This window comes from Sorex fumeus, unplaced genomic scaffold, assembly GCF_029834395.1.
Source record: "Sorex fumeus unplaced genomic scaffold, SorFum_2.1 ptg000128l, whole genome shotgun sequence".
NCBI lineage: Eukaryota > Metazoa > Chordata > Mammalia > Eulipotyphla > Soricidae > Sorex > Sorex fumeus.
The window spans coordinates 26226255-26370433 of NW_026606185.1; the positions used below are offsets into that span (position 1 = coordinate 26226255).

The window sequence follows — 144179 nt, forward strand, 5'->3', positions numbered from 1 at the left end:
TAATATTTAGGAATTTTTCATCTGTTATTGACTGCTAAGTCCACTATGGTTAGGAAATACCTTGCTTGACTTGCTTTATGGTCAAGTATATTCTAACTTGATAGAAGTTCCAAGTATATATTAGAGCAGTATTTTTCAACCTATGCCCCCTGTGGACCCCAGGATATTCCAAAGATGCTACAGGTAAAAATTACAAATTACAAAATTACAAAAATTATGTAATTTTTACCTGTGGGGTGAGGGGCCAGAGGTTACTATATGAAACTAGGGAGCAGAACAGAGGTAACACAGGAAAGAAATACAGTCAGAAGGGGATCATGGTCAAAAAGGTTGAGAAACATTAGTTTAATGGAATATGAACAAAAAATAAACATATATTTCATTTACTTGTTGTTAAAGTTAAAGGCCCTCCCGTTGATCGTCGATTTGCTTGAGCGGGCCCAGTAACGTCTCCATTGGAGACTTTGTTGTTACTGTGTCTGGCATATCCAATACTCTCGGTAGCTTGCCGGGCTCTCCGAGAGGGGCGGAGGAATCGAACTCGGGTCGGCCATGCTGGCCGCTTGTAAGGCGAACGCCCTACCAGCTGTGCTATCGCTCCAGCCCATTTACTTGTTGATTTATTATTTTTTCCATTAACTTACCATTTGTTTACAGTACTATGCAAGTTCAAGGGGTAAGATCACAACTCGCTATATGCGTGGTTGTCAGTCCCAACACCAAAAAGACCTCTGTTCATTCTTCCATCCCCCTTCCCTATGGTAATCACCATAGATTTCACTGAGTCTAGGAGTTAATTTTACTGTTTTTTGTCAGTTCATTTGTTTTAGCAATTTGCATTCCACATGAGTGAAGCCATTCAGTAGTTATCTTTTGTATCTTACTTAGCAAAATCACTCCAAGTTCCATTCAGCTTTCCCCAAAAGACACAATTTCAGATTTTTTTTTAATGTTATAAGATATTCCACTGAAATATATACCACAACTTCTCTACCAAGTTAACTTTCAATGGTCATTTGGTTTGAGCCCAGGTCATGGCTATTATGAATATACTATTATAAAAAAAAAAGTGATACAATTATATTTTTTTAATCACAATTTTCGAGCCCAGCAAGCTACCGAGAGTATCTCGCCTGCACGGCAGAGCCTGGCAAGCTGCCCGTGACGTATTCGATATGCCAGACACAGTAACAACAAAGTCTCTAATGGAGACATTACTGGGCCCGCTCGAGCAAATCGATGATCAACAGGAGGGCCTTTACCTTTTGGGGGCTGGAGCGGTAGCACAGCAGTAGGGCGTTTGCCTTGCATGCAGCCAACATGGCCGACCCGAGTTCGATTCCTCCGCCCCTCTCGGAGAGCCCAGCCCGAGAGTATCTCGCCCTCACGGCAGAGCCTGGCAAGCTCCCCGTGTTGTATTCGATATGCCAAACACAGTAACAACAAAAGCCTCCAATGGAGACGTTACTGGGCCTGCTCGAGCAAATCAATGATCAACGGGAGGGCCTTTACTTTAATCACAATTTTCATACCCTCAAAACAAGTGCATCACACATCCAAAAGCACAAGAACAACCAGCGCTGGTGTGGATGTGGGGAGAAAGGAACTTGCATTCATTGTTGATGGGAATGTTGACTGACTGGTCCAGCCTTTTTGAAAAACATTCCTCAAAAAACAAGAAATTGAGTGTTGCTGAGTATTGAGTATTGCTGAGTTCCCACTTGACCTAGCAATACCACTTCTGAGAATATACCCTAGAGGCCCAAAAACACACAAAAGAAAAATCATCTGCTATTACTATTACTTTCATCCACATTTCATAAATTTAAAAAATAAACAGGATGTTTGATTCAAGTGATAAAGTGAGTGTGAAACAGAACTGTGATGGAAACCAAGTTTTTTTATCCTAAAACCCACTGTTTATAACCAATTATAAAATCTTATTAATATCCATCAGTTACTCCAGAGCAGGGATCAGCAAACTGTGATGCACTGGGCAAATCAGTTGTCCAAGTTTTACTAGAACACAGCTTCACTCATTCATTGACCATTGTTTCTTTATATCTGCTGTTGTGACTCAATGGTAGAAATAAAGAGTTGAAATAGGCACAAATATGATCCTATTGTCAACTTTGGAGCACAAAGCCTAACAATTTAGTTTCTGATGATTTCTGGGGAGGAAGGGAAACCTCACAGACCCTTCCTCCAGAAGAACAACTTTTACCAAGTTTTGAAGCCATGGTGCCCTCAGGTGCTTAAAACTTTTATTACAATATTAAATCAAAGGCATTCCTTATATTGTCCTCTACACAATCTTTCCTATAACAATCTTAGATCTGGCTGAAAAAGGAAATTCTCTAAAAAAAAAATGAAATCTCCTTTGTGAAGTAGAACCATATTCAAATCATACTTGCTTTCTTTGTGTTCTTACCTCAATTACAGTAATTATAGTACTTAGACCAGTTTGATTCATATAATATTACTGGTGTGATTCCTCTAGGATCTAGCAAGTTTTGACACTGAGTAGAAATTTCCTTAATAAGCTTTCTTTTTGTTAAGGGTGGGGACAAAAGATATGTGGTTGGGACCACACCTGGTAGTTCTTGGGGTATTGCTTGCTCTGCTCAGGGAACCAGGCTGTGTCAGGGATTTATGCTTTTATAAAATACATTTTAAGTGTCAGACTATATTTTTATTTTATTTTATTTTTGGTTTTCTGGTTATACTCGGCTGTCCTCAGGGCTTGTTCCTGTCTCTGCTCAGAGATTACTCCTGGCAGTGCTGGGAGACTAGATGCAGTACCAAGAATCAAACTGAGGTCAGTCAGCTGTGTGCAAGGTAAGTGCTTTCCACCCTGTACCATCTTTCAAGCCCAGTGTCAATATTATAAACACTAACAATATAAAAATGAATATAACAAGTTTTGATTAACATTTTTTATTTAATTAGGTCCAGAAATAGAAAGGAAGTAAGAATTCTGGGCCTAGGGTCCTTATAACAACTCTACCAGAACTTCTGTAAGTGTTTAAGTCAATATTACAGAGTTATTAAATTAGAATTTCAGCAATCTGTAGATTACACTTAAGATTGTACTTAAGCAAGAAAGCTTCAGAATTACTGCACTAGTAGATAAGAAAGACAGCTTCTAAATATACAAGAATTATAAAACAGTGACAAAATTCAGATGATTTCCCTAATACAAACCAATTTCTGTCAAAATGTAATTTTTTTCTCACTTCTTTCAAAATATTAAGCACCAGATATGCTTAACTGGGAATTTTGACAATTGTTTATTTTTCTATTAAATTTGTCTTTCTCACCATTTTAACTTTGTACTTGACATAGCTGGAGGCACATAGTCAATATCAATAATCAAAAACCGATGTTCAATTGTTGAATGTCCAAAGTATAACCCCCCCAACTTAGTCTAGTATATAGAAATAGAGTTTTCAATTTTAGACTAAAATGGAGTGAGGATTATTTGTGAACAAGGAAGATATCAAGCAAATGTTTGGTCAACCTATACTTGTTTTTCCTCCCTCTAAACTTGCTTCCTTTAGCTCTCAGGGCTACTATTCTTCAGGGCGAAGGTCCACTCCCTCCTCAAAGTTAAGCCACCAAGCAAAACCAAGTGAACTCCTGGGAGAGGTCAGGAATTATGCATTCTTCCTCACTGCAGATAATCTCTTCCCAGGGGCTTTACTGCAGATAGCCCTGGAGTAGACTTTAAAAAAGGATTAGCTACCTCTGAAGATGTGATACTCCACTATCTACCAAGAGAACTTTATAACAATAGACTCTTGCTAGGTCTGACACAGAGCTTTACCTCTCCTACTAGAACTCTGAATTATTTTGCTGGAGGCTACGACATTCTGAGCAGTTTGTTGGGAGTTGACAGGAGGTGGGGATAACTTACCCAGTACAAGCTTAGCAGAGCTGAGCCGCTGTAGCTTGTTGGGCCAGCCTTTGATGCAGACTGGTTGGACAGGTTCTGGATCCACAGAAGAACCTGTTTGACTGGTCTGTTATGCCAACATATTCTGGTTTGATTCCATGTTCCACAGACGGTAGAAACCTGCCCAGCCAGTTAAATGAACGGCATATTAGGTTATCCATTGCACACTGTATATAGCTTAGATGCAGCAGAACTCTTCCACATAGCAGTAGTGTGTAGCAAACTCTAGCATGGGCCAGAGAGCTGATTTCCACTGATTTACAGTTTTAGTTAGTTCATAGCTTCAGGGAAAGTCAGCCGTGAAACACATTCTGCCTTTTGGTCAAGAGCAGAGGTTTTCTAAATAAATTGAAGGGTAAGTTAATATATTTCTAATATTTCTTCATTTTCTGTGCATTTTGAGAGGATTTAATTTAAAAATTATGTTGAAGAAGATGCTAACTTTTAGCCTTATAATACCTGCCTTACACATTTTCAACAGGCCTGACTAGATGTATTATTTGTAACAACTGCTTATCATGTTCATTGATTTCTTTAGAAAAAGAAAAACATAATTTTTGTTATACTTTTTTATACTTTATGCTGGTTATAATCATTTAAAAAGTTAGGAATTGAATAATTTTGTCAAATTTATTTCACCTATTAATGATTCATCATAAGCCATCTGCTTCTTTGAAATATACTATTATGCTTTACAGGTTGTTGCTAGGCAGTAACAATTTTATATGTAAATATAATTGTGGGTGAAATAATAATTTCCTTTTTAAAACTAAAGTAAAGTGTTGGTCTGCTTGTTGATCCTAAATTCATTAGAAGAACAATTCATAGCAAGAATTGGGAGTGCAGAAAAACAAAGATTGTGGAATCTGGTAACTGATTAACTTTTGGAGCTCAAAAGCACTTGCTGAGCTGAATAGAAAGGAATGAAGACAGGTTTTGTCATGCCTATTAGGTCTGAAAAACTTTTCAAGTTAAAGAATATTTGGATCTACTTTCATTTATATAAAAATGATTACTTTTACCTCTCTTTTTCATTGATCCAATTTATTTCAGTAGTGCCATTGAAAATAAAAGGTTCCAAACTTTTAGGTTTATATTTCATATGCAACTACCCTTATTTATATTAGATTGGCACATATGTCCTCCTCTCCTGGGCATTCAATTTAATATAATCGCTGATATAACTAGTATATCTGGGAATTAAAATAACTTTTTACATATATGTATAGTGAACATTTTCCTGTCAAGAGCTATGTGTAGGCGCTGTCTCACTGTGACTGCACTGCACTGTGTAAGACTGACTCACCGTTTTATCATCTTGGGGAGCACTCACCATCATAATGCTCAAGCTCAAAGGCTCTGTATGAGTGTCTTTAGGATATTAATTTTTAAACTATCTTAATTAGGAATAAATGTTCAGATGAGAGTTTATTTTTAGCAGCGATGTTTGGGATGGTTTTTAGTTCCACTCTAAGCACCACTCACTCCCAAACCAGAATTTAAAACTGGAATAAAACTTCTAAGAATTCAGCTAAACTTCAGAATTCCTATGTGATCCTTTTGCAAAAGGAATGTGCTGTTTCAGCAAACTACAATCACTTTTATCCAGTAATTGAATTGTGACTATTTTGGGAAAATGAAAATTTTTAGTTGATTTAGTTTTTCTCTTTTCAATTAGATTTTTGGCAAGTTACATATGTATCAATAATATTTTCAGTGTTTCTGATGTGTAGTATTAAAAAATTTTAAGGCATACTGTGCTTAAAATATAAGTTTACTATTTAAATATAACCTTAAGCCAGGATTCTAACTTATTAAACAATTTCTAAGTTTACAGTTGTTAGGAAAGCTATTTAGGAAATTGATCTATGGTTTATATAACATCTACAGGTAAATTTTCAAGTCTAACTTTAGTTTTTTTAAAATTTATCTATCTATATCTATACTGTTAGGATCAAACCCATGGCCTCAAGCATGAAAGGCAGATGCTATATCACAGAGTCATATCTACAGCCTTTAGCTCTTTGAAGGGGGAATCAGAAACTGTTATGAGTTTGTTTCAAATATAAAAAAACTAAGTATGACACATTTCCATTGATTCCTTAAAACTTTCATATGTTTTTAAAATTGGATATATGAATCTATCAATCAAACTAAGACAAACTAGAGGAGAGAGAATGTGTGTGTAAAAGAGAAATTGTGTGTGCATGTGTGTGTGTGTGTGTGTGTGTGTGTGTGTGTATGTACTATGTATTCTCTTTAGCCCAGGTCAAAAAGTGTTCTAATCACTTAAAACATCTTTTTATTATTTAAGTCTACTTGAGGATGAATTCCTTTGTTTTCATTCCTAGTTGCAGTTTTCATTCAATGACGGTTTTTGTCAACTATGCTAGAGTTTTTAATAACTGTAACCTCTTTCCATTCTGAATATTTTTATGTGTTTCCTACCGATAGCACAAGAGCCACATTACTGGCCTGCCAGAAGTTTTCTTAAAGTATATTAAATCCTATTAAATCCTATCCCTCATTGTTTAGTTGAATGAAAAGGCCAAAAATTACTATACTATAAATTAAGTGTAGAGCTGGATTTACACATTCCATTTCCTGAACACCAGCCCAGACTAACAGTTTTCCATTTTTTCACAATAGTACATTCTGGGTAGTTCACACTGTCACACTGTCCTCCTGTTGTTCATCAATTTGCTCGAGTGGGCCCAGTAACATCTCCATTTTGAGACTTGTTGTTACTGTGTTTGGCATCTTGAATATGTCATGGGTAGCTTGCCAGGCTTTGCCATGTGGGCGAGATACTCTCGGTAGCTTGCCAGGCTCTCCGAGAGGGGCAGAGGAATTGAACCCAGCTTGGCTGGGCTGGCTGCGCACAAGGCAAACGCCCTAACGCTGTGCTATCGCTCCAGTCCCTGGGTAGTTCATGACACATCTAATCTGTGTTCTAAATGATCCATATCACTATATTACTGTCATCCTGTTGTTTGTAGATTTCCTCGAGCGGGCACCAGTAACGTTTGTATTTGTCCCAGCCCTGAGATTTTAGCAGCCTCTCCTTACTCATCTTTCCCAACGATTGGAGGCTCTTTCAGGCTCAGGGGAATGAGACCTGTTCTAGTTACTGGTTTTGGCATATCGAATATGCCTCAGGGAGCTTGCCAGGCTCTGCCGTGTAGGCGGGAGACTCTCGGTAGCTTGCTGGGCTCTCCAAGAGGCATATTGTATGTATATTTCTCTCTATGATTTGTTGCCTACTGTCTGAACTCCATCAAACATGGTGTGGTAATTATGGAAAATGGGTAGGAAGTGTCTTATGAAGTCCAGAAAGCGGCCTGGAGTATAGCAGTGGTTGGCTAGTGGAGGTCGGCTGACAGGGCTGGGTACCTTGGGGCGGGGTGGAGGGGGGCTGTTGCCCACCCCCTCTGGGGCACCTCGAGTGAAAACAGCCTGGTGCGAAGTCCTAAAGGACCCGTTTAAAAAAAAAATATATATATATATATATATAATTTTAAGTTTATGCTTATGTTAATGAATAGTCACTAAACTAAGAGATTGTTTTTATTTTATTCTTTTACTTTAGGGATAGGGTACGTGGGCCCTCCCAGTATTGCTCAAGGATCATTTCTGGCTCTCTTCTTGGAGGTACTGTTAGCAATGCTTGGAAACCATATGGTACTAAGGATTGAACCCGTGCCTCCTACATGCAAAGCCCATGCTCAGCCCAGTGAGCTATCTTTAGTCCCATATTTTTATCGATGTAGTTATTGTCCTCAAATGTTTTAGGCAGAAAGTCTGAATTTAGGAGGCTGCCATTAGTAATGGAGGTCACTAACAATCTCTTCAAACTCTAACCTCTTGTTTGTTTTGGGGTCACACGTGGCTTAGCTCAGGGCTTACTCCTGGTTTTGTGCTCAGGGTTCACTCCTGATGGTGTCCGTGGGACCATTAGTGGTGCTGGGGAATCAAACCCAGGTTAGTCATGTACCATCTGTTCTACCTCTCCAGGCTTAGACCTTAATTTTGTATTATCATCATGAAATTTTGTATCAAACTGGTGGGACTCTCATATTCCTTTATATTTTCCCAGATTACTTTTGGATCTCATTATTATTTTTCTGACTTACTATTGTTTTGAATTGTCTCAACTGTATTTTCTTCCATATTTATATATGTAATTTTGTACTGTTTCAGCAACTCTCAGATTGATTATCATTATTTAATTCTCATTTAGAAGTTGCCTAAATGAGAGGCATATTTCTTCTCATTTCGAAGAGTAAAATCAGTTATTCTAAATTTTGGTTCAAAATGACAAGAAATTTTTCATAATGTTATGAAGACCAGAATTTAGGGTTCAAAACCCATCTGGGAAGTGATAAAATCTGTTATTTAAGGAGTGAGCTTTGAACACAGTGTTCAAAACATGAGCGATAGCACAGCGGGTAGGGTGTCTGCCTTGCACGCAGCCAACATAGCTGACCCGAGTTCGATTCCTCCACCCCTCTCGGAGAGCCCGTCAAGCTACCGAGAGTATTTGATATGCCAGACACAGTAACAACAAAGTCTCCAATGGAGACGTTACTGGGCCTGCTCGAGCAAATCGATGATCAACGGGAGGGCCTTTTAAACTTAAAATGTTTTAAGGAAATGGTAGCACAGAAACCTTAAAGCTCAGATGTTTCAATTATGATTCCTGGTCTTAAATGTTAATTCTCCTAACACAGAGAAAGTCTTTTTCACAGGCAAAAATCTTTCTTGAGAGATACTTCTCAATTTGGAAAGCTTAGTTTAGTCCACAGGGACTTTGGAAAATAATGGCTTCTATTTGTTTCTTATCTTTATAATTAAGAAAAATGGAAGTATATTTTAAAAAGCTTGTGGAATTGTAATCCAAATTGAGATGAATTTGAATACAACCTATTATAAACTATTTTACTCTTGGGAATCAAAAGATTGAACACAAAAGAGTTCTCTTTTCTATATGTAAGTTAAGGGAACTTGACATTCTCAAGCAGACAGAAGGATTAAATGAGATATTTGTAAAAGATCTGCACAGGAACATAGAGAAAGAAAAGGAGTTTAAGCACTTGCCTTGCATGCAGCGAACCCTGTTTCTAACCCTCACCACAATTTCCCCCTTTACACACACACAAAATCTAGCACATAGAATATGTTCCTAGAACATAGTAGGTGCTCAGCAAAGATTAATATCCTTCCCATCCTTTAAATTAAATACATTTCAATGAATAGCTTGAGTAAGAGAAAATAAAGTTTAACAACTTAGAATATGTACTTTTTTTTTTTGATACAAAACTTCCCTCAGCTTTAGGGTTGGAGAGATAGAATTTGCATTGCATATGACCATCCTGATTCTTTCCCCAGTACCACATATGGTCCACTGAACACCATTAGAGGTCACTTCTGAGCACAGAACCAGGAATAGGCACTGAAAACTGCTGAGTGTGATGCCAACCTCCATCCTCCACCCCATTTAAATCAGCCTTGGAACACATTAAGATGTTGAACGTTGAAAATATTTTGGCCTTGTTACATTAAAAAAAAAATTAAACCCATTGGATTCTACTTTAATTGAATTCAATTAAAAATTACTTTTAAAAAACCTGTTTAAATATATTTTGAGAGCACTATGCTACATCTGTACCAATAGAAAGAACTGTAACATAATTTAAAAATATATAACTTTCTTGTCCCTAGTATGTGAGTTTTTCAAGATATTTACTACCTGTTTACAACCGTTATCTCACATAGCATCAGATTAATTGGCCAAAGAGTTCTGTAATGCACCACCTGCTACAAAAAATTGAATTACTCCTTTGCAGTAATGCTAGAATATGGCTTTTGTTTTATTCCAGAAAGATTCTCTTCCTGGGGCTATAGAGATAGTACTACAGTTAAGGTTCTTACCTTGCATGTAGCTGGCCCTGGTGCTACAGATGGTCCTGAGAGCCCTGCTAGGTCTGGCTGACTCTCCTCCCCAAAGATTCCCTTCTGAATTAAATTTATTTTAAGTGCTATGGAAGTAGTTCATTAGATTGTTCCTCAGAGCACCAAGCCAGGAACAATTCCTAAACACCACTGAGAATGACCTGAAAACTTATAAAAATACAATTTTTCTCTTGAACTCATATTTTGTACTGCAGGTTATTGAACCCAGAATCTTATACTTGCAAGGCAAGTGTTCTACTACTAAGTTAGATTCCCAGCCTTGTGCATTTTATTAATAGTACATAATGATGGGAAGAGTGAATTCAAAATGTATTGGGTATAAGTAGTAAACTGTCTACAATTTAATATTTTCAAAAATTAAATTCACCACATATTAATCAATTGAAGATATCCCAATGAACAAAGTTCACACATGAACTATTTATAAAATGTATGTTACTCTTCAGAATAGATTGTAGAGCAGTGTAGCAAAATATTTTAAGTGTTTGTCTAACTGAAGCTGGATAATGACACAACTGTTAGTATATAAAGAGCAGGGATAATAGGTTAGGATTTGATCAAACAGGTTTTATTCCAGAAAGATTCTGTAATAAAACTCTGTACTCTGTACTACCAACAGGTTAATTTATAAAACAAACTGATCTTGGGGATAAAGTGACAGTAGAGCAGCTAGAACACTTGCCTTGCATGCAGCCAACACAGGTTCAATCCCTGGCATTTCATATAGTTCCCAGAGACCCACCAGAAGTAATTCCTGAGCATAGAACCTGAAGTAATCCCTAAGCATGCAGATGTGAGCCCCCCAAAATAAATAAATAAATATATAAATTGACTGGTCTTATTGAGTTCAATTAACATTAATTTTATATCACGATCACAATCATCCTGTTGTTCGTCGATTGACTCGAGCAGGCACCAGTAACGTCTCCTTCGCCCTAGCCCTGAGATTTTATTTTATTTGCTTTTGGGGTCACACCCAGCGATGCACAGGGGTTACTCCTGGCTCTGTACTCAGGAGTTACTCCTGGCGGTGCTCAGGGGACCATATGGGATGCTGGGAATCGAACCCGGGTCTGCCGCGTGCAAGGCAAACGCCCTACCCGCTGTGCTATCTCTCCAGCCCAGCCCTGAGATTTTAAAACGTGTCATATTCAAGGTTCTTTCAGGGTTAGGAGAATGAGGCCCATCATTGTTGCTGGTATTTGGCATATTGGGTACACCCCGGGGAGTTTGCCAGGCTCTGCTGTGTGGGCAGGTTACATTCAGTAGCCTGCCAGGTTGTCCAAAGTAAGAATGAGATAAGATGTTGTGCAGCCGACATCTTTAATTTTATATTAAGCTCTACAAATAAATTCTGTGCAGATGCTGCATTTGAATATAAATTGATTTTAAAAATCATTTTTAAATTAATAAAAAGAAAAAATCACCGATGATTTTTTCTTTAAATTGAAAGTCTTCTAGTAAATGATAAACCTAGAAATGCAACTCCACTTGTTTCATTAATGTAACCTACTAATCATATGTTCTTATTAAAACTACTTTATTAGATACACAAGGCAATTTAACCTTAGGTGATCAGTTATTAAATTAGTAATTAATTTTTACTTTTTAACATATATTTACAGTGGAAATTGTCATAAACATTTGGTAGGAGATCAATAATAGAGTGAGAGCACAGGAATAAAGGTACTTGCCTTGCATGCAGATAACCCCACTTCAATCCCCAGAACTATATATGGTTCTCGGAGCACTGATAGGAGTGACCCTTGAGAACAAGGTCAGTAGTACTAAGCATGACAGGGTGTGACTCTGCCCCTTACCAAAAGGCAAGAAGGAATGTAAATTTAAATGTTGTTTGAGTTTTTTTTTAACTCACTTGGCAGTGCTCAAGGGTCACTCTTAGTGCAGTGTTCAGTGAACCAGGCCAGGCCAGGGATCAAACCCAAGGCTCCTGTGTACAAAATATATATTCAGCCCATTGAGCAATCTCTCTAGCCTCTTAAACCCTTACAATATGTTTTAAATGTTTCCATATAAAATAGTTGGACGATTCAGAACTAGGAACCAAACTTCATATAAATCAGAGATTAACTGGTAAATGAAATGTTATAGCTCAACACAGTAAGCAATTACAGCTTTAAAAGAATAATAAAAAATGATTATCTTAGAAGTTTTGTATGACTAAGTGAAAATATAACTTGAACAGCAAATTTTTACTTCCCAAATTTTACTTCCCAAATTCTACAGTAAATCTAATCCACTTTGTCTATCTTTCTACAATGTCCTAGATTAGTAGTGAAAACCCCATCCTTGCAATATTTTTAGTATTTTATTCACAACTGGCCATGCTCAGGGCTTACCCCAGGCTCTGTGCTCAGGGATCACTCTTGAAATGGCTCTGGGGACAATATGTGGTGTCAAGGATCAAACAGATGTTGGCTGCATGCAAGGCAGGCACCTTATACCCTACACTATCTCTCTGGTCCCCACAAAACATTTTAAATCTAAATAATTTCTTAACAAATCCTGAAATGTTAAAACATTAAAATTTATAAACTTCATGTGACTGCAGAAGCAAAATTTTTTAATATGAAATTTTGAATATGAATATTAGAGAATTCAGTGAGGAGGTCTCTATAGGATATTTAGATTTAATACATAAAGATCTAAATTTGGAGAGCAAGGATCCCCTAGCTGAAAGTTTATGATATATAGATTAAGACTGTATGATCACTCACTTTTTGGAAAATATTAATTTTATAATCATATTATGATAAAAAAGTACTGAGTGGTAAATATATGACATTTTTTTGCACTGTTGCACTGTCCTCCCATTGTTCATAGATTTGCTCAAGCGGGCACCAGTAACATCTCCATTGTGAGACTTCTTGTTGCTGTGTTTGGCATATTGAATACGCCACGGGTAGTGTGCCAGGCTTTGCTGTGTGGATGGGATACTCTCGGTAGCTTGCCAGGCTTTCCAAGAGGGGCGGAGGAATCGAACCTGGGTCAGCTGCATGCAAGGCAAACGCCCTACTGCTGTGCTATCGCGCCAGCCTGACATTTTATTAGCTATTAAATTTTGCTCTTGTCACTTTTCTAGCAGTTATCTGACAAAATGTAAGACAAATATAAATGTTGCCCAGGAACATCAGACATTTCTTAAACTATAACATAGGACTAAACTCTGAAATCTGGCTACAGGCCAGGAATCTGTTCACTGGGCCTGGAACCTAGCTACCCTGGAACCTGACTGATTACAAGCCATTCAGCAAGAAAAGCTGTTCAGACTACAGGCACAGGCATCACAATGCCAGAATGTGCCCAATTTTCCTTCTTAAAACATTTTTATTTACTTGAGATGAACATAATGCTCTTCTAGTTTCATTAGTTAAGTTTTAAGGGTTTTTTCTTTCTTTTTTTTTTTTTGGGGGGGGGGAACCACACCTGGTGGTGCTCAGGAACTATTACTTGCTCTATGCTTAGAGGTTGCTTCCCTTAGTGCTTGAGGGACCATGTGGTAGGTAGAATCAAACTGATTCCACAGCATGCAAGGCAAACTCCATAACCCTTGTCTAACTCTCTGGCCCCAGTCAAAGTAAATGAAGCACATCTAACTTAAATTCTCAGAAATTCCTTGATATTGTCGCAAACCCACATACTACTGGTAAACTAATATCAAATAAAATTTCTGTGACATGAAATAAAAGTTATTTTTAAATATGACTTTCCAGTCTAAAATTTGTTAGATCAATTTTCTTAAAGTGCCATGATGCTAATTCAATCCTGTGGAGCCAATTGGCTTTAATTAATTTCATGGTCACAAATTACACCCCATAGTATTTCCACTGAAATACTGCAACAGTGTTTCTCAAAGTGCAGTCCATCTAATGCACCTGAAGGATGCTACTTAAAAATGCAGATTTGTGGCCAGGCGTGTAGTTTAGCGGTAAAGCACTTGTCTATCATGTGTGAGGCCTTGGATTCATGGCCTAACACCACAAAACAGATAACTAACGCCCTCAAGACTAGAAACAAAACTCATCAGAAAGATACAGATTTGGACCAGAGAAAGGGGTATTGAACAACCAGTTCTGACTTCTGTAATCGAGGGCTGTCACAAAGTTTACTTGTCTCACTGCTCCATTTCCAAGGCTTCAGAGAAGCCCCCAGTGCTGGGAGTCAGGTTGGGGGCTGTCAGATTTCACTTACATCAATCTGGTTGCCACTGCAACAGCTGAGCAAGCAGGACCCAAAAGGTGTTCAGGTACATCACCATTAAAGGACAAACTATGAACAAATTGCTTTTCTCTAGTTCATGAATGCATTTTAAAGTAATATGCTACAACTAAAATGGACTTCTGAAAAAATGAGATGCTTCAAATTTCAAATGGAAAGTGGGGTACTTAGTCTATTTTTGTCTGACTTATTTGATCCATTCCCACAAAACCTGAGATGCACTGAAACTTGATCTTCTGTGAGAAAGGCATTTTCTAATAAACTACATTTCATTTCCTGAATTTGGTTGCCAAATGTTAAAGGTCAAAACAGCAGGAAATGAGCAATTAATAAGTGCTCTATAAGCATTTTTATATCCAACATTAATTCAAAGTCTTTATTGTTTAAGTTTATATTGGTAAAATTATAGTAAATACAAATTGGCTCCACTGGACCCTCAAGTAACACTTTCTATTATAGTGGAACATGGAATTTTGAATAGTACAAGTTTGTCTTGGACTGTGTCCAAGAGGGTCTGCTTACAAGAACTAATTCATTATAACCTATAACATGATCCTGGAACATGGCTCTAAAGATGTTGGATAAAAATCTCTCTAAAATAAATTAAAAACAGAAAAGTGAACACTTGACTACGTGTGTAATTAAATAAATGTCATCTTTGTTTACTTAACAATAGAAACTTGATTTTTTTTTAATTTGGAAGAGATAACTGAATAAAAAGAAACCTGATTAAAAGTGCATCTTCTGATTTAACGTAATTATCTTTAAAAAAAAAAAAAGAAAACCTGACTCGTAAAAGGTGCTTTAAGGGCCAGAGAGATAGTACAAAGGTTAAGGTATTTGTTTGCCTTGCATGCAGATAGCCAGACTTCAAACCCCAACACCATGTATGGTCCCTTGAACTCAGCCAGTAGTGACCCCATGAGCAAAGAGTCAGCATTAATCCCTGAGAACCTCAAAGTGTGGCCCAAACCCTAAGCTCCCAAAATAGAAGGTCCTAAAACTAATTAATGAATATTAAGAATGAAATAGGAAAGACACAGCATTGCAAATATGAAAAAGTGGTACTATGCACTGCTGAACAAAAGTCCCTCCGATATTAATATTACTTTCAAAAGAAAGACTCAAATATCCTCAGATCTTTTCAGATATCAGTTCAGATCACACTTAATACTTAGATTCTCTCTATGGCTTGAACCTGAGTTGTCCCGCAAATCGTAGTTAAATAAATCATGGTGGCAGAGTGCTTGTGGGGAGTGGGGGAACAGAGTTGAGTCACATTTGATTGTGCTCATTCAGGGCTTACTCTTGACTCTGCCCACAGGTCACTCCTGGAGGTGTTCCGGGGACCATGTGGTTGTTGGGGATTGTGCAAGGCAATCATCCTACTATCTCTACAGCCCAAATTTGTATTTGTTTTTATTTGTTTTTCAAAGCTTTCTTAAACTTAAATCACCTGTTATGAAAAGCAAGAGATCATTTTCCTGTTTCAAAAGCAAGTATTTTCCTACTGTCATTTATTTTCTTTATTTTGGGAGGTCCATACCCATCAGTACTCAGGAATCACCCCCAAATGCACTGGGGATAGAATTAGGGCCACCTCTCTGCAGAGCAAGGGCTCAGCCTGTTGAGCTCTCTCTCTTGAGCCCTAAAAAGTGAATAATTATACAGAGCCTATTTTTCTAAGGCACAGTTGAATAGGGAAAAATTGGGCCAGAAAGATAGTTCAAAGGGATAAATGAACACTTTGCATGAGAAAAGCACTGGGTCCCAAGCTCCACACAGCATCTCCCCTGAGCAATACCATGAGATTCCCCCAGGCACAGTGTCAGAAGTAGCCCCTGTGTAATCGTCACGTGTGATCCTCTAAATCATACAAAATACTCAAAATAGGGGAAAATTAAAAAGCAAAAAATTACTTAGTGTTTGAAGATAAATTTGTAATTTATGAGGTAAGAGCACATGAAAGATAGCTTTTTGACAGTAGTGAATAAAATTCTTCAATTCAAAGGTGTAAAAAATTTTAAGATGTGAATAATTTTCAATAGACAAAGAAATGAATATTAAACATCTTTGTTCTTATGAAACTGTCAAGGAATGTTTTAATTAATAATAGACTCTAAGTGCCAGTGACTTCCTCTAATTAACCCTTCATAACATTTTACATTTATATTACTGCAAATACTGTTCCCAGAGCCAGAGAGCTAGGACATGGGATATGCAGACAGCCAAGATTCAGTCCTGACACTGCATATGGTAAACCAAGCACTGCCAGGAGTGATCCTGAGCACAGAGCCAGGAGTCAACTCTGGGTGGTGTTGCCCCCAAACATACATACATATATATGTATACACATATACATATGTGTATACATATATATAAAAGAATCTATGGGAATATATATATAAGAAGCTATGAGAAATATATATATCTGCTATTAGCTTCTATTATTATACCATTATACATATGCATACAGGACAATGAGATAAAGAACCATATATAGCAGATTAAAAAGGTAGATTAATTTTTCAAGATTTCCAAAATAAAATCCACTTTTCTACTTTAAATAGTCTTGATGACCACCCAGATTGTCATAACTGCAGCAGTTAAGCTCTGGAGTTCCTATAAATGCCAGTGTTAGAGACAAGTCTATGGGCTAATTAAAGGTAAAGGCCCTCCCGTTGATCGTCGATTTGCTCGAGCGGGCCCAGTAACGTCTCCATTGGAGACTTTGTTGTTACTGTGTCTGGCATATCCAATACTCTCGGTAGCTTGCCGGGCTCTCCGAGAGGGGCGGAGGAATCGAACTTGGGTCGGCCATGTTGGCCACTTGTAAGGCGAACGCCCTACCCGCTGTGCTTAATAAAATTCCTGGGCTTCATAAACCTGCATGCATGGGTATGCAACATGGTCCAATTTGCCACTGTATTATAAATAGAAGACCTGGAAAAAATCTTCATTGATGATAAATCACTTTGCAATAATAGATCATTAACATTCTTCATCAGTCTACCATCCTTTGATGGTAAACTTAAGAAACTGGGCAAGTATAATACATTGCACAGTACACACAATGCTGTGCATTGTTTGGGATTCATTTTTTATGAAGTGTAAAAATAGGTTTTAAATTGGGCATATTATATAACTAGTAAAACTGCACTCATTGAAATGAAAGAAAGTAGCTAAGTATGATATTTAAAAACAAAAAACCTACTTTAGTAATTTATAAAGAAAAATGAAAAGGTGATATTCTAACTTAGCCATAGGAGAAATAAAAATAAAGCTTTATTATCTAAGGAAGATAAGTTAGTTATAATAGATGAGGCCAATTTCTCAATTAAAAAAATACATAATCTTCCATGTCCATTATAAGTTTAATGATTACCTATGATTGTCAAAATAAAAATCTGTTAACTAACACCCTCCATGAATGTTAAATATAGTAATACAATTCTAAAACAGTTCAACCAAACTGGAATCTTGGCACCATCAACTCAAATAATAAACATTTGGCACTTGAGGCAAGATCACTAATTGACATATATATTTCTACCCCCAAACAACACTTAGTAATTACTGTCAACAACTTTTTAAAAAATAAATCAAGGGCTCATTTGACATAAATGTTGACAGTTAAAATTATTTTCTTTTGTCTTTTTCTTCCTCTTATCTCTCTTTTTTCCTGCTCTTAAAATAATTCTGACCGCTTCACCTCAGTTTATTAGTATTTTATGTTTATATTAGAAGTGCTGGATCATATTTATACGATTATGTAAATAATCATAATGGGTTTAATCACTTACTTTTAAATGTTTTTCCTGGGCCGACACACACAGGCATTCCATGCAAATAGTGTGAGGAGTTGGATAGAGATGGGAAAGCCAACATGAATAGCAGAACTAGCCTTAAGCTTGGAATCAGGTAGCCAAGTCTTGGTTCCAGCCCCATTCTTGTTCTTCAAATACACATATTCTCATGTGTTTATTCAAGATTCATTTATTCATGTTTTTATGTGCTAGGCCTGTGCTGGTCTATGCAGGATCCACTAGCTTCATGTACCTGACCTACAACTAATCTGAACTGCGATACACTGAAAAGGTAAAATAAATAGGATTTTGAAAATAGTACAGAGGAAAAAGAAATTTAAGGATAACTTTTATATTGCATGTTAAAATATCTTAGGCTAAATAAGTTAATTTCACTTTTTAAAATATTTCTAAAAAAAACATTTTTTAAAAATTAAAGGGTGAGAATGGAAAGGAAACACTAATTCAAAGCAAGAGAATGCAGAAGTCCAGGAAGATTAACCGGGTTAAAAAGCAAAGGAAATTAGAGTTTAAGGAAGGCCATTTAAAGAATTAACTGTTACCCTATGTGACATTGAAACCATGCACTTTTAATCATATCATTTTAATCTGTTGTATGATTTTCCCTTAGCTAGAATAAGCAGATTTCAGAATCAATAATTTAAAAGTGGCTTGAGTTAGAGTAAAGCTGAGTTTCAAAATTCTATGAGAATTCTAGTATTTTTACTATTATTACAGAATTTTCATTTTATAAGAAACATAAACAATATGAATTTATCATTTTAAGCATTTCACCAGTTTTTAAATCAAGCATCCTGTCCAGGAACCTCCCTCCAGTTGATTATAGGTATACTAGGATCCTAAAATCCCAGCCCTCAAAGAGGCAGGACAAGACCTGAGGTAGCTGGAGTCTCAAATTCCACTGCTTCTTCAGATGGAAGTGCCACCTTTTTCTTATCATATTATGAGACTACAAGTATTGGTTTTCTAAGCGTGACTAATTAAAAAAGTTTATGAAGTATTGTCCTAAGGCATAACATAGGAGAGACCAATTCATGAATTCAAAGAATGAGTTTTTTCATAAATCTTTGGGTCACAAAGGCAATATACATTTATTGTAAAAAATTAAGGAATACAAAAGGGAAAGTATCTAATTCTGCTCTCCAAACCTAACCACAATTTAATAATTTGTAATTCCTTTTGCATTGTCAGCTTTATTTTTTAAGAAATTACAGGCATTATAGTATAGAGAAGTGGTCTCAAAACGTGCACAATTTAAGGCCAAGTAGAGGATATTATGTTTCTACTTGTTCATCCTTAAAACTATTTTAAAGTAATTGCAATCATAATCTATTAGCTAGAGGTAGTAATAGGATTGAACACATAATCTCTACCTGAACATTGTACTAGGCAGTTTACATACATATTACTCCATCCATTCCTCACAGCATTGTGAGGTCAGTTATTATCATAACCGTTTTATAGGTAGGAAAAAGGAGGTTTAAGAAACCAGTCCAAAATTACTCAGCAAGGATAAGAGTAGTACTCAAACTCAGGACAGCTCGTTTCAGAGCATGTTACTTGTTAAGATTTATAGCATTACATGTTACTTGTTAAGATTTACTTGTTAAGGTATTTACAGCAATACCTATATTTATGGTCAACTTTTTTTTTTTTTGCTTTGCTTGGTTTGGTTTGACTTTCTTTGGCACACCCAGCAATGCTCAGGGGTTACTCCTAGCTCTCTGGCAGTGCTTGGCGACTGTACATGGTGCCAGGGCTGAAACCTGGGTCAGCTGTGTTCAAGATAAGTGCCTTACCCACTGTTCTATCTCTATGGCCGATCAACTATTTTTTCTGAACAACAGTGAAGACTAAGGTTTAGGAGAATTGTTGGCTGTATGGGTATGAAAAGTGTGCTAGCACTATGTCAGACTAGGTATAGGCCAGGTCAGACAATGGTACTTTGGAACATGTTGGTACAGATGAAAAGAAAGGGGTAAATTTGGGAAATATTTGTGAAATAAGGCTGACATCTTGAGACACAGGTGGCTGAATCTGGGGTTTAGAAGGAAGGGATGGAGCTTTATTCCTTAGATTCTGGCTTCCATGAATTGAAGTCCAGCTGCTGGCAGAGACCTAAGAAAGTAGGTATTTATTCTGTTGATAGCTTCTCTTTGGCCATAAAGTACACTGTTCTTTAAATGTACTGTTCAATGTCAAGCTGATTAAGGATCTTCCGATTTTAACAAAACCCTCCTTTTGCATTGTATACATTTATATAAGTAATTAATGCCTCTCATGTTGCATCTAACATAGCACAAGTTTCACTTATGTTCTCTAAAAGTGATAAGAATGCCATCTATTTTTTATTTTATTGAATCACTGAGATACAGTTACAAGCTCTCAGGTTCGAGTTAGTTACAATCACGTAATGATCACATATGATAGTGCACATCCCGCACTATCCCCAGTATATCCCCCTTGCCCACCCTCCCACTGCCTCCATGGCAGACAATAAAGAATGCAATCTTATGGAACATACTGTTCTGTTGAATAAAAAAAGAAGCAAACTAAGATACCCGTCCCTTAAGTCAGAGATGTTGGAGCTTAAGAGATAGTACCACGTGAGTAGGGCGTTTGCCCTGTATGCAGCAACCCAGGTTCAATTTGTGGAATCCCATTCGGCCTCCAGAACCAAGCAGGAGTGATTCCTGTGTGCAGGGTCAGGAGTAACCCAGGAGCACTGCCAGGTGTGCACCCACCCCCCAAAATAAAGACAGGGATGAGTGGAAAAAATACTTTTTTTTTTTTTTTTTGCTTTTTGGATCACACCCAGCAATGCACAGGGGTTACTCCTGGCTCTGAGCTCAGGAATCACCCCTGGCCGTGCTCAGGGGACCATATGGGATGCTGGGAATTGAACCCGGGTTGGCCGCATTCAAGGCAAACGCCCTACCCGCCCTACCCGCTGTGCTATTGCTCCAGCCCCTGGAAAATATACTTTTTAAGTCACCTTCGTGGGATTGGAAAATACGAAATGATTTAGAAGTCTATCTTTTTACCTTTTTGGTTTGGGGGCCACATCTGACTATGCTCAGAGCTTATTCCTGGCTCAGCGCTGGCAAGGCGGGGAGACCCTATGGAGTGCCAGTGTTCAGGGTCTGTCGCGTACAAAGCCAGCGCCTTGCCCAATGTGCCATCTTTCTGCCCCCCTGGAAGGTTTTTTAGATTGATTCTAAATTCTATGCATATCGGGCATGTTCTAAAGGCTTATTAATGCTTTTAGAAATCAGGATTTAAAAGAATACCATCAGGGTTTTAGTATTATAAGCACCCTCGGTAAGCTGATTCAAATAATAAGCACTGTAGCACTTGTCCTCCCGTTGTTCATCGATTTGCTCCAGCGGGCACCAATAACATCTCACAACAAATTGTGAGACTTGTTACTGTTTTTGGCATATCAAATGCGCCACGGGGAGCTTGCCAGGCTCTGCCGTGAGGGCGGGACATTCTCGGTAGCTTGCCGGGCTCTCCGAGAGGGGCGGAGGAATCGAACCCGGGTGGGCCGTGTTGGCCGCGTGCAATGCAAACGCCCTACCCGCTGTGCTATCGCCCCACCGGGTAATAATAATAAAATGCTCACAAATACTTCCGATTCCATTTCAGATGGACCCGAAATTTCCCATTTAAACCTCCGCAAAAACACCCCTGGCTTGGCGGCCCTAGCCGGACCGCTCCCCCGTCCGGGAAGGTCCCTCACGGGGCCGGAGCGAGCAGCGACAGGGCAGCGGCTCAAGTCAGCCGAGATGTCCACTCCCCATCCGTCCACTCCCCTAACCCCCCTCCCCGCCCCGCGGTGCAGCCACGCCCCCCTGCCGGCCCTGAAACGCGCCTAAATCAGTCCGACTCCGGGAAGACGGCCCCGACGACACCTCCTCTCCTTCCGGCGCCTGAGGAAGGGGCCAGCGCCGCCGAGCTCCCGCGTGACGTCGCGCGGCCGCGGGCGGGGCGGGTGCGGCCGGCCGCCGCGGGGGCCCGTCCCCGCCCTGGGAGCGCGCGGGCTGCCCCGAGGGGGCGGTTCCCGCGAGCCGGCGCTCTAGGAAACGGTGAGTCGGGGGCGCCCGGCGGCTGGCCACCGCCTCAGCGCTGGGTCCTAGCGGCCACTTCCGGCCCGGCGCGGCGGACGGTTGGAAGGCGCCCGGCGTCGGGCTCTTTGAGAAGCGCCGCCTGTGCCTCGGGGCTGTTGCCCGCTGACAGCCCGGAAGTGGAGCGGGCGCTCGCGAGCGCGCGGCCCGAGGCTGACCGGGCCTCCCGCGCGCTCCCTCCTCGCCCTCCCCCGCCCCCCCAATCCAGCCCGTCGCGCGCATGCGCCCACGCCGCTTCGGCGCCGGTCCGCGTTTCCCGCGCAGTCGTGCTGAGGACTTTGGCCAGTCGGGGTGCGGCAGCGGCGCGCCGGGCTAGAGGCTTGTGGTGCAGCGGCATGAGCTAGGGGCCCGGGCCCCTGCGTGGGATGCTAGAAAGCCCCCTCAGCCGAGTCTCTAGTCACCCCCCCCCAACCCCCGAGCGACTCCAGGCGCGGTTTCTCGCCGTGTGTGTGTGTTTGTGTATATGTGTGTGTGTATGTGTGGAGAAGACGTGCATTTAAGCAGTGAGGAAACATTCTGGGTAGCTCCGAGGCGGTTTTCCCTGCGCGGGAGACTTAAAAATGTGTTAGTCCAGACCCTTTTGAGCCCAGACAGCGATCGGAGGCGGCGAGTCACGCGTTTCAGAGAAACCTCCGACGCGTCGGCGAGCGCCGAGTAACGGTCCAAGGTCAGAGAGAGATGCTGGCGCCGGAGGTTGGGAGGGGGGGCGGGCTGCAGGGTTTCCGGGGCCGGGGGCGCCAGGTTCGGCCGGTGTCCGGGGAGTCTCGACTCCTGTGAGTCCGCACCTTCATCCTCTCTCTAGCCCTTGATTCAAACTCGAGATGTAGATTTCTTGAAAGGTGCATCATTGGTTTTAAACTTAACAGGGAATTTTGTGTTTAGTAAACGGTTGTGGGATTTTGTTGTTTTGTGTTTGGGGACACACCCGGCAGTGCTCACGGCTGTCTAAAGGGATCGGACACCCCCACCGACCCCCCCCACCCCCACCCCCACCGAGGTAGGGTCCCTCCACCCTTCTCTGCCCAGATCATAGTCTAGTGGCTGTATCCCGGGATGCTTTTCCTAGAGGGAGGGGCATAGGGTGGGGTGAGTGTCTAATCCCATGCACGGTTTAACTTTAGTAAAAATATTTGGGCGGAGGGGAGGGTGGTGAATTATTTTGTTGCTCCCTGGCATCACACAATTTAGGCTCCATCTCTGATATGACTGTGTCCCAGCTGTGTGACCTTCTCAAGTGTGTCAAGTTCACTATAGAGTGCTGAAGATAAACTCAAATAGTGAATATAAGACAACGCAAATGTCTGATGTATAGTTGACAGACAAGGATGGCTCTTATCGACAGTTTTATTGGCCATTGATTCATAGGGTTCAAAAACAGACTACATGCCTCATTGGAAATAAAGCTATACTAGTGCAATACCCTCAATCCCAGTTTTTAAAAAAATGCATCATCAATTCACACCCAGTTTTGTTTAGGGCTAACTCCAGGCTTTACAACCCAGGGATCACTTCCAGGGATCACTTCTGGAGGAACTAAATGTGGTGCCAGGAATCAAACCCGGTTGGCTGCATGCAAGGCCAGTGCCCTACCTACTGTATCTATTGCTGAGTCCCGTTAACTGGAATAGTTTAAGGGAATTTCAGAGATGTTACAAGAAGCTACTAAGGGAATTTCAGAGATGTTACAAGAAGCTACTATATACTCACTGTTGCAATTTCACTCTCTTTAAGATATGTTACATTACATTCACCACCAAAATACTAGGTCCTCTCCACCATACTCCTTTGGACCTTCTCACACCTCAATGCCCAGTTCTTCTCACCCCTCTCTAAACCTTAGTTCTGCTGAGTACAAGATTTTGTTTTTTCTTGCCTTCCATCTTGTTGCTGCTTCATATCCCACAGTGAGATCATCTAGTATTTTTTATTTCTCCTTTTGACTTACTTTCCTTAATTGACCTTAATTTTCATCTCATAGGAAAGTAGTATTTTCTTGCATATATACCACATCTACATCCACTCAGCTATCTTTGGATCCTGAGTTGTTTCCATATAATGACTATTGTAAATAGCACAGCAGAGAGCATAGATGCTCTTCAAATTAATGTTTTAATGCTCTTCCCATGTTAAGTACCAAAGAGTTTAATGTGTGTTAGTCCTATATTTAATATTTTTAGAAACTTTCATACTGTTTTCTACAGATGCTCGACTAAGTTGCTTTTCACTTACAGTGTATGAATGCCCCTTTTTTTCTCCATAATTCATTCCCAGCTCCATTTGCTGTTTCTGACCATTTTTTGATGTAAGGTGTGTGTGTGTGTGTGTGTGTGTGTGTGTGTGTGTGTGTGTGTGTGCGCGCGCGCGCGCACTCGCACGCGCACATGCGGGCCTGTGTGTCACCGCACATGTGAGGGAGCAATGGGGCCAAGTGTTGCGCCACATCATGGTGATGTTTAGTGCTTACTCCTGGCTCTCTGCTCAGGGTCAGTCCTAGCAGTAGTGAGGGGACTATATGCAGTGCCAGTGATCTAACCCAAGTTTGCTGCTTGCAAGAAAGCACCTTACCTGCTGTTCAGCCTGATAATAGGCCATTCTAGTGGAGATAGGTGAAAACTTGTTGTTGATTTGCATTTTCCTGATAGTAAGAGATAATGGTCATTTTTTTTAATGTGCTTTTTAGCCATCTTTATGTCTTTGGGAAGATGCTGATCCAGTTCTTCCTGTGTTTTGATGGGGTTGTTTATTTGTTAAGTTTTAATAGAAGTCTAATGAAAGTAATTTTATTAGTTACTGATTGTAGCCGAAGAAGGAAAACTTATACTGGTAGGGCTTAAAGTCATCCTAAATTCATATTACATAAATATAAATGCAAAACTTATTTTTATTTTGCACTCTGTCATTTCAGGTATTTCAACTGTTCAGAGACAACTTCATATATATAATGTACCCAGAAATGACCAGAAAACATTAGGGAAAGAAAGTGGAATATATTAAGCAAGATGAACTTTTCAGGAAGCAGTTGTGGAAGCCCTCCTTCTGCAGCTGTATCTAATGACTTTAGGGAACTGTGGACAAAATTAAAGGAGTACCATGATAAAGAAGTACAAGGTAAAATGTTACTCAAAAACTTACATAAATGATATTTTAATACTAAGATGTTAATATATTACTTTGTATGACAGTAATAACTCACTTTGTATGACAGCAAATCTCATTTTTTAAGAAATGTTTGCTATTGTAGTTTTATCTGATTTATTTTTATGATTAAGTGTTCTTTTGCTGAAGACAGCGGGATGTGGTACTTGTGCAATTTGTGTTGATATGTATGGTGTGTTGGGAAGAGCCAAGAAATTGTTGGCTGAAGACCTGAATTTGAATTCTGATTTAATGGACCTATATGTTCTGTGATTTCAGCTAAGTTATATAGGCTCTAAACTAAAATTTCATACTTTATATTATTCACAGGATTATTTATAAAAGTTAAAAAATGACTCAACTCATTCTGCCAGTGTTAGCATGCCTCAGATTCCTTATAAAGCATTTGAAAGGATACCTGGCAGATAATAATACCAGCATTAGCTGTTCTGTCTTTGTAAAGCAGCAGTTATATATATTTATCAGTGTCATAAGGACTAATGGAGATAAGTGAAGCTATGTGAGACCTTAATATCAAATCAGGCTCTCACAGGTGACCTTAGTTGATGCTAGTGGAGAGTTAGAATTGCTGAGCCAAAACCTATCAAAATTTCAGAATATCATGATATATGATAAAATAGTATTTTAGACTAGTGTTTATAAAAATAGATAACAAAACAGGTATATAAACATCCATACTACACAAATCCTAGTTCATAAATAATGACTGAAATTAAAGTTGATTTTTTTGTTTTTATTTTTGAGCCACACCCAGCTGTGCTCAGGGCTTGCTTTTGGCTTTGTGCTCAGGGATCATTCCTGGTGGGGTCAGGATGACTATGGTGTGCTGGGGATTAAATCCTAGGTTGGCCACATGTAAGCCAAATATCCTACCTCCTGTACTATTGCTTTGGCCCTGTATCATTATCTTTTTAACTTTTATCTTCATGTCATAGTATTGTTTCATATATATAAATCTTACTTTTTTCTTAATTATATATCTATGCATTTTACTTTTGCTGCTGTTTGTTACATTTTAAAAATACCACTAATATTATTTTATACTTCCAGTGTTACTACACCATGTCCATCACCAGAATGCCAGGATCCCTCCATCATTATCTCAAGGTCCTCCTTCCAACCCCTGCTTTAGCTTCCTCAGATGACAGATCTCTTGGCCACAGTGCAGCGTTTGTTTCCATTAGGCATTGTCTTAATCAAATGAGACAAACGTATTTGTTTTTTTCTTTCTGACCCACTTTGCTTAGCACCCTTCACTTTCATCCAAGTTGCAACAAAATTTAAAATTTTTGCTTTTTCTTTGGCTGGCATGATAGTACAGTGGGAAGTGAAAAGTTATCCCTCTGTCCCATACATTCAGTAGGTAACTTCTTTTTTACCTTTTCTGTGTTTGCTCTGTTTATTCCTGTGTTCTTTTCTAAATTTAAGATTTTGTGTTTTGGAGGGTATTATTCATTAGCTATTATCAATACACAACCAGTCTTATATTTCACATATTCATCTATCCTTTCACTTGGCCTTTTAGTTACCTCTGACATGTGATGTCATTTTTTATACCTCAGGTATTTTTTTTTTCCAGTATTCCTTTTAGCAAGAAATGCCTTTATCACACTAACACAGCGTATTCTTTAATAGCATTTAATAATACCTTCCCAGAAACTGGAAGAAACCTGAATGCCCAAGAACAGATGACTGGTTAAAGAAACTTTGGTACATCTACACAATGGAGTACTATGTAGCTGTTAGAAAAGATGAAGTCATGAAATTTACATACAAGTGGTACAATATGGAAAGTATCATGCTAAGCGAAATGAGTCAGAAAGAGAGGGATAGACATAGAAAGATTGCATTCATCTGGGGGATATAAAGTAACAAAGTATGAGATTAATACCCAAGAATAGCTGAGATCAGCACCAGGAGGATCACTCCATAACTTAGAGGCCAGCCGGGTATCCTAGAGGAAAGGGCAGTTCAGATAGAGAAGGGAGCACCAAATAAAGGATGTTTGGAGGATCCTCCCAGGAGGGGAGATGCATGTCGAAAGTAGACTATGGACTGAACATGTTTGCCACTCAATGCCTCTTTTGCAGACCACAACACCCAAAAGGAGAGAGAGAACACAGGGGATTGCCCTGCCACAGAGACAGGGGGGATGGGGGGATGAGGGTGGGAGGGATATTATCCATGGTGGTGGAAAATGGGCACTGGTGGAGGGATGGGTATCTGATCATTGTATAATTGAAACCAAAGCACAAAAAATTGTAAATCTAAAAAAAAAAATAAAATACCTTCTAGGTGTTAACGTTCAAATCTCCCCAATTATCTAAGACATCTTTTTATAATTGATTCGTTCAAAAACACATCTCCACATCACATTTGATAGCAGGCTTATTAATAGCTTTCAGAATAGTTTTAATTAGTATTTCTCTTATTGAAGGGAATAAACCTTTGCTTATGTTGAAGGGTGAGTTATATTTCTTTTGTCAATTGTTTACTGATTTTTGAATGGATCTTTCTCTTTTTAATTTCTAGGAGTCACTTGGAATTAAAATAGTAGCTGAAGGGCTGGAGCAATAGTACAGTGGATAGGGCGTTTGCCTTGCATGCGGCCAACCCGGGTTTGATTGCCAGCATTCCATATGGTTCCCTGAGCACCACCAGGAGTAATTCCTGAGTGCAAAGCCAGGAATAACCCCTGTGCGTCACCGGGTGTGACCCAAAAAAGCAAAAAACAAAACAACAACAAAAAAGTAGTTGAGCTGAAATATTTTTGAAATTAGAAATTCAGGTCCAGAGAGTTAGCTCAATAGGTCAAGCATATATTTTGCAAGCAGGAAGCCCACCTTTTTGACCCTTAGTACTATATCATACCCGAGCACTGCTTCAAGCAACCCCTGAGCATCAGCAGTGAAACCTCCCCCCAAAACCAAAGGATTTAGGAACTCAGTTTTGCTATTCTGATTTTGTTTTGGTTGGGGGAAGGGTGGCTTATATTTTCTGTGAGTATTTGGGCTGCATCTGGAAGTATTCAGGTTCTTCTCCCAACTTGATATCCAGGGGTCAACCCTAGTAATGTTCAGGGAACTATACCATGCTTGGGATCAAACTTGTGACCCCTGCATTGCAAATCTCGTACCCTAACCTGTTGAGCTTGCTCTCTGACCCTGTTTTAATTTTAAAGTAAGCAGTGATTATGGTTAATGTCTGGGACAGCTATGAGTATTTCATATTAATGTTCATATGAAACAGTACTGTTTTCCATCAGAGTGTTTAGTATAAATGATTGAGGAAGGATTTTGAGTTTTAGTGTTGACTTACCGTACTAGGAAGCATAGTAGTTGGCTAAGGATTCCATTTTTATGGTGGACAAGTCACTGTCACTGTCACCCTGTTGTTCATCGATTTGCTCAAGCAGGCCCAGTAACGTCTCCATCATGAGACTTGTTGTTACTGTCTTTGGCGTATTGAATACGTCACAGGTAGCTTGCCAGGCTTTGCCGTGCGGGCGAGATACTCTCGGTAGCTTGCTGGGCCCTCTAAGAGGAGCGGAGGAATCAAACCCAGCTCAGCTGGGCCGGCTGCACACAAGGTAAATGCCCTACCACTGTGCTATTGCTTCAGCCCACTATTTATCAGATTATAGAATGTAAAGTTCAAATAACACAGAGTAGATAATTCTTGGAAATTCTGTACTCCTGGGACTAAAGTGATAATACAGCACTACCCAAGTTTGGTCCCTGACATCCCATATGGTCCCCAGAGCCCCCCGGGAGTGATTCCTTAGTGTAGAGCCAGTAATAATCCCTGAGCACTGCTGGGTGTAGCCCCAAAAATTAATTGGTTAGAAAAAAAAAATTCCTGTATTCCTCATGACTGTGCTTAACATTCTCCCAAGCGAGTTCGTCTAAAAAGCTTTAAGAGAGTGTATATCAATTGTAACGAAGTATACAGTTATATCATTGTTGGTTATATAGTTAATAAACATGTGCTTTTTGAGTTGTAAGTCACTGTCACTGACCTCCCATTGTTCATCGATTTGCTCGAGCGGGCCCAGTAACGTCTCCATCGTGACACTTGTTACTGTGTTTGGCATATTGAATACGTCACGGGTAGCTTGCGAGGCTTTGCCGTGCAGGCGAGATACTCTCAGTAGCTTGCCAGGCTCTCTGAGACGGGCAGAGGAATCAAACCTGGGTCGGCCAGGTCGGCCGTGTACAAGGCAAACGCCCTACCCTCTGTGATATCGCTCCAACCCTTGAATAGTAGGTACTGGAAATATATTGAAACTGATGATAGAAGATGATCTCTGGTACATTATAATATATTGATCACAAACTGCTTTTTCTAATTTTTACATCAATGGTTTTTAAGATATCTAATGGCTAGATACTTTTTTTTAAAATTTTATTTAGATTTTGTGCCACACCTAGTGTTTCTCAGGACTTATTCTTGGCTCTGCACTCAAGGATCACTCCTGGTGGGATTCTGGGGACCATCTGGGGTGCTGGGAATTGAACCTGGATTGTGGGCACCCTAACCCTCTGTACCATCTTTCCATACCTCCTCCCTTTCTTTGGGGAGGGGGGAGCAGGCACACCTAATGCTCAGGGCTTACTCCTCCTGGCTTTGCACTCCTGGCAAGGTCAGGGGCTCATATGTAGTGTCAAGGATCATACCTCAGTTAGCCATGTGCAAGGCAAATGCTCTACCTGCTGTACTATCTTTCTGGCCCCTGCCCACCCCTTTAAAAAAATTATAATACTTTTTTAAAAAATTAGTATGTTATTATAAAACATTTTGGTCGATACTAAGCAAGCATTTTTGAGTATTGTCAATATGTTCCATGTAGCTTTATATGAAATTAGATCCTCTGACTGTGTGATAACATCAAAGACGTGCCTGAAAGGTACTTAACCCCTTTTTAAGATGGGGAATCCTCTTGGGGAAACCAGTATAAGAGAATATTTGAAAGACATCAAACATGGACTTGTCTGGACTTTGCAGGTTTTCAAGTACATATTGGAATCAAACTTGACTCATCAGTTAATTAAAAAAAAGTTATGAGTGGTAGTACTTGAGATATGTAATTGTGCATAGGTATCTACGACAGGCGTGTAGCCATGGGATATTTGACGATATGTACATATGCTATTCTCTTTTTTTTTATTTGACCAAAACATGATAAAATGATAGCAAAAGCATGCCATGTAAAACATAGTAATTACATTGTTCACAGGAATATGATAAACTATATGCATTTCTTTTAAAGCTTGGAAAGAATAAACCAAGTCTCATTTTTGTTGAGCAGAAATATGCAAACTGGCCCATTTTTATTGAAAATTTTTGGATATGTTTGTTACTGAGGTATTTCCCCACCCTACCTCCCTCCCCAATTATTGCCATAGTGGCCTAAGGGCCACTTCTAAAGGTACTCAGCTAGTTGATCTGACATTTAATTCAAGAGTGCTGGGGGTTCTGGAGGCCATTTGGTACCAGGATTGGTACCAGACCAGACATGTACGCCAGCCTTTTGAACTATCTTCCCCTATGCTGTGATTTGGGCTGTGGGGGGCCACACTTGCTAGTGCCCAGAAACTGCTCCTGGCTCTGCTTCAAAAGTGGTTCCTGGCAGTTCTCAGGGGCCCATGCATTGCTGGATATTGAACCCACGTCTCCTTCATGCAAAGCATGTGCTCAGCCCATTGAACTCTCCCTGGCCTGTGGCCAACCTGAGTTTTCGTATATCTTATCTACTGGTTAATTGTACCCTTTCATAACTACATTTTGTGTATTGTTTTCTTTTGTGACAGATTAATAGTATTAGGGTTAAACACAAATTATTACTGATCATATTTTATCTGTGCTTTTAATTGAGAGTTAACAAATTATGATAGAATTTTATAGACATTTCATAAGTCTTTAAATTTCAAAAATAATAGTATGGCTATAATTTTTTTGTCTTTTAAGATCGCTTTCATTATTATCATTAAAAGCATAGATAATCTAATAGAATTTAGAATATTTTCAGAATGCTGTCACTTTAATATCTCTTATCTGTGCCAGGTTCTGCCATTAACGTCTCTTAGAATAATACTTTCTGTTTGGTAAATATGGCAGTCAGTTTCATGAAAATATGGGCAGCCTTTTTAGACAATTGGAACTCCTTTGAAGCAGTGGCAAAGTATGAAGTCTCTAATATGTGGCAAAGTATGAAGTCTCTAATATGATAGGATACTTATTGATTACTAATTGATTTAGTTTTATATTGGCTCATTTTCTTTTTATTTTTCTGTTTTTGTTTTGTTTTTGTTTTGGAGCCACCTAGCAGGCTCAGGATTTGCTCCTGGCTCTGTACTGAGGATTCACTCCTGGTTGACGCAGGGGACCATATCATGTGTCGAGGATCAAACCTGGCACAGCTGCATGCAAAGCAAGTACCCTGCCTGTCTCTCTAGCACCTCATTTTTTTCTAATTTAAATTTTATATGTTCATTTAATGCTGATTTTAAGGTCACACCCAAAAGTATTCAGCGCTTTCACCTGGTACTGCTTAGGAGAACATTTATGGTACTGGGGATTGAGCCAGGTCCAGCTGTGTGCAAGGCAAAGGACTTAATTCCTGTACTATCTTACTGTAAGCACCCTGTCAAAAATTCCAAAATGCGGATCAGGGTTGGGTTGATAGCTCAAAGGACTGAGCTTGTACTTTGCTTATGGGAAGTCCATGTTTGGTCACTGGCACCACATGTGACCAAAGAGTCACCAGAAGTAACCCTTCAAGCACGGAGCAGCAAGTCACTCCTGAGCACTATCAGATTTGTCCTAAACAAAACAAAATAAAAAAATTCCAGAAGGATATTATAAATGTTAAGTTTACATTAATTTATACTGAAGGAGAATTGCATGTAATTTTTAATCCATCTATATGCCACTAATTATTAAAATTATAGTCAATCACATCTATCATCTTTCCATTTACATTAAAATCTGTAAAGTCAGTAAAATCCACAAAAATTAATTTCCAAGTTTTCAGAAAATAAATCTTAAGAACAGACTAAGCATACCTTAAGTATGGTTGAGAATCATAAAAATAATAGTTTTCGCTTGGAATTAATTTTGTAGGCAATTACAGAAATAGTAATTTTTGCATAAGTTAAATAACGAGCTCTGTCTGTGAAGCCACTGTTTGTCAAGAAAGTTATTACTACACTTACAATTTGTAACTTAAAACCGTAATTTAAAGTAACAATACATATGTATTGTTCTAGATAACTGAGCACTGTAGCACTGTCCCCCCGTTGTTCATTGTTCATCGATTTGCTTTAGTGGCCCAGTAACGTCTCCATCATGAGACTTGTTGTTACTGTGTTTGACATATCGAATACGTCACAGGTAGCTTGCCAGATAACCAAAATAAGTGAAAAATCAACTGATTTTTATTTATTAAAAAAAAATGAAATTTTGCCTGTATCTGAATAAAATTTTTTCCCATATGTTATAACTACGTATATAGTTCCTTGCTTGTTTTGTTTATTCCAGATTTAGTATATGAATTGGTGGAGGTTTAGTTGTTATATAGTGCTTAGGTTTTTTGGGTGCTCTTTCTTCAGTAGTTGTCTCAGGTTGCCAGTGTTACAATCTCAAATACTTTGTTGAACAGGCTACCTGTTCATACAGGAGCTGCATTGTTGTATAGCCTCATTCCTTCCTATGGGTGTGGAGCAGGATTAAAGCACACTTTATAGGGGTTCTAATTGTAGATGCCTAATTGACTTGATGAATAGTAAATGCTAAAATTTAAACACACACACACATATACACATAAACCTGTTTCAGGGCTGATCTGCATGACAGAACAAATGCCTCACAGGTGTTGAATGCTTGCAAGATAAAAGACTAGTCTTTCCATATTTCCCAAGAATTTTCTTTTGAAGTTTATATGGATTTTCTATCTCATTGTTTCTTTTCTTAAAGTGGTTCATGACAAGAATCCATTTTATCTTTGGCTGCACTTTTCATTTCTAAGGGTAGCTAGAAGTTTTCGAAGTTCACCAGAGGTAAAAACCAGAAAAATCTGTCAACAAGTACATTTTCATGCACTTTGGAAAGGGAAGAAGTAAAATACTTCTGAATCTGGTTGGGTCATAAGTTCTTTATTTAAAAATGATTAGATACTTTGTTCTTTCAGATTTTCATGAGTTTGCCATCATTATCTAAAAAAGAAAAAGAATCTTCTTAGCTAGAGATATGAGTAGTAGAAAATCATAATAGTTTGTACTCTTAATAGCAAAAATATTTCCCTTTCACTATTTTTTAATTTAGCCATTTTGTAAATCTTACGGTGAATTTTTTTTGCTTATTTTTGGCTTATTATAGATTCACAAATAGTTGTAAGAAACAATATAAGGAGAATTGATATGATACACCTTTTACTTAAAGTAGCATCTTGTATAACTGTAGTATAATATTACAACCATGAAATTGGGATTAATACAGTCTGCCAGACTTGTTCAGAGACCACCAATTTTACCTGCATGTACAAGTGTAGCATGCACTAATGTGTGTATTTAGTTCTGTACAGTTAAATCATATGTATAAATTTACCAGTGAGCCCTAATGCCATCATTTAAGTCCCCAGCCACCTTTCTCCCACCCCAGTTTTCTCCAGCCTCTGGCCACCCTTACTCTGTGTGCTCTCTCATTTATCATTTCAAGAATGCTATGGATGTGGAATTGGCTAGGATTATATATAAATAGCCATTGAGATAGAGTATTTTTTCCCGCTTCTTCCCCAAGCCCAGTTTTATTGCGATTTTCCTTGCTGATGATGACAAGGGACCATACACACTTGGGTGTGAGACCCACATAATTGGTTGTGGTACTTAGCAAGTGTCGCGTCACACATCTGGTTATGGTGCTCACACTTTCAGCTCACTCTGGATGAAGGAAGGGAGAAGTCTTGCTTCATTTACTAAACTCAGCACATGTGGATCATATGGCAGAAATACCAAGAATCAAGCAATTTATCCTTGCGTGTAAAGTAGGTGATTTTTGCCACTGAGTGGGTCAGCTTTGTGTTTTCATTTAGCATAGTTCCTTGTGATCTAACCCAGTTGTTGAATATATCATAATTTCTTTCTTTTGTTTTTGTATTTTGGGAACTATTCCTGTCTTTGCTCAGGGCTTATTTCTGGCTCTGTGCTCAGGGATCACTCCTGGCTCTGTGCTCAGATTATTCCTGGCAGTAATCTGGAGTCTATATGTGGTACTGGGTATAGAACCAGTCTGCTGTGTGTATGGCAAGAGCCTTAATCTTTGTATTTTCTCTCCAGTTCTGTCTTCTGTCATGGTCAATTTCTTAATATTGCAGAGCAGTACTTATAGTATAAAGATGCAACCTAAATTGTTTTTCAAATTTTATTACTTTATTTGACAGTTCCATTAGTTGAAGGATATTTGAGTTGTTTCTAGTATTTGACTATTATCAATAAAGATCTGTGAGCCACCCAAAAGGAGAGAGAGAACAAAAGGGAATGCCCTGCCACAGAGGCAGGTTGGGATGGGGAGGATGGGGGGTGGGAGGGATACTGGGATACTGGAGAATGGGCACTGGTGGAGGGATGGGTAATCGATCATTGTATAACTGAAACCAAAAATTTGTAAATCTACAACTGTGCCTCATGGTTTGTGTCATTTTATTCAAATTTTAGGCTACAGAAATGAGTATAAAAATGAGTATAAAAGTATATCAATTCCCTGTGAAATTTGAAATATAGGGCAAAAACAATTGTGTAGGACATTGAGTTTTTTCATGATGTCTAGATTACGTGGCATCAAATTATTACCTCCAGGAACAAGAAATGACTTCCCATCATTAACATGTGACTTGTAACCTCATTCCTCCAAAGGCAGCAGTATGATAGAGGGAATAAGTAAGGAGTTGTATAGATTTGTTTTCAAAGTCCTTGTCTAAATTGTTTGGATTATTACCTCTTATTAAACAGATGATGAAAAATCCTGTTCTTAAAAATGGCAACTTTAGGGGTTGGAGAGATAGCACAGCAGGTAGGGCGTTTGCCTTGCACGCAGCCGACCCAGGTTCGATTCCCATCATCCCATATGGTCCCCTGAGCACCGCCAGGAGTAACGCCTGAGTGCAGAGCCAGGTGTAACCCCTGTGCATCACCAGATGTAACCCAAAAAGCCAAAAAAATAAAAAAGGGCAACTTTATTAAAGTTGTATTACATATTTCATGAGGACCTTTTTGGAGTATGTAATCCATTAGATGAACTACCATTCATTCATTCATCCTGTTATTCGTCGATTGCCTCGAGCAGGCCCCAGTAACGTCTCTTTCATTCTAGCCCTGAGATTATATTCAAGGCTCTTTAGGAGAATGAGACCCATCAATGTTACTGGTATTTGGCATATTTGGTACGCCACGGGGAGTTTGCCAGACTCTGCCCTGTGGGCAGGCTACATTCGATAGCCTGCAAGTGTGTCCAAAGTAGGAATGAGATAATAATATGTCATAAAAAGATCTCCTGATAAGATGTCGCGCGGCTGCAAATGCAGCCGCGCAGTTCCGGAAGCTGGATTTTATAGTCTCTGAGTCTTGGCCGTTGATGGGATTACACGGCGCCAGGGGGCCAGGTGGTGGGTGTGACCCCCGCCTACTGGAATTTGGAGGATCTGGATGGAGGATGCTCGACTCCAATCCGAGTAGGCTTGGAGATCTCGGCCCCAGAACCCGCGTGGCTTTGTCCCTCTGCCAGTACCTTCATGTGTGCGGAGAGTGGTCTCAGCATGGTGGTGGCTGGTCCTGGAGGTCTTCGGCTGCCAGAGCCCTGGTCGGGGCGGGGAGGAAAGCTCAACCCGCTCCCCTCCAAGGGACCCCGGCGAGGAACAGCCAGGCGCAGGGGCAGGAGACTGCACTGGTCTCGTCCGGGAGCTGGATTTTATAGTCTCTGAGTCTTGGCCGTTGATGGGATTACACGGCGCCAGGGGGCCAAGTGGTGGGTGTGACCCCCGCCTACTGGAATTTGGAGGATCTGGGTGGAGGATGCTTGACTCCAATCTGAGTAGGCTTGGAGATCTTGGCCCCGGAACCCGCGTGCAGTCTCCTGCCCCTGCGCCTGGCTGTTCCTCGCCGGGGTCCCTTGGAGGGGAGCGGGTTGAGCTTTCCTCCCCGCCCCGACCAGGGCTCCGGCAGCCGAAGACCTCCAGGACCAGCCACCACCATGCTGAGACCACTCTCCGCACACATGAAGGCACTGGCAGAGGGACCAAGCCACGCGGGTTCCGGGGCCGAGATGAACTACCAAAGACAAATAATAAATCTTTAATATTTTTTCAAAAATCGGTCAACTAATAGCTGTTTTAGGGGGACAACTTTGCCCCCAAATAAATGACTGCATCATTCAACCCTCATATTGAACCACCAGCCCAGTTGGCTGAGAATGGCCAGCAGTGTCCAGGGGGGCTCCTGAGCATTGCTTAGGAGACCACTCCCTTTTGTTCCACAAAAAGTAAGTGAGGAGTAAAGCCAGGGGTGTAGTTAGGTGGTAGAGTATTTGCCTTGCAGGTATGAAACTCTGGGTTTAATACATAGTACCTAAAAAAAAAAATAATAATAATAAGTAAATATCCATACGTGGGATCGTTGTAAAATAATAACAAACTGATAATCACATTGCCAAAAATTGCATAGAGGAGTAGTAAACAAATTTGGTGTTCCTAAATAGCTTAATTTTTTAATATTTGATGATTTCAATAGCCATGCATCGATTGGTTACATCGTATTTTAGTTGAATTTTGCCCATTTTAAGCATTTTGCATATGCGTAAATCATTTACTATTCTCCACATGATTTTTTTTATTTTTTGGTTTTTGGGTCATAGTAGTACTAAAGGGCTTTACTCTTGGCTCTGTGCTCAGGAATCACTCCTGGCAGAGTTAGAGAGCACCAGTTGGGTGCTATAGATCAGAACAGAATCAGCTGCATGCAAGGCAAGTGCTTTACTAGCTGTACCATTTCCTCAACTCTTTTCACATGATTTTTTAAAAAATTACTTTGATTTTGGGATCATATTCAATATATCAGGACCTTCTCCTACTTCTGTGCTTGGGAGTCACTCCCACTGGTGCTCACGGGACCTCAGGACACCATGAGGTGACAGGGATGAAACCTGGGTCTTCACCACATAAACCCTGTACTCTTGGAGCAATCTTTTGTGTTGGGCCCCTATTGGCATGAATTTTTTTTTATAGCTCATTATTTTCTTAGGTTAGAATCTGACAAATGAGATATTAATGAAAAAGAATCTTATTACATATTAGGAAATTACTTTTCCAAGGAGTCGTACCAAATCAGTTTCTCCAGCAAAGTATGGGAACAGTTCTACCCTTATCACCATTCGACATTATAGTTTTGCTAACTAGGCTTCTTGTTCTTGTTGTTGTTGTTTATTAACCATAGCCAAAGATACTCCCTGCTTGGTGCTTGGGACTCACTCCTGGCAGGGCTTATAGAACCAGGCAGTGCTGGAGACCAAACCTGGGTCTCCTGAATACAAAGCATTTGCTCCAACCTGTTGAGCTTTCTTTTCTGCCTACCAATTAATTTTTTACTTAAATAGATATTTTGTTGCTAGTAATGTTGGATGTTTATTTAATAATTGTTTCCTTTTTTGTTAATTATTGTTTCTGAAAATTAGAACGTTAACTTTATTTTGTTCTTACCCTTTGCAGTTACAAAGCCCAGCAGCCCTCTTTGTTCATAGTAACTACCCTAACATAGATGGATACCTTTTCTTGTTTTGCATCAGACCAAATTAAAATTATATATAGCATATCATGGAATTAAAACACTGGTATCCTTTGTTAAATACTTTAATGTAAGCACTTTTGCTTCTAGTCCAGGACTTCCTGCCACAATCTATTTTAATCCCAGAAGACTTGAGCCTACTTAAGCATTATTGCTATTAGTAAATACATAGTCTATGTTAGAACATAGACCTTCATTTATAGTGAACTTTTAATTATATGCTTGCTTCTGCCATTAGAAAGGAAGTAACTCACTTTAGGTGGAGCAAATTTCATTCTTTTTGGCTGTCATGTAATAGACTAAAAGCAGTAATATTGCAGATAGACTTTCGTGACCTCAGGGTACAGGTAAGTAAATACACTGTCTTTAAACTAATGGGACCTGACTCATTTTTCAGAGGCCAGAATCAAGTAACTTAATAGTGCAGCATTTGACTTCTAAAGAAATTGAGATAAACTGCTTTAGAAATGGTGAAATGTCTTTTTTGTATTTTTCAGGTTTACAAGTAAAAGTATCCAAACTAAAAAAAGAACGAATTTTGTAAGTATCAGTAAATATCTGTGTGTCTTTATTTTAAAGTAATTGACATCTAACTTCTATTTGAACCTCGGCATCTTATTTATGAGTAAATATATTCTATGTCATGTGGACTTTGGATAAAAGAATAGCTTCGGTAGCAGTATTAAATATTTTCTGTTAATGTTTTTATTAAGACTGAAATCCATCTGTCAGCAATCTTTAAAACTATGATTAACCCCTGGATTTTAAGATACCACAAACCAGGCAGTGGAATAATTCTTGAATTTCTAAAGCTACAAGAAGAAATAAATTACATAGGTATTCAGAGATCCCTTTTCCTAATTTGAAATTGCTAGCAGTTTCCTCTGAATTGTTTTCATCATTAAACAAAGAATAAGATATGACTTGCTAAGTCTGTAGCAGACTTAGGATCCTAGGTATTTCATATCCAGAATCTAAAATTGACAGTGTTGTAAACTATTGTTACAAATAACAGAAATTAATGCTATTGTGACTAATAATGTATTGCTTCATGGTTTTGGCATGTACTCTTAGTTTCTAATATAAATAGAGGCACTAGTATCCGTGTGCTTTGGAGTACACATATATTTCCTAAGCTTAGTCCATTAAGAGAGCCTGAAAGTAATGGCTTCCAATATTAATAAACCTTAACCCAGATCTTAAAATATCTAAAGAATCTAAAGATTCTTTGTAGAACTGACTGATGCCATGGTTTGGGCATGGAGAAAGGGCATACAAATTATAAAATGAGCTAAAAAATCTTGTAGTATTGGAATATTAATAGGTTCAGTTATTTCTGGGAACACTTGGAGTTCTTCAAGAAGCTGAAAATAGAGCTACTGTATGATCCAATGGCTAATCATACAGTAGCTTTGTACAGTGTTGAAATATAAATAGGTTTAACTATTTTGGGAAATTTTTAGAGGTCTTCAAGAAACTGAAAGTAGAGCTACTTTCTTGGAAGGTATCTGATTATGAAAATAGTAAAACAAATTATAGCCACCCCAGTTTTGCTGCAGCATTATTTGCAATAGTTAAAATTATACAACAACTGAAACTCATTAGCTGAGGATGTGGTATATTTATAAACTGAAGTACTATTCCACTGCAGAAAGATAAAAATTTTCCATTTGCAGCAAAATAAAAGGAACTCCAGGAGACTGCAGGTGAAATTAATCAGATATTGGATGATTTCACCCAAGTATGCATTACAAAAATATAAAATTAATGAGCAGATAAAAACAAAAAAAACTAGAGTGGCTGGAAAATATTACAGGGGTTAAGGCACTTGCTTTGCACACAGTTGATTCCACTTTGATCTTTGGTACCACATATTGTGCCCTGAACACTACCAGGTATGATCCCTAAGACCACAGGATGTGGCCTAAAAGCAAAAAGACAAACAGAAAACTCTTTTTCTAAACCGAACAAGAAACCTGAACATTGATAACAGAACTAAGGACATCTGAGAGGAAGAATGTGGGTAGAGAAGGAAGAAATGATGAATTCAGTGTAAACACTGGTGGTGGGTTTTATTTGTAAACAAACAAAAAAAATGAATGGGGCCTTTGAGACAGTTTAGTGGGCTGGAGCTGGTGATTCGTTTTCTGCACATGGTCCTTTGAGCACTGAGTTGAGAGTAGTCCCAGAACACTGCCAGGTGTGACCCAAATCAAAATAAGACAAAAGGCTGGAGAAAATAAGATGTGACGTTGGGTAGGCATCAACACTGTCACTCTATTTAGTGACAGTGCATCTGCAGCTTGTAGGCATGATTTCTTTTTATGACATGGCTTTCCTATTTCTGTTCCCCACTCCCTCCCTGATAGACTCTAAAGATTTTGTAAAAACTAGGCTTTCAATGTATTCCTTATTGGACTACAAAGTCTGAATAGGACTTGAGAGTTGTACCTGGGTTAAGGTGCCTTTATTTTACATGCTCCTGAGTCCAGTTGGACCAGGCATCTCATTGTCCTCCAAGCACAGAACCAGGAGTGCCCTGAGCATTACCAGGTTTGATCTCTTGAGTACCACTGGTTGTGTTCAAATTCTTCCACATCCCCCAAAAGAATGATCTGGATAGTTACAAAAGAAAGCTCTTTATACATTATTCTTATAATAAAAGTCATTCCATATGCTTGCTTCAGCAACACACATTGAAAAAAAATTATTTCCAAAATAAATACAATTAAGTTGGTTAAATTAAGAAAATAGCATTTTTTTCTTAATTAAACTGTCTCTTTTTATATCCACCTGAAATCAACATAGGGAATAGCCATGTTTTAGGAATGAATACGCTTTTCTTCAGTGGTAGAAATCTTTTTGAATGGTTTGAATTTTCAAATTGCATGGGGCCAGAGAGATAGTACAGGGATTAAGGTACTTGCCTTGTAATGCTGCTGACCATTGTTCAGTTACTGGTACCAAACATACCACGTACAGACCCAATAGCCCACCTACAAAATGATATGAAATACATTTTATTTGTTGGGTTTTTATGTGTTTTTATTTGTGACCATTCCTTGCAATGCTTAGAGACTGTTCTATTCTCTGTGCTAAATCTGAAATGTGGTACACACACACACACACACACACACACACACACACACACACATACACACACTCACTCACTCACATATATTTTGGATTAAATACCTAATTTAAATATGTGTTGGTAGCAAAAATGTTTTGATTTAGAAACGCCTATAAATGCTCGTTCAAACTTTGACAGGTTGTTAATCATGCCTGTAAATTTCTAATACAGAGTCAGAAAAAATATATGTGATGCTGCTTCCAAATTAAAGTTTTTCTAAAAGTATTGGGCGTTTTTTATTTGTTTTATTTTTTTAGTGCTGGGGATCAAACCCAGAAACTGGCATGTGGCCTAATAACCTACTACTACTTACAAACTTAGAAAAACCTTTTCTAGAAGTTAAATGAGAAATAGCGAAATAAATTTCTATTCTTACTGTTATTTTCAAATTTTCAGATACCTGTATCTGTCACCAGAACTGCATTTTTAATACAACAGGGAGCTATTTCTCTTACTTTTCATTTTTTAAGTAGTATTCCACTGCTATTTAAGAGGTGCCTTCCCTTTCCCTTTGTACTTTTTACTTGTATTCATCTATTATGCTTCTTTTTTGATAGTTCATTTTACATAGTAACTATTTTGAAAACCATTTGCCTTTTGTGGCAGACTGGTTTGTCACCCTTACTTGATTTTAATATGGCTAGACTATGGAAGCTGGAATTTTGAACCATGATATTCTCTCATATTTTCAATTTTAAGATCACACAGAAATCTCAGGTTTCTTACGCATTTAATAGAAATATGTATAAAGGTAAAGGCCCTCCAGTTGATCGTCGATTTGCTCGAGCGGGCCCAGTAACGTCTCCATTGGAGACTTTGTTGTTACTGTGTTTGGCATATCAAATACTCTCGGTAGCTTGCCGGGCTCTCAGAGAGGGGCGAGGAATCGAACTCGGGTCGGCCATGTTGGCCGCTTGTAAGGCGAATGCCCTACCGCTGTGCTATCGCTCCAGCCCAGAAATATGTGTATATCATATAATATGATCTTTTAAAAATATAACGGGCTGTAGCAATAGCACAGTGGGTAGGGCATTTGCCTTGCATGCGGCCTACCCAGGTTCGATTCCCAGCATCCCATATGGTCCCCTGAGCACCGCCAGGGGTAATTCCTGAGCGCAGAGCCAGGAGTAATCCCTGTGCATCGCCGGGTGTGTCCCAAAAAAGCAAAATAAATAAATAAAATAAAAAAATATAGCAGAGAGGTAAAATATAACAGTGTCTTGGGAAGTAGTCAAGGAATAAATGTTTCAATGTTTTTTCCCTCATTATAAAATCATAATAACAAACACTTAAGTGTAATACATGTTGGCACTTTTCTGAGTGCTCTATAATATAGTAAGTGCTATTGGTACTTGCAGCTAATACCTTATGAATTGATATTCCCATTTTTTTTGAAGGAGAAAGTCCAGATAACTTGTCCATGGTCATGGAGGTGGCAGAGAAAAGATTCAAATGAAAACATCAGGATCATATGTATTTTCACTGCACTGTACACTCCTTACCTTGCAAGAAAAAGTTCAAAAAGTGAAGTTAATAAAATAAAAAGCATAACCTTCCTGTTCTTGGAGTAGAAATTATATAAGAATAAAGATGGCTATTATTAACATTATAAATGTGTGCAAAATCGTAAAAACAGTAAGTGTACTTTTAGAGTTCAATCAGTGGAATCCACAGAATACACTCATTCATCTCTATTCCAACATTGTATAAAGAATGTCTGGTACTGAGGATAAAAAAAAAGGTAAAGGCCCTCCCGTTGATCCTTGATTTGCTCGAGCGGGCCCAGTAACGTCTCCATTGGAGACTTTGTTGTTACTGTGTTTGGCATATCGAATACATCACGGGGAGCTTGCCAGGCTCTGCCGTGCGGGCGAGGTACTCCCAGTAGCTTGCCGGGCTCTCCAAGAGGGACGGAGAATCGAACTTGGGTCGGCCATGTTGGCCGCTTGTAAGGCGAACGCCTTACCGCTGTGCTATCGCTACTGAGGATATTGCTTCTATTATGTATTTTTAAATATTGTAGAGCAAGTTCTAGTATACTTTTTGAATTATGTTGTTTAGTAAAATACTTTACCTTCTAAGTTGTTTACATGAATATAAGAAATGCAAGTTATATAAATGGTAAAAATGTACTTTCAAGTTGTTACAGAAAAATTATCTTGTTAGAGAATTTTCCCTGAATAAAACTTATTTCTTGACTTTTAGAGATGCACAGAGACTAGAAGAATTCTTCACCAAAAATCAACAGCTCAGAGAGCAGCAAAAATTCCTTCATGAAACCATTAAAGTTTTAGAGGATCGGTGAGTATGGTTCCTCGATGTCCTTAAGAGGTCATTTTCCCCCTTACTAGAGAAGCATATGGATTTTATTTAATTTTAAGGGTTTTTTTTTTGGGGGGGAGGGGGGTCATATTTACAGTGCCCTGGAGCTACTCCTGTCTCTGTGCTCCAGAGTTGGACACCATGTGGTGCTGATATCACCTTTAGGCCTCCTGCATGCAAAGCATATGCTCCAGATGTTGAGCTATCTCTTGCCCAATAATACATGAATTTTAATTTGTATCACTTCTGAGATTGAAAGTTTTTTCACTCCAGTCTGTCCGTTTTAAATAGATGCTTTCTGAATCTAAGGATATAGTCTTAAAGGTTTGTCTTTTCATTAGTTGCATCAATTTACTTTTTTTGTAGAGGGGATGGGAAATACTTCGCAAGTGATTTGGTACTCAGGAGGCCTGAGGGCCAGTCTGGTGATTCTAGGCCAACCATGCAGGCAGTTCAATGCAGGGACCCAAGAATGAGGTGCTGCTTACACCCTAGAGTGCAAGGTATTACCTGGGCCGACCTCCAGGGTCACACCCAATAGTGCTTTGGTGCCTCCAGGGCTTTACCTGATGATGCTTGGGGCCAAGGATTGCCACATGCAAGACATGTACTTTAATCCACACACTATCCATCCAGCCCCCATTTTACCCTTTACATGTAGCACCATAGCACCCTCCTCCCATTGTTCATCAATTTGCTGGAGCTGGCACCAGTAACGTCTCCATTGTGAGATTTGTTACTGTTTTTGGTATATCGAATATGCCACGGGGAGCTTGCCAGGCTCTGCTGTGTGGGCGGGATACTCTCGGTAGCTTGCCGGGCTCTCCTAGAGGGACAGAAGAATTGAACCCTTGTTGGCCGCGTGCAAGGCAAACTCCCTACCCGCTGTTCTATTGCTCCAGCCCACCCTTTACATGATGTTTCTTTATTTGGTATTTAATGTAGGACAAACTTAGATAGCAAATGTTTCATTTGAGTATTAAAGTCTTTTTTTTTTTTTTCAGTGTAAATAGAAACTCCTTCGTGGGGACTGGAGTAATAATACAGCGGGTAGGGCATTTGCCTTGCCAACCCAGGTTCGATTCCCAGCATCCCATATGGTCTCCCGAGCACTGTCAGGAGTAATTCCTGAGTGCAGAGCCAGGAATTACTGGAACCCCTGAGCATCACTGGGTGTGACCCCCCCCAAAAAAAGAGAAACTGCTTCATGACTATTCCTGCTATTATTCTAGATGTTCTTTTTTCTTTTCTATTTTTTCTGTATCTAGCTTATCTTTTATTCTTTCTGAACAGATATGGCTGTTACAATTTTAATCTCCAGATAGAGATTCCTTTCTTCCATCATCTATGAGATTATCACACTAAGTCAGAAAACACTTTCAGATTTTTGCTATTCCTTTATCTTAATTCCAAATATTATTTAGTAATTTTAATTGCAAAATGAAAGGGGTTTTTTTTTTTTTGGGGGGGGGGAGCTTCAGGAGTTGTGGGAAAAGTGATTTGAGCCATACCTGGCAGTGTTCATTCAGAGCTTTCTCTTGCCTCCTTGCTCAGAGATCACTTCCACTGGTGTGCAGGGGGATATATGTGGTGCTGAGGATGAAACCAGGCCCATATGTGGTGCTGGGGATTGAACCAGTGTCAACCGCATACAAGGAAAGGGCCTTAACCCTACACTGTCTCTCCAATCCATAATGAAAGTTTTATTTCTTCATCTCTGTGAACAAATTGGATAAAACCCAAATTGTATCTTACTGATAGTTTTTTGTTTTCATGGAATAATTATTCTTTCTCTTTGCCTGCTGGGCTGGAGCGATAGCACAGCGGTAGGGCGTTTGCCTTGCGCACAGCCAACATGGCCGACCTGAGTTCGATTTCTCCACCCCCCTCGGAGAGCCCAGCGAGCTACCGAGAGTATCTTGCCCCCATGGCAAAGCCTTGCAAACTACCCATGACGTATTTGATATGCCAAAAACAGTAACAAGTCTCACAATTTGTTGTGAGACGTTACTGGTGCCCACTCGAGCAAATCCATGAACAATGGGAGAACAGTGCTACAGTACTCTTTGCCTGCTGATAACTACTAAAATTGTATTTTCCTATGAATCTGAAGTGGGTTTTTCTTTCTCTGAAAAATGGGGTGAAAGACAGCTAAGAGAAAAGCAGTAGAGCTCCTTGATAGAGAAAAGAGGCAGCAGATTTTCTCATACCCATTTAAATTTAAAATAGGATCACTAAGAAATTAAGAGGAGAGTCTTGGATCATTATTATGAAAAGTAGTAATTGATAGGAGTAACTGTTAGTAATAAAGTGAGGGAAAGCTTTATTTTATATTTGCCTCTCATTGATGTTTTTCTTTTCAAAAATTTTGTTTTGGGAATTTGGGTGCAATGGTTAATATTTGCTTCTGACTCTGCTCAGAGATTACCTCTGGAAGTGCTTAGCAGTTATTATGTGGTGCTCAGGATCAAACCAGGGTTGGCCATATTCAAGGCAAGTACTTTAACCCCTGTACTATCTCTCCAGCCCCCCAGTTATGCTTTTCAAACCATAAACTATGGATTCCAAAGAATGTTTTCTGTAATGCCTTACTGGACAGTTTGTGTCAGATTTTATTTCTTAAAAATTTTGTTTGATTTTTATAGACAGAACTGGTAATGAAATGTGATTTAAAAATTCTTTAGATTGTTTAATACCATTTAATCTTACAATGTTTTTAGTAAACTTCAATGTCAAGTGCTCTTTGACCTTGATCACCCAATCTGTGATTTTTCACAATTAGGATTGACAATTAGAATATTGAACTTCGTTGATGCATCCTGAGCTATTTAAGCAAATCCTGAAAAAGAAGAATCATTATGAAATATCAAGGATTTTAAGCAGAGTTACATTGATTTTTCTTAGAACAGTTTAACAGTATCTTAGTTTAGGTATAAGTCAGACTTTATCATTTTATTCCTTTGAAATTTTATTTTATTTTTTTGCTTTTTGGGTCACACCTGGCGGTGCACAGGGGTTACTCCTGGCTCTGCACTCAGGAATTACCTCTGGCAGTGCTCAGGGGACCATATGGGATGGTGGGAATCGAACCCGGGTCAGCCGTGTGCAAGGCAAACGCCCTACCCAATCTGCTATCACTCCAGCCCCACCTTCGGAATTTTAAAGGCATAAGGAGACCTTACTGTTAACTTTATAAATGCTGGAAAGTCTGCACTGCTACTGGTGGTTGCACACTTTAGTTTTGCTTACATATTCCTGTCTGCGAGCCCCAGATTGTGCCCTCTGTGCCAGTGGGAAAGACGGTCCCAACCAGGAGACTTTATGTATCAGTCAGTGAGTGTGAATGGACCAGGCGTGTCACTCAGCCTTGTGTTTGCAAGTGAAGCACTTTTGCCATTGAGCATCCTCAGGCCCTGATATCAATACTTTTTAATAAAGGTTTTACTTTCAGGACTGGAGAGATAGTAGAGTGGGTAGGATGCCTGTCTTGCCTGTGGCCAATTCGGGTTTGAGCCCCAGCATCCCACATAATTGCCCCAAGTATTGCCAAGAGTATCCTGATTGCAGAGGAAGGAGTAACCCCTGAGCATCACCAGGTGTAACCCCAGAACCAAAAAATATGTATTTTACTTTCATAGAAAAAAGTTCTCTGGACTTTTCCCCTCATTTTATTTAAGTTGTACCATTTTCATGTAGTTTTTTTGTTTGTTTTTGATTGTTCTGTTTTTGTTTCATCACCATACCCAGCAGTGATATTCCTGGCTCTGCTCAGGGATCACTCCTAACTGTGCTTAGAGGATCACGTGTGGGGCAGAGATCAAATCAGAACTAGCCTCTTGCAAGTCCTTAACCTCTGTAATCTATCTCTGGCCCCCTTTTCATGTTTTATATTCTGAAATTAGTTTAAAATTAATGGCATATACCGCCCTGCTATGATGCCCATAGACACTTTTTAGTATTTATTTAGGTATTAAGTTTCAATTATTTGAATATTGTTTCTAATTTCCTTCTCTGGGATATGTGTTCTTTTTCAACAAGACTTTTTCGTGGTTAAATGAAATAAGAAATTTTGTGCATTTTATTTTGTTTGGTTTGATTTTTGGTTTTGTCGCCACACCCGTTGTGCTCAGGTTTTACTCCTGGCTCTGTACTCAGGGATCACTTTTGGCAGGTTCTTGAAACTATGCGTGGATTGGATCCAAGTGAGCCATGTATAAGTCAAATGTCTTACCCACTGTACTCTAGCCTAAAATGGGAAATTTTGAACAATACAGAAAAAAAATTTCCTATAACACTTACCTCATAGTAGCAACAAGATAATTATTACTCTACTTTGAAGTATATCTTCCTTCCTTTTCTCTAACACCTTCACTTCACCTTACCCCTATCTGCAATATGGGTATTTCCCTCTAGCAATTTCAGCTCTAGCAAGTAATTAACAAAAACTGTTTTGTAATTTTTCTTTTAGTTAATAATGGATTATGAAGTTTTATTAGCATTGGTGGTTTTAATGTTTAAAAAGAGTGGTAAAATAGAGTACTTTTTTTTAGCGGTAGGGCATTTGCCTTGCACGCAGCCAGCCCGGCCGAGCCGGGTTCAATTCTTCCGCCCCTCTCAAAGCCCGGCAAGCTACCGAGACTATCTTGCCTGCACAGAAAAGCCTGGCAAGCTCCCCGTGATGTATTCAATATGCCAAACACAGTAACAACAAAATCTCAAAAATGGAGACGTTACTGGGCCCGCTTGAGCAAATCGATGAACAATGGGAAGACTGTCACTGTGTTCTTTGACTTCTAACCTTTACTCAGCTTAAAAAAAATTGTTGGATATTCATTCTTTACATAATGTGCTCTGTCAAAGCAGATGTAAGTTTAATATATGATTCTGGACTAAAGTCATATTTTGACTATAATGAATTAAACCATGGTCAGTTTCTTCAGTAAATAAGTTTTCTTGGATAGAATTTTAAATGCAGATTTTATTTTTTAATCCCTGGCATCCCATATATAGTCCCCTGAGTACTTCCAGTAGTGATTACTGAGTGTAGAGCCGGGAGTTACCCCTGAGCACCACTGGGTGTGACCCAACCCCAATCCCCCCATAAGAAGACTTTATTGCATGATTTCAGCCTTTATGAGACTGTGTTAAAGGCATAATTCATCATTAAGCTAGTTGATTCTCTGTGTATTTTCCAAATCAGTTCTTATGTCTTTATATTGGAGTTCAAATATAAGGAACTATCTTTACAGTTTTTATTTTTATATTTCAGCTTTATTGAGTATAAGTGACAGAATTGTAAGATAATCTAAGTGTACGTAGTGATAATTTTATAGATACATCATGAATTCCCCATATTTAGCTAATACAGTCATCATCTCACATATTGCATATTTTCTGATTAGAACATTCAAGTTGTACTCTTAAATATTTATTGTTTTAATTTAACAGATTAAGAGCAGGCTTATGTGATCGCTGTGCAGTAACTGAAGAACATATGCGGAAAAAACAGCAGGAGTTTGAGAATATCCGGCAACAGAATCTTAAACTAATTACAGAACTTAGTAAGTTTCCCTTTTTTTATTTTAATATTTAAAGTATAATATATGAAAACCTGTTATAATCAAATGTATTGTTTTTTTGTGTATTTTTTCTTAGGCAAAGATCAAATGTATTTTTTTCCCCATTTTTTATTTTGACTTCTGTGCTTATTTCAGTGTGCAATAGGTTACAAAAAGGTGTAGAGCCAAAGAGATAGTACAGGGTTAAAGGTGCTGCATTGCACATGGTTCAGGCAAAGTTACCAATAACGGACATTAAAATTATTAAAGATTGAGGGAGAATTTTATTTTTTATTATTTTATTGTAACATGCATCTACCCCCATATCCTCACACTTCTTAGTGATATGAAGGGGAAATATAACTATAATGGAGAAATATATGCATCCATCGTGCAGAGCCTAGTGATTAGATTCCTTAACCTGATGATATCTGTCTTCTCATGTGATGCAATATGAAGTAGATACTTTTATCTCTTTTATCTATGAAGCAATACTGCAAATAAGCTGGGGGGGTGCTCATGAGTGCCTAGCAGGGACAGATTTGATCCCCACAAAGCCCCAAATTTGAAGTGAGATCCTAGAGACCTTCCTTGAGAATACCAGAGTCACAATCATAATTTGTGATCTTGGGCACACTACAACCTAGTGTGTGTGAGAATTACAGCAAAGTGTGCAACCCCTGGAACAACATAAAATAATAAGAATGGCCAGATAGAAATAACCAGAAAGCGATATCATTCTAGGAAAGTTATTGAACAAATAATTATTGTCTACTTTTTGAATAAATCAATATCATTTAAAACAAAAGGAAGTAAACTAGATTAAGACAACTCAACACAGTATTATGTAGTAATGGCAGGTGTGAACAAAATAAGAAAACTAGCAATGGGTATTTTTATAGAAATGATAAAAATGTTTAGGGGAGAAATTCTTAATATATCTAATTTATATTAAAATATTAGTTTAAGATATTTTCAAGGCTAAAAGCTAGCAAAATATAACCAGCTACCAAAATCTAATGATGTGTGAGATTCTTCAGTAGTCTTCCTACCCGTATGTATGTTTTAAGAAATTTGTTGAAGGGCCAGAGTGATAGTACAGCGGGTAGGGCACGTGCCTTCATGTGGCTTCTATACCCAGCACCCCATATAGTTCCCAAAGCCTGCCAGGAGTGATCCATAAGCCCAGATCCCAGGAATAAGCTCTGAGCACTGCCAGTTGTGATCCAGAACCAAAAAGAGGAAAAATCATTAAGAACTAGGGGCCCGGGTGTGTTGGAACAATAGTGCAGTGAGTAGAGTGCTTACCTGCATGAGGCCAGCCCGGGGTTGATCTCCAGTATCTCATATGGTACTTCAAGCCTGCCACGAGTTGCCCCTGAGCACAGAACCAGGAGTAAATCCTTACACCACTAAGTGTGACTCCAAAACAAAAAAAGAACAAGAGTCCATAGAGATAGCATTCAGCAGTACTCAGGACTTAGGTCCCCGGTGTTGCATATGGTCCCCTGAAAAACTACCAGAAGTGATTTCTAAGCTTAAAGCCAGGAGAAAGCACCACCAGATGTGGCCTAAAAGCAACAATAAAAAATAAAAAACTAGGGGGCTAGAGCAATAGTACAATACCAAGAGTGATCTCTGAATCCAGAGCCAGTAGTAAGCCTGAGGACTGCCAAACACCAAAAAAAGAAAAAAATCAAACCAATAAGGCCAGTTTGAAAAAAAAAATAGTAGTTTTAGAAATTTAAAAAAAAAAAAACTTAGTTACTACAGTTATGCAATGAAAATTGACTCCTCATTCATTGTTGGTGGTACTGTTGTCTGGTTTAGCCTCTATATAAACCAGTATGGAGTTTTCTAAAAATATTAAAAACAGAACTCCCATGTGACCCAGTAATTTCACTCCTTGACATTTTTCCCAATAACACGAAAACATTAACTTGAAAGAATACATGCTCATCTATTTTCATTCTCTTCATCTATAACACACACAAACACACACACACACGCACGCACGCACATGTGCGCACACGCACTATTCAGCTATAAGAAAAAAATTTCTCCTTTTGCTATATCTTGGATGGAACTAGGAGTGTCATACTAAGCAAAAGAAGTCAGAGAGAGGACTGATGAGTACAGAAATTTTGCTTAGTCCATTGAACTGTCTCTCCTGCTCACATGTATGTGTGTATTAATTTTAACTTTTAAATGTCTGTCTTGATGGTTTTCTTAATCACATTTTTATTTCCTTAGCCCAAGGGGGAAAAAAATCCTACTTTGCTTATAGTTGATGTAGGTCCTATTGACATCCCTTTTTCAGAGCTGAAACTGGTAGAGAGTTTTTGAGTATATGGATAATTTGTCTTGGGTGCCTTCTTCAGTGGTTACTATTAATTACTTGTGGGCACTGCCATGATCTTCTTGTCTCAGTATTTATTAATGAACTCCCTCTATTTCAAAACTTGTAGAGATACAGTCTCATAACTTTAGCTAGGTATAGTTAGCAATTAGCCACCCATTACTAATTTATTTCCTGAGCATTCCTACCTCTGGTATAAAATGATGAAATTAATGAGTTTCTATTGAGAAAACTCACATTTCCGGGGATTTTTGTTTGTTTTTAAGTATTTTTGGTTTACAATACTGTAAATGTTTGTGTTTTAGGTTACTTGCCACGAATGTGCTATTATCCTTCCACCATAATCTATTGTATCCTTTCAGCCCACTCATCCCACCTTTGGTAACCTCAGTTTTATGGTCAGGGTTTTAGGATTTGTTTCCATTGGATATTGGGAAAACTGGCTTTTTTTTTTTAAAGCCCTTTATTGGATTTCACCATCAGTCTTAAGTCTATTTATTTTTACATCATTGAGGAATTTTTCATACCTCAGATCCTCTAATGGTATTCCTGACTTTTCGGTATTTTTATTGACTTATTTTTAGTGTTATTTTGTCATTTAATTGGGATTTGAATATCATCTTAATCATTTTTTTTTTTTTTGCTTTTTGGGTCACACCTGGCTATGCACAGGGGTTACTCCTGGCTCTGCACTCAGGAATCACCCCTGGCGGTGCTCAGGGGACCATATGGGAGGCTGGGAATCAAACCCAGGTCGGCAGTTTGCCGTTTGCAAGGCAAATGCCCTACCTGCTGTGCTATTGTTCCAGCCCCTTAATCAAAATTTTAAGACCATCTTTGGTTTCTCTAACCCCTCCAAAAGATGTAAGTTACCAGTTAACTATTGGTTCTGCCTCTGTAACAACTTTTTTCTATTTCTGCCCCTTCTGCTTTAGTTTGGGTATTCATTTCTTTTAATGATCACCTGACTTGTTAATGCTTTCTTCTCACTTTGGCTTATGGTTATAGGTACTAACAAACCAAACTTCTCATCATTCATGTGTCATCAAAATAATACGTATTAATCTTTTAAAGTACAGTTCAGATTTCTTAGCCTGGTTTTGAAGGCTTCCTATCATTTTTTATACCAATTTCTTTCTGTCATTAATTCTGTGCAGAAGATTAATGATACCTATTCAATAGTTACCTTCCCTTTAATAAACATCTTTCCTTGATCTTCCCAAGAGCTATACTTTTCTCCTTAGATTTTCTTTTTTTTGTACTTTATATGTACCACTCTGGTGTTCTTCTCACTTTCAGTAGTATGAACTATATTGATGTAGTATCTTAGCTTTTTATTATACTATCCTTTCCTTTAAGTCAATACCCATATCTTAAGTAATCCTCCACTAGAGGAAATTTAACCTCACATATTATGTGTAATCCCAAAAATTTCATATACTCAATATAAGAAAAAATGTTTAGTTTTTTTAACTACTAAATTATTAACAAGTTTAAACTATTATTAACTTTCTTTGGTAGAAAGTTATTGTATTTTCTTGATCTCTTAGATGTACTTCTAATAAAGCACGTGCTTAAACAGTGACATCATATTAACTGAAAGGATTATTTTATGTTGGTCACAATGGAAATTAGAGCCCAAAATTGAGTTTATATTTTACAAATTAAGATTAGATAGAAAGTTTTAGTCTAGTTAGAGTCAAATGATCTTGCAATCAGTATATTTAAGTTACTGATACCATAAATTATTCACAAAGTAGGATTTGACTAAGGAAGCGGTTTTTGACTTACGTATACTTAAATTATAAAAAATGATGTGGATATTTATTTTATTACTTTTATGGCCAGGTTTGTTTCCAGATAAATGATTTTAACTATAATGGTATTTTAAATTATCAGGACTAAGAACCAGATGAATGTGCTCTTTCTCTCAGAATGAATAATTAGATTATATTCCCTAGTACATTAGGAACTTTTTTTTTTGCCTATAAATCTTACATAAAATTATTCATTAACCAGTTAATGGAACTGGCATTATATGAGATGTATTAATCACTAGCAACAAATTAGTTTTGGATGGTAACATTGTGACTAATATTATACTTTTTAATTAGGAATCTTAATTTCTTCATACTTGTTAAAATTATTTTGAAAGCCTAATATTCATGTTAAATAATATTTCTTCTTTTTTTATATTATTTTAAGTGAATGAAAAGAATACTCTCCAGGAAGAAAATAAAAAGCTTTCTGAACAACTACAGCAGAAAATTGAGTAAGTGTTTGTCCTAAATTATAGCAGAAAATTTACTATTTCCCCCTAACTTTTCTTTCTTCTTTAACTCAGCCATACAAACTGTAGAGATATATTAAGAACTGTAGATGTCATTTCTAAAAGTTAAAAACTATTGGGGTCCAAGTTGTAAAAAAAAAAAAAGAGTATAAAGGTTAAGGCACTTAATTTTTTTACGTGACCTACTCTGGTTCAATACCCAGCACTGCATAGGGTCCTTTGAGCACCACCAGGAGTGACCCCTAAATATAGAGTCAGAAGTCCTTCTCTAGGCACCACCAGGGGTAGCCTCAAACCTTATTAGAATGTAGTAATAAAATTACTAGGTGTTCTGCAATAAAAGTATAAAGAAAATTCTGATATTTTTTGATAGTGTATAGAGTATGAACAACTCCATTGTGGATGTTAACTACCAATTATCTTATGTTTTGATTTTTATAGTAATTTTATAAATAGTATGTAAATTATTTATAATGATGAAATTATAATAATTTATAAATAAAGTACTTATGATTCAAATAAATATTTGTGTTTTGTTACCTTTAGAAGCTTCTTAAAAATTGAAAAAGTATTCAGTACATACTTATATACTTTTCAGACTGGAAAACTTTTTGTCTTCTCTGTTGCTTTCTTTTCTCTCCCCCATTTTACTTAAATAATAAAAGTAACTGTTATTTTACCAATTAATCTTCCTCACGTTTTATGTTTATTTTTTTTAGTTCTCACTATTTTTCAAGTTAGGTTTATTATCTCTACTTTATGAATGAGAAAACCAAATTTCAACATGCCATGTCTTACAGCTAGTTGGCTGTCACTCAGATTCTTGTCTTCTGACTTTAATTCCTGTGTTGTTTCTTTTATGCAATAGTATCTCAAATAAAGAATCTCTTTGAGTCTGAGGAGATAGTACAGGAGGTAAGGCACTGCCATACATGGATCACTGGTCATGACCCTAGATTGAATTACTGTCACCAGATGTGATCCCCTAAGCATAGAGCCAGGAATAGCCCAAGTACTCCAGGTGTATCCCCAGCTTTCTCCCCAAAATCTTTTTATCTGGGTATGATCTAACTTGTGCAGAATAGAGATTTGGTCAGATTTTATTCCTCAATTATATAAAGCTTATGTAGTGTTCTTTTAAGAGTGAGGATTTAGGAGTCATGATTTTTTATAGGGTTTGTAAAGGTTCTGTTGCATTTGAGTAAACATCTATAATACCTTTAAGACACATTGTGCAAAAGTAACAGTATTTTAGCTTAGAGTAGTTATTAAGCATAAACACATTCTCAAAAGAATTACCAGGTAGCCTTATCAGTGTATTTTAAGGTAGTTGATGCCTGAATGTTTATATTCTTCCTGTGTGATTACTTCACTATTCGAAGTCAAAGGAATTATGAGGGGAAGTAAAATGACTATCTTTACTTTCAATGCATGTGTGCTGGCAACAAATCATAGAGAAAAATATATAAATATATGTCTCTCAGAGAACCCGGCAAGCTACTGAGAGTATCCCACCTGCACGGGCAGAGCCTGGTAAGCTCTGTGTGGCATATTCCATATGCCAAATACAGTAACGACAACAGGTCTCATTTCCCTGACCCTGAAAGAGCCTCCAATCATTGGGGAAAGATGAGTAAGAAGAGGCTGCTAAAAATTTCAGGGCTGGGAGAAATAGAGATTACTGACGCCTGCTCGAGTAATTCGATGATCAATGGGATGACAGTGATACAGTGATCCTTTATTGTACAAGAAATCTGATTTCTTGGGGCCCAAACATCACGAAATGCATACAGTGTACCTGGGTACGATCCCTGGTATGCCACGTAGTTCATAAGCCCCACCAGGAGTGATTCCCAATCATGGAGCCAGGAGTAAGTCCTGAGCACCACTGGGTGTGGTCCCCTCTAAAAATGTTCTTATTTCTGAATCATGTCTGTTTTCAAAGATTTCACATTCCTTTTAATAGTTTCCGTTCCCTTTTAATAGTTTTGTGCTAACAAAAACATTAGCAGTTACTAAAAAAATAGTCCTAAAAATTTATCTAACCAGTGTTACTCTATGTAAATTGCAGGACCTGACTCATATTATTTTTTTCCCTTTACCTGTTGTACCTTTACCTTTACCTGTTGTTGATGCAGTGAGTGGTGGCGAGATGGGGAATGTCACACATTCGATTAAGATGCTTGCACATTTAGTTGTGGTGTATGCTAGGTATTGCACGTTTTAGTTGTAGTGTATCTTCATGCTTCATTGTGGTGCACCAGAGATTTTATGGTTTGTTGCAGTACCTCAAATCCCAATTGGCAGGGCTTCCTGGCTCACCCTCTACATACATACAGAGCACCGCAGGTATTGAACCCACAGCCATGGGCCTTCAAGACAGTCTTCAAGTCTCCGAGCACTGAGCTGTTTCTGGACCCAGAACCAAGGAGTTTTTTTTTCTGACTCTGTTCAGTAAAGCCTCTATGTTGCAATATTTGGCTCCATTTTATTTTGTTAGATAGGACCTATTATTCAAACTTCTAGGGATTTTTATAGGTCGATTTATCTCTGTCAGTTTATTAGGTTAGGGTTTAGTTTCAGCTTTGTGGTGTCAGCAAATTTGAAAAATATTTCATTAGCACTGTGCAGTACTCAATCATGTATTGAGTATTGAACAAAACTGCCTAAAGATGAGTCCTGAGTAATAGTATTTCATTAATGATAGTTCTTAGTATGATGTTATTTGCTGTTAGGATACTGTCTTTTTCAGTATCAAATTTGTATATTTTTTGTTTATAATAAGTTATCGAAAGAAAGAACAGGGGGAGGAAGGAAGTTATCAAGAGAATTATTGAAAGGGTTATGTTTTTCTGAAAGTAGATAATCAGTAGAGCATTCCTTAGTACATTTGTATTCCTACAGCTGTTTTTTAAAAATGGATCTTTTTTCAGGACTGGAGTAATAGCACAGTGGGTTGGTCGCTTGCCTTGCACGTGGCATACCCAGGTTCAATCCCTTGTATCCTGTATGATCCTTCAAGTACTGCCAGGAGTGATTCCTGAGATTTCTAGCAGATTCCTGGCAGAGCTAGGAGTAACCCCTGAGCATTGCTGGGTGTAGCCCCCACAAGAACCAAAAGGAAAATAAAAAATATATTTTTTTATTTTTATAAAAAATTGATCTTATTTTAGTCATTCATACAGTAAGCTTATACTGATTCCAAGAGATTAGGGTTTCAGACTTACTAGTTTCAGACTAGTTTCGGTTTTAAAACTTACTAGTCTTACTAGTCTTAGGGAGCCCTCTTTACTTTTGTGAAAGTTATATTTAAGTGAAATTTTTGGCTGTAACTGCTCCATTAAATTTTGGTTTAAATATAAGTTCTATAGAAGAGAAACCAAATGTTAAGAATTTTTAAAACCAGATTTTGAAAGGAAAATTTTCCTCCTTATGGGTTTTTGGAATAAAGAACAATTGAAACTTTTTTGCTTTGTTTTGGGTTGCCAATGTCTTTATACATGCAAAGCATGTGCCTTTCTACTAAGCTACAGCTTTATTCCCACGGAAACTTATGTTTTGACAGGAATTTAATTTAAGAGGTTGTCTAAAGTAAAGTATATAACTGGAAAACAAAACATTACTCTCAGACTATTAAAAGGAAAAGTGAGAAGAGGAAGATGACAGGGTGCGCAGTGAATTTAGCCAAAAGCCATGGTGTAAATTTAATTTTGCCCAGAAAATCAGAATGAGACCCAATGCTTTAAAGAAACTTGCTTAATATAGGGAAGTTGTTTTGCTTTGTTTTTGTTTTACTTTAGTCCCTGTGATGACAAAGAAGAGCACAGGAGAAAAAAAAAATTACTTGGTACAGTCACTTTTAGTGAAACTTGAGTTTTCTTTCCTTTTGTGATTCCAACCACTTTTCAATGGACTCTTAGGAAATCATTTTCTTCTTGTTACTCATTCATGTTTTAGGCTGAATTTTTATGGCTAATCAGCAAGTAGGCTATGTGACATGATTTGTCTAGGAGAGTTCAGATAGATTTCACACTCCATTAATTTGTAAAGCTTTTTCATATGACTTTGGTTTACTTCATTTTTCCAGAATAAGAATTTTGGGGAGAGATTAAAAATTAGATATTAGCTCTGGACACTTCTCAGTATGGAATATATGATTGTAAACCACAATATTGGTATTATTCAGAAAAGTAAGACATGAATCTGTTAAGGAAAAGTTAATTTGTAATGTTACATAAAACTGTGTTGGTGATATTTTATAAATTTTCATTGTATAAAAATGGGCTGGAGCGATAGCACAGCAGTAGGGCGTTTGCCTTGCACACCGTCGGCCCGGCTGAGTCGGGTTCGATTCCTCTGCCCCTCTAGGAGAGCCCGGCAAGCTACCGAGAGTATCTCGCCCTCACGGCAAAGCCTGGCAAGCTACCTGTGATGTATTCAGTATGCCAAACACAGTAACAACAAGTCTCACAATGGAAACATTACGGGGCCTGCTCGAGCAAATCGATGAACAACAGGAGGACAGTGACAGTGAGAGTGTTTAAAAATAGTATTACCACATAGAGACCACTACCACAATGACAGTTGGAAATGATCACTCGAACAAGAAATGAGTGCTGGGGCTGGAGCGATAGCACAGTGGGTAGGGTGTTTGCCTTGCACGCAGCTAACCCGGGTTCGATTCCCAGCATCCCCTATGGTCCCCCGAGCACTGCCAGGAATAATTTCTGAGTGTAGAGCCAGGAGTAACCCCTGAGCATAGCCGGGTGTGACCCAAAAAGCAAAAAGAAGAAGTGAGTGCTAAAAGTAGGTAAAGGGATATACGTGATGACCTTACAGTACCTGTACCGCAAACCATAATGACCAAAAGAAGAGAGAGACAGAGAGAGACAGGGAGAAGAAGAAGAGTATCTGCTGTAGAGGCAGACTGGGGATAGGGGATGTGGGGGGAGAAGAAGGAAGATAACTACACTAGTGAAGGGATGGGTGTTGGAACATTAATGACTAAAACCCAATTATGGATAACTTTGTAACTGCTTATCTCATGGTGATTTAATAAATAATAAAATAGTATTATCAATTGATATGAGTATATTAGGACATACAGGTTGGGTCCCATAAATGCCCACTGCCTGACAGGCTCGTAAGAATTGGTTGACAGATAAGGTCAGTAATGGATTATTAACATGGGAGAGTTGATTGAGTTTAAGGTAATCGTTGTATTTATTCAGTAACCACAGTTCAACTGAAAAGTAATTTTAGTACCTTTGTTCCTCAATTGATTTGGCAGGAACATATGCCTAGATCAACACAAATTAATTTTTAGTGGAATTTAAGAGTCTCCCATTCAACAAATATTTATTGAACACCAAATTGCCTACTATTGTGGATTTATATCATTGAGCCAAAGATTCTTATGCTCCTAGAGCTTATATTTGAGCAGGTAAGCAATAGAAAAATCAATTATATACTATGTTAGAAAGCAGTAAATGCTTCCAATATAGTTAATAGGCTAGAAGGAATAGGAGTTACTGGGGTGTGGGAAGAGTTTTGAAGTTTACTAATGAGTAGACCCTGATGAGAAAGTAAAAATTCAGGAGACTTGAAGGAAATGAGGTAATTAGCCATGTGGCATCTGGAAACGAGCATTCCAAGCAGATGGTACCACTGAAGCACATAACTACCAGAGCATTTAACATAAGTCTTTCTATACCTATTTTCAACACGTAGTTCAAATCCACAGAAACCCAAGTGAGCTCTTAGGGCCATGGCCTAATTGATTTTCTGTCTCCTATCTTTGTGTACCAGTCTTGCACACTGCTGTTATATTCCTACTTTGCTCCTAGATTCTGAAATCTTAATTACATCCTTTCCTATATATACTTGACACTCCCCATCATGGAGTTCTAGCTAGTGCTTCTCTAGCACAAGTACATGCTACTGTGTGCTGTTTTGTCAAACTCAGTATTCTATTACGTTACATAAATATATTTAAACCTTGCACATATTACTAAAGGCTCCTTGTTGGATTGCCTGCTAACTAGAACCTTTAAGTCGATAGACTTAATTGTTTACTATTAAAGTAAATAATTAGAATTCTCTGCTGATTTTCTCTGCCATTTGAAATTATTTTATTTTTTTTAATTATTTTAATCTTGATTTAAGTGCTACCAATTACAATTTGTACCCTACTTCTCATAATATTCCACACTTAGTACTTTAATCATTTCAGCACTTCTCTAACCCTTATATTTAGATTTGGAACTTAGATGTAAGAAACTGCTTGCAATTTCTTACTTGTGTTCTGCTGTAGCTCTATACCTTAGCAGCTGTTTTAAATAATACATCTTGAGTTGATTTTCTTTCACTTGTTACTTTCCACTAGGAATGATCAACAGCAACCAGCTGAGCTTGAAACTGAGGAAAATGTTATTCCAGATTCACCAATAACAGCCTTTTCTTTTTCTGGCGTTAATCGGCTACGAAGAAAAGAGAACCTTCATGTCCGTTATGTAGAACACACACATACTAAACTGAAGCATACCGTGTGTACAAATGGTAAGAACTGGAGAGACCAGGGCAGTTAGGGCTCTTGCCTTGTGTGCAGCTGATCCAGGCTTGATCCCTAGCGCCACATAGGTTCCAGAGCCCTGCCAGGAGTGATCCCTGAGCTCAAAGCCAGGAGTATAAAGTACCCTGAGTAATGCCAGGTATGTCCCAAAAAAAAGCAAAAAGAAGAAAGGTAAGGATTGAAACTGTTGTATTTTAGTTATCTGGTTGTACAAAAAGGTATTAAATCTGTTAATTTTTGCAGTATTTATCTGTTTGAAGGAAGATGGGCATTGTTTAAGTATATATAGATTATAACTGTAATCTTAAACTCAATATCAACTGGTGAAGTGATAATAAAAATGCTTTCTGTTAGTGTTAGATGTGCATTGCTCATGACCATGTAAATAAATACTAGACATTTTATAAATATGTTGGATAGTTTATTTTCCATTTTTCTTTTTAGCAAATATTCTTGGACCGAAGAGATATCTAGGTGTTTGCAGGACTCTGAATTTGATCCCCAACATAACATGTTCCCCGATATTCTTTCCCTAGCACCACTTGGTATATAGCCTGGGTGACCTACACCAGGCTAAATATTAACTATTGCACTTTTATTACATTGATTGGAAAATATGTGAGGAAATAGCTTCTTTAGAGAAGTTACTTCGAAAATAAAGGCCTTTATTTTTTAACCTAAATTTGTAATAAAGAGAATTTGAGTGGAAAACCAATCATGAATAACTCATGAATAACTTTGTAATTCTTAGTGACAAAGAAAGAAAGAAAGAAAGAAAGAAAGAAAGAGGATTTGAGTGAAAGAAATGTACATAGTACTAGAGATATTTTTATAACTTATTTACTTTTTGTTTGTTTGTTTGTTTTTGCTTTTTGGGTCACACTTGGCGATGCTCAGGGGTCACTCCTGGCTTTGCACTCAGGAATTATTCCTGGAGGTGCTCAGGAGACCATATGAGATGCTGGGAATTGAACCCGGGTCGGCCATGTGCAAGGCAAATGACCTACCTGCTGTACATCAATCCAGCCCCCTATAACTTATGTATGTTATTGACAATAATTCTGCCTTTTTTAAAAGGTATATCTTATTCTTTGATCTTAGACTATCAGCACATTATTTTTTTCCCGTTTTATATGAGCTTGCATCACCATCTAGTGGAAAACAAAAGAACTGTTAAGGAATGAAATAGAAAAGTAAAATGTAAAGTCATACAATCTACAATGTACATTCATTGACCTTTTTATTCTGGTCTCAGATCATGAATCATTATGTACAAGCAACTGTATAATATAGATGTATTTATATATATATATATATATGTGTATATATATATATAGATAGATAGTACCAAAAGTATCCTGCCCACACGGCAGAGTCTGGCAAACTCCCTGTGGTATATTCAATATGCCAAAAACCAGTAACAATGATGGGTCTCATTCTCCTGACCCGGAAAGAGCCTCAAATATGACATTTTCTAAAATCTCAGGGCCTAGGACAAAGGAGACGTTACTGGTGCCTGCTCGAGGCAATCAATGAACAACAGGATGACTGTGATACAGTGATACACTGAAAGTCCATGTGTAAAAATACCCACAGGAAAAATCTGAAAAATTTTATCAGCCTTTTATATGTAATATAATTACTGTGATTTATTTTTTCATTGTTTGGGATTAACATAATTATTCTTTAGTTATTTTAGTTTTCTAATTATTTTTGCTTAGAAATTTGGTTTTAAAATAAAAATTTTGAGCTATGCAAATTTTAATTTTTTTTTTATTAGTGAAACACCATGAGGTACAGCTGTAGACTTACAGATTTTTGTGCTTGGGTTTCAGTTATACAATGATTGAGTACCCATCCCTCCACCAGTGCCCATTCCCCAACTCCAATGCTACTGGAATCCCTCCCACCCCCCATCCCACTCCACCCCTGTGGCAGGGCATTACCTTTTGTTCTCTCTCTTCTTTTGGGTGCTGTGGTTTGCCAAAGAGGCATTGAGTGGCAATCATGTTTGGTCTGTGGTCTGCTTTCAGCATGCATCTCTCATCCTGGGAGGATCCTCCCAACACCCTTTATTTGGTACTCCCTTCTGTATCTGAGCTGCCTTCTCCCCCAGCATGTGCGGCTGGCCTCCAAGCCATGGAGTGAACCTCCTGGTACTTATCTTGGCTACTCTTGGGTGGTAGTATCCCAATTTGTTACTTTATATTCCCCAGATGAATGCAATCTTTCTATGTCTGTCCCTCTCTTTCTGACTCATTTCGCTTAGCATGATACTTTCCATGTAGTACCACTTGTATGTAAATTTCATGACTTCATCTTTTCTAACAGCTATGCAGATTATTTTAAAACAGATTTAATGTCTAGTTTATTATTTCTAGCCTTCGTTGCTTTTTTATCTTAATGCTTAGGGTGGTTCTTAATATTACTTTCAAGTTATAATTAATAAAAGTTTCTTTCTCTGTACTTTTTTCTTCTTTAACTTTGTTTGAATTAAGTCCTTGAGTAGCAAAACGATTTCTGGTGATACATGTTTTATAATCACCTTTCAGCAACTAAAACCTTATCCCACTTTCCTAACTTATAGCTTTGTTTCATAGTGAAGCAAAAGGAACAAATTTTTAGAATATTAAATATAAAATCAAGTTTATATTTATTTAGAAAAGTTATGGTTTGATTATATGTTTGATCATAATTATTTGTATGTAATATTTTCTTCTTTGACCCCCGTAGAATTAAGAAAGATTTCAAAGACTTCAACTCAATTGCAACAGAACCCTGGTGAAAATGAAATTCTTGTGGCTGACACTTGTGATCAAAATCAACCTCCAGCTAATAGTAAGTAAAACAATATGACTTTACAAGTTTAAAAGTTATGATTGTAGTTAGATAACAATCTAAAATAGATAATATTTTTAAGGTATTTTGTGTGGGACAGAGAAATAGTAGAGAGGGTAGGCACTTTCCTTATACAACACTAGCCCGGGTTCAATCCCTGGTATCCCATATGAACCCCCAAGCGAAAAGAAGTGATATGTGAGAGCAGAGCTAGGAATAACCTCAGAGCATCACTGAGTATGGCCCCAAAACCAACAACAACAAAAGGAAGTATTTTGTTTGTAGCATTAGTCGTTTGTTATTCTTTTTCAGTTTGGAAAATGATATGAAATAATATCCTATTATAAATTTATGTTAATATCCCCATTCATATTAATATAAATTGCTAATAATTTAAAAATAAGTTTAATTTGACAATATTTTATTTGAGATTCTGGGTAGACATTTAGGTAAATATGGGTAGATGAACATGAGTTTACTGGGGAAGTCTAGGATGGAGATTCATATAAAAGTTGTAGTTGTTAGCAAATACCTGTTCTATCCCTTTTACTTACAAAAATCACATATTTTATATCTGAAAAAGTTTGACAAGTATAGATGTTAATACAACTTTTTGCGGTAGTTTAGTTTTTTTTTCCTCATAGAAGTCCAGTACAATTGTGTAAAGTGTGTTGAGCTTTTTTCTGCATTGTTTACATTTTTTATACATCTAATTCCTATTATTATATAATTTTTAAAAATTTCTTATTTAGGAATACATGGAACAAACAATTACCCCACTGCTAAATCATCTTTTAATAATCCTACAGTTGTTGCTGAGACACTTGGAATTAATAGTCAAGAAGAATCTGTAAGTAATTGTTTGATGAATTAAAAGTTTGATTTTTTTTTCTTAGTCATTATGTAGAGGTTTAAGCAAGAGAGAAAAATTGTCTCCACATCATTATGGTTAGAAAGGCCAGTCCCCAGACCTCTGTAGAAGTCTGTAGAATTTGGGATGGATTATAAGTCCGCATCAACATTTAGGCAAGCAATAGTGACTTAGAGAATGTAGCCCTTCTTCTCTTCTTTCATCATTTCTGCCCCTCCTTTTTAATTTAAGAGAAAACTTAACCCCTGGGGTTGATTTCATAATTTATTTATTTATTTATTTATTTATGTATTGCTTTTTTTGGGTCACACCTGGCAATGCACAGGGGTTAGTCCTGGCTCTGCACTCAGGAATTACTCCTGGCGGTGCTCAGGGGACCATATGGGATGCTGGGAATTGAATCTGGGTCAGCTGCGTGCAAGGCAAGTGCCCTACCCGCTGTGCTATCACTCCAGCCCCATAATTTCATAATTTCATAATTTATTAAATTTTTTAAATTTATTAAATATAATTTATTAAATTTGTTAAATACTAAATTTTTAATAGCCTAAAAATCAGATTAGAAAGCAACCTGAGTTACTAGAAGTGTTAGTTATTGTTTGTCATTGTTAGTACCAGTTCAGCTAACCTAATACTTAGGAATAGAGTAAGAAGTAGATCCCATGATTTCCTTCTCAGTATTTTAGTGTTCTCTTACATTTACTTTTTCTTAACTGATACCTGTTTTTTTGTGTTTCATCCATATCATAGCATGTATCAGTATTTCATTCTTCTTTAAGGGTGAATAGTATTCCATTGTATGTATATACTTCTTATTTGACTATTGAAGGAATCTCAAGGTCCCATGAGCCCTCTTGGTGAGGAGCTCTATCACTGTCTGGAAGGAAGTGACAAGAAACAACCTTTTGAGAAATCTTCAAGGCATAGTGAAGATACTTTAAGGTAATTTGGGGGACTTTGGTAAAACCTAAAACTAATGATCATATCCATTAGCACTATTTCTTTCCCTCTATATATTCTAGTTGGTTTCTTTTTTTTTTTTTAAACAATTTTACCATCTGTTGAGGACTTTCACATTATGGTATAATGATGACTTAGGGGTGTGTGTGTGTGTGTGTGTGTATGTTTATATTTCTGTGAAGAGTACTTGAGAGGGTCTGAAGTGATAGCACAGCAGGTAGGGCATTTGCCTTGCACACAGCCGACCCAGGTTTGATTCCCAGCATCCCATATGGTCCCCTGAGCACCACCAGGAGTGATTCCTGAGTGCATGAGCCAAGAGTAACCCCTGTGCATTGCTGGGTGTAACCCAAAAAGCAAAAAAACAAAAAAAAAAGTACTTAAGAGCTCCTAATGTTATTACTACGCCCACTTTAGAAATCCAGTCATTCTTTATGGAATTGTATTTCCAAAATTGTGGTTTATAAAATGGATATACACAAATGCATCTGTAAGCTTGAATGAGCTTTCAAGGTTTTATGGCATCCAGATAACTTAAGGTAAAGGTAAAGGCCCTCCCGTTGATCGTCGATTTGCTCGAGAGGGCCCAGTAACGTCTCCATTGGAGACTTTGTTGTTACTGTGTCTGGCATATCGAATACTCTCGGTAGCTTGCCGGGCTCTCCGAGAGGGGCGGAGGAGTCGAACTCGGGTCGGCCATGTTGGCCGCTTGTAAGGCGAACGCCCTACCGCTGTGCTATCACTCCAGCCCTTTCACTGTTCACTGTTCTCCCATTGTTCATCGATTTTCTTGAGCGGGCCCAGTAATGTCTCCATCATGAGACTTTGTTGTTACTGTGTTTGGCATATCGAATACATCACGGGTAGCTTGCCAGGCTCTGCCGTGTGGGTGAGATACTCTCAGTAGCTTGCCGGGCTCTCCGAGAGGGGCAGAGGAATCGAACTTGGGTCGGCCATGTTGGCTGCATGCAAGGCAAACGCCCTACCCACTGTGCTATCGCTCCAGCCCTATCTATATTTATGAATTTCATTTTTAAAAATCATTTAATTTGTCCCTTTACTAACTCATTTAAGTCAGTTTTACCAACCACACTTTATTTCACGGTTAACAAAAAATGTAACTCAAAAGAGTTCAATCTCTTGTGTAGGGCCATATTGCTTTTATGTACTAGAACTAGAATTCTTACTCATCTTCAAATTTAAACGTGATCCTCTTTCTTTTCAGTTGTCTCCTCTGCATAAAGCAGGTTGGGGATTGTGGGTTGGAGTTTGAGTTCTGTGTTAATTTATTGTTTTCTCTAATTCAGAATTTTGTTTCTGGGCCAGAGAGAGTGCTTTCATGTAGCCAATCCCAGTTCAATCTCTTGCACTTGTATGGTCCCCTGAGCACCATCAAGAGTGGTACATGAGAAAAAGTCTGGTGAAAGCCCTGAGCATTGCCATGTGTGACCCACATCCCACCCCACCACCTGCCAAAAGAAAAATTTTTGTTTGTTTATTTCTTGGAGCTAATGCATGACAAGATTTCCTACCAAATAATTTTAAGCTGAATTATTTGAATTTACTGAACTTATTAATTTGAATTTGAATTATTAAGATAAATGAATTTATTAAAAATAAGATTTTCTTGAGCTTGGCATATAATTCCATTGGTAGAACTTTGTTCAATTCTCAGAAGCTCTAGCATTTTATGACTCCCAGAGCACTGCTGATTGTGGCTCCTGTTACAGTTTTAAATTTTAAACAATAATTTGAGAAAGGGTTTTAACTACACCTGGTGGCGCTTGGGAGCAGCTCCCAGCAATGTGCTAATGGGTCTATCTCAATGTTTGGTACTCGGCGCATTATGGGGTGCCAGGGATAGAACCCAGGCCTACTACATGCAAAACATGCACTCCAACCCTTTTAGCTATCTCCCTGATCCCAGTGATAAGATTTTTCTCAATAGTAAATTACTAGGGAAAATAGAATTATCATGATATTGAGAAAGTTTTTCTTTATCATTTTGCTCTGCTTTTTGTCACCTCAAGAACCACCAATAGCTGTACCCTATGTTAAATTTTGGTTAATTGCCTGTAATAAATGGATAATTATTAATATGCTATATTAGTAAAGGTTTTCTCATTTTTATTTTCACTCTGTCTATTTTGTGAAATATTAATAATAAGTTTTATTCTCCATTTAGATTTCTAGATTCTACTCCAAAGACTCCACCTCGGGAAGAAATGACTTCTCGGGCATCTTCTCCTGTGTTTGGAGCTACCCCTAATGTGAAAAATGGTTTAGGTTTGAATATAAGTTTGTCTCCTTCTCTTTTGGAGACTGGAACAAAAGGTCATTTGAGAATAGCACCTTTCAGCAACACTTCTAATTCTAGATCAGAGAAAGTTAGGTCAAAATCTGAAGATGGTTCTCTTTTCATACATCATAATATTGTGTCTGAAGTGAGCAAAATTTTTGGCCAGTCATCTTCTAATAAGCATATGCTTGCAAAGAAAAATGCAGGTGAATCCATAGGTGAAAAGGATAGTGCAGATCATATTAATGGTGCTGTTATGGATAAACATTTGATGCCTCTGAAATTATTGGGAGGCAGAATATCCAAAAGGAAGAAAACTGAGGAAGAAAGTGAAGATGAAGTAAACTGCCCCCAAGCCTCTTTTGATAAGGAAAATGCTTTCCCTTCCCCAACGGATAGTCATTGTACCATGAATGGAGACTATGTGATGGATAAGCCTCTGGATCTCTCAGACCGATTTTCAGCTGTTCAAGAGAAAGGTCAAGAAAGCAGTCAAGGAAGTGAGACCACTATAACCAGACTCAGGCAATTAAATCTTTATGAGACTTTAAAGCCCATATCAAAAGGCTCTTCTTCCTTTAGCCGAAAGACCCTAAGTGGGAGCTCTCTGTCAACCAAAGATTCCTCAGGGGAAGAGCCATGTTTACAGGACTGCATCCTCCAGTCCCTGAATAAATCCTCTCCAGATAATAAAACATCATTACAAGTTAAGGAAGAAAATCCCATCTTTAAGATCCCTCTACGTCCAAGTGAGAGTTTAGAGACAGACAGTCTTTTTGATGACATGAAGGTATGTACTTAAATATTCAAAATTTTTTATTGAAATGATTGTGATTTTATGCAGATGCTAATATTTCTTTCTGTTTTAGGATGCTGGTTCTCATGAGCCAATTAAAAAAAAAAGATCAGTCCATGGAGCATGTGAACTTGCATCAGTTCTTCAGTTAAATCCTTGTAGAATTGCTAAAACACAGTCCATACAAAACAACCAAGGTATAAATACTCTAGTATTTCTAGTCTTCTTAATTTATCTAAATTGAGTAGTATATTATAATCTAGTATTTACATTTAAGGATAGATTTGTTTGAGGGAAAAAAATTGTTTTCCTCCTACATGTTTCTGTGTTTATGGGATGCTTCTTACTGGTTTGATTTTCCACATGTAACTGCCTCTTGAGTTTTAAAAAAAAAAAAATGAATGGAGGGCTGGAGAGCTCGCTCCATGGGCTATAGTACTTTCCTTTATTGCAAGGTGCTATCCTTGGTAGCACATGTTTCCCAAACAACAGGTCAGGAGTAGCCCCTAAAGCCATTACTGGATATGTTCCAAAAACAAAATAAAAAGAATTTAGGGGTTTAGGGGCTAGGGAAACAGAACAGTGGGTAGGGTTCCTCCCTTACATATTTCATCTGGTTTCAGCCACATAGTAACCTAAGCACCTACAGGATTGACTCCTGAGTGATGAGCCAGAAATAACCCCTGAGTATCGCTAGGTATACCCCTACCCCAAAAAAAGAACCAATGGGGCTGGAGAGATAGCACAGTGGGTAGGGCGTTTGCCTTGCTCGCGGCCGACCTGAGTTCGATTCCCAGCATCCCATATGGTCCCCTGAGCACCGCCAGGGAGTAACTCCTGAGTGCAGAGCCAGGAGTAACCCCTGTACATCGCCAAGTGTGACCCAAAAAGCAAAAAAAAAAAAAAAAAAGAACCAAAAGCATTTAGGCAGTTAATACCCTTTTTTGGGGGGCCACACCCAGCAGTGCTTGGCGTCTATTCTTGATTCATTGTACATTCAGGGGTTGCTGCTGGTGCTGCTCAGGAGAGCATACAGTGCCAACAAACACACCGGCCCCTCCTGCATGCAAAGCATGTACTCTTTAATAACTATTTTTTTTAGATGACTTTATTCGTGTACCTATTCCATGCACTCATTTTCTTCATAAAGCTTTCAAGGTTTTTAACTTTATATTTTTAAGATTATAAGGCATGGAAATTCATCATCCAAACTAACATCACCTTGTGGATATCCAGTCCTTTTTTTTGTGGGGGATGGGGAGGGCTGGGCATTTACGTATATAGCTATAGCTATAAGCATTTTTTTATCTTGTTTATATATAAACATGTTTTTATCTTGCTTGCTCTAATGTGTATATGAATCCTTTATATAAATTTTGCTGTGTTCGAGTCTTTTTGTGAAAAGGTTATTTTTTTTAGATACCAAATATTTCTATACTTCAGATGTAAAAAATACCTCATTATTTTTTTGTATTACTCTACCTTGGAAAATTATTTATTTTGAGTTTATTTCCCTTTTTTTTTTTTAACTTAGACCTTCTGCATCCAAAGCATATGGTCATCTTGTTAAGCTGTTATCTCCAGCCCTTACAGTACAGTTTTCAGTTCTTCCAGCAAGGGGTTCAGTTCCTTCATGGAAAAACTTGTTTTTCTTGGTTGTCCAAGGGATTATAATGTACTACTTAAACTCATAGTTTCTAGGGTTAATATTGTATCACGTAATGTTTTTTACTATATTTTATTTATCATAAAATATATTAAAACATTGAAAATCCCTCTAGAGTTATATTTTAACATTTAAAACAAATTTTGAGATTAAGAATTACCAACTAACAGCCAGAGAGATAGTACAGGGATAAGGCACTTGTCTTGTACTCATCTGATCTCAGTTCAATCTCTGGCACTACATTGGGTACCCTAAGCCCTACCTGGAGTGATTCTTGAGCACAGAGCCAGAAGTAAACTTAAAATGTGGATGTGGCCCAAATCCCCTCCCTCCAGTTTATTTTAAAAATCACTTATTAAAATCTACAATTTTACCTGGTTGATCCTGCCAGTAGCATATGCTTGTCTCAAAGATTAAGCCATGCATGTATAAGAACGCAGGGCCGGTACAGTGAAACTGTGAATGGCTCATTAAATCAGTTATGGTTCCTTTGGTCGCTCGCTCCTCTCCTACTTGGATAACTGTGGTTATCTGATAAATTCTAGAGCTAAATTTATCAGATCAAAACCGATCCAGTCAACCTCCCCTCGGGGCGGGTGCCCTTGACTTTAGTGACTCTAGATAACGATCGCATGCCCCTCATATAAAAATACTAAGGGCTAAAAAAAAAAAAATCTACAATTCAGTAGTTTAGGTATATCCATAGAGTTATACAATGCTTACCTAGCTATACAACTATGTTAGAACATCTCCATCCCCAAAAATGTTCTCATCAGTACTGTCAGCAATTATTTTCCACTCTCCTCCTTCTCTCCTCCTAAAACTACAAATCTATTATGTCTATAGCTTTACCTCTTCTGAAATTTTCATGTAAATGGAATCATTAATACCCAAACATTGATAAATTCTTTAACTATTTGACTTTTTTCCACTATTACAAGTAGTGCTGCTGTGAACTGCAATGTGCAAGTGATTATATGGGTATACTTTTTTTTTTTTAAACCATAGTCCACACCCAGTGATGCTCAGGGCTTACTCCTGGCTGCACTCAGGATCAGTCCCAGCAGTGTTCAGGGGGGACTGTAAGGGGCCCAGGGATTAAATCTTGGTCAGTCACATGCAAAGCAAGCACACTGCCCACTGTACTCTCTCTGGTCTCTCCTTTCCTTCAGTTTTTGTGGTTTCTCTTTAAATTCTGTTTTGTTTGTTTGGTTTTTTTGGAGTTTTTTTTTTTAGTGTTGTTTTTTGAGTAATACATACATTAGAGTATAATTTCTGGCTATATCTAATTCTGTGTATAACCTTTCTTTTGAGGAACTACCAAACTCAAAGTAGATTTATCTTTTTTTATCCCATTTTATGAATGATCATCACGTGAAGGTTCCAATTTCTTCATATCCTCTCCAGCATTTATCTATTTTTTTAATCCTAGCCATCTTCTTAAAGATAAGTATATTCAAATACTGTTGATTTCATTTTTTAAGTTTCGAGCATATAATGATTTAACATTTATATGCAGTATGAAATAATCCCAATAAGTCTGTTTCTCATTTTTTTTAATTTATAATACAGTATTACATAGACCTCATGCTGTACACATCAGTTATTGCAGGAGTCAGTAGCTACAATTTTATGCCTCTTGATCTGCTTCTCCCACTTTGTACCACCTCTTCCTCCACTCCCCACTTTGGTAGCTACCAAAGTAGTTTCTGTGTTTCTCTTTATATGAATCTTGGTTTCTTTTTTTATTATACTTTGGCTTTTAGAATCTACAGGTGAGTGAAGTTATGGGGTATTTGTCTTTTTCTGTTCTATTTAACTTAGTATATTGTTCTGCAAGTCCACCAGTGTTACTAATAACAAGATTTCATTCTTCTTAATTACCATAGAATATTATTTCATGTAGTCATGTATTGCTTTACAATGTTTGGTCAATGATGATGATAGTCTCAGTAATCAAGGTAATATGACCTTAAGTATGGGGTAGACTATATACTGTAAGATATTCGTTTGACAGTGACTGGATCTAACGACACATTTCTCAAAATGCATCTCCATTGTTAAGGGACACAGGACTATGTATATCACACTGTAGCACTGTAGTACTGTCCTCCCATTATTCATCGATTTACTCGAGCAGGCACCAGTAACGTCTCCATTCTGAGACTTGTTGTTACTGTTTTGGGCATATTGAATACCCCACAGGGAGCTTGCCAGGATACTCTCGGTAGCTTGCCAGGCTCTCCAAGAGGGACGGAAGAATCGAACCCGGGTCGGCCACATGCAAGGCAAACGCCCTGCCCACTGTGCTATCGCTCCAGCCCATGTATACCACATCTTCTTTTATCTCTTCATCTATTGATAGACATTTTTACAATATTAACTATTCTAATTAAACCTACAATGAAAATAAAGCTGTATATGTCTTTTAGAATTAGTAGTGTCATTTTCTTCAGATAAACAACTATAAGTAGATTGCCTGGTGGTGTAGGTAGTTCTATTTTGAGCCTGTTGAGGAAACTCCATACTATTTACCATAGTGACTATTCTAATTTACATTTTCACGAACTGTGCATGAGGATTCCTTTTTCCTCCACATTAACACCGATACTTTTATTCTTACATTTTTGATGATAATCATTCTTACAGGTACAAGATGATATCCTCCCTGTGAATTTGATGAGTATTTACCTAATGGCTAATAAAATTAAGCATCTTTTCATTTTCATTAAGCCATCTCTTTTGGAGCACTATCCATTCAAACCCTTTGCTGACTTTTAATTGGGATATTTGTCTTATTACTGAGCTGTGGGAAGTCTTTATATAATCTCGGTACAAGTCTATCAGGCATATATAAACTTTCCTGTCATTCTGGGTTCAATAATATTTTAAAATTATAAGAACTTTTAAAATGATTTCATTGTCTTTTTTCCCCTCCTTACCTAAGATGTATCCTTTGAAAATAACCAGTGGAGTATTGATCCAGGAGCTGACCTTTCTCAGTATAAAATGGATATTACTGTAATAGATACAAAGGTAAGATTAAAAATAAAACCAAAGCCTGTAGTTCTTATTCTAATGAGTTGTTAAATGACCTCCTCTGACTCATTCTGTGACCTTAAGATAGTTATATATCTCTTTAAACCTGCATATAGAGGCCTCAGAGTTGATTCATGTCACTCTGTGATCCCCCAAGCACCCAGTTTTGCCCTGGTCACCCCATAGGTCTGCTGAACCCAAGCAATACAGCATCACCAATCCTGAGCTTGGAACTGTTCTGCACACACAACTAAGACAATTATCTGGGCCGTTTGAGCACTCCTTGGGAGACCAACTTTTTTTTTTAAGTTAATTAGTTTTTAATGTACCATCAAGGAAAAAATTTCAATTTTCTCAGTGACATTTTTATGTAGTTTTGTTTTTAGGGTCACACCAACCCAACGATGCTCAGGGGTTACTCCTGGCTCTATGTTCAGAGATGACTCCTGGCAGTGCTCTGAAGACCATATGGATGCCAGGATCAGACTTGGTTGTCTACATGCAAGGCAGATGGCCTCCCTTCTATACCCTTATTTACTTATTTATTTTATGAATTTTAAAAAGTGGAACTTATATGCATATGCATGCTGCTATCCCTGGTTTAATCTCTGGCTCCTATATTTAGTTTCCCTTGTTTAGCAGGAGTGATATCTAATGACAGAGCCCAGGAGTAAGCCCTGAACACTTCTGAGTATGGCCCAAAAAACAAAAATAAAGCAGCAATAATAAATAAAATGGAACTCATAATGGAAATAACTTTTTGCTTAGATTTTGGTTCTATGTAGTTTGAGAATTTCTCATTCACTTGGTAGCACATTAATGAGTATTAGCATTTGCTGCAATAATTTGTGTTCATCAAGAATCAAATTTGGCTTATTAAATCATTGCTTATAGTGCACACTGATGTTTATTACTATGAGGCAGATCAAAGAAAGGAAGGAAAGTTTCCAGAAGAAGGGCTCTCTTCATGATGGCACTGTTACTAGGCTTGAGAAAAGATATTTTTATATTAAATAAAATATTTATAGGCAGTTAAACTAAATCTAGCTATATTCATTCACAAAGGGTTAAAGTACATATAACTTAATGTTACTGAAATGTGCAATCATGGTTAAAATGATGATATTTATGTTTATAAGTAAATGTCAGACATTAATGGAATAGTGTTACAATTTTGGTATTTTTTAATACTTAGGATCAAAGTCAGTCAAAATTAGCAGGGGGAGAGACAGTGGATGTGGACTGTACATTGGTTAGTGAAACGGTACTTTTAAGAATGAAGAAACAAGAGCAAAAAGGAGAAAAAAGCCCAGGTAAGCCTTTAGTAGATTTTTTTATTTTAATGAAAATATAGAGGAAAAGTTATGCTCATATCTTTATCCTGACTGAATACCAGTGTTCTTTTAAACCAAGTAATTGTTTTTTTCCCCATTCTGATAATAATAATTAGATTCTCATAGCAGTGCTCCATCTTTGTATTTCAGAGGAGCAAAAATCTTTAACCAAAATAATTTCTTCAGAAAGAATTCAAATACTTTCTAGGGCTCAGCAAACTATAACTAGTTGTTAGTCTTACAAACAAAATTTTATTGGACTACAGCTTTTCTCATTTATTTGCCTATTGTCTTCAGCTGCTTATGAGGACAACAGAATATTTGAGAACTTGTTGCAGACTTTATGACCCCCACAAGCCTAAAACATTTACTGTCTGAGTTAAGAAAAAGTTACTGACCTTGGTCTAGAAAATGTTTTTATGGAAAAATGTAAAAAGTAATCTCAAGAGTATTGTTTTAGAAATATGACTTTCTATAATAATTTAATAAGGAAAGAGGATGTGGTAAAAGGTAAAGATAAAGGCCCTCCCGTTGATCGTCAATTTGCTCAAGCGGGCCCAGTAACGTCTCCATTGGAGACTTTGTTGTTACTGTTTTTGGCATATCGAATACTCTCGGTAGCTTGCCGGGCTCTCCGAGAGGGGCGGAGGAATTGCATTGAAAAATACTAGTATAGATATGCAAAACACTAGTTTAGATATGTGGTAAATTAACCCTGCTATTTTCTGCTTCTACAGAAAAGGGGATTTGGGCACCTGAAAGGCTTACTTACAAGTAACCCCTTGTAAGAGAAACTGTTTATTCTTTAAGTCTTAGTTTTTCAAAAGATGTGGGAATACCTTAATAACATCCCTAAATACAGACATGAAATCAATTAAAACCTGACATTTATTGATTTACTCTCCTTTACACTGTGGAGGTATTTCCACCACCTCTACTACTCAGCCAACGCCACGCTCCAGGACGCTTTCCAGACTGCACGGCCACGTGACACGTCATAAGACACTTAATACCCATCTTCCAAAATTACCACACCATAATTGATAGGGTTCAAATATGGTTTGAACCATGGGAACACCTGCAAGGGCAATTAGAGGCCACGCTAAAAGGCTCTGTCCCTCTCGGAAAATCTGGCAAGCTACTGAGAATATCCCGCCCGCACGGCAGAGCCTGGCAAGCTATCTGTGGTGTATTCGATATGCCAAAACCAGTAAATACAATAGGTCTCATTCCCCTTACTCTGAAAGAACCACCAGTACAGCAGCGTTAAGAAGGATGAGAAAGGAGAGGTTGATAAAATCTCAAGGCCGAACACAGCTGCCCAAACAAAGAAGGACAAAAATGACTGTCTGTACTTTCAGTGCATGTACGCTGGCATTGGATTCATCCATTGAGGACCAGATGGTACACGTGTGAAAGATCAAGTACGACATCATTGGTCTGACCGAGATGAGAAGGCATCAGTCACATCATGCCGTTTTTGACACTGGAGAACTGTTCCTCGGAACGTGCGACAAAAGAGGCGCCGGTGGTGTCAGTGTCCTTGTCAATACGAACTTGGCCATGAGCATTGATTCATTTGAATGCCTAACAACCCAAATTGGACGATTACACTTGAACAGATGTGGCTCACTACAGGCAGTTTCTATCTTCATTGTCTACGCACCAACCTCCAATTATGATGAAGGAAAAATTGAGAAGCTCTACGTGAAGCTGGAGAAGTTCTATAAAGAAGACCATACCTTCTACAAGATCATTGTCAGTGATTTTAATGCCAAAATAGGACCAAGAAGATCAGCCAAAGAACTCCACATCGGGACCCATGGCCTAGAATGGAATGAACAGAGTGAGAGACTGTCTGAGTTCATCATGTCAACCAAGACCATCCTTGGTAACTCACAGTTTCAGAAGGCCGAATCTAAACGTTGGACATGGGAGTCTCCCAGTGGATAGTTCCACAGTGAAATTAACCACATCATATTCAATTGACAATTTTGCCTGACCGATGTCGCTGTTGTCCCAAAATTCCAAACAGGATCTGACCACCGTCTCCTTCGTGCAGAATTCTACTTCACGGAGTGGGGAGAAAGGGCTGCAAAGTTTAAGAAGAGAATTTCCAGAATGACCACCAACTAGGAGCTCTTTGGCACTATTACGGCAACGTGGGAAGATGCTGTCATTGACAACATTGATGAGGAATATGATTGACTGGTTCAGCAGCTCCGTGATTGTGCGAGGAATACTGAGAGAAAGATGCCCAGAAAAAGACACCTGTCTGGGCTAGAGTGATAGTACAGCAGGTAGGGCGTTTGCCTTGCACGCGGCCCACCCGGGTTTGACTCCCAGCATCCCATATGGTCCCCTGAGCACCGCCTGGAGTGATTCCTGAGTGCATGAACCAGGAGTGACCCCTGTGCATCGCCAGGTGTGACCCAAAAAGCAAAAAAAAAAAAAAAATCAAAAAAGACGCCTGTCTTCGAAAACTCTTGAGCTCATTCACCAACATGGCTTGGTAAAAGCCTCAGGCAACCGCAAGCAAATGTCCAAGTTCACAAAGCAGTTCAGAGAAGCGATCAAGGAAGACCTCAAAGAGAGAAGAGCAGAAGTGCTGGCATATGTGGCAGAAGCTGGGTAAAGCATTCACAATGCCTGCCTGTCCTTCGCCAACTACAAGACCAAGATGACTGCCCTCTGACATCCTGATGGATCTATCACATCTTCCAGAAGGGCAGTGGAGAAGATTATCCATGACTTCTACTCAGATCTCTTCGATAGCCATGTCCACCTGCCCACATACCAAATTCCACAGGATGGATATGTCATTCCCAACGTTCTCCTTCCCGAAATCCAACACGCCATTTCGTCAGTAAAGAAGTGAACAGCACCCAGCCCAGACAAGGTCAGACCCGAACACCTGAAGAACCTGAAGAACCTGCCGTCAGTACTCATCAATACACTGGCTAGCCTCTTCACATGCTACCTGTCTGAATGCAAGGTTCCATCCCAATGGAAAACCAGCAGGACTGTACTACTGTACAAGAAGGGAGACATCCACAACATTGACAACTATCGCCCAGTCTGCCTGTTGTCTGTCGTCTACAAGCTGATCACTCGAGTCATCCTGAATAGGATTGGCAGAACACTAGATGGAGAACAACCATGCGAGCAAGCCGGGTTTCGCAAAGGATTCAACAGAATCTACCATATCCACACAATAACCAAGCTCACTGAGGTTTCTCCGGAGTTCAAGATGCCACTCTGTCTAACGTTCATTGATTTAAAGAAGGCCTTTGATTCTGTTGAGGCGGAAGCGGTCATCGAAGCCCTAGCAAATAGGGCATTCAAACTCAATACATCAGGATCCTCCGTGAGCTGTATTACGGATTCACTAGCAAGATCTCACCATTCTACAAGGAAGTGATCATCCATGTCAAGAGAAGGGTTCAGCAGGGTGATACCATTTCACAGAAACTCTTCAGTGCCACCCTCGAGAACGTCATACGACGACTGGAATGGGAAGGAATGGGAGTGAAGATAGACCGTCGGCAACTATACCACCTCCACTTCACTGATGACATCGTTCTAATAACACCAAACATTAGCCAAGCGACACACATCCTGGCCGACTGTGACTGTGAGTGTGGAAAGGTTGGACTTCAGCTGAATCTCACGAAGAAAATGTTTATGAGAAACAGTCTCGTTCCTGACATTCCATTTGCTCTCAATGGAATGAACCACTGGAGTAGAGCCGTTACCGACTGCATTCCACCGGACATCAAAATATTGTGTGGCCACCCACATACAAGATGGTCAAACATCTTTGTCAAGATCCTGAACGATTGGTTTGAGGCTCTTGTGTTCCTAGAACAAGCAGACGTCGTTGGGCTACACTAGCACGTGACAAGGACGAATGGAAACGTTACTGGCACCCGCCTCGAGCAAATTGATGAGTAATGGGATGTCACGTGATAAAGTGATTCCCCTTTACATATTAAAGAGTTAGGGCCTGTCACATGGCCTCTGCAGCTGAAAGCAGAGGCTTTTCCCAGTGATCATCTTTTAGACAAGGGAAATTCAAACCATATACATTCCCTATCTTCTGCAGAGTATTCTACCTGCTAAAGATCAAATAATAAAGCAACCAGTGTTGTCTTCATTTCCTTTGAAGTACTTATCTTTTGCTACCCTAAAATGCAGCGTGAGAGAAATTTTTGGTAGTTTTAAGTCTGTGTTCTTTTTTTGTTTTGTTTTATTTTTTCAATCACAAGATATGATACAACTACAAAGCTTTCATGATTGAGTTTCAGTCATACAATGATCTAACACCCATCCCTCCACCAGTGTGCATTTTCCACCACCAATATCCCCAGTATTCCTCCCGTCCACCCCACACCACTCCACCCCACCTCCTGCCTCTATGGCAGGTAAGTGTATTCTTTAGGAATAAAAACTACCCATATGGTTGAGTAATTGAGTTCTTGGGTTGAGTGGTCAGTACCTGTTAAAAAAAACATAAACAGTGGTTTGTTGACTTTTAATAATAATAATGTGTAAATACCTTTTCACTAACACATTTTTATATAGAAAACAATTCTAAGCCATAAACATGCCTGATATACATGCTATATACATTTATATATTCACTTACTCAAGCCTCTGATCCAATTTAGCTTATTTCTAGATAGTATCAACTACTTTTAGTCATTTACACAAATTCATAAGAATAAAGATCCGTAGGCAACAAGATGAAAAATTGCATATGATGTAAATTATTATTTGGCAGGGTCACAAATAAATGTCATGTGAGTTGTCTACTAACGATAGTTAATGCTGGAACAATAGTGCAGTGGGTAGGGCATTTGCCTTGCACGCAGCCGACCCGGGTTAGATTCCACTGTCCCTCTCAGAGAGCCCAGCAAGCTACCAAGAGTATCCTGCCCACACGGAAGAGCCTGGCAAGCTCTCCATGGCATATTCAATATGCCAAAAAGTCTCACAATGGAGACTCAATATAACAGCAAGTCTCACAATGGAGACGTTACTGGTGCCCACTCGAGCAAATCGGTGAACGAGGGGAGGACAGTGCTACAGTGCTAAATACCTTTTCAGTGAGATTAAAAAAAAATTTACTTGCTTGTAAATGTTTATATGCACTAGGAGTGCAAAGTTACCACACCATACCATCACCAAATAAAACAGTAAAAGTGGGACCAGAGCAGTGATGTAGCAAATAGGGCATTTGTCTTGCATGTAGCCAACTGTGGTTCAATACCTAGCATCTCTTATGGTCCCTTAAGCCCTGCAGGAATGATTACTGAGCGCAGAGCCAGGAATAAGGCCTGAGCACCACCGGGTATGGCCATCCAAAAAATACAACAGGAAAAAATACCTTTCATACAACATCTCTCTATAGATATAAACATTTATTAAAAATACATGAAATGTACACATATATTTAGGCTTGAGAGAATACCGTGAGTAGCCTTGCATGCAGCCAATTCAGGTTTGATCTCCTACTTTCCATGTGGTCCCCCAAGGCCCATCAGGAGTAATTCCTGAGCACACAGCCAGAAGTAACCATTGAGCACCGCTGGGTGTGACCCTCCCCCCCTCCCAAAAAAAAAATAGAATAAAGAATAAAAGTGCTAGAGCATGAGATTTGAAGAGGTAGTAGGCTTTTTATAGAATAATTCACATATACTTTTGTTCTCTTTGTTACCCATTCCAATTTCCAGTTTAATCTGTTTTTTAGTGAGTTTTTTGTTTAGTTTTTTTTTCTTTTTTTTTCCTTTTTGGGTCACACCTGGCAATACACAGGGGTTATTCCTGGCTCATTCCTGGCTCATGCACTCAGGAATTACTCCTGGCGGTGCTCGGGGGACCATATGGGATGCTGGGAATGGAACCCGGGTCGGCTGCGTGCAAGGCCCTACCCGCTGTGCTATCACTCCAGCCCCCTTGTTTAGTTTTTTGTACCATACCCAGTAGTGCTTAGGGCTTACTCCTGACTCTGCACTCAGAGATCACTCCTGGCAGAGCTCAGGGATACTGGGAATCAAGACCTGGATCAGCTGCATGCAAGGCAAGTGCCCTGCCCACTGTACCATCTTTCGAGTCCCCTTTTAGTGTTTTTTAAAATCTGATTTGTATAATGGGATTTTTAATGGGGAATGTAATTAGTATTCTAAAGATGTATTTATCATTTTAAATATCAAATATGGAATTGAATTATTAATATGAACATTAAACTACTAGTTGTTAATAAATGGTGCAAAGAAATAGTTTTTTCCTACCACTGTAGCACTATAGCACTGTCCTCCTGTTGTTCATCTATTTGCTCGAGTGGGCCCAGGAATGTCTCCATTGTGAGACTTGTTGTTACTGTGTTTGGTCTATTGAATACATCACAGGTAGCTTTCCAGGCTTTGCCATGTGGGCGAAATACTCTCGGTAGCTTGCCGGGCTCTCCAAGAGGGGTGGAGGAATTGAACCCAGCTCTGCCAGGCCGGCGGATTGCAAGGCAAACACCCTACCACTAAGATCAAGTGTAGTATCTGTTCTTATCAGTTTTTCCTACCATATTAAAAAAAAATAAGTAGTAGTAGGGCTGGAGCGATAGCACAGTGGGTAGGGCGTTTGCCTTGCATGCGGCCGACCTGGGTTCTGTTCCCAGTATCCCATATGGTCCCCTGAGCACCGCCAGGAGTAATTACTGAGTGCGGAGTCAGGAGTAACCCTTAAGCATCGCCGGGTGTGACCCAAAAAGCAAAATAAAAAATAAGTAGTAAGTAGAATTTTGTATAGATTTTAATGTCAGCTACTTGTATGTATTTTAAAACATTAATATTTTTATCATTCACTATGATTTTTCTATACTTATATATTTTATATTCTTCAGTTTATTTGGCAGGATTCCTTTTGATTTAGTACAAATTATCAGTTGACAGGAGAAGACGTTAATGTTTGTAAAGAATTAGCAAAAGCTAGCACTGTCTTTATATGAGTAAAGCTATAATATAAAGCATACATTTAAGACAATAATATAAAACCTTTGTAAATGTCTAATAACTACCCAGACTTGGGGTTTTATTCTTGGCTCCTGCAAATCAGTATTATTTCATGTAAGTTACTACAAGTTTCACATTGTTGTACCTAGAAAGCAAGAAGTTTGCTTATTTCTGTAAACCAATGCTTTTTATTCTTACATAGATGGAGAAAGAATAATGAATGATAGTTTAGAAGATATGTTTGATCGGACAACACATGAAGAATATGATTCCTATTTGCCAGATTGTTTCTCACAAGTAGCAGGTGAAGAAGAATTGTCAGCTACCACAAAGAAACCAAATGGTATGGTTATTTTCTTTCTAAATGACTTCTTTATCCCACTGAATTCTGCAAATTAAAGCACAGAGGGTAGGGCGTTTGCCTTGCACAGGGTCGACCTTGGTTTGATTCCTCTGCCCCTCTTGGAAAGCCTGGCAAGCTATTGAGAGTATCCCATCCGCACAGCAAAGCCTGATAAGCTCCCTGTAGCATATTTGATATGCCAAAAACAGTAGCAACAAATCTCACAGTGGAGATGCTACTGGTGCCCACTCAAGCAAATCGATGAGCAATGGGAGGACAGTGCTACAGTGCTAATTTCAGATTTGATAGTTATATTAAGAGTTAAGGTTTCATATTCCTTGTATAAAATTTTTTTCACGATTCTTTTAGGTAATTTCACACTAATAGAAAAGTTACCCCAAAAAGTTCAGAAGATTCCACTTTGCCATCCATTTAGTGTCCCCTCATTAACATCTTAAGTAGCCATAAAATATTTCTCAAAACCAAGAAATCTATATTGATTCAATACCATGTTTTTTTATAACATAAACACAAAGCATGTAAAAACATAAGTGTACAACTGAATAAATAGGAGTACTCCTACATTACTATATACATATATGTGTGTAATTGTAATAGAGTGGAAGGAAAAAGTTTTTCCAAAGATTCAGATTCATATTCTACTTGAATGATTTACAAAGTACCAATTGTAATATATATTTATGTGTGTGTACTCAATAAATAAGTGGTGTGAGTGCTTTCGCCATGTGCGTTTGGTGGCCATGAGCCCCTAACCCACCCTGGCCTGCTACTGCTGCCAACAGACACATGAAGGAGGGAACAGGGCCACCAGGCTGGTTGGTAATCAGTCGCCATTTATTCCAATCTTGGTCTCACGATTTATTCCATTTTCCCCGTGCTCCTGTTTCAGTCTCACTGAGTGTCCCTTCCAGTCTCACTTTGTCCCTCTCCTCCTATCCTTTATGCTTCTCTCCACATGTCTCTCAGCCAAGCTTTTGGGGTAGCAACTACACCTATGTTAGATAGCACAATCAACATAGTAAAGCTTTGGGAAGCGCTTCTAAGACAAAGATCTCTGGCTAGATTTGCTCAAGGGCAGAATTTCATATAAGGACATACTTCTCCTTTCCTTAGTCCATAAACAACCATCTTAGATTTACTTACTCCTTAATAATCTTTGTAGTCATGTATGGACACAGTAAGAGATATATTAATCTTATAGGGTGGCTCTCTTGGGAACATCTCACTATAGATCCCAGACTACAGTTCTCAGGCCAGATTAGTCCTTCCTAACACTAGTAGTGTCCTTGTCCAGTCACTTTTCTTTGGATCATGACACAATTTGTCCACAACCATGCTCTTAAAATGATAAGTTTTATGGTACTTGGCCTGTCCCGTTTCAAGGGCTTGCCCTAGGTCTATCCAGTCCCTTCGTTACAACCCTGCTTTTGGGGTGCTAGCTAGGAACTAAGAACAACTGAGGCTTTAAGTTAAGTAGATATGCCAGATACCCAGGAGTAAATATTATCCGCAGTCAATTAACTCCCAACTTACAAAAGCATAGTGTAGCATTAACTGTCTTCCTGTGTCTGTGCAAAAAGGAAATTGCTCTGAAGTAAACTATGCAACTATGCAAAGGACAGAAGGGAAAGAGAAAAGCAATACTTCACTTAGAAATACAAAATTCAGAGTCCTTAGAAGGATCTGACCTTACAAGTCACAGGTTCTGTTTAGGGGAAATGAGTGATTAACCGATAGAAAAAGCAGAGCACAGGGAAGAGAAGTTAAAAATGAATACCAAGGAAATGACAGTGCTTCGGGAGCATTGTGATGGATATTACCCAATAAACCTAAGCTCCCTGAGGCAGAGGAGTAAGGACAACCAATGTTTCCCTACATATGTGTAGGTCTTCTAAGATCCCTTTCATTAGAGCAGTAATTTTACAATGTAGAATAGTGGTCAAAAGAATAAGAGAAATTATTAGATTATCTTGATTGAAAATTAAAATTCTAAATATCTCACCTTCTTACTATGAGTAAAGCAGTCATTAATTTTAGTCTAATGCATAATGCTTCTGTGTTTAAAAATTGGTGGGAGGACCACACCCAGCAGTTCTCAGGAGTTACTTTTGGCTCTGCACCACTCTTGGCAGGCTCAGGGAATGCCAGGGATCAAACTCAGGTCAGTCATGTGCAAGGCAAGCACCTTATCCTCCAGACCTTGGTTCCAGCTCCTAACACAAAGTGTTTTAAACTGGTTTATTTAGTGTTTTGTATTGGCATCGATGAGCACATATCCTGATAATGGCCACATTATCATTTAAAAGAACCACTCTGAAATGGTCTAAATATATATATATAAATAACATGTCTACATATGTATTTTTTATATAGTTTTTATGTGTGGTGTAAAATAGGTTTTTTTAAAGAAAAACTCTAAGGAGGGGCCAGAGCAATAGTATATAGTGGGTAGGGAATTTGCCTTGCACTCAGCTGACCTGGGTTTGAACCCAGCATCCCATATGGTCCTCCAAGCACCATCATGAGTAACCCCTGAGCATCACCAGATGTCACCCAAAAAGCCAAAAGAAAAATCTACGAAGCAAAGAAAGTATGCATTGCAGTCTGTGATGGTAGGCAGCAATGAATATGCTCATATAGAATTTTTGAGTCTTAGATACTTACATAGATTTTTTTTTTAAGTTTTCAGCAATTCTGAGTAGGATGAATCCTTTCATCTATATGAAAAAGAGAGGGGAAAAAATTATTCTGGAAATTTTAAACAATGTACCCAGCAACTTGGAAAAGGAAATAAAATAAAAACTGAAATTTTATTATGTGCTGTATTTTTCTTAATATAGCTGATCATCCCTCTGTATGTTTTTATATTTATTTAATTATTGTTACTATTTTGTGTTTGGGGCCACATCTGGTGGTGCTCAAACTTACTACTGGCTCTGCACTCAGGGATCACTTCTGACAGGTTCAGGGAGCTATATGGGGTACTAGGGATCAAATCAGGTCTGTCTGTTTACATGGCAAGCATCCTGGCCACTATACTATCTATTGGGCTCCTCTCTCTAAGTTCTAATTTAATTTGTGATGGTTCGTTGTATTTATAGCTCATGGTGATAAACAAGATAAAATCAAACGGAAAGCATTTGTGGAGCCATATTTTAAAGATGACGAAAGGTAAGTTGAACTTGACTACTAGCAACAGTGTGATACAGTAGAGCTATCTTTGACAGAGTATATCTTACTGCTAAATTGGTTAAAAAGAATACATATCACTTTATGAATATAATAGAATTGAAACTTAAGTATATAAATGAAAATTTAAAAATAAGAAAAATTTTACTACCATTGTATATATTGTTTAAGTAGTGGTGATGGTTATTTTCTTTCTTTTAATGTAAACTTTATTTGAACTTTGGGGGGTTTATTATATACTGTTACCTCAGTGGGGGTTTTGTCTGAATTTAACTTCCTCTTATTCACACCTTAAATAGCTATAAAATATTCCTCAAAACCAAAGAAACCCATATTGATTCAATAGTATTTTTAGTATACTTAAAAATGTATATTTCTTTATAGTATAAGCATAAAGTGTGTAAAAATAAATTGTAATAGAGTATATAAAAACGTTGTGGTTCCCTGGTAATGCTCCTAGCTCTATGCTTAGGTGTCATCCCTGGTAATATTTAAGGGAACAAATGTGGGGACATAGTTTAAGTAGTTAAGTATATCCCTAGCATTTTCAAGGTCCTCAGTTTGATCCCAGCACCACATCGACATTCTGGCATTGCCAAATTGGCCCCGTTGGCTCCACAAGGACCTCTAGCCTGAGCAGCACTGCACCACCGGGCCAGAGCACTGAACTCTCCGCGGGGTGGCCCCTACCAAAAAAATTGTTAAGAATTTTTATTTTGCAGCTTAATGCTACTTTCTGTCTTTTATGCCAAGATTGTTGTATTATTCATTCTAGAATAAGGCATAGTCAATAATAGATTTAAGGCATAATAATTCCTTCTAAAAATGTTTTATGTTCTTTCTCCTTTTATGATATTGGCAAATTGAGTCAGTTAACAAAGTTCTTTACTTTTTTGATATCTGTTCAAAAATTTAGAAATCTGACAGGTCCTGGGGCTGGAGCAGTAGCACAGCGGGTAGGGTGTTTGCCTTGCACGAGGTCAACCCAGGTTCGATTCCCAGCATCCCATATAGTCCCTTGAGCACCACCCGGAGTAATTCCTCCTGAGTGCATGAGCCAGGCTGAGTAACCCCTGAGCATAGCCTGGTGACCCAAAAAGAAAAAAAAAAAATAGAAATCTGACGGGTCCCTAGAGAATAGGGAGGAGAAGAAAAGAAATAGAGTGAATGGGAAGGGAAGATCAATCAATGAGAAGCAACAAGAGCAGGGGTCAAGGAGATTCAGGTACATCAATGGTATCAAGGAATGATAGAGCTAAATATCCAATCCACAGAGTCAAAAACACTGAACTTACCAGACCCAAACTTATTTAATAACCAAAGTTAAAAGATGCCTGTCAAGAGGGCAGGCTGGGGCTGGGGTAGGGTGACCAGAGAGGGAACCTGGGAGAGGGAAGTTGACACTGGCAGGATCTGTCATGGAACATTGTGTGTTAAAAAACCCAACTATAAATAACTTGGTAACTAACGGTGCTTTAATAAAATAAACTTTGGGGGCGGGGGAAATCTGATTATCCAAAATTAATCTCCACTGATGCCTCTCAGACCCTACTAAGAGCTAGCATTCTACTGTTTTGTTGTTGCTAAATGATAATTTTTTATATGCCAAATTTCCAAAGAAACAGTGCCCTAGCATCTCAAATGTGATGTAGAGTTTTTTGTCTAAGTATCATTATGAATTCATGAATTTTAATATATTTGAGGCGAGGGAGCCAGCAGAAGGTTCAGGGGTACATGCTTTGCATACACAGGCTCCTGATTCAATCCCTGACAGCACATGGCCCTCTGAGCACCAGCAGATACAGTCCTGGAGCTTCCCCCACCCACCGTACAATCAAGCCCAGCATCACCAGCATCCCCTGGTGGTCCCAGGCATTCCATGGTCTCAGCAACTCTACATCATATGGCCAAGCACTGTGGCCATGTTGGCCAAGTTCTCCCCCCCTTCCCCTGCCCCATAAATGTGTGTGTGTGTGTGTGTGTGTGTGTGTACATATATGTATTTAGGTGTTTAGGTCCTTTGCGGTTATTTTTCTTATTGATAATGACATTGCTCCATCTTTCACAGTAGAAGCCTCTTTGAATGAACCCTTTCCTACTCATCTTTCATAGCCTCCTTCTATTATAATAAGATGCTCCAGTTTCTCTTAGACACTTACTTGCTGCCATAAGCCTGGAATTTGCCATTTCAATAGGAGCCTCAATGAATATAAGATATTTCATATTCATTATAGTAATGGCTATACTTCAGGTTGAACTTTTATGTAACCTTTGTTTCATCAGCATCTGTTTTTCCCACCCACTGAAAATTTACTTCTTGGCTCCATCATCTTTCCTCATTTCACTATATTCCACAACACACACACACACACACACACACACACACACACACACACACACACACACAGAGCAATCTCAGAATAATATAACTGTCACCAGTAATATGATTTGTAAAAATGGTTTTTTGCTGTGTTCTTTTTGTTCTTAAGATATTACAATAGAAATATCCATATTCAAATCATTGTTTTAGAATCTTTTAGATAATTTTTTGTGTGTAGTTTTGCCACTAACTCACCTTCTGTATTCATTTATTTTGATTTCTTGTTAATTATTTTTACTTTTTTTAACCATATATGTACGTTTCAATTCAAAACAAATGTATTTCCATTTAGGTCTAGCTTCTGTCCTTGTTTATCCTCTTTACCCAACTAACTATACTAAGAGGGATCATTTGTTAAGAATTTATGGTTTCCTAGGTCGGAAAGACAGTTTAGGGGTTAAAATGTTTTGCTTGCAACTGACCATAGTTCAATTCTCATTGAACTATGGTCCATTGAGGCTCCTATTGAAATGGCAGATTCCAGGCTTATGGCAGCGAGTGTCTAAGAGAAACTGGAGCATCTAGCAACCGCATGGCCCCTCTAGCAATCCTAGGAGTCACTCATGAGCATACTACTAAATATGGCCCCAAAACCTCTCCCAAGAAATGTTGTGCTTTTCTATGCATTTTAATATATAAATACAGGGACCAGAGAGATAATATAGTGGGAAAGGCTCTTGGCATGCAGCCAACCTTGGTTCAATTCAGGCACTGGTTTCTGGAACACCTCTAGGATTAATCACTGGGCACAGCCAGGTGTGGCCCAAACTCCCCACCCTCTCACCCCCATCCTCCAAATTACAAGCATTCCTTTTTATTTTGGTTATTTTTGGTTTACCTCCAAACAGAGTATTTTTGTCTGGTAAGGGTCAGAAATGGGAAGTTAGAGTTATCTTTTACAGTGAAAGAAAAACAGCAGTAAAAAATACATAACATACAGTTGGCATTTAATAAATATCTAATAAAAACTAGCTGAGGAAATATTTTTTTTCTGACTAAGAATTTCCAATAAAATGAATGTGTGTTTTGGTTATAACAGATGGGTTAATTTTAAATTTATTTTCCTCCAGAGAGAACAATGTACAAAATTTTCCTCACATTGAGGTAATTCGGAAAAAGGAAGAGAGAAGAAAATTGCTTGGACACACGTGTAAGGAATGTGAAATTGTAAGTGCTGATATAAGCATTATTCTTTTGGGTATTTTTTTAAGAATAGCTTTATTTTTAAATTGTAGATGCAAACATTTGTACCGAGAAATCTAGTTTGAGTGAGGAATAACAAGACAAGTAAATATGAAGATGTTGGCTTTAGCCTGTGAGAGATAAATACATGAAAGTGAGAGCTTTCAGTTTCTTAGATTTTTATTAATTGGATCTGGATCCTACACCCTAGCTCTTATTACTAAAGACATTGGTGCCATTTTTCTTTGTTTTGTTTTATTTTGTTTTGTGGTACTCCTGGTGGTGCACAGTGGCTCTGTGCTCAGGAGTCCCTCCTGGCAAGTACACAGGGGATCATCTGGTGCCAGGACTGAAGCTCCAGCATGCAGTCAGCCCTTTGAGTTATGACATTGGCCCCTCTTTTTAATATTTATTTGTATTTCATTTCTTTATCTTGTTTTGGGATCATTTCTGACAATGTTTAGGGCAGTGGGGGAGGGAGAAACCATATGAGGTTCCAGGGAAGGAACCAGATCCCTTCATATACAAGATAAGTGCCCTGTCCCACTGTACAGCCCAATTTGTATGTGTTTATTTTTCCACTGTGTTAAAGCAAAGACTCTTATATGTGCTTCTGAGGACAGCATTTTCTGTTCCTATAAGAAACTTCAAGTTTGAAACTAGAACCAGCACTTCCAAGAAAGGAATATACTCAATTTTTTTAAATGATATATCCATAAGCTCTTTTTCCCCTATTTTGTTTCTAAACAAAGTGTATAAACTCTTCCAACCTTATAATATAATTAAAATTTTCCTTTTACATATTGGCTTCTTCAACTACTTAGCTAGATAGTACTATTATAATTGGGCTGGAGCGATAGCACAGCAGGTAGGGCATTTGCCTTGCACGCGGGCAATCCAGGTTCGATTTCTCCGTCCCTCTCGGAGAGCCCGGCAAGCTACCAAGAGTATCCCACCCACACGGCAGAGCCTGGCAAGCTCCCCATGGTGTATTCGAGATGCCAAAAACAGTAACAAGTCTCACAATGGAGACATTACTGTTGCCTGCTCAAGCAAATCAGTGAACAATGTGACAACAGTGCTACAGTGCTATTATAATTACACTGTGCTAAATAATCCCAGTCAGGTTCTGAGGTTTTTTTTTTTTTTCTTGTTTTTATTATCTTACATTAGCTATCAGTTGCCTGCCTCCAGCATTTAGTTTCTCTTTTAAATTTCCTTTTTAACAACTTTGAACTAGAAATTTTGATGTGGTAAGAAATATCACTGTATCACTGTCATCGCTATCATCCCATTTTTCATCAGTTTCCTCGAGCAGGCACCAGTAATGTCTCCATTCGTCCTAGCCCTGAGATTTTAGCAAGTGCCACATTGGAGGCTCTTTTAGGGTCAGGGGAATGAGATCCATCATTATTACTGGGTTTTGGCATATCAAACATGCCAAGGGGTGCTTGCAAGACTCTACCATGGGTAATAAATATACTCATACAGAAAACTTAGGAATATAAATTAGAATGACTATACTGAAAAACAAGTTCTTTTTAAAGTAAAACCTCCTGTCAAGTGAGTTTTAAGTAAAACATAACAAGAGATTACATAAAGCCTTTATATCTTAACTAAAGAATGTGGGCTACATGGACAAAATAAACCACAAGTTTTTAGATATTGCTGTAACTCTTTACAATCTGGAACTAATAATGCCTCTTAGAAACACTGCTTATTTGCTTTCTTTCTCTCAGAAATAATTTCCAGTGTCTGTTGTCCAGTCTCTGAGAAAAATTGGTTTATATGATTAATTTCTACTTTTCAGTTGTATAAGGTAGAATTAGGCTGTTCTCATTTGCTTCCTCATGACCAGTACTGAAAGTACCATCCAGTTATTTTTAATACTATATTTGCTTACAGTTCCTAAGTTTACTGCATTCATTGCCTGTTCCACATGCTGACCATAGCACGTGTGTGGTAATGTCATGTTAAATCAGTCTTCATTCGAAAGCAGACATACACACTTCCCATCTCTGAGTCCCATACCTTACCTGTGAGTCTCCTGTATGTTCATTCTAGTTGTTTAAACCCAAGCTGAAATAGACTGAATTATGTGCTGCTGTTACCTGTATCCTATTAAGCTTTATATACTACTTGTTTTCTTAGATCTAAAGCTTGAAGATCTACATAAAATTTTACGTATAAGGATACCAGATTGCATGAAGTTTAGGTTCTTGATGATCACACTTGTTAAAAAGTAATATGCCTTTGAGTCTAATAAGAAAATCTAGTCCTTTTTTTTTCTTTTTGGTTTTTGTTGGCAGGGATTAGAGGAGGGTGGAGTTGAGGATTGGTATGTTTTTGTTTTGTTTTGTGGTGCCAGGAACCGAACTCAGCCTCATGCATGCAAGGTATGCTCTGCCAACCAAGCCACATCCCTGGCTCTGAGAAACCCAGTTTAAAGGGGAAGTCTTAAGGCTTGCAAGACTGAAAGATAAACATTTCATTTTCATTAACTATAGAGATAGGAAAACTACTTACAAGCACGCATGTTACATCCAAATAACTGTTGAGAAAACTATCAGGAAAAATGCATATCTCTGCATTTTTACTACTAATTTGACAAAGGTGAAGATTTTACACATACATATACATATATATTAATGTGTATATATACACATATATATGCACTATATATATTATATATACACATTATGTATATATAAATACATGATATATATTATATATGTGTATATATGTTGCCATGCACTATAAAGTTCAGCTAGCACTTTCCTTTTGAAACTTTTTGATGAGGGAAGCAGTATGTTGATTTACGTGGTGAGATAAACTTTACTAGTTTGTGAAGCAAACATTTTATATTACCAGCACTTATTTTTAAATACAGTGATAATTATCAGCCTATTGAATAAGAGCTTTCTTCGCTTCTAGTCAGTTAGCATATAACATTGCCTGCTATTCATACTAGTGAAAATTTTACTAGTTTTTATTATTAGTATTATGCAGATTTTCCAGCTGAAGAAAGAGAAAAGAAGCTGGCTTCCTGCTCAAGACACCGATTCCGATATATTCCTCCTAACACTCCAGAGAATTTCTGGGAAGTTGGTTTTCCTTCCACTCAAATTTGTATGCAAAGAGGTAAGAGTAGACTATAACATTTTGGGATTTTTTTTTTAATGCTGTATATACACAAGTCTAACCTGTTAGCTCTCTCTTTGATTCTCTTTACCTTCTGCTCTTAAAATGTGTGCTGATTTTGTGACATATAAGTAGATTTTTAACTGTAAAAGTGTACTCTTCAGCTTTTCAAGTAATTTTTTGCCTCAAAGATTATTTATACTTATTTTAATGTGATTATATATGCACTCAAAACATCACTCAAATTTAGAGAAGTAACTTTATTTTCATTCTGCCATCAAAATGACTTAAAAACTTTACAATAAAGTTGCTGGCAACATTAAATTGTTGAAAAATGAAAGAGCGTCTTTTCAAAACAAGTACTCTGAATCGTATATTTTACAACATTTTCTAGGAAGCTGGGTATTTATTAATCCTATCTGAATAAAATGGACCTTTGTTTGGACAATTATTGACATGAAACTAGCTTCTTCATATATCACACCTTAATGTAATGTGAGAAATATATGAGTTTTCATGTTTCAGATATATATAAACAGAGTTGTGTCTCAGTGGTAAGGAACATGCTTTATATATATGAGACCTGGGTTTGTTTAATACTTGGTACCACAAAAAAGAGTTCCAGATATTTAATGCACTATAGCACTGTCCTCCCATTGTTCATCGATTTGCTCGAGTGGGCTCCAGTAACGTCTCTGTTGTGAGACTTTTTGTTACTGTTCTTGGCATATCGAATATGCCACGGGTAGCTGGACAGGCTCTGCCAAGCGGGTGGGATACTCTTCAGTAGCTTGCCGGGCTGTCTGAGAGGGACAGAGGAACAAACCCGGGTCGGCCGTGTTCAAGGCAAACACCCCACCCACTGTGCTATTGCTCCAGCAATATTTAGCTGGAACAATATTTAATGATAAGTTTTTTCTAAAGATTCCAAAACTCTTTAATGGCTGTTACCTTATTTTCCACTAACAAAACAAAACAAAACAAATGCCCCTCTTGACATGATGTCTCTGCCTGGTGATCAAGTAGAATTAAACAATCTGGTTAGAACCTGGATATGTACCCTTAATATGTACTAGGGATATGTCAAAATACAGTTCTCCCCAGTGACTGGGGAGACACCTTAAAACCGAATAATGTGAAGAATATAGGGACATGTTACTGATATAATAGCTATAACAAAAACTCCCATTTATTTATTGAATCACTATGAGATAGGGGCCAGAGTGATTGTACAGCGGGTAGGCACTTGCCTCGTATGCAGCCAACCCAGGTTCAATCCCCAGCACCACATATTGTCCCCAGAACCCTTCTAGGAGTGGTCCCTGAGCACAGAGCCAGGAGTAAACCCTGTGTACCACCAAGTGTGGCCCAAAAAACATACAAAATGAATTACTGGGAGATACACTGGCAGAAACTTTTTTTAAAAAATTATTTTATTAAAGAGTCATGAATTTACATGGGCTGGAGCAATAGCACAGTGGGTAAGGTGTTTGCCTTGCACACGGCCAACCCAGGTTTGCTTCCTCCGCCCCTCTCGGAGAGCCCAGCAAGCTACTGAGAGTATCTCGCCCACACGGCAAAACCTGGTAAGCTCCCCGTGATGTATTTGATATGCCAAAAACAGTAACAGCAAGTCTCACAATTTGTTGTGAGACATTACTGGTGCCCGCTCGAACAAATCGATGAACAAGGGGAGGACAGCTACAGTGCTAGATGATTTATATTACTATTAGTTGAGTTTTAGGCATACAATAATTCAACACCATTCCCTCCACCCCTGTCAACTTCCCTTCACCAGTCTTCCCAAAATAGTCATCCAGAATTTGTAGTAAAAAAATATTTAGTATTTAACTTCCTCTAGGAGACAGAATAGGAAAGTGCTTAAGAACTTTGGTTCTGAAGTAAGATCATGGACAAGGTTCTTCCTCTTCCACTGCCTAGGTTTTTGTAAACTTCAGAGAGTTATGTTATTTAACTTCCCAGGCACCATTACCTCATCAGTGTAATAGATATATTAGAAGCTGCTTCAAAGGAATATGAGCATCATCCGAGATAACCGACATAATGTTACATATTTAATCACTATTACCATTAATATAATTTAAAAAACTGGTACTAATTTGTGAAATTATTTGTCAACATTTACTAAAAATTAGAAGACCAAGTAAAGTAAGAAGGTATTAAATAAGACTAAATATATGCTGAAAGAAATAGATGTTGCAAATACAGTCTTCTGAATTTGTAATTTTCTTTTAAGGATACATTAAAGAAGATCTTGATCCTTGTCCTCGTCCAAAGAGGCGGCAGCCTTACAATGCAATGTTTTCACCGAAAGGCAAGGAGCAGAAGACATAAACGTTCAAGCAAAAACAGGACCTATTTTTTCTTCTTAGTTATTTATAGTTAAAACTGATGTTAAACATTAATATTTTGATCTTCTTTAAACTGATTTATAAATCATTTTTCTATTGAAAATGTTTTTGAATGGCATTTACCCACCATACACATCTGTTTAAACGGTGGATAAGTTTGTCGGATTTTCTTGCTTTTGCACCTTTAAAACAATAAGGTGCTTTCATTTTGCACTCTAACTTAAGAGTTGTTGATGTACTTTATTTGTTAATACCTAATTACAATTTTGAAAATAATATAGTTGTAGTCTGTGATTTGTTACCTATCTTATTTTTCTTCTCCTCCATCTTTCCTTGCTATTTACATCCAGCAGTGACTTCGTGTTAATCACTACAAATTTTAATTCTCTTAATCATTTGGCCCTCCGTAGGTTGTTACAGTGTCTGACATTTAAGTCTTCTAAAGGGCTACATATAATAGTCTTTAACCTTCCAGTTTCTTCCTTCTGTTGACCTGAAATAAGAACAGTATTCACACTCTGTATTAAGTACTATTTTTTCAAGATAGCTGCAAATATCAACCGTTTTACCATAAACAGTAGTTTAACAATATCCTCTGATTTGATCATAATGTTACAGCTCTTCAAATGTTCTTTTGATCATCCATGGGGTTTTTTTTTGGGGGGGGGGTGTTGTTTGGTGTATTGAGTTATCTTCCTGTGGGTTCAAGTCCAGATATATTATTTTCCTGTATTAATTTATGTTAAGAACATCCTTTTTGTGAAATAATTTCTCTCTTTTATACCACTTTTTATTCCTTTAGGACCAGTTAAGATAACTGACCAAATCTGTGCTGCCTTTTTATTCTGCTTTATGAGTTTTCGGGTCATTCCCAAGTATCTCAGGGGTTACTCCTGTCTCTGCACTTAATTATTCCTAATGGCTCAAGAGACCTTATGAGATGCTAGGGATCAAATCTGGGCCAGCCCTGTGCAACACAAGCACCCTAACCATTACACTATTATACCATCCTTGTGCCACCTTTGTAGTGATATTTTGTTTAGTAAATTTATGTGTGTATTGCTTTGATCCATACTTTGACAGTATTATGTAATATGAGTACTTGAGTCACTGACGAAATGGCTCATGAAAATCGATAAAGCCATATCATTCCTAAAAACCTCTTCTTTTTTTTTCTTTTTTTTTTTTTAAAGGGTTTGACTTACTCAAGATCATGAGGATTTGTTGACTCGAGTTATTTTCTGAATTTTGCAGTTTTAGGTTTTCTTTTTTTTTTTTTTTAATTTTTTTTTTCTTTTTTATTAGTGAAACGACATGAGGTACAGTTGTAGATTTACAAATTTTTGTGCTTGGATCTCGGTCATACCACGATCAAATACCCATCCCTCCACCAGTGCCCATTTTCCACCATCAGGATAATATCCCTCCCCCCCATCCTCCCATCCCCCCATCCCCCCCTGCCACTGTGGCAGGGCATTCCCCCCTGTTCTCTCTCTCCTCCTGGGCGCTGTGATCAGCCAAAGAGGCATTGAGTGGCGAACATGTTCAGTCCAGTCTACTTTCAACCTGCATCTCCCCTCCTGGGAGGATCCTCTAAACACCCTCCACTTGGTGTTCCCCTTTCTATCTGAATTGTCCTTTCCCCTAGAATACCCAGCTGGCCTCAAAGTTATGGAGTAATTCTGGTGTTGCTCTCAGCTATTCTTGGGTATTAATCTCATATTTTATTATTTTATATCCCCCAGATGAATGCTATCTTTCTATGTCTATCCCTCTCTTTCTGACTCATTTCGCTTAGCATGATACTTTCCATATTGTACCACTTGTATGTAAAGTTCATGACTTCATCTTTTCTAAGAGCCACATAGTACTCCATTGTGTAGATGTACCAAAGTTTCTTTAACCAGTCATCTGTTCTTGGGCACTCAGGTCTCTTCCAGTTTCTGGCTACTGTAAAGAGTGCTGCAATGAACAAACAAGTGCAGATGTCACTTCGGCTACACGTTTTTGCCTCTCTGGGATATATTCCCAGGAGTGGTATCGCTGGGTCAAATGGGAGCTCAATTTCTAATTTTTTGAGGAACGTCCATACTGTAAAAACTTCTTCTTAATTTTGTCTTCCTCATTGGTAAAAGGTTCTCATGTGAATAAATTAGTTTGTGTTCTCACAAATAGGATATAAAAAAAATCATATAACTACCTGTTCTGCATCAGATCCCTATATATACATTTTTAGGCTCCAAATGTGAAATTTTGCAGCCCTATTTTTGCTTCTACTCCACACTAACCTTTCCCTATTAGTTATCCTATGTTTTTGTTCTCTGCAAGCCGTCAATTAATCTCCCCCAAAATAGGAACCATATATTGGTATATTTTGCATCATATTTTTTTCTCCTAATCTTCAGATAATCTTGTGAGTTTATGTATCAGCTATATATTATTAAGCTGGGGTGGAGGGTGAGGAAATGCATCTTAAGAAACAAGTTAAGCAAACAATGACAAGATTTTTCTTAACACATGTTTAAGTGTTTGAAGTTTGGAGGTCCAAGGCCTATTACTCAGTTCTGTGATTCATGGACCCAGTATTTTGGTTTTCTGCATGCATACCTGATGTGGCCTTCATCCTCATGACTATAAAATAGGGGCGGAGGGGGGCAGGGGGCAGGCAGGTGGTGCATGTTGGAGAGATAGTAGTAGGCAAGGCCCTTGTCTGCATGATGCTGATCCTGGTTTGACCCCCAGCACTACGTGTGTAGTGACTCCTGAACAGCCAGGAGCACTGCAGGGTGTGCCCCCTACCCCCCCCCCCCCACACACACACAATCAGTAATAAAATTTAAATATTTGGGGCTGGAGCTATAGTATAGTGGGTAGGATGCTTGCCTTGTATGCAACTGGCCCAAGTTTGATCCCTGGCACCCCATATGGTTCCCCCAAGTTCTGCCAGGAGTGATACCTGAGTGCAGAACAAGGAGTAAGCCCTGAGCACCACTAGGTGTGGCCCCCAAAACCAAAACAGGTTGGGCCAGAAAAATGGTACAATTAAGTGCTACTTTACACACAGTTCATCCTAGTTTGAGTCCCAGAACTTCAAGTTTCCCCTTAGCACTGTCAGGAGTAAGTCCAGCACCACTAGGCACAGCCTCAAAGTGAGCAAAAAAACACACCAAAATTGTTAAGCTATCTCTAGCAACATGACCATGTTCTAGGTAGTAAGTGGGGGAAGGGGGGGGAGAGGGGGAATGTGTGTCTTTGGGGAAGGAAAAGGAGAAAAAGAGAGAATGTATGTGTGTGTGTGTGTGTGTGTGTGTGTGTGTGTGTGTGTGTGTGTTGCAAAGTGATCAAACCTAGGGCCTAGGTTTGAACCTAGAACTTGCCACACATGAGGCAAGTTTTACTAAACTATATTCCCAACCCTGTGGGGTTTTTTTTTTTTGGTTTGGTTTGGTTTTTTTCACTATTTCAAAGGTTTAAAACATTGAATGGCTATAATGCATATTCCTCGGCACTGTGATTACCCAAGCACCTCCAGGGGCAACCCCAAGCACTGAGCCATGAGTAACTCCTGAGCACCAGTGGGTGTGACCCCAGACCCAGAGTCAAAATACTGCTTCAAGAAAGCACCTGGCAAAATTCAGTTTCTCAAAAGTGAAAATTGTCTTCTAGTAATTCAGATAAAATCAGAGCCCAGCATTGCTGAATTCCTGAATCAGAGTCTAGATCTGTCATAGTAGAGTGTTTCTAAATTCCAAGCATCAGAGATATTAAGATTTGAACAGAATATAAAGTTGAAACACTGTACTTCCAATGAATTTTAAAGATATTTTGGACTGTGATTTACAATATGTGCATGATAGGGTTTCTTGCATACAATGTTAGGATAACTAATAGGGGAACAATAAAAGTGTGGCATAGAAGCAATAATAGGGTTGCAAACAACTCATATTGTGCTATTTAATCTGAATAGCTATAAGTAGGCTAACTGCTTAAGATGTGTGCAGATTCGAGCTTGTTTAAATTTATTCCACATTAATGAGAACTGTTACTGTAATTTCAAACATAGTGGGGAAAATATTTTTATGAGTTGCCACAAAATTTTAATTTATTTGACAGTTCTACAGGTTGATACTTAGCTTCAGGAGCTTGCACATGGAGTACTGTGTCTGTGCCTTTGCCAGGACTTACCCTGTTCTAAAGTCTTGTGTCTGTTATGGTCAATCACCTTGTTTGTGTTTCATGTAACGAGGTAAGTTGTAACCATATACTAGTCTAGAAATCATTTATTGTTCTTTTCACCAACTTGCTTATCCACCTTTACTGTGATCCTAGTATATGTTGACATTACTGTTTTAAAAAATTTTGTTTGGTTTGGTGGTTGGTTTGTGGGTCACACCTAGCTGTACTCAGGGCTCTTTCTTGACTCTGTGCTCAGGAATCACTCCTGGCAGTTATCCAGGGCCCCTGTATTGTGCTGAAGATTTGAACTTGGGATGGTTGCATCCAGCCCTGCTATTTAACTCTTAAGGAACAATTGCATTTTTCTTTCCTTCCAAGTTCTCAAACAGGAACTCATTGGAGACCACAGTCCTCTCATCTCATTGAAAGGGTTTATTCGACCTCTTTTTCACTTTTTGGGGGTCCACAGTTGGTGGTACTCTGGGGGCTGCTCCTGGCTCTGTGCTCAAGAGTCACTCTCAGAGGTGGTTAAGAAGCCATGCAGTGCTGCAGACCAACCCTTGGCCTCCCACATGCAAAGCATGTGCTCCTCCCTTTGTACTCTCTCCTACTGTACATCACAAACTATGAGAATAAAAGAGCACCAAAGATTTGGAATTGAATTGAATTTAGTTAGCTTTCTGTCTTCAAATACTTGTTCTGGAAAAAGTTAGTTGAGTAGCACTGAGTGATCCTCAGGACCTTCATGTATTTCCACATCACCCTGTAATTGAACACCATCCCCTCTAGCATCCAAGCACACCTGCTCCATGGACCTGCGGCAGTTTTGAGGGAGGGTCAGATTAATGACCAGAGGCCATGCTGGACTCATCTCTGGTTCATGGCGCTTCTGCATAGAGCCACAGTTCGAGAGGAGTGGTTCTATCCACCCCCATCTGACGACAACTTTGTAAGCACATTCATTTATTTTTTTAAAAACATTTTATTGAATCACCATGAGATACACCCTTACAAAACTGTTCATGATTGGATTTCAGTCATACCGTGTTCCAGCACCCAACTCTCCACCAGTGTACATTTCCCAGCACCAGTGTCCCCAGATTCTCTCCCATCTCCCCTACCCCCCCCCCACCTGCCTCTATGGCAGGTGCTTTTCTTCCCCCCACCCCTGCCCCAACATGATCATTCCAAGCTATTATTGTCATACTGGTCTCTCCTCTAGCTTACCTGCCTTCATCCCCACACACACTTGTGGTTCCAACCATTGACCAACCCCTAACCCCTGTTTTCCCTTGCCATGGATATTAATCTTATACTATATATGTATATATATTATAATATATATTATACCACAAATGTGGGCTGGAGCGATAGCACAGCAGGTAGGGCGTTTGCCTGCACATAGCCAATATGGCCAACCTGAGTTCCATTCCTCCGCCCCTCTCGGAGAACCCGGCAAGCTACCAAGAGTATCTTGCCTGCACGGTAAAGCCTAGCAAGCTACCTGTGACGTATCTGATATGCCAAACACAGTAACAAGTCTCACAATATTACTGGGTCCGCTCGAGCAAATCGATGAACAACGGGAGGACAGTGACAGTGACCACAAATGTATGAAATGTATGCAGTCATTCTGTATATGTCCCTCTCCTTATGACTCATTTCACTCAGCATGATAGTTTCCTGACAGCTGTACAGTATTCCAGTATGTACATGTGCCATAGTTTCTTTATCCATTCGTCTGTTCTTGGGCACTCAGGTTGTTTCCAGATTCTGGCTATGGTGAATAGTGCTGCAATGAACATAGGAGTGCAGATGTTGTTTCTACTATGTGTTTTTGGGAGCCCCAGTGTATATTCCCAGAAGTGGTATTGCTGGGTAAAATGGGAGCTCAGTTTCTAATTTTTTGAGAAAGTTCATAGTGTTTTCCAAAAAGGGTGGACCAATCGGCATTCCTACCAACAGTGGAGAAGAGTCCCTTTCTCCCCTCATCCATGCCAAAACAGGTTGCTTTTGTTCTTTTGGATGTTGCAAAGTCATTCATTTTTTTTTTGTAGGAGTATTGCTATTAAAACCTGTAAAAGGAACACCCAGAGAAGGCACAATAAAAAAGATACAGCCCAACAGTGTCTTAAATATAGAAATATTTCATGTTTGTTTGATGAATAAGTAATGGATAAGTCTGAGAGACAGGAAAAATGCTTCATGCTGAGCTCTGTCAAAACTGGGCAATGGTGCTTATGCCTCAGCGTTTTATGGCAGTTAATTCCCCGTCTGTAAAATAAGAGGATTGACAATAAAACCTTTGCATTTCCACCAAATTTCACCAACTTCTCCTAGATAATAAGTACCCTTCAGGTTGATGGACAGAGGGCAGTTTAAAAATAAAGAACAAGCCCTTCTTAAGACCAGGTAGTACAGAGTTAAGAAACTTGCCTTGCATGTGACCAAACCCAGTTTGTCCCCCTGATAACTCAAACCTATCCACCCTCTCTACTCCCTGCAACAAAAAGAAACAAAGAGAAGTATCCCAGTAGAGCCTGGAAAATCAGGGCCAAAGAGCCAGCTCTGTCCATGACCAACATAGCCAGATCATCAAAGTGGAGGCTGCAAAGAGATGGCTAGCAGAATCCAGAGCCCATGTGGTATATGTAGGTACAAGAGTCAGGACACCCTAGGTTCAATTTCACAATATCAGACAATGGCAACCCGTGACCTGAATACTCATCCTCTTTCCTGAAATTTATGTTTACAACTCCAGAAGACAGATACAAAGCAGATGAGTGGTTTCTTTCTCTTTTTTTTTTTTTGTAGAAGTATTGCTATTAATTCAGCCATTGATTAGGTTGATTGAATTGGGCATGAACTCCACCCTTTTTTCCCCCTTTTTATAATTTTATTTATTGAATCACTGTGAGAGCAGTTACAAAGCTTTCGGGTTTAAATCTTAGTCATACAATGAAACACCCGTCCCTTCACCAGTGCCCATTTTCCACCACCAAAACCCCCAGTATACCCCCCATCCCACATCCTCCCCCTACCTGTGGGGCAGATGATTTCCACATCACTTTATTTCTACTTTGATTACATTCAACACTTCGACACCAGACCCACCATTATTATTTGGGATTTTACCCCAACACTAAGATCTGCCGAAAAGGCAACAGTAGACAATTTGTTTTCCACTGCTGATTATGAATAACAAGATGTTGTACGGCCGTGGTGGTGCACGATTTTGAAATTTCAAAATTTTAACAATTAAATCTGGAGAGGATTTCTGCCAAAACCTGCTGAGTTCCAAGATTTGTTCCTGAGTCTCTTAGATTATGGCTGTTAAGCAGTTTGATCAGGAGCTAGAGAGGTCGTTTGTGGGCGGCAACCTGGGTTCTCTTTGGGACGGGAGGAAAGGGCCGGCTCCACCCCCATCCTACAACACCCTTTGCCCCCTGGGGTCGCCAAGGGGGAGCAGCCAAGGCACAAAATTTATTCCTACCTGGGGTGGCCCAGCGCCAGTAACCTATTGCAGGGACCAGACACATTTCTGCCAAAAGCCACTGGGTTCCAAGATTTATTTCTGAGTCTCTGGGATCATGGTTGTTAAACAGCTTGATCAGGAGCCAGAGAGGCCGTTCATAGGCAGTGACTCGGGGTCTAGTTGGGGTGGGGAGGAAAGGGCCGGCTCCACCCCCATCCCGTGAGGCCCCACATGTCTCTTCACTGCAGGCCCAAACTTGACTGTCCAGTGGCCTCTGGAGGATGGTGGCCACTGAGCCACCAAGGTGGAGCAGGCAGAAGGACAGCACCCTTTCCCCACTGGGGTGGCCCAGTGACAGTAATCTAATGCAGGGTCTGGATGCATTTCTGCCAAAAGCCGCTGGGTTCTGAGATTTGCTCCTGAGTCTCTGGGATCGTGGTTGTTAAACAGCTTGATCAGGAGCCAGAGAGGCCATTCGTGGGCGGCAAATCGGGGTCTCGTTGGGATGGGGAGAAAAGGGCCGGCTCTACCCCCATCTCGTGAGGACCTGCATGTCTCGTCACTGCGGGCCCAAACCTGACTGTCCAGTGGCCTCTGGAGGATGGTGGCCACCGAGCCACCAAGGGGAAGCAGACGGAGGGACAGCACCCTTTACCCCCTGGGGTGGTCCGGCGCCAGTAACCCATTGAGGGGACCGGACACATCTCTGCCAAAATTCACTGGGTTCTGAGAGTTGTCTCTGAGTCTCGGATCCTGGCCATTAAGCAGTTCAATCAGGAACCAGAGAGGTTGTGCCTCCAATTATATAGCTGAGCCGGAGGTGGTTTGTGGGTATGTCTCCCACATACCTAACTTTTAGCCATTTACTTTCTTGGTAAACTTTTCCCCATGTTTTTGGGGTCTGGCCAAAGGCACAGCAGCAATGTTGGGGTATCTGGAAGTCTGAAGGCACCATCCGGGTGGAGATGCACTCAGCTCACAGGTACAGATTGACCTGCTGGTGGCACCATACCCCCAAGATGAGTGGTTTCTAGTACTGTCATTGTTTAAGAGTGAATTTAATTCCACATATTCTCATCCATGAATGGCCCACCCCTCTCTGCTCAGAATGAGGTCAGCAAAAACTAGAGGGAAAAGCAGAAAAATCTTTCCTCGAACAAGCAGGAACTGAAGACTCTTCGAAGTACTCCCACAGAGGCACTCTCCATAATGTGTGCATCCATGTTTGATTGAGAGCCTGGAAGAAAGCCAGGGTTCCCCTGCGGCCATGCCCCCCAAAAAGCCATTAGCTCCGCGGATGGGTGTGCATTTCAGATACAAGGTGTCTGCCCAGCAGTACTATTCCCCACACTTATCTGCATAGGCACCCCATTTGTACAAAACTAGAAGGTGGCCAAGTGAACCTGACACAGCTGCTAAATTATCCAAAGGTGTTCTCTTGAGCACCCCCTCCCTCTCAGAACAGGAAATAGGAGCACCTCCTTAAGAAAACAGCGTGCTGGGGAGATGTGACCTGAACCCCCAAATAGTAAAATTAGTTGTCAGATATCATTTCTCAGTATCTTCAAAGGGGAATCGTGGAAATGTTAGAAATAATATCAGCCTTAAAATAAACTGAGGCAGCTGAGACAGTTTCTGGTGCCTTTGGCCCTTGGACAGTATAAAAAAAAAGAGCATGGCTCATTTTCATTCACTTGAAATGGAAATAAAAAGCTTCACCTCCAGAAGTAATACACTTAAGACTGGCTTTTGTCTCCCTCCTCCAGTGGCTTCAATGCCACTGACTTTGTACAGCCAGATAGACCCTTGATGCAATCTCTGAGAATCTGGAATCACCTCACTGCCCATGACCCCTGCTTGAAATGCTCCTCTTAACAAAACAATGTATTTCTATTACTAAGCATATACAGAACCCCAGGAGTCTCCTGTGAACCGGAAGCATGTTGGCTTTCCTCACTGAACACTTCCGTGGCCACACTCAACTGGGCGCCAAATCATTTCTCAGGCTGCCAGCAGCCACAGTGGGAAAGAATAGGATCCTAGGGGAGATTTCTGGAAAGTGAAATGCAGAGAAAAAGAGAACAGAGTGCTAAGTACCAAGGAGTTGGTAGAGTAGGGACTGCTCAGGAAGGCAGCAGAGTGGAGGCTTTAGGACACCCAGAATTCCTTCCTTCCTTCAAGTGTCTGTGGTGAGCATGGTGAACCCAGAGTGCATACAGCAATGCTGTTAGCAGGCTTGCTCTTCCGTGCCTGTCCTATACAAGTGCCAGTACTGGAAGTAACACACACTCTTTGCACATGTTCAATCCCCTACACCACCTATGGTCCCCCAAACACCGCCAGAGGTCACTCCTAAGCAAAGAGCCAAAAATAGCCATTGAGCACTACTGATGTGGCCCAGAAAAAAGGAAAAACTCATACCTGTTCTTTAAAGAGGCATTTCTCAGCCTATTTCTAACCATGATCCCTTCCACCTTGTTTCCGACCTGTGTTCCTTCCATCCTACCACTGAGAACCTCTACTCTCATGCCATGAGCCCCCCATTTATGCAGTTTTTGCCTGTGGTCCCTTGAAATATCCTGGGAGCTCTCAATGAGGGTCATATAGATCCTGGGTGAAAAATAGGGAAAGTTTAGCTTTGAAACGTGGCTGTACCAGTGGGGCTCCTCTGGCTCCCAGGGCGCCCAGGCCATGCTGGTAAGTCAGCAAGGAGCCACTTCCTCGGCATCAGGAAGGAGGCCAGACTGCCTGTTGACTGCTGGTTCTGGCATTTCATCTGGGTGAAAGTTGTGCTCCTCGGCGGGGAACTTCAGAGACATGCACCAGCAGTTGGCCACACTGCATCACCCGGCTGATACTGAGAAATGATGGGGGTCGCTCCCCTTCTGCTGGGAGCTGTCTGCTGTGCCCCCTGAGTCCCAGAGTCTCTCTTGGTGGCATTATGGGTCACTTCATAACAATGCTGAGACATTATTTGCTTTTCCCACTGGAATGACATTTTTACAAACAGCACAAAGCCATGCCAGGTAACACTGGTGCCTTCCTGTGAGCTAAGGCAGCAGTCTCCATATTCTTCATGGCCGTGCCTTGGCCAAGAGCCTTTCCCATCTAAGCAGGTAGTGCTGGAGCCTTAAGAAATGTTTATCTTGCCGCCTTCCTTTTGTTTTTGTTACTGTTGTGACAATCAGGGGTCACACACAAACTCTCAGTTGCAGTGCTCACACGCACTTGGTCTCAGTGCTTGCACATTTTTAAGTGTGATCTGCCCTTAGCTGTGATGTGCATTCTTAGCTGTGGTGTCACAAGCACTTGGTGGTCGCACATTCTTGCTGTGGGTTTAGGGATCACACGCAATTAGGTGGGATGGTTCTGGGGATAGAACTGCCAGTATCGGGCCACTCAGGTCTCTACCATGGAGCCATTTCCAGATCCCATTTGACTGCATTTTACCTTTTATTTTATTTGGGGGGCCACACTTGTGGTGCTAAAGGATTACTCAGGCCCAGTGCTCAGGGATCACTCCCAGTGGTGTTTGGGGAACCACATAAGTTGCCAAGGTTTTGGATCAGGGTCAGCTGTGTGCAAACCAAAAAACAATCCCTGCATTATCTCTTTAAGCCCTATATTTCACATTTTTTAATCTGTCAGAATGGTGGTCTTAATGAAGAGAACTTTACTATTGAGTTGCAAACTGAACCAACTGCCCTTTTCAGGGAATGCACTCTAGAAGTATTGCTAAAAGAAATATTATTACTCAGACTTGATTATTTGGCAGATATTTTCTTAAAAAGGAAAGCTGCCAATTCAAGGGAAACAACTGACAGCTGACTTTGATGTCAATTATAAAATTTGTGTTTTCATGTGAAGACTAGAATTTTGGAAAATTTGCACCTGTTCCTATAAGCTGTTTAGCATTAAAGACTTTTCTAATAATTCTGGTGATACTATTAATGGATGTGATTTTCATTGCTATGTAATGCAATGTGTCAGCATCTAGGAAGAGATCTTCATATCACAGTGAATCAATTTTTGTTTGTTTGGGGGCCACACTCAGTGGTGCTCAGGGCTTACTTCTGGCTCTGTGCTCAGACATCACTGAAGGGACCATATAGGGTGCCAGGAATTGAACCCAGGCTGGCCATGTACAAGGCAAATACCTTACTAGTTATACTCTCTTTGGGCCCTGAATTAATTTTTTCAAATAATCAATATAAAATGCCACAAGTCATGCATGATCAAAGATGCAAATTTTAAGATGCATTTTATGGATTTCAATGCAACACAAAAAGTACCCCCAAAATGGATATGGTTTCAGATTCCACACTCCAACTAATCTTTAGAAACGTTTTACTGAAGAGATCAAAGAGGAAGAAAAAGGATTTTAAAAAAGGTAGGAAAAGAAAATTAAGAAAATTTTGTCTTGGTTTGGAAGAAAAGAAAATGTATTCCCTATTCTAGGATAAGATTTATGTTTCCGTGATATAAGACCTGTATTAGTAGATCTAAAGTCATAATCTTTTTATTCTATGAGGATCCTATATCAAATGCTTTGGAGTCCTCTTAGAAAAGTATCTCTTTGTGTGAAATTTTTTGGCACTAAAGAGCAATTAAGAGTAGTGAGACTCAGTACCACATACACAACAGAAAGGGAAAGAATATGAGGCTCTCTGAGCAGATGGATAGGAAAGGGCTTGGAGCGATAGTACAGTGAGCAGGGTGCTTGCCTTGCACTTAGTCAACCATGCATCCCTGGCATCCCCAGCATCCACTCTGGTCCCTCAAGCCCCACCAGAAGTAATAACTAAGTGCAAATCCAGGAGTAACCCCTGAGCATCCCCAAGTGTGGCCCCCCTGCAAAGACAGGGTGGTCTGAAGTAGCATAAAGTCTGAGGAAAAACCTGACAGCCCATAAGAGAACTGAAGGTTTGGCCTGGAGTTTTCATGGACTTAGGCCTTCTCGGAAGAGGGACAATGAGGGGTACTTAGGAGCAGTTTCCACTGTTCAGATTCCAGTGTTTAGAGACCACTCCTTGTAGTATTGGGAGACTATACAATGCTGGGGATTGAACCTGGGGTTCCCACATGCAGAGCTTGTGCTCCAGTCCTCTGAGGCATCTCTTAGACCTGGACTTGGGTTTTCATAGGAGAATGCTGTTGCCCAGGATTGTACTCAATGGTAGAACACATGCGTGAGTCCCCAGTTTCACTGCTGGCAGTGAAAAGTGCTATTTCTCATTGACTTGTTTGATTGTCTACAGTGTCAGGGATGAACCCAGGGCTTCATTCATGCAAAGAAAATGCTTTACCACTGACCAATAACCCTGGCTCCCATCAATTTTGTTTGTTCTTCTGTTCTGTTCTGTTCTGTTCTGTTCTGGGCCCACACCTGGCAATGCTTGAGGGCTACTCCCAACTCTGTGCTCGGGGGGTTGCTCCTAGTAATAACTTAGGTGGGAGGCATTAGGTGCTAGGGATGGTATCTGGACCTCCCATGTGTAAAATACGCCCTTTGCCTATGGAGCTATTTCTCCAGCCCTCCAAATTGGGTTTATTTTTTGTTTTGTTTTGGTTTGGTTTTTTCAGGCACTGTGATTTATAATACTGTTAATAATAATAATAATAATAATAGGGTTATACTGTTAATAATAATAATAGGGCCGGAGCGATAGCACAGCGGGTAGGGTGTTCGCCTTACAAGCGGCCAACATGGCCGACCCGAGTTCAATTCCTCCACCCCTCTCGGAGTGCCCGGCAAGCTACCGAGAGTATTCAATATGCCAAACACAGTAACAACAAAGTCTCCAATGGAGACGTTACTGGGCCCGCTCAAGCAAATCAACAATCAATGGGAGGGCCTTTACCTTTACCTTTACCTTAATAGGGTTTTATGCATAAGTGTTCCTACACAACACTTTCCATCACAGTGTCCCCACTCACAACCAAACCCCTCCTCATCTCTCATCACACTAAGCTCAGCCCTATAAACCAGTTCTCAGGCTCTGTCGGCTCTATTGACCATTTGTTATTTCCTTACTATGCTTCTTTGTGTCCCACATGAGAGAGATCATTCTGATTCTGTCCTTCTCCTGACTTACTTCATTCTTCATGAAACTCTCGCATGATTTCATATTTTCTTAAGGCTAAGGAGTATTCCATCAGGACGTCGGAGGGCAGTCATCTTGGTCTTGTAGTTGGCGAAGGAAAGGCGGGCGTTACGAATACTTTTCCTGGCTTCTGCCGCATCTACCAGCACTTCTGCTCTTCTCTCTTTGAGGTCTTCCTTGATCGCATCTCTGCACTGCTTTGCGAGCTCGGATGTTAGCTTGCGGTTGCCTGAGGCATGTGCCAAACCACGCTGGCGAATAAGCTCAAGATATTTTGGAAAACAGGCGTTTTTTTTTTTTTTTTGTGACTACCTCTCTCTTGGTGTTCCTCGCACAATCATGGAGGTGCTGAACCAGTCGATCGTATTCCTCGTCAATGTTGTCAACAATGGCATCTTCCCATGTTGCCGCAATAGTGACAAAGAGCTCCCAGTTGGTGGTCGTTCTGGGAGTTCTCTTTTTAAACTTTGCAGCCCTTTCTCCCCGCTCTGTGAAGTAGAATTTTGCACGAAGGAGACGGTGGTCCGATCCCATTTGGAATTTTGGGACAACAGCGACATCAGCCAGGCAAAACCGTCGATTAAATATGATGTAGTCTATTTCGTTGTGGAATCGTCCACCGGGAGACTCCCATGTCCAACGTTTAGATTCTGCCTTCTGGAACTGTGAGTTACCATGAATGGTCTTGGTCGACATGATGAACTCAGACAGTCTCTCACCCTGTGCATTCCATTCTAGGCCATGGGTCCCGATGTGAAGTTCTTCAGCTGATCTTCTCAGTCCTATCTTGGCATTAAAATCACCCACAATGATCTTGTAGAAGGTGTGGTCTTCTTTATAGAACTTCTCCAGCTCCATGTAGAACTTCTCGATTTCTCTTTCATCATAATGAGATGTTGGTGCGTAGACAACGAAGATGGAAACTGCCGGCAGTGAGCCACATCTATTCAAATGTAAACGTCCGATTCAGGTTGTTAGGCATTCGAATGAATCAATGCTCATGGCCAAGTTTGTGTTGACAAGGACACCAACGCCTCCGACACCTCTTTTATCATATGTTTTAAGGAACAATTCTTCTCCAGTTTCGAAAATGGCATGGTGAGATTCGTGCCTTCTTGTCTCGGTCAGACCAATGATGTCATACTTGATCATTCGCGCTTGTACCATCAGGTCCTCAATGGATGCATCTGATGCTAGTGTACGTGCATTGAAAGTACAGACAATCATTTTTGTCATCCTTCATTGTGGCAGCCTAGTTCGGCCTTGAGATTTTATTGGCCTCTTCTTTCTCATCCTTCTCAGTGCTGCTATGTCAGTGAAGCCTTCAGGGTCAGGTGAATGAGACCACATCCCCCAGAATGGCAATGGAGAAGATTATCCATGACTTCTACTCAAATCTCTTCGATAGCCATGTCCACTTGCCGACATACCAAATTCCACAGGATGGATATGTCGTTCCCAACGTTCTCCCTTCCGAAATCCGACACACCATTTTGTCAGTAAAGAAACGAACAGCACCTGGCCCAGACAAGGTCAGACCTGAACACCTGAAGAACCTGCCATCAGTACTCATCAATACACTGGCTCGGCTCTTCACACGCTACCCATCTGAATGCAAAGTTCCATCCCAATGGAAAACCAGCAGGACCGTACTACTGTTCAAGAAGGGAGACATCCATGACATTGGCAACTATCGCCCGATCTGCCTATTGTCTGTCATCTACAAGTTGTTCACTCGAGCCATCCTAAATAGGATTGGCAGAACACTAGATGAAGGACAACCATGCGAGCAAGCCGGGTTCCGCAAAGGATTCAGCACCATCGACCATGTCCACACGATAATCAAGCTCATTGAGGTTTCTCGGGAGTTCAAGATGCCACTCTGTTTAACGTTCATTGATTTAAAGAAGGCCTTTGATTCTGTTGAGACAGAAGCGGTCATTGAAGTCCTAGCCAATCAGGGCATTCAAGCCCAATACATCAAGATCCTCCGTGAGCTGTATTGCGGATTCACTACCAGGATCTCACCATTCTACAAAGAAGTGATCGTTGATGTCAAGAGAGGGGTGCAGCAGGGTGATACCATTCCACCAAACCTCTTCAGTGCCACCCTTGAGAACATCATGCGATGACTGAAATGGGAAGGAATGGGAGTGAAGATAGATGGTCGGCAACTACACCACCTCCGCTTTGCTGATGACATTGTTTTAATAACACCAAACATCAGCCAAGCGGCACAAATGCTGGCCGACTTTGACCGTGAGTGTGGAAAGGTAGGACTACAGCTGAATCTTACGAAGACAATGTTTATGAGAAACAGCCTCGTTCCTGATGCCCCATTAGCTCTCAATGGAACGACCATCTCCGAATGCAACAGCTATGTGTACCTAGGTCGAGAAGTCAACATGACAAATGACCTGGCACCCGAACTGCGCAGGAGGAAGAGAGCGGCTTGAAATGCCTTCAAGAACGTCGAAGAAATAGTTAAGAGGACAAAGAACCTCTGGCTCTGGGCACATCTCTTTGATTCCACTGTTCTTCCTGCATTAACATATGCCTCAGAGACCTGGGCCCTATGTAAACAGAATGAGAATGTTATTTGGGTCTCCCAAAGAGGAATTGAAAGAGCTATGCTTGGAATATCACGTTTCACTCAAATGAGAGAAAGAATCCGGAGTTCCAACATCCTTCGACGATCAAGAATCAGGGACGCTGTCTCGTTTGCCAAGGTGTCAAAAATCAGATGGGCTGGTCAGGTAATGAGATTTAAAGACTACCGCTGGACTAGAGCTGTTACTGACTGGATTCCACGGGATGTCAAAAGACCGCCTGGCCGCCCACCTACCAGATGGTCAGACTTCTTCATCAAGATCATGAACGATCGGTTTGAGGCTCTTCATGTTCCCAGAGCGAACAGATGCCATTGGGCTACACTGGCACGCGACAGGGACAAATGGAGACGTTACTGGTGCCCGCTCAAACAAATCGATGACTAACGGGAAGTTAAGTGATTAAGTGATTAAGGAGTATTCCATCCATAGTATATGATTTCTTTAGTCATCTGTTCTTGAACATTTGGGTTGTTTTCATATTTTGGCTATTGTGAATAAGGCTGCAATTGAGCATTGCAGAGGTCTTTCCTTGGGTTATTGGGATAGATGCCAAAAAATGAAATTGCTGGGTGATATGGAAGCTTAATTCTTAGTAGTTTGACATGCGGCCATATTGTTTTCCAAAAAGATTGACCAGTAGACTTTCCACCAACCTAGGATGAGGATTTGTTCTTCCCCCATACCCCTGCCAACAACTGGTTATTGTTGTTCTTTGTGGTGTGCCAATCTCACTGGTGTGAGGTGATAACTCATTGTTCTCTTGATTTGCATTTTGGTGATAATAAATGATGCAATAATTTTTTCATATACCTATTAGCCATCTGTGTATCTTTTTTTTTTTGAGTCACAAAAAAAAACAGGAATTACTCCTGCCTCTTCACTCAGAAATTACTTCTGGCAGTGCTCACGGGACCATATGGGATGCCAGGGATTGAACCTGGGTTCAGCCGTGTGCATGGCAAACACAGATTGGCCCAATGTGCTATTGTTCTAGCCCCATCTGTTTATCTTCTTCTGTGGTAGTTTCTGTTCATCTCTTCTCCGCAGTTTTTTGATGAGGTTAATTTTTTTTCTTGTTTACTAATACTTTATTTATCTTGGACATTAACCCTTTATATGATGGATAGTGGGAAAATATTTTCTCCCTGTGGGTAATTTTTTTTGGGGGGAGGGGGGAGTTGTCATTATTTCTTTTGCAATGCAAAAGTTTCTTAATTTGATGTAGTTTTATTTTTGCTTCCATTTGTATGCACAATGGCAATTAATCGTTGAAAACGCCTCTAGATTCAAAACTATGAAATGTTCTGCCTATATATTCCTCAAGTTATGAGCTCAGGTCTGATACTGAGGTCTCTGATCCATTTTGAAATGATGTTTATGCTCAGAGTCAGAGAGAGGTCTGGATGCATTTTTTTGTATGTAACTGGTCCTTTTTCTCAGCATTACTTGTTGAACAGATTTTCCTTGCTTCACTCAACTCTTCACTCCTATGTTGAAGATTAGCTCTCTGTGTTCTCCTCTAGTTGGAATTTGTAAATATCTTCCTCTATCTAAAAAATAGAATGATCCTATTTGGTATGAGGTGCCAGATTATTTGTAAGGGTGTCAGGCAGTCTGGAAATGCTATTACCATTAACTTAAGTGGGGGAAAAAATGAGCTTATTACAAATAAAGCTGTTTTGAACATTCACATACAGAACACAGATTTTTTTTCTAATCTCTCTGGGTAAATGCCCACGTGTGTACTTGCTGGATGCTATGATAAAAGCATATCCAGCTTTATCCGAAACTGCCAAATTGCTTAGGTTTGCCCCATCAGTGTGTGAGTGGTCAGCTCTTTTCTCCACCTCCTTACCAGTATTTGTTCTCCTCAGTATTTTTCATGGGCGTCCCTCTGATAGGCACGTAGTGCTATCTCCTTGTGGTTTTATCTTCCCTCCCCTGATAGCAAATGATGTATCTTTTTTTCAAGTGTTTATTTGCCATCTGTAGCCTCTTCAGGGAAATGTCTCCCATCTTTCATGCACACCTTAATTGGATTGTTTTTAACTGTTGAAAATGGTTTCTATTGAAGTGGAAATCGGCTTCCTTTTGTCAATAGGAAGTCCATCTGTATTGTTGAAAAATTTATGCTATGTATTATTTCTGTGAATTTTTTTAGTCATCTACTTTTAAAGTCAGTTTGAAAATGATTTTAAGTACTCAATCGCATTTATTAAAGCTTTGGAAGTTGAAAGAAAAAGAAAAATGTATGCTAAAGGAAGTTAGCTTTCGCCCTTAGCACTCTCAGAGCTGCTCTGAGTTAGTGGGGCGCAGTCACATGGTGAGTGCTGGTGTTTAAGATAGGATCAGAACAAAAGCAGGTCGACTCCCTGGATCCTGTGATTTTCTTCCTTCTGGCTGGTGCATCATCTCCCTCCTCACATTTCTACTGACTCACACCCTTATCTTTAAGCAAAAGAAGTCAAGCACAGCAGGAGCTGTTTCCGCAGAAGGGGCTGGTGCCCCCAGCCTCTACCCTGCACAGGGATGACCTTGAGGATCACTTGGCACTGAAATGAGAGGGCAACTGAAAGTTGAGATAACTTCTGTACAAACTGGGCCCTTACACACCCGCCTCCATGGTCGGGAAGAGTGGGCAAGAGTGCCAGGTCAGGGCTGAAGAGGGTGCGGGACTAAACATTGATTGCCTTGCATACAGCCAAGTGGTTTTTGATCTCTGGCACTGCCTATGGGCCCCCAGCACAGCTAGGAGCTCCAGAGAAGATGACTAAACCCTATAAACATCTTGGATGGTTAAAATTAGAAGACAGAACTTGTGGAATAAGGTGCCTGTTCTGCATCAGGTTAGCGCATCGGTCTTTTCCGTCAGCAGTGCCCGCATTTCCGTACTCTGCCCTCGCTTCCTTATCAAGGTTTTTAATACATCAGCTCAAGCCAGCTCTCCACAACTGGAATGCTTTTCTAAGCCTGTCCAAGGATTATGAAAGTTATATATGAAAGCGTGCCTTGTCTCTAGCTTTGATTCTACTGTCTGCATCGTCTTTGATGTCCTATAAAAACATTCGCCCCGCTGACCTCTCTCGGCTGGACCCAGCCCTGTCGTTTCCTCAGAGGAGCCCAAGAGGCCTGTTTCCCTTGGAAAAAAAAAAAGAAACTTTTCCTATTTCCTTTTCTTTTCAGTTCCTTTTGGAAGATAAACTGACATTGAAACAGACTGATTAGGTTATTTGGAAATGGATTTTTAATAGCAAATGATGTGTTCCATCTGAGAAAAGGCTGATGATATTGTCACCAGCCAGGCGCAAATCAGAAGGGCTTATTTTCAACATTAAAAAAAGAAAATGTTTATTTAGATCCACATCACTTGGTCACTTAGTGCCACAGCCTTTCCTGACTCTGTCGAAGGCCTAAGCCCTTGGCGCTTCTCTCATCCCTGGAGGCCACTTGCCTTTTCCAATATCAAAGACTTTGGCTTACTCACCACCCTCCACCCCCTCTGTCAGCAGTTTTCGGGGCCGGGCAGGCGGGTGGATAGGGGGTTATTGTGGTTCACACTGCCCCAGTGATTCACACTGAACTTTTTATATTTGTTTGTTTGGCTCTACACCTAGTGGTGCTTAGGCATCATTCCTAACTCTGTGCTCATCATGGATCACTCCTGGTGGAATTCAGAACACTATATGGGGTGCTGGGGATTGAACCTGGGTCAGCTGTGTGCAAGACAAGCGCCCTACCCACTGTACTATTGCTCCAGCCCAATGCATATGATGAACTTAACCATGACCAGGTAAGGTCACAAATCAGCAGCTGAACAGCTCCTCTGAGTGCTATTTCCACAGCACACAGTCTCATCTAAGCTGTAAAAGTTATTTAGCGCCCCCTTAACTGTAGATTCTGCACCTAAACATGGAAATGATTCTTATACGAGGCATTTACTGTCAGAAGCAGGTGATAAGTAAAGTTCTCTACAGAAGTTTTCTATCGTTGTTCATCTTTTCTTAAAGAGAGAAGTTTTCTCAAAGGAGAGATTTGGGCTGTGTTTACATGCACAGACCCTCACCACATTGGCTCTTAAATTATTCAAAAAGCTGCTGTGTCCACTAGAAAACATATTGGTTTGGGCATTAGTATAGTTTTGTTTGTTTGTTTGTTTGTTTTTTAACTTGTGGTGAGGAGATTTGGGTCTCATCTGTGGCGCTCAGGGCTTACTCCTGACTAGACTCAAGGTTCACTTCTCACGGTGCTCCAGGGACCATATTTGGTGCTGGGGATGGAACCATGTTGGACATATATAATACAGGCACCTTAATCCCTCACTCTCTCTCTCTCTCTTCAGCCCCACAAGAGGGATATAGAGAGAGAAATAGATAAGGGAGCATTTTTTTTAGGCAGGGTAGTTTCCCTCAGTAGGTGTCAGAATAAACAGTAAGATTCTCCTGGACTGGTCCACTGAGGCACCCTTACCAAACATAGGAAGGACCAAGCTTTGGGGGAGGGTGAACTAATTTAGTCTCTGGGACCAGGACAGTTCCAAGAGTCTCGAGCACATTACTGGCTCCCAGCAACAAGTTTCTGCAAATCCCCAGTGAACTCTGTAGCGTGGAGAAATAGACCTCATTTGAGTGATTTAATTGTGTTTGTCCTAATCGCTTCCCTAAGCATCACTGATGACTCCTGACCCCAAGAAGCCTTCCCTGAGCACAAGACAGATAACAGTGGCTATGTTAGGGCCCGTGGCTATGTTTTGGGTCTTTCTTTCTCAAGCTGGACTCTGACTGAACCTGATTTGTGGCATGTGTCAAGAGCTAACATGTTGCTCCAGTTCAGATCACCACAGCTCTGCTGGCCTTAGCGGGAGGTCACACCCCTTCTCAGCTCAGCTACAGGCTTGCCTATACATTCTGTGTCCTTCTCCCACTTCTGAGCCTGGTGCTTCCAGTTCACACCCCACTACCTAGTTCTTGCACAGGTTGGCCTAACCTCCATCTACTGAGGGGGCATGGTGTGCTGTTCAGTGGGCTGCTGGGTCCCCCAGGTCCCTACCTACAGTCAGCTCTGCACTACCCACATCTGCTCCAACCTATTCTCGCTATCAGTGACCACCACAAGTCTCCTCCCTCTGCCTCCATGGACCTCTTCTCTGTTCCCAAAGGTTGGCTGAATTAATAGCAAGGACAGGAGTTGTGTCAGTTCAATGTCCTTCAGAGTCTGAGAAAATTCGAGAGTTCGAGTCATAAGCACACCTCGGCGTTAAGTGTGAACAGACTGTGGGTTCCACCCACCACAATTATGTGGATCCACATGACAAGCAGGTCAGAGCTGACAGTCCAAGTCCAGGTGGTGAGATTCATTGACGGGTATCAGAAGCTAACAAGAATCAACAGAAACGAGCCATGGTAGAATCTGCAGAAGCAAGCACTTGGTCATTGTAAACACAACTCAGCAGCTCTGTCAGATATAGTCAGGAGACTAGAGCACCTCTCAGGACCATCCAAAGCCTGGAGTACCTAGAGTAAAGGGTATTGACGTCCTGAGAATGAGAGCTGCTTTGTCAGCGACTTACTGTGACTGCCACAGAGAAGGATGGTGTGAATCTGAGAGTCTAAACTAGAAATCCAAAGAGAAAATAATTGTCTGTGTTGATCTTCTGCTTCAAATACTGCTTAATAGGTAACTGATTGGAATAAAAGCCAACATTTCCAGCACATTTAACTATATGTGCCAGTCAGCACTAAGGAAACTTTAGGTTTTGTTTAATTTTCCCAGGCAGATATCGAGGGTGGCTTATTCATCATTTTTTTGTGAGTTTGATTACTGGGAATCAATCTCCAAAGCCTGATTTTCTCTGGAGATCTGATGATACTTGTAAAGCTAAGATTTTGGATCATAATGACCCCACAAGCCTATAGTCACCCACGTGAAACAGATGACTAGTCTCCCTTAAATTGTCATGATTATAAAAGGGATCATCTGTGCTAAACTTTGGCTGAACCAGGCAGCTCTTATCAAAGGCCTGCCTTCATGGCAAGCCTTAAGATTCCAAATGTGCAAAACCCAGATTACAACAGTAGTATAACAAGGAATTCAAAGGAAACTGTGTCTACAGAAACTGGAACTGTTTTCAACATTCATTCTTTAATTTCAGTGACATAAATAGAAACAAGATGCATTCTACTAAAAACAGGTGATACATCTTAAACCATTTGTAGGGGACCAAAGTACTGCGTTAGCAAAATGGGAAGGTAGCTCAAGATCTGAAGTACATAATTTGCATGTGCAAGACCTGACTTCAATCCCTAGCACCACACGGTCTCAAGCAATGACCCAGGAGCAACTCCAGGGAATTGCTGGGTTATACCACCGCCCTCACAATTGCATTAGAATTCTAACTGCCAAGAAAAGCACCCTCAAAAATGTAAAAAAAAAATCATCTTAATGGATGATTTGAAAGTCAAGGGGCCAAGGATGTAGTTCAAATAGTAGGGCACATGTTTCACATGTCCAAGGTATGATTCTTAACACTACATAAACACTCAGGTGTAGCAAGTGTAGCCCTTTCAACCCCTAAGTCCTACCAAAAATAATAAATTTGAGCCGTAGCTATAATAATCTTTTTTTCTGCATAGTTATTTTAATTGAATCACAGTGAGATACATAGTTACAAAGTTGTTCATGATTGAGGTTCAATCATGTAATGTTCCAAAACCTGTTCCTTCACCAGTGTACATTTCCCACCAGCCATGTCATCAGTTCCCTCCCCTGCATCACCTCTCTCTCTGTCTCTCTCTGTCTCTCTCTCTCTCTCTCTCTCTCTCTCTCTCTCTCTCCCTCTCCCTCCCTTCCTCCCTCCTTCCCCCGCCCTTTTGGGCACTAATTATGGTTTGCAATACAGATAGATGAGAGTTTATCCCTCGACCTACATTCAGCACTCAGTTCTTGTCCGGATTGGTCATTTCTAACTATTGTTGTCATACTGGTCCCTTCTCTATTCTAACTGCCCTTCACCCCCCCCCCCACACACACACACACTCTTGTGGCAAGCTTCCAATCACTGAACAGTCCTCTGTCCCATTTTTTCTGGTCTTGGACATTAGTCTCATTCTATTATTTTTTTTATATCCCACGAATGAGTGCAGTCATTCTATATCTGTCCCTCTCCTTCTGACTCAACATGATCACTTGATCACTTGACATCCCGTTACACATCGATATGCTCAAGCGGGTGCCAGTAATGTCTCCATTCATCCCTGTCGCATGCTAGTGTAGCCCAATGGCATCTGCTGGCTCCAGGAACACGAAGTGTCTCAAACCGATCGTTCAGGGTCTTGACAAAGAAGTCTGAGCATCTCGTAGGTGGGCGGCCATGTGATCTTTTGAGGTCCCATGGAATTCAGCCGGTAATGGCTCTAGTCCAGAAGTCGTCTACAAATTGCAGCCCATCTGATTTTGGACGCCTTGGCAAATGAGATGGCATCCTTGATTGTCGACGGAGGTCGGAACTCCAAATTCTTTCTCTCACTTGAGTGAAGCGTGATACTCCAAGCATAGCTCTTTCAATTCTTCTTTGGAAGACCTAAGAGCATCCCATCTGCAGGGAGAGACTGGCAAGCTATCTGTGGCATATTCAATATGCCAAAAACAGTAAACACAATGGGTCTCATTCCCCTGACCCTGAAAGAATTAATATGATACTCTCCAAAGATACAACAAAGATTACATAGCTAAAATGCAAGGCAAGCACCTCACTTCCTGTACTGCCTATCCAACCCAGATTTATTTTTAAAATTAAAGTAATAAAGCTCATTGCAAAAATATTAGCAAAACATAAAAGAATAAAATCCCTAATAACCTTCTTACCACCTTGGCTATGAACCAGAGAGACCCCTAAGTGGAAGAGCTGAACTGATCTTCCATAATGTGATTTCTGGCCCAACCTTCCAAGAGCTTCTCATCCGTAGTCCCAAACCTGAGCTAACACTTCCTAAACCAGCTTGAGTCTTGGGCAAACTTGGGCCCCTAGAAGACTTATCGTTCTCAAGGAGCCTTCTACCAGAAATAGTCTTTTCCAATCTGCTCCCCAGAGCCTGGGGCTGGAGCGCTAGCACACCGGGTAGGGCATTTGTCTTGCGCGTGGCCCATGAAGCTGACCCGAGTTCGATTCCTCCGCCCCTCTCAGAGACCCCGGCAAGCTACCAAGAGTATCTCCCCCTCACGGCAAGACTGGTAAGCTACCCGTGACATATTTGATATGCCAAACACAGTAACTACAAGTCTCATGATGGAGACCTTACTGGGCCCACTCAAGCAAATCGATGAACAACGGGAGGACATTGCTACAGTGCTACAGTGCTATTCCCCAGAGCCAAAACCCAGGACAGATCTTATTCCTTCACAGTTAAAATGAGCCAAGCATAAATAGGCACTTGCTCAAACTCATTTCCAATAAAATCATAAGGACAGTTGGATGCTTCTGTGATGAGAAACGGCAACACCACAGAACTCCAGACATCTGGGTCAGAATCTGAGTACCCTGAGAGGCAACCCTCACTCGGGAGTCAGAAGTCAGCCATTCTAAGGTCAGGGACACATTATCCCCTCCATGGGCTGAGGGTAATCTTAAGCCTGGCTATTTCTTGGACAAAGGCCGCCAATTGCATGTCAACCACCTGTGAAAACTGGACTGAGGTATAAAGTCAAGACAAAACTATCCTTTATTTTCTACCCTTTTCTTCTCCTTTAAAACAGGAGAAGAAAATTTGTTTCTTCTTAAAATTTACTATTTCTACTTAAAATTTGTTTCAAAAAGAGTGTTAACTAGAATTCATCTGCCTCACAGGGACGGGGAGGGGTGGGGGGTGGGGTTTTATTGGGGTTCTTCATGGTAAAAAATAAGTATTGATTGGTAAAGGGAAATGTATTTGATATTTGCATGACTGAGACCTAAACCTGAAAGCTTTGTAACCTTTCCCACAGTGACTCAATAAATAAATTAATTAATTAAAAAAAAGAAAGAAATGAGATGCCAGAGTCACCTCAGAATATAGATTTACATTTCTAATGCTTTAACCATATAGGGATTTTATGGAAAACCATTTCTTTATGTTTTAAATGCATTGTCTATAATAAAAATCGAGCTGTTGCCAAAAAAAAAAAAAAGCTGTGTGCCTTTCCAGCTAAGCTGTCCCCTTTTGTATGAGAAGTTCTCTTCTTTGTATAAGCAGAGTCTTCTCAAGTTTGCTTTCCTGTCTTAGACATAGCCTTGGGGTTGTTGAACCCCAAATTGATTTTGTCCTACAAGTTGTCTTTGAGAAAGTCATCCGTAATGCTTTTTTTTTTAAAAATTACTCAGTGTCTTCCAGATTCTTTTACAATGAACTAATTCCTTGGTTTCTGTGGAATTCTTTGATGTTGCAGAAAACTTCTGGAACATTTTTACATGAGACTTTTCTAGGTTCTTCTTCCTTAGAAACAGGAAGTTGACAAAAAAGGCCCAAACATTTATTTTAGTTCCCAAAATTGGAATGGAAGACATCCAGTGGGCGCTAAAAATAGTAAAAGTTCTTCAATACTGAATTTACCAGAAGATTTAATGGACTTCAGTTTAGCCTAAAATTTATCCAAAACCCACCTGGTTGGGTTGGCAGCATCTTTATGCTCACTAATATTCTTGGCTCTGAAAATAATACACTTCAAACATTGCTTTATTTTTGTTTCTTCATGGGATAAATGAGTTTAATAGTCTCAAACAATAAAAGCTCACTGTTCACCCAGACATTGTATTCTCTCCTTTATTATGGGACTTGGCCAGCAAAAGACCATGGGTCACATCTTCTTATTGCCTGGTTTTTATAAATAACTTATTGATCTAGTATTCATAGAACAAAAAGTAGCCATTTTTTAGCAAACAATTTCAGAAGCTTACCTCTAATGTGTTGTGCAACCACCTTTCTCTCATTTCTAAACATCTCCATCATTTCAGAGTAAAACTCTGAACCCACTGAGCAATTTCTCTTTTCCCCCTTCCTCGATCCCCGGAAACTTCTGCTCTGTATTTTGTCTCTATGGAGTGATTCTCATATAAATGATATCATTCATCATACAACATGGCGCCCTTTGTGGTTGTCACCTTTCCCTTTACATAAATGTGGTGCTCATCCCCATGATAGCATGTAGCAGTGCTTTATTTCCTTTCCATGGCTAAATCATAATCTAGTGGACATTATACAACTATTTGCTTACCCACTGGTGGACATTTGGGGAGTTCCCACTGTCAGGGAAGGAAGAATTTCCCCCTACCTTTCTTGGTTCTCTGTTGAGCGATCATTTGATAGACAGTGACAGATTACAAGAAGAAAAATAATTTGTACATACAAAAGTCCCATGAACAGGCGATCTACAAAATGAACAATGGAATCTATTTCTATCCCTTTAGACAAACAATGAACTGTGTGAAGAACTTGAAGAGTTTGACAAAACAAACACCCAGAAGCAGAATCCTCATTAGCAAGAAACAAATGAGAATTTGTAGCCTGCAGTCTGAATTCCCTTACAGGGGATGCTGTTGAGTCTGTGTGTGCTGGGAGTAGGGATGGGGGACCATAGTGACACCCAGCTGGGCTGGGGAGGGGTTATGATGGGAGAGGTGTGTGTTGGGAGGTGCTGGCTATTTCTTGGTCCCTGAGTATCTTTCCTCACATTAGCAGTTTCTCAAACAATGTCCAAATAATCACTGTTACACCAGGCTTATTGGCAGCCTGATGAGTGGAACCTCTGCCTTTTTACTTCTCTGCTGGTCTTGCTGTGCTCACTACTGTCCATGAACTTGTTGGCACCCGCTTTTACTTTTAGGGTACCCAGGAGTAAAACCCCTTGATCTTCATTTTAACTTTCTGAGGGATCACCAAACTGGTTTCCATAGTGACCATACCACATAATACTCCCATCAGAGGTGTACAAGGATTCTGACGTCTCTTCCTCATTGCCAAATATTTTCTTCTTGTTGTTGTAGCTGTCTGAGTGTTACTTCTTTTCTGTAAATGGACTTTCTGGGACCTACCCTTGCTCATTTATCAGCTTATCAATGGCTGTGTTGTTTGCTATGGTAGAGTTCACAGCCCATAAACTGAAAATATTTACTCTCTGGCCATTTAGGAAAGGTTTATAAAACCATATTTTAGATTAGTCCCTCTTTCTTCTTTGTCATTTTGTTCCATAGTTTCCCAAAGTAAGACCAAATGATATTGTGAGCCTTTGTGAGTTAGCATATTCTCATTCTGAAATGTACTTATCTATAAAAAGATAGGGTAAAAGGAAAAGCTCATCGATTTCCTTTTAATTCTTAAAAATTTTCTGGAGGTGGCGTACTCAGGGGTGACTCTTCTTGGCTATGCTTGGGGGAGCCCATATGTGGTGCAGGAGGTCAAACTGGAGTCAGCCACGTGGTAAGAACAATCAAGTGGAAATTCCTTACTAGGGAGGAGAAGGGGCATCCGCTAAATCCAATGTCCTCATTAATGGGGTCCTAAATCCACAGATGCATTCAATTTAAGACCAAGTCCTCTTTCTTTTTGGGGAATTGAGGTGGGGTCAGATCACACCCAGCAGTGTTCAGAAGCAGTGCTCAGCTCTGTTCTTTGGGCTTGCTCCAGACAGTGTTGGGAAAACCATGCAGAGCCAGGAATTGAACCAGTGCAGCCATACACAAGGCAAGTGCCCTAACTCCTAGGCTATCTCTCCAGTCCCCAAGTTCTTTTTTTTTCAGCTCCCCATCCTGTGAAGGAGAGGTAAGGAAGCAGGGAGAGACGATGAAGTAGCACCCCACTGAAGGAATGCTGAGATTCTTATTCATAACCCACTCACTCTTTAGAAAAGAGGATGAGGGGCTGGAGTGATAGCACAGCAGGTTGGGCATTTGCCTTGCACGCAGCCAACCCAGGTTCGATTCCCAGCATCCCATACGGTCCCCTGAGCACCGCCAGGCGTAATTCCTGAGTGTAGAGCCAGAAATAACCCCTGTGCATCGCTGGGTATGACCCAAAAAGAAAAAGGGAAAAAAAGAAAGAAAATAAAACAGGATGAGCAGAATCAATGGGAACACCTCACAGAAAATCTGTGTTGAGTATAGAGTGTGGACATGAGACCCTGGGCAATCCTGGAGTTGAAATGCAGAAACAGAGGTGAGGCGCCCATCTGGGGCTTGCTGGGCAACTTGGTCAAGGGGCTGTGCTGACTAGAAGTCACGGGCATTGTGTGCGTAGAGCAAGGCAGATGCTTTACTCCCCATCTTGAGAAGCTGAAAAGGATGGGGAGCTGAAAAGCTGAGGGGCTTGTACAGTTGTGACTGGTCAGAATGCTGGGAGACACCAATCAGAAGTAGGTTGTGGGGGATGCTGCAGATCTCATCTACTGACCCCAGAATAAATAATAGCCTGTGGTGCTCAGGAATGACCCACCTGGTCCAAAGATAACAATGAGACATGCCAGGGCATGGCTTACCGTGGGTGTCTTGGGAGTGAACAAGGCCCCACCGTAAGTTGAGCAGTGCTGCAGCTGACTCAGCAGGTGCCGAGAGAAGAGAAAAGAAAGGATGGGGAGAGAGCCAGAGGCAGGACCGCATCAGCTCCAAAGGCTGCAGACAGTGGAAAAAACAGGTCACTGTGGACAGTCAGGTGACATGCTCGAAGTCACAGCTGCTCCAGGCCCTCCCCTTCCCTCCCCCTTGCCTGGTTCTTCTGTGATATCAGGCAACGCTCACAGTACAACATGAAGGCATGTGACTGAAATGGATTTTGAGTAAATAATTTATATGACTTTATCTTCCTAGGGGTAATAATCATTATGCAGTATCAGATCTAATGGCAAAAAAATTAAATTTTAGTTAACACAATGTTTTGTTTTTTTTATAAAACCTTGATTATTGCCCAGTGAAACCCAAGTGTGCATTTTGCTTGCCTTGGTTTTAACTCTGTGCTAGCATAATGTCTATTCTTTACCTCCACATTGAAAGGAATCACCATTTTAGTGTAGTCAGAAAGTCAGCACATTATAAGGGAGGAGAAAAAGGAAAAGAGAAAAGAATTATAAGCTTAATTAAGACAGGTCTGAAATGCAGTCTTTGTTTTTGCTAGCGTTGCTTGAGTTTCTGCCCCCGTAAATATTTGTGTCGTTGCCTTAGTATTTAATGAGCTTCTGGTGTTTTCTTTGGACTGATTTGTTGTGGGATGAGGAGAGAGAATGTGTACAGTCTCACCCATCATCTATGAGCTTTGCTTTCACATACCACGCTCTCTGCTGCTCCAACGTGCCCTCCTTAGGCGTCAAAACAAACTGGGTGCTGTGTGGGAGAGGCAGTGCTCAGCTCAGCTGCTAAGTGCAACCTCCAACCCCTGCAGAAATCTGCAGTCCAGGTCACCCGAGGTCACCACCATCTAGAACCTAGAAAAGATGCATTCCCCGGGGCCATAGTGATAGCACAGTGGGTAGGGCATTTGCCTTGCATGCTGCCAAACCTGCGTTCAATCCCCAGCATCCCATATGGTCCCCTGAGCATTGCCAGGAATAATTCCTGAGTGTAGAGCCAGGACTTAACCCCTGAGGAAAAAAAAGAAAAAGAAAGAAATGCATTCCTTTTTTTAAATTTCTAAGCTTATTTGAATTATCAGTGTCAATTGATTGTTTCCTCCATTCTCATCCCTCTGTGGGCAATGTGATGATGATCAGAGTCACAGAGTTTTGGTTGTGGTGCTCACACGTGCAGGCTGGCTCAGTACAGCCAGAAACCACTCTTGGTGGCAGGGACCTCAGACGTCAGAGCTCCCTGGATCTTGCTCAGCACACGTGGCAGCATGGGGTGGGGTCAGACTTGCACCTTCACACTCTCAAGGCAGGGTTTCAGCCACTGAGCCATCACCTAGCTCCTCGGAATACTTTCTCTTCAGGAGGTGCTCTGGGCTCAGCACCTTCTACAGAGGGTGGTGGAGGCCCCAGAAGTTTTCCAGCGCTCTCTTCAGACAGATGATGGTTTGCAGGTGTGAAAACGTTGAGAACGACTGAGGCAGGCAACAAGTGGGACCTTGTCTAAGAACTTCACTTGCAGAGGGAAGCATTTCCCAGCTTGCCTGCATGAGTCAATGGGAGCCTTAGAGTTTTCATTTCCAAATAAAAAAAGAGTTTTCATTTCCTCGTCTGTAAAATGGGAGTAATAATACTCATCTTCCAGAACTATTAGCAAATAAATCTCAATTTTTCAAGCCCCCCAATCTGTGGTATTTTTGTTTTGGCAAGGGAAAAAGGACTAAAACGATGGCATGTCTTCATTTACCTTTATAGTTACAAATCAGGGGGACCCAGGATGTTGTTCGGGGGTAGAGCATCAGCCCTGCAAGCAAGAAACTCTAAGTTTTATCTCCAGCATGCCCCCAAGTGACAAGTGCAACTCAACAACTAAATAATATAACTAAATTCTGTAGCCCTCAGTGAACTCTACAACAAAGCTGTGCATGTGAGCACCACAACCAAGTGTGTATAGCCCCCAGTCATTATATTAACAACAAAAGGAAGTGAAGGAAGATTTTAGAGGGCCCAAAGAGGTGGTAACTCAAGAGGTTGGAGCACATATTTTTTATGCACGGAAACTACATTGGATCTCTATCATCACATGGTCCCCTGAGCACTACTAGGAATGAACACTGAGCACCATCAGGTGTGGTCCTAAAACAAAACCAAAAAAAAAAAAAAAAGAGAGAGAGAGAAAGAAAATTAGGTTTTCTTTGAAATATGCTAAACTCTGCAACATTTATCAGTATACCAAATGGAAAATTAAAAATGTAATTTCAATGCTAGAAAGGACAGAGATGAAATCACCTACCTTGTGTCTGTAGCTTCTACATGGTTTGAATCCTAGCACTGTCCAGGGCCTCTAAGTACCAGCTGGTGTGGCCCCTGAGCACTGCCAGGTGTGCCCCCCAAACACACACACACACACACACACACACACACACACACACACACTTTCAGTGTAAAGTTTTTTTTATGGCAAGATGACAGTATAGAGAAAAAACAGAATTTGTCCATGTCTGACCATCACATTTACCAAATCAATCTGCTCTTTAAAGAGTTCACAAAATCATCAGCTATCAGGGTTGCAAGGGATTCTCAGTGTCACCAATCTAACTAACAGTCAACCAAAGGGGCTGGAGAGCTAATCCCACAGTTTAAGGCATTTCCCTAGCACACTGCTGACCCTGGTTTGATCCCCAAGCATGGCCAGGAGTCAAGTCCTGAACACTACAGGTGTGGCCCCAAAACCAAATCTGGTGGATTTTAACCACCTGAGATCACTTTGATCTAGCAGGAACAGAAGGTCACTTTATTTATTTATTTATTTATTTATTTATTTTGCTATTTTGTGGTCACACCCAGTGATGCACAGGGGTTACTCCTGGCTCTTCACTCAGGAATTATTCCTGGCGGTGCTCAGGGGACCATATGGGATGCCAGGAATCAAACCCAGGTCGGCCACATGCAAAGCAAACGCCGATGAGCCATCGCTCCAGCCCCAGGTCACTTTAAATGTCTGCCTATGGTACCTATGGTAGTCAATCAGAATGTAGAGCGGGATTTGGCTGAGATAAAAGAAAACCTCCCGCCTCTACCCTCCCCCAAGCCACTCCCTCCCTTCCCTTTCTCCCCTTCCCCCTCTCCCTCCCTCAAGCCCTCCCCATGCTCTCCCATCTCAGACACAGGACCCAGTATAGACAGGCCACTCAGGGCCAGACAGGGGCAGAACACAGGGCCCCGATGCCCAGGGTAGCTCAGGTACAGGCAGGGCTCGGAAACCCAAGTAGTGACAAGGTACTCATCTATGCACCCGTGGTCGCAGACTAGGAAAGCCAAGACAGGATGACAGCAGCTGCTGGGTAGAGTTGGGAGGCCAGCGGCAGGTACAGGACACACCTGGGCACATGTGGGAAAGCATACCCAGGATACAGTGTGTAAGGGACAGACCTGGCTGTCACTCATGGGAAGCAAGTAGGCTGCAGGGGATGAGACAGGGAAGTTGTTCATGGATTAAAGAGAGGCCTGGACATCTGGAGAGGGACCCAGACCCATCTACCTTTTTATGTTCAATAAACTAACTTTCAATCTTCTGAATTTTGTATGCAAATCTTTCATACAATTCTCAAGAACCCACCAGTGCAGGAAAAAATCCACTTTTGCACTAACAATTTTCTAAGAAACCTTTAAAATCTGGGGCCAAGCCACACGTGCTAGGGGAGAAAGGGAGCTCAGATAGAGAAAGGAGCACCAAATAAAGGGTGTTGGGAGGATCCTCCCAGGATGGGAGAAGCATGCTGAAAGTAGACTATAGACCAAACATGATTGCCACTCATTGCCTCTTTTGCAAACCACAGCACCCAAAAGGAGAGAGAGAACAAAAGGGAATGCCCTGCCATAAAGGCAGGGTAGGATGGGGGGGATGGGGGGGTGGGAGGGGTACTGGGATCCATGGTGGTGGGAAACGGGCACTGGTGGAGGGATGGGTACTCGATCATTGTATTACTGAAACCCAAGCACAAAAATTTGTAAGTCTACAACTGTACCTCATGGTGTCTCACTAATAAAAATTTAAAAAAATAAATAAATAAAATAAAATCTGGGGCCAAAGTGATAGTACAGTGGATAGGGCATTTGCCTTGCACGTGGTTGACCTGAGTTCGATCCCCAGCATCCCATATGGTTCCCCAAGAACTGCCAGGAGTAATTCCTGAGTGCAGAGCCAGGAGCAACCCCTGAACATTGCTGGATATGACACAAAAAGCAAAATAAATAAGATGTAAAAATAAAATAAAATCTCCAAATCCTAGCATTCTCCCCCATAAATTAGGAATAATAATAATAATAGTAGAAATAGTAGCATCTACTTGGAGCTGGTTATAAAAAAAGAAATAAAGTGACCTATATCAGTTTAATGTCCAAAACCTCATAAGTGCAGGTTAATATTAATTATAATGACAAAGTACACTGTCAGTCCCAGAAAAGTCAGATGTAAAATTCCAATCCTCCGCCATCAAGTTCAAGCTACTTCTGTTGGTGAGTCTCAAACACAATCAACTATCAAATGATTGGAAAAGTTAGTTAGTGGATGGAGCACCGATCAGTTAGAGTGAGGAGAGAGGAACGCATTAGAAGAGAATAAGCACAAAATTCCTTTACAGAAGTCCAGTTTGGTTTTTTCAGCTAAGACAAGTGAAGCCATTTTCTGTGAACATGAGACCAAACAGTATCATTCCTGCAAATGTGCTTACCGTTTTCAGAATGAACTTGGCATCCCTGCTTGAAAGGTTTTGAAGGGGATTCAACAGAGAGATTTGCAGGCATACCCCCTTCTAATTTAGAATGTGGGTGACTCTGTAGGAGATGAGGGAAAACATACCTCCCCCCACTTCCTGGAGCATTCATTTTATGAATAAAAACATTTGCATTAAATTTACTGGGGATTGGAAATATACTTTGGGCTACACAGGCAGTATTCAGAAGCTACTTCTGGTTCTGCTCTCAGAGGTCAGCCCTGATGATGTTTGGAAGACCACATGCAGTGCCAGGAATCAAGCAAGGGTCGCTGAATCAAGGCAAGTGCCCTAACCCCTACACTCTCTCTTCTTCTCTCCAGTCTTTTCATTAAAAACATTGTTTTGTTTGAGTTTTTGGGCCACACCTGACTGTTCTCAGGCCTTACTCCTGGCTCACTTCTGGTGGGACTCAGGGGACCATATGGTGTGCTGGGGATTGAATTTGGGTTGGTTGGCTTTATGCAGGACAAGCACCCTACCTGCTGTACTATCTCCCTGGCCTTTTACATGAGAAATTTAAGGTAAGTGGCCAGAGATGTGGCTCAGTGGTAGAGTATTCACATGTGTGAGGCCCTGGGTTTGATCCTTGGAACCAGGGAACCAGATAGTTCCCTGAGTGCTGCCATGATAATCCCTGAGCATCAAGTCAGGAGTTGCTCCTGAGTACAGTCCGAAAGCCTAGAAAACAATACAAAATATGATATTTGAAAGAATTTTCTGGTATGCCCCATCATTTTCCAGCAGTGCTACACCATGAGGAGGCTCTGGGGGGGAGGGGACAGCCTGGACTGAGGCACCTTTGGCACCTCCCTTCTTCCCCACATCCCTGCCATCCTAGCATCTGCTTCCTCTTTTCATGGAGAGGGATCTTTGGAGAGATGAGGTTCAGTCCTTTTTCCCTGGGATGTGACCCTGGTCACACTTTCCTCTGGTTTAGAGAATGAAGTTGGTATTTCTTTACCTTCTACCTGGCGGACAGAGAGGGGCACTGCGGATGGAAGTTGGGGCTCTATGATCACCCTCTAAACCCCTAGTGGCCACTTAAGATTTTGATCTTTCAGTTTGATCTTGACCTTTGCCAAACACCCTACTCTGCCCTACCTCCAGCCCCTGGTCTCCCTCCTGCTTTCCCTACCCAAGCCTCAAGACCCTCTCCCTGACTGCCACGCAAAAGACCTGTGATCCCATCTGATATTCTATTCAAGACAGCCTCCTTCCTCCTGGCCCCAAGGGCTAGTGCTACCCCCTCCTCCCCCCCCCCCCCAAACAAAATACTGGGGATATTTACCACTACCCCCACCTCAGGGATTAATATTCAAGCACTCTTTTTGTTTTCCTTTGTAAACTCTTCTCACCAAGTTAATCTGGTCTTTTGAAATGAAATCTCAGCGGATTTTCTTGTTTCCAAGAAGAATTAAAACAGGAAGTGAGACTCTAAAATGTGACAGAAGTCAGACTGTGAAACCCTTACCCAAGTGTTCTCATCTTAGAAGGCTCCAGTTCCTGGTAGTAGTGGCTAGGCTTCAGGGCTCCTTGGGGGGGGGGGGGGGGGGGGGGGGGCGTGGGGGCTCCCTTGAAATTCACTGGCAGAGAATATTAATTCTGTGTGTGAGGACACAGGGATCACCCCCCCCCCCCCCACACACACACACACACACACAAACACACACCCTCCTTGAGAACCTACAGATCTCTGAAGAACCAAGGCCAGCAGAAGCTTGGAAGAGACAAAGTGTTTTCTTCTTTAAAACAAAACAAAAACACTTGTGAAGCAAGCCCTGAGTCCCCAGGCAAGTTCTAACTTCAACAAAACAGCTGAGTTCCACTCTGCCAGCCTCCTCAGGGTCTGGGACAGCCTCTCTGTGCTTGAGGACAGTTAGTTAGCCAGGGACTCAGAAATAACAAATGCAACTCTGTTGACTTTCAGCCCCAGTTCCTGAGATAAACCCCAGATGATTGTCCCGCTATCATGATTCTCTTACGTGGCGGTCCCTTTCCATTTCATTCCATTTTGCTGTTCTTGTTCCTTATTATGTTGTTGCTTTGTTTTCCCCACAACTGGCAGTGAACCGCAATCAGTGAATTAATGGACAGGGAAAAAGAACTCAACAAACCATCTGGAAACACAGAGGCTTGCCAGGGTCCACAGAGAGAGGCCCTGAGGTTTGAGGGTGCTTACAAACACACGAGTGCTGCACACTCGGAGCTGACCAACACTCGTGCTATTTGTGGTGGTTGTTGTTGTCTTTCATTCATCTGAGAACTATTGGGCTACTACTGAACTGAAAGTATTCATGGACGTAACACTAGTGGTTCTTACACCTTGGTGCTTCACACTCACCCCATGACAAACTGTGACAACATGAACTGCTGGCCCAGATCCCACAGGTTCCAGAAGTGTAGGGGGGAGGAGGGCTGTGGATTCTGATTTCCTCTCATTCCTCCCCTCCCCTTCTCTTCCCGTTGTTGTTGCCATGAATGAGGGCTGCAGACACACTTGACTGTGAGACTTTCTGGGGGTCGCATTCTTGATGTCAGGGTGCTCATACACACCTGGGTGAAATTATCTTTTCTGGCACCAGAGGCCCAAACCATAGGGCCTGTGTTTGGGCTACGATGGACTGTGCTCAGTGCATTTAGGCAACACCAGGGATCGAAGATGCCTCACACTGACAAGGCTTCTAAACAATGCTCAGGAGGTTCAGGAGACCCACCAGTGACTCTTTGGCCAATGATGCTTTTGGTTCAGCACAAGGGTCTGAGGGTGGTGCTACTTGGGCTTTGCCGTGCCAGGGATGCCCAGGCCACTGACTGGTGTTAGGAACCTCCAGTACCACATCCAGGGGTACCTGGGAAACCACATGGTCCCTAGAACCAAATCCAGGCCAAGTTCTTCCTAGGCATGTGCCCCGATTACTATACTAACTCCTGGACACAGAATTTGCATTTATTAACATTAGGCCCGAGAGAGTGCAGGGCTTATGGCACTTGCCTTACATGCAGCAGGCCTGGCTCAAGCCCCTTTCATCACAAATGGTCTCCCAAACATTACTAGGTGTGGACCTAAACCCCTGCCTTCCCTCTCCCCAAATTTACAGATAAGGACTGAGGAGATGGGAAAATGGGTTGGTTGAAAATATGCTTTGCATGAAAGAGACCCAAATTCAGTTCCTCAGCACCATATGGTCCCCCAAGGCACTGCCAGTGAACAACTCCAGCCCTGACAAAAACAGAAGTAAGCAAACAAAATCCCCTGGTGGTACAGATGTTACTAGCCTCAATGCACGCTCTAGTAAATACTGCCTCAATATATCCACTAGCAGCTCTTAGAATTCCCAGAACTTATGAGATGCTCAGGAAGTAGTCACAAAACTGAATCAAAGACACTTTGAAAAAAATCCCAGGCTCTAGGTAACGGAAGAGCTTACACAAATGATTCTTCTTCTTCCTGGCTGAGATGGAGATGCAGAAAGAACTTCACAGTGAGAGGCTCTGTAGGTCTAATGTTACTTTGGAAGAAGAGAAGAGGGCAGTGGACTCACAGGTGAGCTGATGTCCATGTGGTCATCTTGGACATTGTTACGAAAAGAAGGAAAAGTATTTGATCAACTTTACCTCCTTCTCCTGCTGTGTCTTCTTTCCTTTCATCTTCTTACATCTGGATCCCTCCTTATCCTTCACATCCATAAAGCAACCATTTGTGCAAATGTTTTTAGTTCTTCAAAAGAAACTGAAATGTGGCCAAGTAAAGTAAATGATTCGTCTCTGTTCTTCTTTAAGAAGGAAGACAAGGCAACATCATCACCCAACACAATGTTGCCTTCTCTATGGTCCTATTTATCAAACTTTAGGGTCAGCCAAAAAAGAAATCCACATTTTTTTAATGACCTCAGTGTCTGTTATTGAAGGTGAGTTGTGGAGTTGGTTGACCAGTTGGCTCTTTTCAAGCTTTCACTTAAATTTGTAATGGTGACTTGTTTTCTATAAATAGTGTCATATCAAATGTCTTCTCATGTTCATGGGGTTCTCTCTTGTCAAGTTATTTTTATTGGTGTTCACCAAGTGGCAAACATGGGGAAACATAAGTCACATATAATTCAGTTTGCATCTGATTTTGATTAGCTTACAAAGAGAGAGAATTAACTTTGTAATGATTAACCTTTAAAAATATGATAAAGTATAGACTTGCTTGTATTTCAGATGACCAGGTAATAATGTAATCCATCTTTTAGTGAAAAGTGTCTGAATTAACACCTTTTTCTTCTTATTTAAAATACTTTGGTAAAGTTCTCCAAGCATTCTTTCTTATTAACAGAAAATAAATGCCTCTGTGAGCCCATTGGTGAGGACAGTAATAAAGGCACCTAACGAAATGCTTAAGAAACCCTAATTTTATTGTTCTACTTTTGTTTGTGTGAAGGACACATAGCAGGCCTCAGGGGCTACTCCCTACTGGGTACTTTGGGAGGGGATGGTCCTGGTAGTGCAGGGGGTGTTGCATGGTACCAGGGTTGAATCTGGCCTCTTAGACGCAAAGCATGAGCTATAACTCACTGAGCTGTCGTCTCTCTGGCTTCAGAACCTTTTACTTTAGTTGCCTCCATATCACAATCACAAATCACATTTAAACTTCAAAAGCTCTCAGTTTTAACCTTAGCTTTAGCTGGTAACTAGGGAGTTGTTGACAATGTAAGTTGAAGCTGTCTCTCTCCCATTAAGCAGCACAAATAACCTAGCAGCTGGCTTGCGAGCTCCGAGAGGCTTGGAGGGAGAAAAGCAGGTACAAAGCAGAATGAGAACGCTGCCTGTGGAAACAGCAACTGAGACCAGCTCTTGATCCTCTCCACATTTTAGTGGTAGACACCTTAGTGGTAGAAGAGAGAATATTCTGGAAAATCATGTAGTCTCCCAAGGGTTTTCATTTGTGGAAGAAAGGAGGCCCATGAAGGGGTCGGGGCCATACTTAGTGTTGTTGGGATGCTATTCCCAGTGTGGTGCTCAGGAATGACCCATGGTGGTGTTTGGGGGACTATATCCAGTGCCGGGGATTAGGACCCAGTCTGGCAATATGGCAGGCAAGTGCCTTCACCACATTATCTCTCCAGCCCTGAATCTTCATTTTTTATGGTTAGAAGATAGGTATATAGACATATTGATATATAAATAGAATAATTTTAAATCAGTTACATTTATTGAGCACTTATTCCATGGCATGCTCTGAGTCAGGTGTTGACTCTATCATACTAATTTGATAAGTGGTGTAATTCACATGCCATAAAGTTGACCCTTTAAAAATACGCAAATAAGGAGGGAAGGAAACAGCTCAAAGGGTTAGTGCACAGCCTTTGCAAAGTGGAGGCAGCCCAGGTTTGTCCCAGGTGCTGCCATGTTCCCTGAGCACCACCCAAGCCCCTGACACTGCTGGGTATGACCTCCAAATCTTTGATTTAAAAAATATATTTATAGGGGCTGTAGCAATAGCACAGAAAGTAGGGCATTTGCTTTGCATGCGGCCAACCCGGGTTCGATTCCCAGCATCCCATATGGTCCCCTGAGCACCGCCAGGGGTAATTCCTGAGTGCAGAGCCAGGAGTGACCACTGTGCACTGCCAGGTGTGACCCAGAAAGCAATATATATATGTATATATTTATATATACATATATACAATATTATATACATTTAATGATATGATACATGACGATCACGATCACGATCATCCTGTTGTTCGTTGATTGCCTCGAACAGGCACCAGTAACGTCTCCTTCGTCCAAGCCCTGAGATTCTAAAAGGTGCCATATTCAAAACTCTTTCAGGGTTAGGAGAATGAGACCCATCATTGTTACTGGTATTTGGCATATTGGATACGCCATGGGGAGTTTGCCAGACTCTGCTGTGTGGGCAGGTTACATTTGGTAGCCTGTCAGGTTGTCCAAAGCAAGAATGAGATAATAAGATGTCTGCTTACAGGAGCTGGGTTTTATACTCTCTGGGTCTTGGCGGCTGATAGGATTACACGGCGCCGGGGAACAGTTGGTGGGTTATGTTATACATAACAAAAATTATATACTTTTTTGCTAAGGGGGTAGAGTGTAGAAAGGAATGAGAACAGGGGTTTTGATCTGGCATCAGGGGTGAAACTACATAGACCAAATACAATACAGGTGCAGAGTCATCTGGTGCTGAAGTAGGCACTTACCTTGCACATATCTGACCCAGGTTCAGTCCCTGGTCACCCATATGGTCCGCCCAAACACAGCAAGAAGTAATTTCTGAGTGCAGAGCCAGAAATAACTAACCCTTGAGCATTGGTGAGTATTACCCAAATGCTGAAAAAAAAATCAGCACCAAATTCATCTACTTAAAAGAACTATGGCAGGAGGGTGGAAGGGGCCAGTGGTGATTATAGAAAATACAGCAAATGCTGTATGTGCAGTCTCTTGGGATAAGAAATAAAGCATCAACCAAAGCCTGGATAGTATTCCCAAACCCATTTTCCTCCTACCCTACCCACAAAGTCCCACCATCCTACACATGCATTTCAGCTTTTCCATGGATGATTATATGAATTATATATAAATGAGCCTTATATGGAAGCTTTCATATGCATTGCTCTGTTGCTTACTTCTTCATTTAACATTATGTTTTGAGGGAGGAGTATGTCCATTGAAAAATGTAGCATTGGGTCATTTATTGTATGGGAGTTATAATTTCTTTAATCCCTTTGATGATGACCATATATGGGATTTCTAATATTTTGCTATAACTGCCATGCTATAAAAATAGTCTTGCTTCTATACACTGACATCTCCCCTCAATCATATGATCATCTAATCTTTGATAAAGGTGCAAGTAATGTGAAGTGGAGTAAGGAAAGCCTCTTTAACAAATTGTGCTGGCATCACTGGACGGCTACATGCAAAAAAGTGGGCTCAGAACTCTGCCTAACACCATGTACAAAAGTAAGATCAAAATGGATTAAAGACCTCAACATCAGACCAGAAACCATAAGGTACATTGAAGACAAAGTTGGCAAAACCCTCCATGACATTGAAGCTAATGGTATCTTCAAAGATGTCACGCCACTGGCCGAGCAAGTGAAAACAGAGATAGATAAATGGGACTATCTTAAACTAAGAAGCTTCTGCACCTCCAAAGAAACGTGACCAAAATACAAAGACAGTCTACAGAATGGGAAAGGATATTCACCGAATACACATCTGACAAGGGGTTGATATCCAGGATATACAAAATACTGGTTAAACTCCACAAGAAGAAAACATCCAACCCCATCCAAAAATGGGGCAATGAAATGAACAGAAACTTTCTCAAAGAAGAAATCCGAATGGCAAAAAAGCACATGAGAAAATGCTCTACATCATTAATCATCAGCGAGATGCAGATCAAAACCACAATGAGATACCATCTCACACCTCAGAGACTGGCCCACATTCAAAAGAACAAAAGCAACCAATGCTGGCGCGGATGTGGCGAGAAAGGGACACTCCTTCACTGTTGGTGGGAATGTCGACTGGTTCAGCCCTTCTGGAAAACAGTATGGACGATTCTCAAAAAATTAGAAATTGAGCTCCCATTTGACCCAGCAATACCACTCCTGGGAATATATCCCAGAGAGGAAAAAAATGTATAGTCGAAGTGACATCTGCACTTGTTTGTTCATTGCAGCACTCTTTACAATAGCCAGAAACTGGAAGAAACCTGAATGCCCAAGAACAGATGACTGGTTAAAGAAACTTTGGTACATCTACACAATGGAGTACTATGTAGCTGTTAGAAAAGATGAAGTCATGAAATTTACATACAAGTGGTACAACATGGAAAGTATCATGCTAAGCGAAATGAGTCAGAAAGAGAGGGATAGACATAGAAAGATTGCATTCATCTGGGGGATATAAAGTAACAAAGTATGAGATTAATACCCAAGAATAGCTGAGATCAGCACCAGGAGGATTACTCCATAGCTTAGTGGCTAGTCAGGCATTCTAGAGGAAAGGGCAGCTCAGATAGAGAAGGGAGCACCAAATAAAGGGTGTTTGGAGGATCCTACCAGGAGGAGAGATGCATTTTGAAAGTAAACTATGGACTGAACATGTTTGCCACTCAATGCCTCTTTTGCAGACCACAACACCCAAAAGAAGAGAGAGAACACAGGGGATTGCCCTGCCACAGAGGCGGGGAGGATAGGGGGATGGGGGTGGGGGGATATTATCCATGGTGGTGGAAAATGGGCACTGGTGGAGGGATGGGTATCTGATCATTGTATAATCGAAACCCAAGCACAAAAAATGGTAAATCTACAACTGTACCTCATGGTGTTTCACTAATAAAAAAAAATAGTCTTGCTTCTATTTTCTTGTGTATGTGTAGAAAGAAATTGCAGGAAATGAATGACTTGGTTTAATGGTCATGTTAATGCACTGTCCTCCCATTGTTCATTGATTTGCTTGAGTGGGCCCAGTAACGTCCCCATTGTGAGACTTGTTGTTACTGTGATTTTGCATATCAAATACGTCATGGGTAGATTGCCAGGCTTTGCCGTGCAGGCGAAATACTCTGGTTAGCTTGCCGGGCTCTCTAAGAGAGGTGGAGGAATCGAACCCAGGTCGGCCGCATGCAAGGCAAACGCCTTACCCGCTGCACTACATCTTTAATTTTAATAGAAATAAAAAAAGTAGCTTAAATGATTACACCAATTTATGCTTTCAGAGTAGTTTGTTCCTATAGTTTCGTGTGGTTGCCAACATTTGTCACTGTCAATCTGCTTTTATTCACTTTTCATAAAATCAACTTCAAGAATGTGAAGTGTTATCTCATTGTGATTTTAACGTGCATTTCCCTGATTACAGACATTATTTGCATTTCTTTATTTTTCCTGCTGAGTTTCTATTGATGTCATTTGCCCATGTTCTACATTCTGTTTATGGTGTATTATTTATTTATGGGAATTATTTCTATATTTATTATATACCATAATTAGCTAAGGATATTTATTCTTAATTAATCTTAGGTATTACAAGAGCTTCCCTTTGTCTGGTCTGTGGCTTATAATTTTACTTTATTAATAGTGTCTCTTAATAGACCAAAACATTTCAAGCAGTCCAATATGTAAGAAAGTTGGGATAAACACAATGATTATAAGTGTCTCCAGTGGAAAATCTTGCATAGTTTAGAGAACATTGTTCCCGGTTACTGGATTCTAGCCATTTATTTTTTAAAGCTATTTTACAACTCTTAAATAAAAAATAATGAGAACACTGCAAAATAATTCTTGCCTCTAAACATAAAAATTAACTCTCTTTGGAGGTACTTCTGTACATACTTTGTGTGTGTGTGTGTGTGTGTGTGTGTGTGTTTTGTTTTTGGGTCACACCAGCTATGCTCAGGGGTTATTTCAGGCTCTGCACTCAGGAATTACTCCTGGCAGTGCTTGGGGGACCATATGGGATGCCGGGGATATAACCCAGGTTGGCTGCATGCAAGGCAAACGCCCTACCCACTGTACTCTAGCCCCTGTTCATACTCTTTAATCCTCCTTCCCCAACCTGCTTGCAGAAGAAGTTTTATAACTGTCTGTGAGTTTATTTCAATATTCAGTTTTTCCACATGAATTATGATTCTGTTTTCCCTTTTCATGAAAATCTTATCTCATTGCTTCATTCCTTTCTCCTTTCCTTCCTTCATACTTTAGTAAATAAAATCTTTATTATATGTTTATCTTATATCTGTATGAATCGTTATTTTAACCTTTCTGAAAAACTCCTTTAAGAAATGTATCACTTTTTTTTCACTAGTTTGTGGGGTTTGGGGCAGGGACGGGGGTCAGGCTGGTAGTAATGGAATAGGACAAACCTCCTGCCGTGTTTCTTGTAGATAAAACCATCATGATCATTAGTGGTCCTTTACCTTCTACATGAATTTTAAATCAGCTTACCAAGATCCACATAGATACCCAGTGGTCTTTTCATCTAAATTCTGCTGTATTCATAGATTGCTTGAAGGGGAGTAGTTTATTCCTTAGGATTTGCTGTCTTTCCATTCACAAACATGTTAGATATCTGCATTTGTCTAGATTGCTGGGGACCAAACCCAGGACTCATGCATGCAAGGCATACACTTCACCTGCATCAAGCTATGCACTTGACTGTTGAGCCGCATCCCCACTCTTTATCTATATTTTTTAAATATTTTTTCATAGAGTGGTTTTATAATTTTTTTCCAACAATGCCTTGAAGACCAACGGTTAGTTTTATTTTAAATGCTATAGATTCACTGTTATACAAATGGCATTTTTCAGATGTTTACTACTGATGCAAAAAAAAAAATGCAAGTAATGCAATAGCTATTTCTATATATTGATGCTATGTCCAGCCACCCACATATTCTTAAAGTTAGAATTTTAATGTGTGATCCTTCAAACAGTTCTTAATCCCTCTTGGTCACAAGGGACTCATTCCTATTTGCAAACTGTCCTGTGGAAGATTTTTTAACTCAATCGTTTTCAGAGGGCCAGACACATTTGCAGAAACATGCAATAAATATTTGTTAAATAAGTAACGGCAAAAGAACATCAGTGTGTGAAGAACTGTGCTGTTCTCTCTGAGTTACAAATCTAAACTCAGCCAGGTAAGAAGTATGTGATTTATGCAAACTCTGCCTCACTCTAGATGAAACGAACACGAGAGCAGTTCTGTAAGAGGAGGGAGGAATGGAACATGACAGCTTAATGTCTTAGAATCTGACTTCATTCCTAGAGTTGCTGACTCAGTTCTGTAAGGACCTCTTTCCCTCCCTCCTCTTCCTCATCACCCTCTTCTCACATGATCACTTGTATCACTTGTATCACTTGTCATCCCAATGATCTTTGATTTGGTTGAGCGGGCACCTGTAACGTCTCCATTCGTCCCTGTTGTGTGCTAGTGTAGCCCAATGATGTCTGCTCACTCCAGGAACACGAAGATCATCAAACGGTTCATTCAGGTCTTGACAAAGAAGTCCGACCATCTCGTAGGTGGGCAGCCAGGCGTTCCTTTGACGTCCTGTGGAATCCAGCCGGTAACGGCTCTAGTCCAGCAGTCATCTCCAAATCGCATTATATGTCTGGCCCATCTGATTTTCGACAACTTGGCAAACAAGGCAGCATCCCTGACTCTCAACCGTCAATGGAGGTCAGAACTCCAGATTCTTTCTCTCACTTGAGTGAAATGTGATACTCCAAGCATAGTTCTTTCGATTCCTCTTTGAGAGACTGAAGAGTGTTGTAATCCTGTTTTCATAGGGTCCAGGTCTCTGAGGTGTATGTTAGTGCAGGAAGAATGGTGGAGTTGAAAAGATGTGCCCAGAGCCAGAAGTTCTTCATCCTCTTATCAACTTCTTTGACACTCTTAAAGGCGTTCCATGCCGCTCTCTTCCTCCTGAGCAGTTTTGGCACCAAGTCATTCGTCATGCTGAGTTCTCGACCCAGGTACACATAGCTGCTGCATTTGGAGATGTTCGTTCCATTGAGAGCAAATGGAACGTCAGGAAGAGGAAAGGAAAAGATCACCCAGGCCTGTGGGAGAGAGGAGCCAGGAACTGAGTAAATCTCTGGGACAAAGGTCTGATTCAGTCTGGAGGTCGGAGCTGGAACTGGTGGCGGAGGTGGAGGATCTGGGTTTGCCCCCCCACCCCACCCCTATGGTGCTCAGAGGCTACTCCCAGCTGTGAGCACTGGTTGTTTCTGGCAGTGACTGACTGGAACCAGGACTCCTGCACTGAGCTGTCTCAGCCCATGATCCAGTTTTTAGTACAGATAACTGATGGAGATGTCTTTCTTGCTGTTACTCTTGTTTGGGGTTGTTTGGGGTGTGCTTGTTTATTTAGGGGCCACACCTAGAGGTGGTCAGGGGCTACTCCTGTCTTTATGCTCGGGGTCACTCCTGGAAGTACTCCTGGGACCATGTCATTCTGGCAATCGAGTCCGGGACACCAGCGTGCTCATCAATCTATATCTTCCATCCCCAAATAAATATTTCTTTTCCTCTTTAGAGAAGGCAGATCTGGGCTGCCTCCTAAAGCTCATTTCTCAGTCATGGAGTCGGGTGGGTCTGAGAGGAACCTCAGATACACAATGGCTATGTTTCTGAAATTAATTACCTCCTCATGAGAAACCATACCAGAACTTTGAGTGTGAATGAGACTGAAGGGTAGGAATAAGGGGATCTGCTTTCATACTTGCCAAGACTGTAGGATATCCACATGCCTACTGAGAAGTATAAGGTTTGGAGGCCACTGAATCATGAGAAACATAGGTCTGAATTTCCAAATCATTAGCTTCAGCCTGGTTGGATCCCCAGCACTGCATATGGTTCCCCAAGAACTGCCAGGGATGATTCCTGAGCACAGAGCCAGGAGTAAGCCATGAGAGTGAAAGCTGAAGCCTGGTGGTAAATGAATCACCAGGAGGTTTTATAGTTTGCCACAAGTCCCAGCACAAAATTCTGAGTAACCTAAAAGAACAGCTGGAGAGTAGGGAAACAGTGGGGAAAGAACTGATGAATATTGTGGGGATTAAAAGGGGGCTATTTTTGGAAAACAGTATGGATGATTCTCAGAAAAATTAGAAATTGAGCCCCTATTTGACCCAGCAATATCACTCTTGGGAATATATCCCAGAGAGGCAAAAAAGTATGGTCAAAGTGACATCTGCACTTGTTTGTTCATTGCAGTACTCTTTACAATAGCCATAATCTGGAAAAAACCTGAGTGCCCGAGAACAGATGACTGGTTAAAGAAACTTTGGTACTTCTACACAATGGAGTACTATGTAGCTGTTAGAAAGGATGAAGTTATGAAATTTACATACAAGTGGTACTACATGGAAAGTATCATGCCAAGTGAAATGAGTCAGAAAGGGAGGGACAGACATAGAAATATTGCATTCATCTGGGGAACATAAAGTAACAAAATAGGAGACTAACACCCAAGAATAGCCAAGATAAGTGCCAGGAGGTTTACTCCATGGTTTGGAGGCCAGCCACACATACTAGGGGAAAAGTCAGCTCAGAAAGAGAAGGGAGCACCAAATAAAGGGTGTGGGGAGGATCCTTCCAGGATGGGAGAAGAATGCTGAAAGTAGACTATAGACCAAACATGATTGCCACTCAATGCCTCTTTTGCAAACCACAGCACACAAAAGGAAAGAGAGAACAAAAGGGAACGCCCAGCCACAGAGGCAGGGTGGGATGGGGGATAGGGAGATGGGAGGGATACTGCGATCCGTGGTGGTGGAAAATGGGCACTGGTGGAGGGATGGGTACTTGATCACTGTATAATTGAAACCCAAGCACAAAAATTTGTAAGTCTACAACTCTACCTCATGGTGTTTCACTAATAAAAATTAAAAAAAAAAAAGGAGGGGGCTAGTCACCCAGCAGTGGTCAGGAGGTAAGGATGTTGGTCTCAGTGACTGTCAGCCTGCAATCCAATGCCAGGACTTGAGGGCAAGGGAATCCCAGGGCGAGCACAGTACTACTTGGTTGCCTTCAAGTTTGCACTCAGAAATGAAGCTCAGGAGACTTGATGGTGCCTGGGGTCAAACTAGGGCCAGCCTCAGGCAAGACATGTGCCTTCATCCCTGTACTCTCCCTCCAGCCCCAGGACCAGTGGCTTCTAGGTGTGTCATGCCCTGGAGTTATGGGGCCTGGTCTGATCACTGTGGCCTAGCCCCAGTGGCCTAGTCATTGCCATGGGTCACTGCTCTTCTGCAGGGCACACCAACTTCATTGAGAACCATTCTAAGAATTTCTAAACAGACCCATGTCTGACGTTTTAACTGGGAAAGAGTTTTATTGGCAGTCAGTCAGCAGCCAGAAAGCAGGCTGGAGATGGCAGGCTCATGTCTCCAAAGTGTTGCTGGTGGCTCAGTGGAGTGGGGAGCGATGGAGGCCGACTCGGGAAATGAGTGCTTCCCCTTCTCTGCTCGGCCCGCCTCAGTCACCAGTGCTCGGGGAGATGCCTGGCTTGGGTCAAGACTGGTAAAGTCGGCTATGAGCACCTGGATGGCAGGAACGCACATGAGCTGCCCATCCTGCGAGGCAGCCAGCAGGCTGCACCAGGAGCCCACTTGCACTGATATGAGAGATGATCCTCACCACACGAGTGCTGGGGAGCTGTGGATTCAGCCTGGAGTGAAGAATTATTCTCTGCAAGAAAAAAAAAAATCTTAGTCCCAATCTCAGGATAGGAAGTCTGGGTCTGTCGTCTTCCCTCACAGAAAAAAATTTCAGGAGACTGGTGAAGCAAAATAGTTTTTATTGAAACTTACCTAGAAAGACTGGGGCGGAAGGGGGGATTGGGAGAGAGAGAGAAAGAGTGAGAGAGAGAAAGACAGAAGAGGAGAGAGAGATGTATTCATGAGAAAGTGCAGGCTCTTTCAGAATGGAAAAAGCAAAGACTGAGAGACAAACAAGCAAGATTTGTGTTCAGGGGAAAATCTGCCTAAAAGAAGAAGCTGCATTTGCCTCTTCTCATGCTAAACTGTGCTTAGGGGCTGGAGTGATAGCACAGCGGGTAGGACGTTTGCCTTGAACGCGGCTGACGCAGGTTCGATTCCCAGCATCCTATATGGTCCCCATGAGCACTGCCAGGAGTAATTCCTGAGTGCGGAGCCAGGAGTAACCCCTGTGCATCGCTGGGTGTGACCCCAAAAGCAATGAATAAATAAATAAATAGACTGTGCTTATCCAGTTGGGGACCTGTAAGTGCTCTTGGCCCCAAACCTGATTGTGAGCTGGATAGTCACCAGGACAGAGTCGCTCAGATCCTCACTCATGCTTCTATGTGTCAGGGAAAGCTGTGTGTCGGCCTTGCCAGGTTAATCCCGGAGATAGGAGCTCAGCAGAAGGAATCCCCTGTCTACACGCCAGCCCCTCACTCACTTTCCTCTTGATATTTAATGCTAAAATACGGTGGTGGGGTTGGAGACTGAACCTGCAGATGAAACTCTTGACCAACCAGGCCCAGCACGAATCCTCACAGGGCATGCACCTCCAGAAGCATTGAGGGGCTTGAGGGCAGGGACATTGGTGCTTGCTGCCCCTAAAAGTAAGACCCCTGCCAGTGTGCTTCTCAAATGGAGTCTCATGACTATCGTCCTTTATGCATGACAACAAAGAATAAAACCTTGCATGAGTCAATATGTGTTTCTGTCCATTTCCTTCCCACTTTGCACTTGAGGGGGATAATGATGAACTCACCTGTTGATCTCTAACAGAAAGACCTTGTACTAATGCAAACATACCTGAGACAAAGATGGCACATTGCTTACCCCGGTCCAGTACATGCTAACCCCGTCCAGTGGGGTAGGAGAACAGTCTCACGCTCCCTAAGCCCAGGAGTATCTTTCGGCCAGAGCATGTATTCCTGGGAGTGGAGGGAACAAATGAGGCTCATGTCTCCTTTAAGACATACAATTCCTGATGTAATTTTGAAGGGGAGACATTCAAGTGACCCTCCTGCATTCCGCACTGAAAGGATGCATGGTTGCTAGGAAACCACAATAGGTGTTAACAGTACCTAGCAGGAACTTGCTCCCAGCCTAAAGCATCATCATTATAGTCAGAAGAATTTTCAGCTGCAGTTCATTATCATCTTTCAAAAATTTAGTTTGACAAATACTTATCGAACTTGTACACTCAGGGAACTCTCAAAGCTCAGATCTGGTGATCATGTCATTCATCAACTCAGAAGCCTTCTGGGTCCTCCCATCTACAAGATGAAGTCCAAATGCTGGCCTGCAAAGCCAGCATCCCCTTATTATACGCCTTACTTCAGCTCACCTGGCCACTGCTCGCTCTTGAGTTTTCTTGAAACCTCTTCCTGCTTTTGTCTGCACAATCCCTTGCCATTCTGCAGCATGTAGCTTTAAAAATCAAGCTCAGGCAGAATGAGGTGACTGAGGTGGTGCACCGCTGCGTTCAGGTCTGCACGCTCTGTTGAACAGTGATTTGTCTACAATGTGGGGAAGTCATCATTTGCTTCTGTCTTTATTGAACACAGCTGGGAACTGTTTGCTACTGCAGTTTTTTGTCTCTGTTGTTGTGGGGGCCCCTCTCAGCTGTGCTCAGGTGCCAGCAGGCTGGGATAACTGCTCTGTGCCTGTCTCTAGCACAAGGATTACCCACTGGTGATAAAAATGTAGCAATTGGTAATTCTTTATTTCACAAATTACTGTCCTAACTTAATAGAGTCAAGAATCAGAAAAAAAAAATTTAAGCACTTAGTAATTATCCCAGAGTGGCTTTTTAAAAAAAATTATATACGCTCTGTTACCCAATCGTGTACTACAATGAGAGGCGTTTTCCTACAGTCAGGCTTTGTTCTGGTTTTATTAAATTTGCATGTTTCCCAACGGAGAGAATGAATATTTGAGAATGAATATTTGAAACCCCATAGAATCAAAACAGCTCATTTCTAAAGAAAAAAAACGACTTCTTCACATGACATGTAAACAACTTGCATACTACCAACCATCAAGACTTAGATTGCTAAAATCTCTGATTTTCATTTTTCTTTTGATACCACATTTAAATACCCTCTAAATCTCTGTGTATAAACAAGCCCAGGATTCTACAGTCTCATGTGCTACCTGCCACTTCAGGAACAAAAGTCCCTGAAGGCGCACTAGA

The 144179-nt window shown here is 40.2% G+C and overlaps 1 protein-coding gene and 1 non-coding gene across 4 annotated transcripts; both read left to right on the forward strand.

The window, feature by feature from the left end:
* Nucleotides 1–21945: 21945 nt before the first annotated feature.
* RBBP8 (RB binding protein 8, endonuclease) lies at nucleotides 21946–94261 on the forward strand. 3 transcript variants are annotated; one of them, XM_056137979.1, is made up of 19 exons: nucleotides 21946–22082; nucleotides 25027–25229; nucleotides 38602–38644; nucleotides 43443–43538; nucleotides 49008–49120; nucleotides 53682–53748; nucleotides 60152–60324; nucleotides 63071–63175; nucleotides 63928–64025; nucleotides 64876–64988; nucleotides 67192–68095; nucleotides 68175–68298; nucleotides 72715–72803; nucleotides 74002–74119; nucleotides 81350–81490; nucleotides 84613–84682; nucleotides 88151–88247; nucleotides 91262–91403; nucleotides 93661–94261. In XM_056137979.1, the coding sequence occupies exons 2-19, from the start codon at nucleotides 25121–25123 to the stop codon at nucleotides 93756–93758; spliced, it is 2700 nt and encodes an 899-aa protein (XP_055993954.1). In that variant the 5' UTR covers nucleotides 21946–22082; nucleotides 25027–25120; the 3' UTR covers nucleotides 93759–94261. The 3 variants fall into 3 exon arrangements, with proteins under 3 accessions (XP_055993954.1, XP_055993956.1, XP_055993955.1); XM_056137981.1 differs by having other exon boundaries at nucleotides 63985–64025; XM_056137980.1 differs by lacking the exon at nucleotides 21946–22082 and adding an exon at nucleotides 22609–22788.
* A 28800-nt stretch (nucleotides 94262–123061) lies between these two features.
* LOC130045596 (small nucleolar RNA SNORA22) lies at nucleotides 123062–123190 on the forward strand. Its single transcript, XR_008795579.1, has one exon. It is a non-coding gene; the product is annotated as a small nucleolar RNA SNORA22 (small nucleolar RNA).
* Nucleotides 123191–144179: the final 20989 nt, after the last annotated feature.

Bases quoted from the DNA above. Each gene is read 5' to 3' on its own strand.
- RBBP8 (XM_056137979.1), top strand. From the start codon at position 25,121: ATGAACTTTTCAGGAAGCAGTTGTGGAAGCCCTCCTTCTGCAGCTGTA. The intron at 64,989-67,191 runs GTAATTTGGGGG...TTCTCCATTTAG, and splicing joins CATAGTGAAGATACTTTAAG to ATTTCTAGATTCTACTCCAA. The intron at 68,096-68,174 runs GTATGTACTTAA...TTTCTGTTTTAG, and splicing joins GTCTTTTTGATGACATGAAG to GATGCTGGTTCTCATGAGCC.